Source organism: Lethenteron reissneri, chromosome 68 (assembly GCF_015708825.2).
Source record: "Lethenteron reissneri isolate LAM-NWPU_2019-01 chromosome 68, ASM1570882v1, whole genome shotgun sequence".
Taxonomy (NCBI): domain Eukaryota; kingdom Metazoa; phylum Chordata; class Hyperoartia; order Petromyzontiformes; family Petromyzontidae; genus Lethenteron; species Lethenteron reissneri.
This window is the reverse complement of record NC_083846.1, coordinates 3,528,624-3,671,051: the sequence shown is the minus strand read 5'-3', so window position 1 is coordinate 3,671,051 and position 142,428 is coordinate 3,528,624. Positions and strand designations below refer to the sequence as shown.

At 49.6% G+C, this 142,428-nt stretch overlaps 4 protein-coding genes across 8 annotated transcripts in view; 2 read left to right on the top strand and 2 right to left on the bottom strand.

The window, feature by feature from the left end:
- Positions 1 to 72,740, top strand: part of LOC133360369 (centrosomal protein of 290 kDa-like) — a 101,301-nt gene extending 28,561 nt beyond the window's left edge. For both annotated transcript variants that reach the window (XM_061579054.1, XM_061579055.1), the window contains exons 13-55: positions 852 to 1,021; positions 2,820 to 2,982; positions 3,863 to 3,963; positions 5,282 to 5,369; positions 7,072 to 7,184; positions 8,408 to 8,492; positions 10,133 to 10,311; positions 11,291 to 11,455; positions 12,396 to 12,545; positions 14,549 to 14,664; positions 15,329 to 15,431; positions 17,710 to 17,940; positions 18,429 to 18,602; positions 20,438 to 20,549; positions 22,143 to 22,339; positions 24,609 to 24,760; positions 25,788 to 25,899; positions 27,186 to 27,353; positions 28,878 to 29,042; positions 30,054 to 30,176; positions 33,080 to 33,244; positions 33,855 to 33,962; positions 35,744 to 35,878; positions 36,985 to 37,260; positions 38,853 to 38,960; positions 39,989 to 40,197; positions 41,986 to 42,199; positions 43,800 to 43,937; positions 45,264 to 45,485; positions 47,457 to 47,603; positions 49,355 to 49,503; positions 50,599 to 50,739; positions 52,321 to 52,417; positions 56,696 to 56,824; positions 57,491 to 57,577; positions 60,582 to 60,746; positions 61,904 to 62,026; positions 63,057 to 63,229; positions 65,027 to 65,168; positions 66,499 to 66,572; positions 68,270 to 68,352; positions 69,753 to 69,859; positions 72,186 to 72,740. In XM_061579054.1, coding sequence (XP_061435038.1) covers positions 852 to 1,021; positions 2,820 to 2,982; positions 3,863 to 3,963; positions 5,282 to 5,369; positions 7,072 to 7,184; positions 8,408 to 8,492; positions 10,133 to 10,311; positions 11,291 to 11,455; positions 12,396 to 12,545; positions 14,549 to 14,664; positions 15,329 to 15,431; positions 17,710 to 17,940; positions 18,429 to 18,602; positions 20,438 to 20,549; positions 22,143 to 22,339; positions 24,609 to 24,760; positions 25,788 to 25,899; positions 27,186 to 27,353; positions 28,878 to 29,042; positions 30,054 to 30,176; positions 33,080 to 33,244; positions 33,855 to 33,962; positions 35,744 to 35,878; positions 36,985 to 37,260; positions 38,853 to 38,960; positions 39,989 to 40,197; positions 41,986 to 42,199; positions 43,800 to 43,937; positions 45,264 to 45,485; positions 47,457 to 47,603; positions 49,355 to 49,503; positions 50,599 to 50,739; positions 52,321 to 52,417; positions 56,696 to 56,824; positions 57,491 to 57,577; positions 60,582 to 60,746; positions 61,904 to 62,026; positions 63,057 to 63,229; positions 65,027 to 65,168; positions 66,499 to 66,572; positions 68,270 to 68,352; positions 69,753 to 69,859; positions 72,186 to 72,374 — 6,248 coding nt within the window. In that variant the 3' untranslated portion in view covers positions 72,375 to 72,740. The remainder of the gene's footprint in view (positions 1 to 851; positions 1,022 to 2,819; positions 2,983 to 3,862; positions 3,964 to 5,281; positions 5,370 to 7,071; positions 7,185 to 8,407; positions 8,493 to 10,132; positions 10,312 to 11,290; positions 11,456 to 12,395; positions 12,546 to 14,548; positions 14,665 to 15,328; positions 15,432 to 17,709; positions 17,941 to 18,428; positions 18,603 to 20,437; positions 20,550 to 22,142; positions 22,340 to 24,608; positions 24,761 to 25,787; positions 25,900 to 27,185; positions 27,354 to 28,877; positions 29,043 to 30,053; positions 30,177 to 33,079; positions 33,245 to 33,854; positions 33,963 to 35,743; positions 35,879 to 36,984; positions 37,261 to 38,852; positions 38,961 to 39,988; positions 40,198 to 41,985; positions 42,200 to 43,799; positions 43,938 to 45,263; positions 45,486 to 47,456; positions 47,604 to 49,354; positions 49,504 to 50,598; positions 50,740 to 52,320; positions 52,418 to 56,695; positions 56,825 to 57,490; positions 57,578 to 60,581; positions 60,747 to 61,903; positions 62,027 to 63,056; positions 63,230 to 65,026; positions 65,169 to 66,498; positions 66,573 to 68,269; positions 68,353 to 69,752; positions 69,860 to 72,185) is intronic.
- Positions 72,741 to 79,866: 7,126 nt separating this feature from the next.
- LOC133360387 (nucleolar protein dao-5-like) lies at positions 79,867 to 95,907 on the bottom strand. 2 transcript variants are annotated; one of them, XM_061579088.1, is made up of 8 exons: positions 95,737 to 95,907; positions 92,097 to 92,146; positions 89,034 to 89,130; positions 87,992 to 88,614; positions 85,748 to 86,080; positions 84,198 to 84,422; positions 82,886 to 82,966; positions 79,867 to 80,310 (listed from the first exon to the last, which is right to left on the bottom strand). In XM_061579088.1, exons 1-8 carry the CDS (start codon positions 95,748 to 95,750, stop codon positions 80,123 to 80,125), a joined length of 1,611 nt encoding a protein of 536 aa, XP_061435072.1. In that variant the 5' UTR covers positions 95,751 to 95,907; the 3' UTR covers positions 79,867 to 80,122. The 2 variants fall into 2 exon arrangements, with proteins under 2 accessions (XP_061435072.1, XP_061435073.1); XM_061579089.1 differs by having other exon boundaries at positions 85,748 to 86,077.
- Positions 95,908 to 96,100: 193 nt separating this feature from the next.
- LOC133360383 (protein C12orf4 homolog) lies at positions 96,101 to 114,757 on the top strand. 2 transcript variants are annotated; one of them, XM_061579081.1, is made up of 15 exons: positions 96,101 to 96,246; positions 99,177 to 99,365; positions 100,003 to 100,151; positions 101,869 to 102,050; positions 103,524 to 103,623; positions 104,866 to 104,987; positions 105,938 to 106,044; positions 106,609 to 106,806; positions 107,407 to 107,532; positions 108,778 to 108,849; positions 109,200 to 109,336; positions 109,955 to 110,020; positions 110,965 to 111,022; positions 112,278 to 112,345; positions 113,379 to 114,757. In XM_061579081.1, exons 1-15 carry the CDS (start codon positions 96,243 to 96,245, stop codon positions 113,475 to 113,477), a joined length of 1,677 nt encoding a protein of 558 aa, XP_061435065.1. In that variant the 5' UTR covers positions 96,101 to 96,242; the 3' UTR covers positions 113,478 to 114,757. The 2 variants fall into 2 exon arrangements, with proteins under 2 accessions (XP_061435065.1, XP_061435066.1); XM_061579082.1 differs by lacking the exon at positions 96,101 to 96,246 and adding an exon at positions 96,275 to 96,278.
- A 2,635-nt stretch (positions 114,758 to 117,392) lies between these two features.
- On the bottom strand, positions 117,393 to 136,298 carry LOC133360391 (fructose-2,6-bisphosphatase TIGAR-like). 2 transcript variants are annotated; one of them, XM_061579094.1, is made up of 8 exons: positions 136,224 to 136,298; positions 134,307 to 134,371; positions 129,334 to 129,371; positions 124,556 to 124,677; positions 122,847 to 122,924; positions 121,760 to 121,870; positions 120,473 to 120,575; positions 117,393 to 117,804 (listed from the first exon to the last, which is right to left on the bottom strand). In XM_061579094.1, the coding sequence occupies exons 2-8, from the start codon at positions 134,333 to 134,335 to the stop codon at positions 117,491 to 117,493; spliced, it is 795 nt and encodes a 264-aa protein (XP_061435078.1). In that variant the 5' UTR covers positions 134,336 to 134,371; positions 136,224 to 136,298; the 3' UTR covers positions 117,393 to 117,490. The 2 variants fall into 2 exon arrangements, with proteins under 2 accessions (XP_061435078.1, XP_061435077.1); XM_061579093.1 differs by lacking the exon at positions 136,224 to 136,298 and adding an exon at positions 134,781 to 136,000.
- Between the last annotated feature and the right edge of the window lie 6,130 nt (positions 136,299 to 142,428).

Sequence of the window (142,428 nt, the reverse complement as noted above, 5' to 3'; positions counted from 1 at the left end):
AAACGGTTACTCACCGGTGACTCACGGCCTACCCGTACCCGTACCCGGTCGGGTACGGGTAGCCGGGTATCGGGTAGGGTACGGGTATCGGGTACCCGGTTGCGACCTCTGGGGGTCGGTGGGAGGGGGCAGTTACTGAGGGCAGCGCGGGGAAGCAACGTGCGAGGGCAGCATGGTGGGAAGGCATGTTTCAGGCCTCATGGTGGTGAGGAGAGGGGGCGGGGGGGGGGGGGTATGGGGCAGCAAATGAGGACAAGTACGGAAGGGCGATATGGAGGAGAGGTCAAGCAGGAAGTATAGGGGCCTGCACGATGGGAAGCAGTACGGGGCAGTACTGAGGATAACACAGGGAGGCAATCTGGTTGAGGCATAACAGGAGGGCATTACAGAGCGCAGTATGGGGGGGGGGGGGGGCCAGTGCAGATGCACATCTTGCTAAGAGCGGCACACAGGGTGCATGATTTTTGTGTTTTATACTGCCGATGGTGCTGCTGCCATTGCTGTTGATGCTTGTGATTATATTACAAATGGCTGACTTAACTGACTATCATTCATTGGTTGCCGCCGCCGCTGTTGCTGCTGCTGCTTCTGTTACTCTTGCTGTTGCTTCTTCTGTGGCTGCTCCTATTGCTACTTTGCTACTGCTTTTGCATCTTCCATTGCCGCCGCTACTATGCCTGTTTCTGCTGCTTCCGCTTATGATTTTGTCACTGCTGGTCCTGCTGCTTATACTTCTGCTGCTACTGTTGCCACCGATGCTGCTATTGCTACTCCTCTCGCTGCTGCTGATCTTGCTATTGCTACTTCTGTTGCTACCGCTGCTGCTGTTGCTATTGCTACTGCTGCCACAGCTGCGCCCTCGTCGCAGGCTTTCCAGAACTCTACGCTGCGCGGGCGGCTGGCGGAGCTGGAGGGGAGGCTGCGGCAGGCGGAGGAGGTGGCGCGAGCGGCGGACGCGGACGCTGCAGAGAAGGACCGGCAGCTCATCGACGCGCTGGCCCGCATGCGCCAATACGAGGCCGTGCGTCCCGCGAATACGCCTCCCAAGCCTCCCCGAGACACGACGCGCACGACACGCACGACATGCAAAACGCGCAAATGAGTGCAGGTTTTGTGCTGTGCGGCGTTCCCCGATGCGAACCGGCTCGCGTTTGGCGCTGTGCAGAAACGGGTGACCCACAGATTCACTCGGGGAGACCCCCCCCCTCCCTCCCCCCCAGGCTCGCACAGACACCCCCATAGATTCACTGAGAGGTCCAGACACACATAGAGAGATCCCTTGCCTCGCGTACGGGTGTTTGTGTGAGTCTGCGGGTCCCTAAGTGGATCTGCGGATCCCTATGTGGTTATATTGGACTGTGTGCGAGTCTACGGGACCTTTTTTTTTATTGTCCTTCCCCCGCACCTCCAATGACCACAGTTTGCTACGTTCGGTGCGAAAGAAATTCAACATACATACATATGTGAGTCTATCCCTATGTGGGTTTATGGATGTCCGTGTGAGTCTGCTGATCCTTATGTGAGTCTATGATACTTACATGGGTATGTGGGCCTCTGTGTGAGCCTACGGGTCACATGTGAGGGATTGTTCTTCATTAGGTATACGGATATCTCTGTGAGTCTGTGCTCTCAATCTCACACACGCACATAGCCCTAGGAATATCCTTGCGTGTGTGTGCGTGTAGGGAGCGGTTAGCGCGCTGCACTACGGACCCGGCCACCCGAGTTTGATTCCTGCTCACGGCCAACACCAGCGACAATTATCTGCGCCGATCCTGGGCCTCCCCCTAGATCGACTCGGCCTCAAATAAGTACCCATGTGCGGTGTGTAAACATCGCCACTTGGGGAGTCAAAGGCAATCGGGCGTGGTGCTGTCCACCCACCCTCTTCCTGTGTCAGCCTTCATAGGTGCTGCTACTCGCTAACAGCACTTGCCCGAACAGGCTGTTAAGTTTAACACGTATGAGGCTTTCGCGACCAATATTATTCATAATCAAGGTTTTTGGGTTTAGATCGCGTTATTTATAAGTGTGTCGTAACCCTCCACCACCCGACACGGCCAATCAGCAAAAAAAGTGTCACGTTGACAAAAGACAAAATAGTTCACTGCTTTAGCCCCACACCGATGTGTTGAAGCGTGAAACCACAACATTTACAATTTTTGAGTAGTACGACGTTTCGCTGGTAATTGCATCCAGCATCATCGGGCAATTCGCCAGAATGGTGAGGCTCTGCTCTGGCTCCCGGTCTTAAATAGAGCAGCAGCAGCAGATTGACATCATCATTTAACTCATCAGGTGCAACGATTTTAGGCGGGTTATTGTAATTATATACTAGATTAGTAATCAGGCAATTTATAGTCGTAGGTTTTTACCCTTTTAAACTGGTACAAAACTGACACCTTTATTCAAGGCATCATGTTTGCAATAACCACAACACAAGCAGTCAAAAAAGCAAACAAAAAGAAACAACTCTGATAATGATAATAATATGTACTGCCCTTGAAGTTGATTGGTCCACACCCGAGACGGCTTTCTTTAGAGCCTAGTCCCCATTGGTGTTGGACCAGATGACGCCAGAAGGCGTACAACTCAAACACAGTGCAATATCAGAGTATTGAGTGCTCGGGGTAAGCATTTACACTACGAGATCTCTTTTACCAGTGGCAAAATATAGTCGTAGGTAAAAGAGATCTCACAGTGAATCGGGCAATTGTTACGATGCGAGTTGTAGATTAGTAATCAGTTGTAATGTGTGTTATTGTAATTATATTCTACGTTAAGGCTACACGGAGGGGGGGGGATCTTTGTCTTTGCAGGGAGAGTACGGCCTTGTGGAGGCCGTGGCGGACATCAAGGTGTGCCAGCAACAGGTGCGCACGCGCGACGGCACCGTGGAGACGCTCACGCGCGACCTCAACGCCCTCGAGATGCGGCTCAACGACATGCTGGATGAAAACGATGAGCTGCGCTCCCGCCTCGGTGACCAGCCGTCTGTCCGTGTGTGTGTCTCTGTCGCTGTGTGTGTGTGTGTCTCTGTGTCTGTGTGTGTGTGTTTCTCTGTCTCTGTGTGTGTGTGTCTCTCTGTCTCTGTGTGTGTGTGTGTCTCTCTGTGTCTCTGTGTCTGTGTGTCTGTGTGTGTCTCTGTGTCTGTGTGTGTCTCTGTCTCTGTGTGTGTATCTCTCTGTCTCCGTGTGTGTGTCTCTGTGTCTGTGTGTGTGCGTCTCTCTGTCGCTGTGTGTGTGTCTCTGTGTCTGTGTGTGTGTGTCTCTCTGCCTCTGTGTGTGTGTGTCTGTGTGTCTGTGTGTCTCTCTGTGGCTCTGTGTGTCTGTCTGCGTGTGTCTGTCTGTGTCTGTCCGTGTGTGTGTCTCTGTGTGTGTGTCTCTGTGTCTGTGTGTGTGTGTCTCTGTGTCTGTCCGTGTGTGTCTCTGTCTCTCTGTGTGTGTGTGTCTCTGTGTCTGTTTGTGTCTCTCTGTGTGTCTCTGGCTCTGTGTGTCTTTGTTTTGTCTGTGTCACTCTGTGGCTCTGTGTGTCTGTCTGTGTGTGTCTGTCTGTCTGTGTGTGTATGTTTCTCTCTCTGTGTCTGTGTGTCTCTGTGTGTGTGTGTATGTGTCTCTCTGTGTTTCTCTGTGACTCTATGTGTCTGTGTGTCTGCCTGTGTCTGTCTGTGTGTGTATGTCTCTCTCTCTGTGTGTCTGTGTGTGTGTCTCTCTGTGTGTCTGTGTATGTGCGATCACCCACCCCCTCGCGCGCCGTGCTGGCCTTCATAGGTGCTACCTGCTAACGGCACTTGCCTCAACAGTTTGTTAAGGCTATCGGGGTGATCTTTGTCGCGTGTGTCTGCGCCCATCTCCCGTGCCAGGTCTGGAGTCCAAGTCTGTGGTTGACCTCACAGAGATCAGGAAGAATAAAGCGCTGACTCAGCAGCGTTACCGAGCCGAGAACCAGGTGCTCCTGAAGGAGGTAAGTCCTCTGCTGCACACCAACACCGCTTCAGTGGCTATGAGATGTTAACTAGCTCGCCTGGTGTACAGGAGGTCGTGGGTTCTATCCCGACCCCAACGCCTGCTAGATATTTTGAGTTTGCGTCTCTCATCATCATCACCGTGGCTTGGAGATGTTAACTACCTCACCTGGTATACAGGAGGTCGTGGGTTCGATCCCGACCCCAACGCCTGCTGGATATTTGGAGTTTGCATCTCTCATCATCACCACAGTGGCTATGAGATGTTAACTACCTCGCCTGGTGTACAGGAGGTCATTGGTTCGATCCCGACCCTGACGCCTGGATATTTGGAGTTTGCGTCTCTCATCATCATCACGGTGGCTAGGAGATGTTAACTACCTCGCCTGGTATACAGGAGGTCGTGGGTTCGATCCCGACCCTGACGCCTGGATATTTGGAGTTTGCGTCTCTCATCATCATCACGGTGGCTATGAGATGTTAACTACCTCGCCTGGTGTACAGGAGGTCATTGGTTCGATCCCGAGCCTGACGCCTGGATATTTGGAGTTTGCGTCTCTCATCATCATCACAGTTGCTAGGAGATGTTAACTAGCTCGCCTGGTATACAGGAGGTCGTGGGTTCGATCCCGACCCTGACACCTGCTGCTGTATATTTGGAGTTTGCGTCTCTCATCATCATCACGGTGGCTAGGAGATGTTAACTACCTCGCCTGGTACACAGGAGGTCGTGGGTCCGATCCCGACCCCAACGGCCGTACATTTTGGAGTTTGGATGTTCTCCGCGTCACGTGGACTTTTCTCCGGGTTTTCCAGTTTGTCCCTCCTCCATATACAGAAACGTGCATTTAGAGTATTTGGCTGCGATACATTTCCACGCGATAAGCTACTACGTTGAGCTGTCATTTGTGGCGAGATCGCTTCGGGAAAAGAAGCTAATAGCTCAGTGGTCCTTACGTGGTCAAATAAAAAATAAAAATCATAGTTAGCAGTATTCTTGGTTCTTTCGGTAAAGTCACGTAGAAGGGAAATAATAAAATAATAATGAATAAAAGAAAATCTTGCCGTGCTTTTCACACCTGATGATTATTGCTTGTGTTGCAATCGAAACGTCGTGAGAATTGTATTGTTTTATTTTTTTAATAATTGTATTATTTCCCTTCTACGCGACTTTTACCGAAAGAACCAAGACTATGAATCCCTGCAGTCACGAAAGCTTTAAATCGAAATTCAGTTAGCAGTAGTTACAGAAGTGCATAGGCCCCAGTGGCTTCCTCGAATGACGTCGGTCGCTCTGCTTTGTCCGCGTGCTCGCAGATCGAGCGGCTGGAGGAAGAGCGGCTGACGCACAAGAAACAAATACGAAAGCTCGCGCAAGACAGGGGTCAGAGAGCAGCCTCCATTGGTGAGCTGGGGTGGGGGGCCGGGGGGGGGGGGGGCAGAGGTCGCAAACGGGTTTTGATTCCTTACCCGTACCCGTACCCGGCCGCACCAGGGTCGCAAACGGGTACCCGTACCCTACCCGATACCCGGCTACCCGTACCCGGCCGGGTATCGGGTAGGGTACGGGTACCCGATTGCGACCTCTGGGATGAAGCCATGTTGCAGGCGCGGGTGGGTTGATTCTAGGAACTTGAATTGTGAGAAGAGACAAGACGTTGGGAAATTAGTGAGAAACGGTGATTCGCCAGTGACTCACGGCCTACCCGTACCCGTACCCGGCCGTACCAGCGAAACGTCGTACTCAAAAATTGTAAATGTTGTGGTTTCACGCTTCAACACACCGGTGGGCTAAAGTAGTGAACTATTTTGTTATTTGTCAACGTGACACTTTTTTACTGATTGGCCATGTCGGGTGGTGGAGGGTTACGACACATTTATAAATAATGAGATCTCACCCAAAAACGTTTATTATCAATTGTGTTGTATCGTTTGTTGTTGTAACTTTCTGATCCGCCCCCACTGGACATCTTTGAAAAAGGGGTTTTATAGTTGATCGGATTCCTCCAGTGAAAATAAATATTCTGATTCTGAGTCTGGTTATGATATCACTCACCACTGATGTTATCAGAAACGTAATCTTACTGGTAGGAACCTCCTGGTTACACCAGCCCACAGGGGATTATTGTGTCCGTCATGCAGGGAGGGGTTGGGTGGGGAGGGGCTGGGTGGGGAGGGTAGGGCTGGGTGGGTCGTGGGAAGGGTGGGGCTGGGTGGGGTGGGGCTGGTCACCCCGTGGTGCCCTTATAAAACTCAACGTTTAACCTACTCACGCCGGCTTGTGCCCGCCCTCACAGTCGGCCATATTTACGGAATACACCACGCCGCCGTTGGCCCTGGCCATTGACCGAGCAACCCAACGTTCCTACCAGCTCCCTCCGCAGGAATGTGTTTATTTAGGCTGGAGGAATCTGATGAGCTATGAAGCTCTTATTTCACAGATGTGGATGGAAATCAGGCTTAGGTGGACAGGTTTGCAATGCAAGCATTTGTGCTTTAATTCCGGATTCCCTTCAATATGGTCCTGATTGTCATATTGAGAATACTTGGCTTTGTGCCAATCGGCAGCATCTTTGGTGTGTGTGTGCATGTGTGGAATGTGGGGAGCGGGAGTGTAGTGGTTAGCGCGTTGTGCTACGAACCCGGCGACCCGAGTTTGATTCAGACCAATAAAACGGTGGTGAATGTCACTTGATACAGCAAATCTGGCTGTGACGGTCCCACCTGATGACGGAGACTTGTGTTGCCTCCGAAACGTCGTGTTTTTTATTATTTTATTTTTATTAATTTTAATTTCATTTTTTTACCTACGTGACTTTACCGAAAAAACTAAGAGTATAATGTTTGAACCTTTACTGCGCCTCCCTTAGGTAGACTCAGACTTAAATTATTAATTGCTGGATTGGGTAAACATTAGCACTGGGGAGACAAAGGCGGTCGGGTGTAGTGTCTGCAAACCCACCCCCCTTTGTGCGCCGTGCCGGCCTTCGTAGGTGCTCGCTAACAGCACTTGCCCAAACAATGTGTTAAAGGCTATCCGGAGGAACTTTGTCTTTGCGTGTACACGTGTGTCTTAAGTATTCACGTGCTGTCCCTCCCGCCGGCAGGCTTGCTGGCAGACGACTTGAACCTGAGCGATGACTTGGCAGAGGGTGGAACGACTTCTAAGAAATCGGAAAGCGTTTGGACAAAGGCCGACATGGAGCGACTGAGCAGGAAGGTGAGTGTGTGTGGGTGTTTGTGAGCACTTCACGTGGCCTCAAGGTGCACATAGCCTGGCACAAGCGTCGTGGTGACGTCACCGCCACTTAGTGGCGAATGGCGATTGTTGTGAGCATGTGCAAGGGCGTAATGGTGGCGGGATGTTTACTACCTCGCCTGGCATGCAGAAGGTCGTGAGGTCCGATCCTGACCCTGACGCCTGCTGTATATTTGCAGTTTGCATGTCTCTCTCTCATAATCACTTGGTCATGTGCATTTTTCTCCAGGGCTTCCAGTTTTTCCCTCCACATTTATAATCAACGTGCGTTTAGAGTGTTTGGCCGCTATAAATGTCCACGCGATAAGCCACTTCGTTGAGCTATCATTTGTGGCCAGGTCGCTTCTGAAAAAGATCCATATAGCTCAGTGGGGCCTGACCTTGTGAAATAAAAAAAAAAGCTGTCTAGTTTGTTTTGTTTATTGGTGTGTATAGGTGATTCTTAACAAAGGCAAAGATGCCCCGTATACCCATACATAGACTCTTGGGTCAGGTGCTGTGTTTTTGCGAGCACCTATTAAGGCTGGCACGGCGCACAAGTGGGTGGTGTGGCCGTGGTAGTGGTTGGGGCGCTACGCCACAGACCTGGCTACCTGGGTTTGATTCTCGGTCATGACGACCACATGGGACGAGTGATAATCTGTTCACCTCTGGGTCAAGGCTACACGGGAGGGGATCTTCGTCTTTGTTGCTTGTATATATGTATGCTCGATGATGTAGATGATGTAGCCGGTGTAACTGGTGTTGACATCATGATGTTAAAAATGTAGATGATGTAGATGCTATATTAAACTGTTGCTATCATGCATATTGATGATGATGTTTGAAATGTAGATGGTATATATAACTGGTGTTGACATCGTCCATATGATGATGATGTTTTGAAGATGTAGATGATGTAGATTGTATATGTAACTGGTGTTGACATCGTCCATATTAATGATGTTGAAGATATAGATAATGTAGATGGTATATGTAATTGGTGTCGACATCTTCCATATGATGATGACGATGATGTAAAAAATGACGATGTAGCCGTTGTAACTGGTATCGGCGGTGACAACGATCATCACGTCGACCGTGTAGACGGCAGCGACAGCGGTAACAGTGGGACTTTAACCCCCCGGCTGGGCACGTCACACCACCGTGCCACTTCCCTGCCATCATGGACCCATTACTTGCAGGTGGAGCAGCTGTGTCAGGAGCTGGAGCACAGGGAGAAGGAGCTGGCCGAGAAGTCCAAGGAAGGCGCGAGCCTCCGGCATCAAGGTATGGCACTGGGGCCACAGGCCGGCTGGGGCGACACGGGGCGCTTACGCACGTGGGCCGTGGTGCCGTGGTGGCGAGATGTTAACTACCTCGCCTGGTATACAGGAGGTCGTGGGTTCGATCCCGACCCTGACGCCTGCTGCTGTATATTTGGAGTTTTCATATCTCTCATCATCATCACGGTGGCTTGGAGATGTTAACTACCTCACCTGGTGTGCAGGAGGTCGTGGGTTCAACCCTGACGCCTGCTGCTGAATATTTGGAGTTTTCGTGTGTCATCATCACGGTGGCCAGGAGATGTTAACTACCTCGCCTGGTGTACAGGAGGTCGTGGGTTCGATCCCGACCCTGACGCCTGCTGCTGTATATTTGGAGTCTGCGTGTTTTCCATGTGGTCGCGTGGATTTTTGTCTGGTTCCTCCGGTTTTTCCCTCCATATTTGGAAACCTGCCTTTAGAGTGTTTGGCTGCAATAAATTTCCACGTGATAAGCCACTTCGTTGAGCTATCATTTGTGGCCAGGTTGCTTCTGAAAAAGAAGCTAATAGTTCAGTGGGCCTTACCTGGTAAAATTAAAATAGTTTAATTTTAGTTCATTGAGGGCGTTTGAAACACAATAACAAGTATCTTCACGTCTCTCTCTCGTATTATTGCTCACAGTCTATCCCAATCTCTTCCTCTTCTGCCGATGCTGCTGCTGCTACATTGTTTCCCTCTGCTGATGCTTTGCCTGCTTCTCCTGCTGCTGTTTCTGACGCTCTCCTGCCTGCCGTTCCTGATGCCCCTTGCGCTACCTGCTGGTCCTGCCACTGCCGCTCCTGTCATCCTTTGCTGCCGACGCTGACGCTCCATCTCCTGCCGTTCCCTTTGTTACTATTGTCCCACCTGCCGCTGCTGCTTCTACTACTGCCGCTGTTACTACTACTGTGTGTTTGTGCTGCTGGTTGTTGAACTCTCACCTGCTACTACTTCTGCTGTTTCTTTTGATGCTGCTGCTGTTCGCTACGCTGCTGTTCCTACTGCTTCTCTCGTTACTACTGCATCACCCTGCTGCTGCTCCTGCTGTTCGCTACGCTGCTGTTCCTACTGCTCCTCTCGTTACTACTGCATCACCCTGCTGCTGCTGCTGCTGTTTCCTACGCTGCTGTTCCAACTGCTTCTCTCGTTACTACTGCATCACCCTGCTGCTGCTGCTGTTCGCTACGCTGCTGTTCCAACTGCTTCTCTCGTTACTACTGCATTACCCTGCTGCTGCTGCTGTTCGCTACGCTGCTGTTCCAACTGCTTCTCTCGTTACTACTGCATCACCCTGCTGCTGCTGCTGTTCGCTACGCTGCTGTTCCAACTGCTTCTCTCGTTACTACTGCATCACCCTGCTGCTGCTGCTGTTCGCTACGCTGCTGTTCCTACTGCTTCTCTCGTTACTACTGCATCACCCTGCTGCTGCTGCTGTTCGCTACGCTGCTGTTCCTACTGCTTCTCTCGTTACTACTGCATCACCCTGCTGTTGCTGCTGTTCGCTACGCTGCTGTTCCTACTGCTTCTCTTGTTACTACTGCTGCTGCTGCTGTTCGCTACGCTGCTGTTCCTACTGCTTCTCTCGTTACTACTGCATCACCCTGCTGCTGCTGCGTGCCGTAGTGTCGGAGCTGCAGGCGGAGGTGTCGGGGCTGGAGGCCGGGCTCAGGGAGGTGTCGGCGGCCATGCGGGCGGCGCAGAGTGCTCCTGGGGGGCCGGGCGGGCCGGGCGTTGGTGCCGGCGGCGGCGGCGGTGGTGGCAGCACCGCAATCCACCTGCCCTCGCTCGAACGGCTGCTCACGGTGTGACGCAAAGACGGAGACAAAGATGCCCCCCGTGTAGCCTGGAACAAACTGTTGGGGCGAGTGCTGTTAGCGAGCAGCAGCTTGTGAAGGCCAGCACGGCGCACAATGGGATGGGTGGCTAGCACCACGCCCGGCCGCCTTTGTCTCCCCAGTGGCGATGTTTACACATCACACCAGGTACTCATTTGAGGTTGAGTCGACCTAAGAGAGGACCAGTTCAGATAATCGTCACCGATGTTGGCCGTAAGCGGGAATCGAACTCAGGTCGCCGGGTTCGCAGTGCAGCGCGCTAACACACACACACACAGGAACCAGAATCACAGCAAGAAAACTTTTCAAATTTTCTTGCTGTGGTTTTCACACCTGATGACGATTGCTTGTGTTGCAATCGAAACGTCGTGATAATTTTATTGTTTTTTCTTTTTATTATTTTATTGTTTCCCTTCTACGTGACTTTACCGAAAGAACCAAGAATATGAATCCCTGCAGTCACGAAAGCTTTAAATCAAAATTTAGGACAACAGTGTTTGGACAATTATTGATGCCCGGTTCTGACTGACTAGTTCTCTCTTTATTGGAGCAAACGAAAACATATTATACATCTTCTTGGTTCTTTCGATAAAGTCACGTAGAAGGGAAATAATAAAATAATAAAAATAACACAATAAAATAAAATTCTCACGAAGTTTCGGCCACAACCCAAGCAGCCGTCCTCAGGTGAAGAACAGGTCTGTCGGAAAGACAGCGTCTGAATGATGTCTTTCCGACAGACCTGTTCTTCACCTGAGGACGGCTGCTTGCGTTGTGGTCGAAACTTCGTGAGAATTTTATTTTATTGTGTTATTTTTATTATTTTATTATTTCCCTTCTATGTGACTTTACCGAAAGAACCAAGAAGATGAATCCCTGCAGTCACGAAAGCTTTAAATCGAATATTATAAATCATCGTCGTCGTCAACACGTCGCTCCTCTGCAGGTCCTGGAGGCCCGGCGGTCTGGCGGGCCGCATGAGGGGGTGGCTCAGCTGAAGGAGCAGCTTGCTCAGCTGACCGGGCGCAACCAGGAGCTCAGGGATGAGCTGCGCGCGACGCGATCGGAGGCGCTGGCCGCGTCGTCCACAAAGGACCGGGCCTTCGATAAGGTGCGACCACAGTGGCGGCAACAGTGCCCGCGACACGAGACCACGGCGACTGAGTGGGTGTCACGGTGGATAGGAGATGTTAACTACCTTGCCTTGTATACAGGAGGTCGTGGGTTAGTTCCCGACCCTGACGCCTGCTGCTGTATATTTGGAGTTTGCGTTTCTCATCATCATCACGGTGGCCAGGAGATGTTAACTACCTCGCCTGGTGTACAGGAGGTCGTGGGTTCGATTCCTACCCTGACGCCTGCTGCTGTATATTTGGAGTTTGCATCTCTCATCATCATCACGCTGGCTATGAGATGTTAGCTACCTCCCCTGGTATACAGGTGGTCGTGGGTTAGTTCCCGACCCTGACGCCTGCTGCTGTATATTTGGAGTTTGCGTTTCTCATCATCATCACGGTGGCTATGAGATGTTAATTACCTCGCCTGGTATACAAGAGGCCGTGGGTACGATCCCGACCCTGACGCCTGATGCTGCTGCTGTATATTTGGAGTTTGTGTGTCTCTCTCCCCGTGGTCACGTCGATTAATGATATGCACTGTCCTTGAAGTTGATTGGTCCACACCCGAGACAGCTTTTCTTAGAGCCTAGTCTCCATTGGCGTCATCTGGTCCAACACCAATGGAGACTAGGCTCTAAGAAAAGCTGTCTCGGGTGTGGACCAATCAACTTCAAGGACAGTGCATATCATTATCATCATCAGAGTTGTTTCTTTTTGTTTGCATTTTGACTGCTTGTGTTGTGGTTATTGCAAACATGATGCCTTGTATAAAGGTGTCAGTTTTTGTACCAGTTGAAAGGGTAAAAACCTATTACTGCTTTACTAGAGGACTACTTCTTTCAAGGTAAGAGTGGCTTGTGTTTAGTTTGCTTCCCGCTTGACTGTCGAATGCCGACTGCATTGAAACCACCCCTCTTGGTGTGCCCGTGCCAGATGTCTCGCCTGGAGGGGGAGCTGGCACTGCTGAGGACGTCTGGGGCCACAGGCACAGCGCTGCCCACGCTGCCGCTCCCCGAGGGCATGGTGCCGTCGAGCAGCGACGTCATCAACGCGCTCAACGAGTACCTGGTGCAGGTCTTGCAGGTGAGCCCCGTGTGCAGCTTCGCATTGCGTCCGTGCGTGTCGTTGAATCGTTGTTTATTGTTGCGTTCTGTATTGTTGAATCGTTGTTTATAGTTGCGTTACGTATCGTTGAATCGTTGTTTATTGTTGCGTTGCGTATTGTTGAATCGTTGTTTATAGTTGCGTATCGTTGAATCGTTGTTTATTGTTGCGTTGCGTATCGTTGAATCGTTGTTTATAGTTGTGTATTGTTGAATCGTTGTTTATTGTTGCGTTACGTATCGTTGAATCGTTGTTTATAGTTGCGTTGCGTATCGTTGAATCGTTGTTTATAGTTGCGTTACGTATCGTTGAATCGTTGTTTATAGTTGCGTTGCGTATCGTTGAATCGTTGTTTATATTTGCGTTACGTATCGTTGAATCGTTGTTTATTGTTGCGTTGCGTATCGTTGAATCGTTGTTTATTGTTGCGTTGCGTATCGTTGAATCGTTGTTTATTGTTGTGTATCGTTGAATCGTTGTTTATAGTTGTGTATTGTTGAATCGTTGTTTATAGTTGCGTTGCGTGTCGTTGAATCGTTGTTTATAGTTGTGTTCGTATTGTTGAATCGTTGTTTATAGTTGTGTTCGTATTGTTGAATCGTTGTTTATAGTTGCGTTGCGTATCGTTGAATCGTTGTTTATAGTTGCGTTGCGTATCGTTGAATCGTTGTTTATTGTTGCGTTGTGTATCGTTGAATCGTTGTTTATAGTTGCGTTGCGTATCGTTGAATCGTTGTTTATAGTTGCGTTGCGTGTCGTTGAATCGTTGTTTATAGTTGCGTTGCGTGTCGTTGAATCGTTGTTTATAGTTGCGTTGCGTATCGTTGAATCGTTGTTTATAGTTGTGTTGCGTGTCGTTGAATCGTTGTTCATAGTTGCGTTGCGTGTCGTTGAATCGTTGTTTATAGTTGTGTTGCGTGTCGTTGAATCGTTGTTTATAGTTGTGTTGCGTGTCGTTGAATCGTTGTTCATAGTTGCGTTGCGTGTCGTTGAATCGTTGTTTATAGTTGTGTTGCGTGTCGTTGAATCGTTGTTTATAGTTGCGTTGCGTATCGTTGAATCGTTGTTTATAGTTGTGTTGCGTATTGTTGAATCGTTGTTTATTGTTGCGTTGCGTATTGTTGAATCGTTGTTTATTGTTGCGTTGTGTATCGTTGAATCGTTTTTTATAGTTGTGTTGCGTATTGTTGAATCGTTGTTTATAGTTGTGTTGCGTATTGTTGAATCGTTGTTTATTGTTGCGGTGTGTATTGTTGAATCGTTGTTTATAGTTGTGTTGCGTATCGTTGAATCGTTGTTTATTGTTGCGTTGCGTATTGTTGAATCGTTGTTTATAGTTGTGTTGCGTATCGTTGAATCGTTGTTTATTGTTGCGTTGCGTATTGTTGAATCGTTGTTTATAGTTATGTTGCGTATCGTTGAATCGTTGTTTATAGTTGTGTTGCGTATCGTTGAATCGTTGTTTATAGTTGCGTTGCGTATTGTTGAATCGTTGTTTATAGTTGCGTTGCGTATCGTTGAATCGTTGTTTATAGTTGTGTTGCGTATCGTTGAATCGTTGTTCATTGTTGTGTTGCGTATCGTTGAATCGTTGTTTATAGTTGCTTATAGTTGTGTATCGTTGAATCGTTGTTTATTGTTGTGTTACGTATCGTTGAATCGTTGTTTATAGTTGCGTTGCGTATTGTTGAATCGTTTATAGTTGCGTATTGTTGAATCGTTGTTTATAGTTGCGTTGTGTATCGTTGAATCGTTGTTTATAGTTCCGTATCGTTGAATCGTTGTTTATTTTTGCGTTGCGTATCGTTGAATTGTGTCCCTTTGCATGTTGCCAGCGTATCTTTGCATTGAGTGTTGTACTATTGCACTGTGCACTGTGTATCATTGTGCATCATTTCCCTGTGTCTACCTATCTTGTACATCGTGTATTATTGCGTCGTGCGTCACTGCCTCGTGTGTTATTGCGTCGTGCGCCATTGCAGGATAACAGCGGCAAGGACGCGGAACTGGAGCGAGTGAGCGAATCTCTGGAGCAGCTGAAACGCAAGTTTGCCGTCGCCTGTCACCAGCAGAGCCTTCTCTACCAAGATTTCCACAGGCGAGGAGGGTTCACGGTTCACGTCCGTTCACACACAGCAAGCATCGCGTGGCGGCCATGCTGGTGCACATGGCCTGCGGCCCAGTGCTTTGGAGACACCAGCAAGGGTTGGCTCAACAAAGTGGCTTATCGCGTGTGACAATTTATAGCAGCAAACCGCATCCTTCCAACTCTCAAACTTTTCAGTTTAACACGTAGGCTTTCGCGACCAATATTATTCATAATCAACGTTTTTGGGTTTAGATTGCGTTATTTATAAATGTGTCGTAACCCTCCACCACCCGACACGGCAAATCAGTAAAAAAGTGTCACGTTGACAAAAGACAAATTAGTTCACTGCTTTAGCCCACCGGTGTGTTGAAGCGCGAAACCACAACATTTACAATATGAGTACGGGCAATTCGCCAGATGATGCTGGATGCAATTACCAGCGAAACGTCGTACTCAGATTGTAAATGTTGTGGTTTCGCGCTTCAACACACCGGTGGGCTAAAGCAGTGAACTAATTTGTCTTTTGTCAACGTGACACTTTTTTATTGATTGGCCGTGTCGGGTGGTGGAGGGTTACGACACATTTATATCTCAAACTTTTCGTTTGCCTTCTGCTCTCTCGACAGCTGAGCCACCTGGCCTCACGTGTGTCCCGTTCCCGATTTTTTCGCAGCGAGCGGGAGGAGTGGCAGAAGGAGAGGGAGCGACTGGACAGGGAGAAGTTGTCCCTGGAGGAGAAGAACCAAGAGAACTCCATCCACGTCCAGGAGTACAACGTAAGGAGTGGCTGTCGCGGTTGCTGCGGGAAATTATCGTTAAAAGTGCGGTGTCCATTCACCGACTGTCCTTGATGCACATTATCTGCGACGTTTTTTTCGTCACGTCCTTCTGACATCTCTGACTATTCAGCAAACTTAACGCTTGCCATGCGAATATGGAATGTCCACTCCCAGTTCAGCACCGCTAACGGAGATGAGCATCGCCCCACATTCATCCGAGCGGGGAGACACGGACATATCCCTCCCGTATAACATCACGTGCGGAGCCACGGTTGCGAGATCTTTACTCCCTCGCCCTGTATGCAGGAGGTCGAGGGTTCGAGCCCGAGCCCGACGCCTGTATATTTTTAGTTTGCGTGTTTCTCTCTCCATGATCACGTGGATTCTTCTCCGGGTTCTCCAGTTTTTCCCCTCCACATTTAGAATCGACAAAGCACGTTTAGAGCATTTGGCTGCTATACATTTCCACGCGATAACCCACCTCGTTGAGCTATCATTTGTGGCCGGGTCGTTTCTGAAAAAGAGCTACATAGTGCTCAGTGGGACCTTATATGGTGATGTAAAAAAAATAGTTTCAAGGTTAAGTTAAACGTTTTAATATCATCTGGCTGTTCGTCTCGAAACGTAGAGTCATTATCGCCCATTAAATATCTCTTGAGGACCAATGAGCGTGTTGGGAAGTGTTGCAGAAGCCCAGCATGTGCAAGATTAAAGAAAATATTTATAATTCTTCTAAATCAAGGGGCCAAAATTTGGTTTCTCCGCAGGGTTGCCGGGCTCACTCTGTGATCGGGTGAGGGGCTCGGTAATCCGGGAGAGCATTCGAACCGCTGCTCCTCCGGATCGAGAGCAGCCAGTTGAGGTGGTCCGGGCACATGCTAAGGATGCCCCCCCGCTAGACTCCCCCTGGAACTCTTACCGGGCCGCACGTCCCACTGGGCGAAGACCCCGGGGTCGGTCCAAGACACGCAGGCGGGACTATGTCGCTCTGCTGGCCTGCGAATGCCTGGGAAATCCCCAGGAAGAGCTAGAGTCTTGTCGCCAGGGAAAGGGAGGTCTGGACCACCCTGCTCAACATGCTGCCGCCACGACCCTTACCGGGATAAGGGTATTGAGAACAAACGATTGAAACTAAAAAAGCTATTTTTCGATTTAAAGCTTTCGTGACTGCAGGGATTCATCTTCTTGGTTCTTTCGGTAAAGTCACGTAGAAGGGAAGTAATAAAATAATAAAAATAAAACATAATAAAATAATTCTCACGACGTTTCGGCCACAACACAAGCAGCCGTCCCTTCTACGTGACTTTACCGAAAGAACCAAGAAGATAAAAAAGCTATGTTTTATTTTACCAGGCAAGGCCCACTGAGCTAGTACAGGGTGTTTGAAAGTAATGGACCCGATTTGAAATCGCTATATCTCTGCAACCACGAACCGCCAATGAATGAAACTGTTACCACTTGAAGGGGCGGGGCATAGAGTTTAAAATGGTTACCGCTAGATGCCTCTCCCAGCGCACAAACAGCCCCTAGCCTCAGTCATTCGCAAGGCACACCGCCTCAACGTTGGAGAGGTCGCACAGGACCCCAAGACTTGGCGCTACACTCTTGGCCCCCAAGATCCCCAGACATCATCACACCCTGCGACTTTTTCTTGTGGGGATACGTCAAAGACCGTGTTGTTTTTGTGCCACCATTAGCAACTAATCTGGATGACCTCAAAAACAGAATCACCGCAGCGGTGACTTCAGTGGAAGAAGACACTTTGAGAGGCGTTTGGGACGAATTCAACTATCATCTCGATGTTGTCCATACAGCAGGTGGAGGGCAAATAGAGCATTTATAAAATGGTTAGTAAAACTTGATAACTCATTAAACCGTTTGTAACTTTTTGTGTAATTGTAACATGTTGCCATCGTGAAATATACTGCTTTGAAATTGTGTCCGTCTTTTTAAAACACCCTGAAAAGCTCTTTTTCACAAGCAACCTAGCCATCACAAATGATCGTTCAACGAAGTGGCTTATCGCGTGGACTTCTAAATGTGGAGGGATAAACCAGAGGACAAAATTCATGCGGCCACGGGAGAGAGAGACACGCAATCTCCCAATATACAGCAGGCGTCAGGGTCGGGATCGATCCCACGACCTCCCGTATTCCAGGCGAGGTAGTTAACATCTCCTAGCCACCGTGATGATGATGAGAGATGCAAACTCCGTGGGAGTTAACATCTCAGCGCCGCTGCGCTCTTCACTGGTGCCGCGTCTTCTTGGATCCAGAACCTGCTGGAGGCGTCGAAGCTGGACGCTGGCGAATTGACCCGGAAGCTTTCGGAGATGAGCCGGCGCATGACTGTGCTGCGCGTGAACGAGCTGGCGCTGAGCAGGCGCCACGCGGCGCTGGCGGAGGCCGAGAGTCACGGGCGGCGGGAGAATGCCAGGCTCCACGCCGACGTGACGGACATGGAGGCCGCGGTGGCTCAGAGAATCGGCTACCTGCAGCGCTACAAGGTGTTTGGTGGGGCGGGGGGCGGGGGGAGAACGTCCTGTTTAGCCAACGTCGCAATTGTCACCACCATTGCTATCATCACCATAATCCCCATCATTGCCACCGTCACCACCATCGCCATCATCACCATCATTGCCACCATCACCATCATCGCCATCATCACCATCATCACCATCATCACCATCATCGCCACCGTCCCCACCATCGCCACAGTCGAATGGTCACTATCGTCGCCATCGTCACCATCATCGCCACCATCGCCACCATCGCCACCATCGCCACCATCGCCACCATCGCCACCATCGCCATCATCACCATCATCACCACCATCACCAGGGCCCATGGCAAACCACACTATGCCGCTGGGCAGAGAAGCTGTCTTCACGAACAGTTAAAAGTATTCCAGATTACCGTGTTGCAGATCGCAATTGCCGCTAAAGCTGCAATGGGCCTACCTTGACACTCGCGTGCGGTCCGTGCTTGTGCGAAGGACATGGCGAGCTACAAGATCGCGGCACTGCAGAAGGCGCTGGCAGACAGCGTCCCGGCATCCGAGTTGGAGGTGGCGAACGGGCGCTACAACGAGCTCACGGCCAAGTACCGGGACCTCCTGCAGAGGGACAATGTGCTGGCGCAGAGAGCCTCCAGCGTGGAGCACGTCAAGGTCCCCGCCGCACACAAAGATAAAGATCCCCCGTATAGCCTTAACAGACTGTAGGGGAAAGTGCTGTTTGTGAGCACCTATGAAGGCCGGAACGGTACACGAGGGGGTGGGTGGGTGGCCAGCACCACGCCCGACCACCTTTGTCTCCCTAGTGGCAATGTTTACACACCGCACCAGGTACTCATTTGAGGCTGAGTCGACCTTGGGGAGGCCCAGGACCGGTTCAGATAATCGTCACTGGTGTTGGCCGTAAGCGGGAATCGAACTCGTGTCGCCGGGTTCATAGCACAGCGCGCTAACCGCTACACTATCGCTCCCCGCCGCACACACATACATGCACACACACGTTTCAACAGCGCTTTTAAACTACGGTCGAATGTGCTTATGTAATAGCTCTGACCTGTCAGTCTGTTCATCTACAGTTAAACCTTGGAATGCGAGTAACTTGGTCTGCGAGTGTTTTGCAAGACGAGCAAATTTTTTAATAAATATTAATTTGATTAACGAGCGAGGTCTTGCAATACGAGTAGTACGTGTACACGCTTTGTCTGCCGGGCATCACGTGATCACAACTGATATACGAGTGCTTTGATATACGAGTGCTTTGGATTACAAACACGTTTCCGGAACGAATTATGCTCGCAACCCAAGGTTTTACTGTATCTGCCTTGTCTGCCCGTCCGTTTTTCCATCTGCCTGTCCATTCATCTGTCAGTCCGTCTAACTCTCTATCTGCCTGTCTGTCCGTCTATCCATCTGTCCATTTGTCTGTCCCTCTGTTGTCTGTGTGTCAGTCGGTCCATCAGTCTGTCTGTCTTGTCTGCCCTCCATCTGTCTACCTCTCTGTCTGTCTGCCTGTCTATCTGTTCGTTATCTGTCCATCCATCTGGCTATCTGTCCATATGTCTGTCCCTCTGTTGTCTGTCTGTCTGTCTGTTCGTCTGGCCATCTGTCCATTTGTCTATCCTTCTATCTGTCTGTCTGCCTGTCCTTCCATCGTTCTGTCTGTAACGGGTTGCCACTCTAACTCTCGTAAAGATAATCCAATACCAACAAAACTCTAGTACAACGTTGTGCTGCAATCAGAGAATTAACATATTGAAAACCTGGCCAAATTGATCAAAGGGTGACCCAAAAGAACCGGTCGGCCCTCGTGTAACCGTAAGAGAAACGTATAGCCTCAGCATAAACACGGCAGATGTGTACATGCAGGCTTGGCTATAGCCTGCCAATAGCTCTGCCACGGTGGTGAGATGTTAATTACCTCACCTGGTATGCAGTAGGTCGTGAGTTCGATCCGGACCCTGACGTCTCTATATTTGGAGTTTGCATGTCTCTCTCCTCCAGTTTTTCCCTCCACATTTAGAAACAAACATGCAGTTGTCGTCTGTCTGCCTGTCCTTCCATCTTTTTCCCTTCTACGTGACTTTACCGAAAGAACCAAGAATATGAATCCCTGCAGTCACGAAAGCTTTAAATCGAAATTTAAATGAGAGATTAACGAATTTCCACTTCGTTGAGTTATAATTTCTGGCCATGTCGCTTCTGAAATAGAGCTGTATAGCCTTGCCTGGTTAAGTAAACAACTGTTTAGTTTAATAGTTAATAATACAACGATCAAACCCGCACGGCACGTTCGAGAGACGCACAGGGACGGACTTTTTATTCACGTTGTTAGACATTTCGATATGTATGGCAAACCGACAATCGTATAAACAACACGAGTTCCAGGCCGGGTGGAGTAGCAAGCTTGCACGGGTGCCAGTGGTTGTGGGAACGTGGAGAGCAAGACCCCCAGCTCTCTCTCTCTCTCTCTGTCTCCTCTGTCCGTGCAGGAGGAGAACACCGCGCTTCGGGCAGAGGTTACAATGGTGAGCAAGGAACTGGAGATCTGCAAAGAGAAACTTCACACCCTGGAGCAGGCGAATGAGAGAATTGCAAAACAAGGTGGGCACGTGCCATAACATGGAGTCGTCGTCACCATCGCCATCGTTGCCATCATCGCCACCATCACCACCATCAACCACCATCGCCACCATAACCACCATCAACCACCATCGCCACCATCGCCACCATCATTGCCATCGCCGCCATCGCCACCATCACCACCATCAGCCACCATCGCCACCATCACCACCATCAGCCACGTTCAACCACCATCGCCACCATCGCCATCGTTGCCATCATCGCCACCATGGCCACCATCACCACCATCGCCACCATCACCACCATCACCACCATCAACCACCATCGCCAACATTGCCACCATCGCCACCATCACCACCATCAACCACCATCACCACCATCGCCACCATCGCCATCGTTGCCATCATCGCCACCATGGCCACCATCGCCACCATCACCACCATCGCCACCATCACCACCATCGCCATCATTGCCACCATGGCCACCATCGCCACCATCGCTGCCATCGCCGTCATCGCCACCATCTTCATCATCGCCACCATCGCCACCATCACCACCATCAACCACCATCGCCACCATCACCACCATCAACCACCATCGCCAACATCAACCACCATCGCCACCATCGCCACCATCGCCACCATCGCCACCATCACCACCATCAACCACCATTGCCACCATCGCCACCATCACCACCATCGCCCATTGAACTCAATAATTTTCTTCAACAGCATCATCAGCATCCCTCACGATCCCATGAGGGATTACTGGATAGATCAACTCCTCGAACTGATTTCATCGCTTCATTTCGGCGGTGGACGGTTTCACGGGTCCTCTTTCCCTGCTTTGGCCACCACTCCTGTCATTAGTCTTGACCGCTGGCCATCATCTCTACCTCTGACGTGGCCTTCCCAAATCCAGAGAGAGACACCCGATCCCAGTGTTAGAGTCCCAAGATCTTAGTGTGTCTGCCTTGGCCATTGTAAACCTTTTACAGGGCTGGAAGTGGTTCTGTGTCTTTGACACAGTCATTATGACCATCCTGAGACCGAGACATCCACCCTCAGAATCTCACCTCAGGATCTTAAAGCCGTCAACTTTGTGGCTCCGACACTGCCATTATGAACACTACTACAATTTAAACTATTTAAACAATTTTTATTTTACCAGGTAAGGCCCACTGAGCTGAATAGCTCTTTTTCAGAAGCGACCTGGACACAAATGATAGGTCAACAAAGTGGTTTATTATCAAATGTACATTTACAGCAGCTAAATTCTCTCAATCCATGTTTCTAAATATGGAGAGAAAAATCGGAGGACCTGGAGAAAAATCCACACGACCACGGGGAGAACATGCAAACTCCAAATATACAGCAGCAGGCGTCAGGGTTGGGATCGAACCCACGACCTCCTGTATACCAGGCGAGGTAGTTAACATCTGGCCATCGCAGCACCCTGAGACAAACATCATCGCTTAAATGCAGTGACCTTAGCACTGTGACCTTTTACGCTCCGACACGGCCATTACGAGCCATCCAAGCCTCCAGCAGCGGTTACAGGGACCCACACGTCATCCCCACATCCCTTCTCTCCACGCATTGCTGCGTTGTGAAGGCTTCACCACCTCGGCCGTCGGCACTGGCGCCGGCGATGCTGATGAGTCGGTGTCGCGGCGGCTGACGGTGCTGGAGATGCGGGAGCTGAACGAGCGCCAGCGAGCGGAGCACGCGCTGCACATGCAGCGGCACGCCGAGGAGGCGCTGGCTCGCGCGCACGAGCGTAACCAGCAGCTCGAGGAGAAGTTTGCGCAGGTTTGTGACGGACGGCGGCGGTGGTGGTGACAGGCGGCAGTGGTGGCGGCGGTAGTGTAGCAGTTGGCGCGCTGCGATACAAACCCAGCGATCCGAGTTCGATTCCCGTTCCGAGTAACTCAACCAGTTCTGAGCAGAGGTCGCAAACGGGTTTTGATTCCCTACCCGTACCCGTACCCTACCCGAAATGAGTGACAAACGGTGACTCACCAGTGACTCACGGCCTACCCGTACCCGTACCCGGCCGCACCAGGGTCGCAAACGGGTACCCGTACCCGGCTGGGTATCGGGTAGGGTACGGGTATCGGGTACCCGATTGCGACCTCTGGTTCTGAGTCTCCCCTAGGTCAACTCAGTTGAGCACCTGGTGCGGTGTGTAGACATCGCCACGAGGGAGATGAAGGCGACCGGGCGCGGTGCTGGCCACCTACCCCCTTGTGCGCCGTGCCGGCCTTCATAGGTGCTGCTGGCTAACAGCACTTGCCCCTACAGTCTGTTCAGGTTATATGGGGGATCTTTGTTTTTGGTGGTGGTGGTCGTGGAGTGCAGGTGAAATGTTAAATTAGTGGGACAGTGATGGTGCGCTTTTCAGCTTTGGACCCAGAATCTCAGTGGCGGTGGTGGCGGTGACAGCAGCCTAACGTCTCCGACACGGCCATTACGATCCAAGCTCGTTCCGTCAGCGATGGTTTTGGTCGTTCCCGGAATTAACACCCGATCTGGGAAGCCAAGCAGGTTTTGAGCCTGTGGGCAGTGCTTGGATAGGCGACCACCGTACACAGAAACACAACAAAATCTTGAAACTCCAAAAAATATCCTCGCGACACTAAGTTGTGTTACTGTTACTGTATTGTCCAGATAATGAGATGCTCGGGAAAGTAAGACTCACCTCAAACTTTGGGACTGCTTTGAAATAGATGTAGCACATTTATCTGGGTGCAAAGTGTAAAGTTTACAAAGTATGGAGTGAATACTGGGGGAGAAAAAGTGCCTTTTTATCAAGGCGCGGAGAAAGAACAAAACACAATGGCGATTCTCGACAACGTCTAGCATCTCCGCACGTCCAATTGGCGCGGTTGGTTACGTACGATGCGGGAGAAGCTCTACATACGTGCGTATAATGAACGACGAAAGGACAAGATGAAGGGAAACAGCGAAAGACAAGAGGGGACACGGAGGAGAAAATTGTGCACCGGTCCTGTCTATGGAGAGAACGCTGAATGATGATAATACGGAGAACATGGTAATGTTAAATTTCGATTTAAAGCTTTCGTGACTGCAGGGATTCATCTTCTTGGTTCTTTCGGTAAAGTCACGTAGAAGGGAAGTAATAAAATAATAAAAATAAAACATAATAATTATTTTCATTTTTATTTTATTACGTTTTATTTTTTATTAGTGTATTACTTCCCTTCTACGTGACTTTACGGAAAGAACCAAGAAGAAAAAAAACATGGTAATGGTGGAAGTGGCCGCGGTGGCAGCAAAGGTCACGTAACTGGATAATAAGACGCACCCCAAAGTTTATCTTGAGAAGTGCAGGTCAACATAGTGTGTCTCGCGTGAGGGAGAATGCGTTCCTGCTTGGGAGTTCGTCTCTATGTATTTTGAAATTCTTTCACGCCGTACGTCGTGAACAGAACAAGCTCCCTGGATGGAAGCTCCCTGATGAACACATTGTCGTTGAAATAACGGATTCTGGTCTTCAGGCGTTCACGTGCCGAGCACACACATGTCCTAACTTCACCACACACCCTGTAGGGGACTCAGTCTTTGAGCTTGCGGTGATCCGATGCTCATGCCGATTAGATGTACCAATTTCGATTTATATCTGCATTGCCCATAAATATGCTAAATTCCTCTTGATATGCAAATTATTTTGTCAAGGCGCCCTTCTCCCCTCCATCCCAGCTTAAATGGTCACTCCAAACCTGGAGTGTGTCATTCAGACTCTGTCTTCTCAACAGACCTGTTCTTCACCTGAGGACGGCTGCTTGCGTTGTGGCCGAAACGTCGTGAGAATTGTTTAATTTTATTATGTTTTATTTTTATTATTTTATTATTTTTATTCTACGTGACTTTAGATAGATGTACCAATGTCCGATATTGGTTGTTGTTCGCAATTTCGCCCAATATAAAAATAAACGTACGAATCGGAGGTGCGGGGGAGGACAGCAAACGCAATTCTTTTTTCTTCTGTATGTTGAACTTCTTTCGCGCAGTACGTGGCCAGCCGTACTCATCATTGTTGTTGCCTTGCACGCCTCAGCTGACGAGGATGAACCTGGAGGCGCAGCGCGTGGAAGCCGAGCTCCGGGACGAGTTGGCGGGGGGTGTGAGCCGAGCCGTGAGCGAGGCCGACCGGCGGCAAATTCGGCAGCTCGAGGAGTCGCAGGCCGCACTCAGGATGGAGGTGTCCAAGTACGGACGCCCTGCACCGACGCCCACCACTGACCTCATAACCCAGCACTGTGCTATGCATAGCGCTGTGCACTTTGAAATCTAGATTGAAAACTCATTTCTTTAGAACCTTCTTGGTTCTTTCGGTAAAGTCACGTAGAAGGGAAGTAATAAAATAATAAAAATAAAACATAATAAAATAATTCTCACGACGTTTCGGCCACAGCGCAAGCAGCCGTCCTCAGGTGAAGACCAGGTCTGTCGGACGGCTGCTTGCGTTGTGGCCGAAACGTCGTGAGAATTATTTTGTTATGTTTTATTTTATTATTTTATTATTTCCCTTATACGTGACTTTACCGAAAGAACCAAGAAGATGAATCCCTGCAGTCACGAAAGCTTTAAATCGAAATTCTTTAGAACCGTATACTCTTTGGTTCTTTCGGTAAAGTCACGTAGGTATAAAATAAGTCACGACGTTTCGATCGCAACACAAGCGGTCGTCCTTAGGCGGGAAAAATATCATCCAGCAGTGGAATCTGCTGAACCAGCGAGAGAGCTGTTACTACAAGAGGTTATTATATACGTGGCGATGGGCAAGCAGGCGGGGTCTGAGCTGGAAAGGAATTCCGTCCACGGACTCAAGCACGTCAGTTGTGCGCCTTTTGGCGTCATCTGGTCCAACCCATGTGAGACTAGGCTCTAAGGAAAGCTGTCTCGGGTGTGGACCAATCAACTTCAAGGACAGTGCATACATTATCAGAGTTATGTGTTTTGTTTGCATTATGACTGCAGGTATTGTGGTCTATGCAAACATGACTCCTTGTAAAAAAGGTGTCAGTTTTGTTGCCAGATAGAAGGGTAAAAAAAACAATTATCACGTCAGTTGTGTTCATGGGGGAGATTAGGGAGAGAGGGATTAGGGAGGGAGAGAACTGCTTTTTGCATTTAGTTTGTTGTCCTTCCCCCCCCCGCACCTCCGATTAGCACAGTTGGCTGTGTACGGTGCGAAAGAAATTCAACGCACGTGTCCGTGCGTGCGTGCGTGCAGGCAGCGCGTTGTGGCGGAGGTGGCCAGGGCTCAAGCGGAGTCATGGGCCTCCCGCCAGCACTCGCACGAGAAAGAGGTTGAGTCTCTGCGGCGCCAGCTCTCCGACCTGCAGGTTAGGAGGGGTCACCGTGTGCCGGTTACAGGCAGCGAGATGTCCAGAATTTACTTGAAAGTACACGTTTTTTTAAATTACTATTTTAACTTTTTTTTATTTACCAGTCGAGTGAAACCACAACATTTGCAATTTGTGAGTAGTACGACGTTTCGCTGGTAATTACATCCAGCATCGTCGGGCAATTCGCCAGAATGGTGTTGTGGATTCACTCTTCAACACACCGGTGGGCTAAAGTAGTGAACTATTTTGTCTTTTGTCAACGTGGCACTTTTTTACTGATTGGCCGTGTCGGGTGTTGGAGGGTTACGGCACATTTATAAATAACGCGATCTCACCCAAAAACGTTTATTAAGAGTAATATTGATCGCGAAAGCCTACGTGTTCAACTGGTTGCGCAGAGTTTTGTGGTAGCCGTGTCCTCACAGCGTACTGACTCACACCACATGCAATCGATGAATGCATCATTAGCCCCGACCCCTGACCCTGCTTGACCCCGAGCCAAGTTCAGTTGTCGTTTTGTGAGGCCAGCGCAGCACGGTTTGGTTCCGGCGCATCATGGTAAGTTCCCACGTGGAAAACGCGGTGTGAGATCCCATCAAGTGACCGCCTGTATGTATGCGGCTAGCGACAATTTGCACAGTAGGGGGCACAAGTGGTGCATCTGCCAGTCATCTCAGCCAACCCGCGACACCTGGGTCTGTCCTGCGATCTCCTGCCAGCGAGCCTTCGACACTGCACGTGCCCTCAAAGTGCGTCTCGCCTGGCACAGGTGCCGTGGTGACGTCGCCACCGCCGAGTGGCGATCGGCGGTTGTTGTTCGAGCGGCAGTGCAGTCGCTAACGCAATGTGACCCGAGGTTGATACCCATTCACGACTTTTAACGGTGGTGAATAATTGAACTGGTCCCGTGTATCCCAAGACATTTTTTTCTCTCGAAAAAACACGACGTATACCAAATCCGACTTATTCCAAAGCGGTCGTGTACCGAGGTTCCACTGTACTATTTTTACTTTTTTATTTGACCAGGTAAGGGCTCCACTGAGCTAGAGAGCTCTTTGTCAGAAGTGACGTGGCTATCACGAATGATTGTTCGACTCGGCCTCAAATGAGTACCTGGTGCCGTGTGTGAAACATCACCACTGGGGAGAGAAACGACTGCCGGGCATGGTGTTGGCCCACCCACCCTTTCGTAGGTGCATCTCACTAACAGCACTCGCCCCTCCCCCCCAACAGTCTGTTAAAGGCCATACGGGTGGGAAAATGTTTGTTTTAATCGCGGGCAGTGTCGCTCGGATGAGAAGACGCTGCTGGGCACGCTGCACCAGCACATCATGGCGCTGCAGCTGAGCGAGGCGACGGCGCTGCGCAAGCTGGAGACCGCCCGCGCCAAGCTCAGCAGGGCCGAGGCCTGGGGCCTCCGCCTGGAGCAGCAGCTGGATCAGCGAGAACAGGCAAGTGCCACACGGCTACGTCGTCATCGTCATTGTCATCAACCGTGATCAATCCGCTGCTGGGTGAAGGTATTGCCAGCTCGTCCCGTCCCTCGTGGTCCACCGGATGGACATGATTCATATTAGCTCCATCTCCGTGGTTCACGTTCTCTCTAGGGTATTGCCTCCTTTGGCTGGCACTCCTTCATTAGTCCTGACCACACGCTATCACCCCTTTTGTCCAAGCAAGCTTTTTCTTAACAGTCTATAACAATGTGTTCGTGTAATCCACGTGTTATTTTCTTTCACGCTTTCCAACTGAGTTTCGAAGCGTTGGTGCATTAGTTCTGGCCATCCGTCCATGGCATTCGTCATCATAACTCTTATAAAGATGATACAATGTTCATTCAACTGTAATACAAAGATGATAATAGTTTTTTTACCCTTCTATCTGGCAACAAAACTGACACCTTTTTTACAAGGAGTCATGTTTGCATAGACCACAATACCTGCAGTCATAATGCAAACAAAAAACATAACTCTGATAATGGACAGTGCATACATTATCAGAGTTATGTTTTTTGTTTGCATTATGACTGCAGGTATTGTGGTCTATGCAAACATGACTCCTCGTTAAAAAGGTGTCAGTTTTGTTTGCCAGATAAAATGGTAAAAAACCAATTATCATATTTTTTACTGGCAAATGAGGTTCCAATTGTGTAATACAAAGTTTTGTTGCTATTGGAGACTTAACTTACTAATAAACTCGTTTAAACAAGTTTTTTAAAACAACGGTTTAATTAACAACTTTGTTTAACTCACGGTCGAGGAGTACGTCAATGGCGCCTGAGAGACACGCGGCACCTGCTTCTTGTACGAGCCGATTCCACAGTTTAGGGACCACGGCGTTTTTGACCTACACACAAATATATATATATATATATATGAATAATAAGGCGTTCCATACAAAGTGTAATTTTTTTAAAAGTAAATTTCGATTTAAAGCTTTCGTGACTGCAGGGATGCATATTCTTGGTTCTTTCGGTAAAGTCACGTAAAAGGGAAATATGAAAATGATAAAAATAAAATAATAAAATTCTCACGATTGCAATCGAAACGTCGTGATAATTTAATTGTTTTATTTTTATTATTTTATTATTTCCCTTCTACGTGACTTTACTGAAAGAACCAAGAATATGCTTTAAAGTAGCGAATTAATTGATTAATTGATACAGGCATGCATTATCACCGGATCTGAGTACGCGTGCAAAATATGAAATTGATTGGACAACGGGAAGTGGACGAAATTGTAATTACAAGATTTGACCCAGACAGACAGGAATCCAGCTAAGTAACACCGTCGAAAAACCAGTCAAATTGATCGAAGGCTTTCCAAAACCCGCAATTGCATCCCGCGCGCATCCCTCCACGCTAACGCAAAGGCACACCTCCGATACAAAAAGCTTAACGCGACGGGACGGAGTAGTTGGTTGCCGTAACGACGCGTGTTGAATCGATCCACCTCCCCCCCCCGCCCCGGTGCAGACTCTGATCCACGCGCGTGCCGAGGGCCACAGCCGCGCGGGCCACCTGCGCCGTGCGCTACAGGCCCTGCGGCACCGCTACGCCGGCGCCGTGCCCCTCGCTGAGCAGGAGCGCTTCCACCGCACGCTGGCGCAACTGCAGGACGACGAGATGACGGCCGCAGAGGTGAGAGGCGCCGCGGGCGGCTCGTGCCGCGCAAAGGGAACAGCGGCTGGGACCGTCTCGCGTTGACACGATAATCTCTCACATCTACAGTAAAAGCTTGAATTGCGAGTAACTTTGTCTGCGAGTGTTTTGCAAGACGAGCAAATATTTTAAATGAATATTTATTTGATAAACGAGTGAGGTCTTGCAATACGAGTAGTGCAGTATGTACAGTATATGCTTTGTCTGCCGAGCGTCACGTGATCACAACTGAGCCGATGGTTCCTCTCTCTCGCTGCGGGATTGTGGGTAATCGTCTCCCATGCTCGGTCTCAGTCGGCGTGCCTCGCTCGTATAGTCAACATCCGTGCGAGCGTACACTGTTTACTACAATACAGTGTTGTGACCACGTGTGTGTGTGCGTAAAGCAGTTTTTTATTTTGTGTCCAAGTGTAGTGACTGTTCTTTAGTAACTGTACTGCAAGTGAAAGTCGTCCAACACAATAACCCTCCTCAACTCTCTCTCGTCTCCCTCACACCAGCCACGATTAAATGTAATCAATAAATTTGATTACTTTATATTAAATTTAAATAATAAAAACATAATGAGTTATTATTTTTCGATTTAAAGCTTTCGTGACTGCAGGGATTCATCTTCTTGGTTCTTTCGGTGAGGTCACGTAGAAGGGAAATAATAAAATAATAAAAATGAAACATAATTATATAATAAAATATTATGTTTTATAATATTTTATTATGTTTTAATAGCGTCTTTCCGACAGACCTGTTCTTCACCTGAGGACGGCTGCTTGCGTTGTGGCCGAAATGTTGTGAGAATTATTTTATTATGTTTTATTATTTTATTATTTCCCTTCTACGTGACTTTACTGAAAGAACCAAGAAAATTAGTTATTAGATACGAGGCTTAGCTCATTGCCAAGCGTGACACACGGCGGCGGGACGGGTGGGGTGCGAGGCGCGATGCGCGCGCGTCGTCATTCGCCGCCGTACATTCTCTCGCCGCGGACGCAGGAGGCGCGCAAGTGCCGCGAAGACCGGAGGTTGGCCGAGGACCGCCTTGCCGAGCTGGAGATCAAGTCCAAGGGCCTGGAGGAACTCGTGTCTACGCTGAAGGACGCACGGGGCGCGCAGAAGGTACGGCCACAACAACCGCGCACGCGCGTACACGACTCTCGGATTCGTGTATGCGCGCGGATCGCACGCGGATCGCACGCTCCCGTCAAAAGTATCTTCAAGTTCAAGTTGAATTTATTAGTTATAACCCTGTGAGCCATGCGGCTCTTGAGTCGGGTGCAATCGTAATAAACAAAATGTGAACACAGAACATCTTAAAGCGATGACGCCCAACAGAAACATCCTGGAATAAACCAGCAAATATTGCCCCAAAAAAAAGTATTAAAACGCTGTGTACAAAAATCAGTGGTGCAAGCCAACAACAACAACAACCATTAGACAATTTAGATTAACCATGTTTTCGAATCACCAATATAAAGCTATAAAAACAATGTAACAACAGTAATCATAGTAGCTGCGATTTAAAATATAACAATAAATGATATACAGAGCACATACGACCAAACCTGCAGCCACGGCCGGAACGGGGACGATGACCGACGGTCAAAAATAACGGCCAAGAATAATTGACGGAGTATGCCTCTATGTATGTATGTGTGGTGAACTTCTTCTGCACCGTACGTAGCCAACCGTGATAATCAGAGGTGCGGTGGGGGGGGGGGCGGTGAAGAACAACAAACTATGGGTCTCTGTGTGAGTCTGTGGGTCTCTGTGCGAGTCTATGGGTCTCTGTGTGAGTCTATGGGTCTCTGTGTGAGTCTATGGGTCTCTGTGTGAGTCTATGGGTCTCTGTGTGAGTCTATGGGTCTCTGTGTGAGTCTATGGGTCTCTGTGTGAGTCTATGGGTCTCTGTGTGAGTCTGTGGTTCTCTGTGTGAGTCTGTGGGTCTCTGTGTGAGTCTGTGGGTCTCTGTGTGAGTCTATGGTTCTCTGTGCGAGTCTATGGGTCTCTGTGTGAGTCTATACGTTTCTGTGTGAGTCTGTGGGTCTCTGTGTGAGTCTGTGGGTCTCTGTGTGAGTCTGTGGGTCTTTGTGTGAGTCTATACGTTTTTGTGTGAGTCTGTGGGTCTCTGTGTGAGTCTGTGGGTCTCTGTGTGAGTCTATGGGTCTCTGTGTGAGTCTATACGTTTAAAATAAAATAATAATAATAATAAATGATAAAGAACTCAATTAAATCACGACGTTTCGGAGGCAGCACAAGTCTCCGTCTCGAGGTGGGACCGTCACAGCTAAATTTAAACGTCGTGATTTAATTTAGTTATTTTTCATTTATTATTATTTTATTTTATCATTATTTTACCTACGTGACTTTACCGAAAAAACCTAAGAGTGTGTATAGAAAATGTGTCTATATATTTACAGTTTTCGTCACGGCACGGGAGACATTCATTAGTCTTTGCTGCTACTGTGATAGTTGTACGTTCTACGTTATGCCCCTTCAATAGAGCCGCATGTGGATTATTACAAACTGAGCAGACTGCTCCTCACTTGATGATGGTCTTGATGATGGTGTTGATGACGATGTTGACGATGTTGATGATGGTCTTGATGATGGTGTTGATGATGGTCTTGATGACGATGTTGATGATGATATTGATGATGGTCTTGATGATGGTGTTGATGATGGTCTTGATGACGATGTTGATGATGGTGTTGATGATGATGTTGATGATGGTCTTGATGATGGTCTTGATGACGCTGTTGTTGATGACGATGTTGATGATGATGTTGATGATGGTCTTGATGATGGTGTTGATGATGATGTTGATGATGGTCTTGATGATGGTCTTGATGATGGTGTTGATGATGGTCTTGATGACGATGTTGATGACGATGTTGATGATGATGTTGATGATGGTCTTGATGATGGTGTTGATGATGATGTTGATGATGGTCTTGATGACGCTGTTGTTGATGACGATGTTGATGATGATGTTGATGATGGTCTTGATGATGGTGTTGATGATGATGTTGATGATGGTCTTGATGACGCTGTTGTTGATGACGATGTTGATGATGATGTTGATGATGGTCTTGATGATGGTGTTGATGATGATGTTGATGATGGTCTTGATGACGCTGTTGTTGATGACGATGTTGATGATGATGTTGATGATGGTCTTGATGATGGTGTTGATGATGATGTTGATGATGGTCTTGATGACGCTGTTGTTGATGACGATGTTGATGATGATGTTGATGATGGTCTTGATGATGGTGTTGATGATGATGTTGATGATGGTCTTGATGACGATGTTGATGATCATGGGTTCTGAGTGTCGACAGGCGCGTGAGTGGTTCTTGGACAGACCGTAAACCTGAACGCCGTATTTGTTTTAAATATAATATCGCCTCCACTCAAAGGGACATCAAAACATTGCACACTAAAATACAATCCAAAGACCATAAAACAGTGTTGAAGTAAAATCCATGAGAAAATGGTGACCCTTGCGCTCACTCCTAAACACGGTGAGGCTCGTAGCGTGCCGGATCACCGCTGGCAAGGCCTTCCAGATCCTTGGGGCAACACTCGAGAAGGCCCGACAGTCGGTCCTGCTCTGAGAAGCACCATATATGAACCCCAGCCGTACGAGAGACCCTTCACACTCATGTTGACGATGACAATGACAATACTCTTAGGTTTTTTCGGTAAAGGCACGTAGGTAAAAAATGTAAATTAATAAAAGTAAAATAAAACGAATAAAAAATTCACGACGTTTCGGAAGCAACACAAGCCTCCGTCTTCAGGCGGAACCATCACACCTGAAGACGGAGGCTTGTGTTGCTTCCGAAACGTCGTGAATTTTTTTATTCGTTTTATTTTACTTTTATTAATTTAAATTTTTTACCTACGTGACTTTACCGAAAAAACCTAAGAGTATGAATCCTTGCAGTCACGAAAGCTTCACATCTACAGACAATGACAATGTTGACGACGACGACGATTCGCGTGCGTCTGCACAGGTGTGCGAGTGGCACAGGCGCATGCAGGAGCTGCGCGTGAGCGAGCGGCGCACGGAGCGCGAGGCGACACGCCACCGGGACGAGGCGTCCCGCCTGCGCGCCGCCGTGGAGGAACACGAGAGATCGCGCTCCCTCCTCGAGCATGAGATCCTGCAGCTCAACAAGGTGGCGGTGGTAGCCACCAGCCAGCAGACAGCCTCTTTATCCCCACGTCCAGCTCGCAGCCAGCCCCTCTAACCCCACGTCCAGCCAGCAGCCAGCTTCTTTATCCCCATGTCCAGCTGGCAGCCAGCCTCTCTAACCCCACGTCCAGCCAGCCCCTCTAACCCCACGTCCAGCTCGTAGCCAGCCTCTCTAACCCCACATCCAGCTCGTAGCCAGCCTCTCTAACCCCACATCCAGCTCGTAGCCAGCCTCTGTAACCCCACATCCAGCCGGCAGCCAAGCAGTAGCCAGCCTCTATCCCTATGTCCAGCCAGTCGCCAGCCTCTCCGTTCATCCCCTCTCACCGTCCGGCCACACCAACGTAATATAACTTATAGGCCAGCCCATCAATCCATCTCCTCTGTCTGCATCTTCGTCCACACCATTATAATATAACTGCATGATGCCAGCCTGTCCTACGGAAGGAACATTTAACCTGGTGCTCCTCTTCTCACTCACCAGTTATCAACTCATATGTTTGTTACATTACGGTGGGGGATGCTGTGTTAGTGTACGTTGCTGCGTCCCCGTTGTTGGTCGACGTCGTCGTCGTTGTGCGTGTGTCCGTCAGTTCCACGAGGAGAGTCAGCTCGCGTGGGAGCAGAGGGAGCTGGAGCTGGAGAAGCAGGTGGAGGCACACGAACGGCAACAGAAGGAGATGCTCTCCGCGGCACGCAAGGCACGTAGCACTCCACTACCAAGGGTTGTTAGCGAGCATCTATGAAGGCCGGCACGGCACACGAGTGGGTGGGTGGGTGGCCAGCACCACGCCCGACCGCCTTTGTCTCCCCAGTAGCGATGTTTTTACACACCGCACCAGGTTCACATTTGAGGCTGAATCAACCTAGAGGAGGCCCAGGACCGATTCGGATAATCGCCACTGGTGTTGGCCGTGAGCGGGAATTGAACTCGTGTCGCCGGGTTCATAGCGCAGCGCGCTAACCGCTACACTATCGCTCCCACGCACAAAGATCAAAGATTGCACTCACACATACACACACGCACCCGCACTCACACGCGTACCGTGCGATGGAGTCACGAATCGCGGGCACATGATTCGTAGTGGCAGTGCACTAACCGCGACCACCCCTTACACATGTGGGGAAGTCACTTAAAAAGGGGAATAATAAAATAATAAAAATAAAACATAATAAAGAGAGAATTTGTGAGAATTTTTTTATTATGTTTTATTTCTATTCTTTTATTGTTCCCCTTCTACGTGATGATTTTACCAAAAGAACCAAGAATATGAATCCCTGCAGTCACGAAAGCTTTAAATCGAAACATGTGGGGAACTTCAAGAAGCTGCCAGCACGCAGAGCGAAACGTTGGGACATCATGTACCCATGCGGTACAGGACACATCGGAGAGCTATAGAGGACAAGAAGTAGCACCGTGCAGTTGTACTGAAACGATTATCACAAATATTTGGAGTTAACCCTTTTCTACTCTTTGGTTCTTTCGGTAAAGTCACGTATAAAGATAAAGTAATACATTAAATACTAGCATACGACGTTTCGATTGCAACGCAAGCAATCATCATCAGGTATAAATGAAATACAAATCTAGTATACTTATAAATCTAATGTAATACAACAGAGAGTCGGATAACATAACGACTCTCTGCTGTATTACATTACATTTCTAAGTATACTAGATTTGTGTTTCTATTTCATTTATACCTGATGATGATTGCTTGTGTTGCAATCGAAACGTCGTATGCTAGTATTTAATTTATTATTTTATCTTTGCACGTGACTTTACCGAAAGAACCAAAGAGTAATTCCTGCAGTCACGAAAGCTCCAAATTAAGTTTGAACCCTTTTCTACTCCAATGACGTACGTGTGCGTCATCAGTTTTTCTTCCAATTCCCGTTTCCGATGACGTTTGCCATCGGATAAAGTAAAATAACTCGATCGGTATGGGAGGGCGTACGGCACAGCTTGGCACCAGCTGTCACAGAGTGCGGTCGTATTGCTACGGCTCTCTGCGGTGAGTGCAATGTCTTTTTAAATCCTTTATATTAAGTTCACTTGCTTGCTTGCGTGCTTACGACCGTGCAAATCTTTCGGTCGTTTTTTAACCCACTTCCCGTGATCCAATTGAGCTGACATTTTGCACACAGACTCGTTGTGCGTGACAATTTATTTTCGTGAAAATTTTTTTCCAAAATTTTCCACTTTTTAGGAAAAAAAAAATTTCATATTTAATTTAAAATACCAATGTGATAAAAATGAAACTCTTACTCAAGAAAAACATAAATGAATAATAAAATAAAACCGATGCCACGCATATAAAGGATTTATAGTGAAAAACTTTGTTTTTACGGGTTAATTTTTAAACAACTCTGAACCACTGGCGCGTTCTGAGATTCGGCGGTGAACGTGACCCACGCCCTGCAACTTACAAACGTCTCGGAACGTTGAAAGGGTTAACGCCGTTGCCTTCTGTGGACGCAGCTTGAAGAGGTTGGCGGCACGGTGCCAGACACGGGCCTGCCCGTGGCTCAGCAGCTGGAAAAGGCGATCACGACGATCCGTGGCCATGTCAAGACGATCCTGCAGAGCCAGGCGCAGTGCCGCTCACTCGAGGAGGTGTGGGTCGCACACACGCCAACAACAACGTGAACCCCGGTTCTGCAACACCGGCGTCTTGCAGCTTTATCCAACTGCCCACCTCCTTTCTCCTTGCCGTCCGCTGACTCCACTACCTCCTCTTTCTATAAGGGTTGCCATCATTTTCAATGGCTGTCAGTTTTTATACTTGTGGCTCCTTCCCCACTGCCGCCCCCCTTCCCCACTGCTGCCCCCTTTCCAACTGCCGCCCTCTTTCCCACTGCCGCCCCCTTTTCCAACTGCCGCCCCCTTTTCCAACTGCCGCCCCCTTTCCAACTGCCGCCCCCTTGTCCAACTGCCGCCCCCTTGTCCAACTGCCGCCCCCTTGTCCAACTGCCGCCCCCTTTTCCAACTGCCGCCCCCTTTTCCAACTGCCGCCCCCTTTTCCAACTGCCGCCCCCTTTCCAACTGCCGCCCCCTTGTCCAACTGCCGCCCCCTTGTCCAACTGCCGCCCCCTTTTCCAACTGCCGCCCCCTTTTCCAACTGCCGCCCCCTTTCCAACTGCCGCCCCCTTGTCCAACTGCCGCCCCCTTGTCCAACTGCCGCCCCCTTGTCCAACTGCCGCCCCCTTTTCCAACTGCCGCCCCCTTTCCAACTGCCGCCCCCTTTCCCACTGCCGTCCTTTCCAACTGCCGCCCCCTTTTCCAACTGCCGCCCCCTTTTCCAACTGCCGCCCCCTTTCCAACTGCCGCCCCCTTGTCCAACTGCCGCCCCCTTGTCCAACTGCCGCCCCCTTGTCCAACTGCCGCCCCCTTGTCCAACTGCCGCCCCCTTTTCCAACTGCCGCCCCCTTTCCAACTGCCGCTCCCTTTTCCACTGCCGTCCTTTCCAACTGCCGCCCCCTTTTCCAACTGCCGCCCCCTTGTCCAACTGCCGCCCCCTTTCCAACTGCCGCCCCCTTTCCAACTGCCGCCCCCTTGTCCAACTGCCGCCCCCTTTTCCAACTGCCGCCCCCTTTTCTCACTGCCGCCCCCTTTTCTCACTGCCGCCCCCTTTCCCTTACACCGCCACCCACACTTGTCACCACGGCTTCTCGCTCTCTCTATCTGTCCCTCCCCCCTGCCGCTTCTGCCGCAACGAGCAGCAGCTGCAGCAGAAGCAGGACGCTCTGCACAGCGCCGAGGCCAACGTGCTGTCTCGCGAGCGCGTCATCAACGAGCTGCGCCTGCGCCTCCCGGCGTCGGCTCAGCGTGAGAAGCTCCTGGCAGCGGCAGCGGCGGCGGCAGACGGTGGTGGCTCCAGCGAAGGTGGTGGGGCCCTGGTCGCGACCCAGCGTGCCGTGGCCAACCTCCAGGCCCGGCTGGACCACAAGGAGCAGCTCGTCGACAAGTACCAGCGGCAGCTGCAGCAGGCGCAGCAGGTGGGCGCATTGGGGGCACCGTCTCCTCAACCTTCAGTTTCAGTTTTTCATTTGTTTGGTATAGCCCTGTGAGCCATTCGGCTCTTGAATCGGGTGCAACCGCAACAAACAAAGAACAAAAACATGGACAAGAAAACATCTTAAAGTGACTATGTGACTATGTGCAAACAGAAAATCCAAGGAAATGACAGCAAAATATTGCAGAAAAAGTACCGTACACCAACGCTGTGTGCAAAAATCCCAGTGGGATGCAAGTCAAACAACAACAACCACAAGACAACTTAGATGAAGGCCATCAGTCTAACTCCGTACTACAACAAACAAACATGGCCAAACCAAAAAACTTTTCGAAATCACCAAAATAAAGCAATAAAAGCAATGTAACAGTGATCACAGGAACTGTGACCGCATTTTCACAATAAACGACATAAACAACACGTACCACCAAACCCTGCAGCCATAGCTGGCTAATTGGTGCTCACTAACAGCAATTCAACTGTCACCTGATGATGCTGGTTGTAATTCCCGGTGAAATGTCATGGTACTCGAATTGTAAATGTTGTGGGTTTACTGTCCAACACACCGGTGTGCTGAACTAGTAACAAAGTGGCATGTTTTCTTTACGTGACAAACCTGGATAATAGGCTGTGTCGGGTGGTGGCGAGTTTCACGACACATTTGTGTTCACGCGATTTAACCCAAAATAACATCTATTATGGAGCACTTAGGATATTGGCACTCGAAATGTACTGCTATGGAAGGATTACCGCATCTAAACTGGACCCAGAGAGTGACTCAGGGTAGAAGTAAGAAAAGAAACAACAGGGAAATTAAAAGTGTGTTGTTTGAGAAAAATTGAAGGAATCGCAAAGAGAGAAAAGACCTAACAGAGAACGGCTTTATGGCAAAATTAGAGATCGGTACCAGAAATCTGTGCGCACTACTTGAGAATATTGACACCAGACAGAGGAAAGTGTTAAAAAATGCCAAAATGTGCAGTGGAATCCAACGGCCAATCTGCCCATAGATCGTGATGATGATGATGAGGAAGAGGAGGAACGGCACTTGCCCCAATGGTCTGTTAAGACCAGGCATGTCCAAAGTCCGACCCTCGGGCCAATCACGGCCTGCGGGCAGATTTCATACGGCCCGCAGCTTCGGTCTTACAATGTGTTATTTATGGCTCGCTAGCTCTGTCAGAATAAATACATCATAAAACTCATGGAAATTTAAGGTATTCTATACAGTTTGTTCAATGTTATCTGACTGAATGAAAGGCAGAATTGCGTTTTTAGAGTTGTTCACGTCTGCCTGAGTGGCTTATGTTTGGTTACATTGTCATTTGAAAAATAAAGGTAATTGTGACAATGAAAATAGTTTTATAACGGTGTGTATTGCCACGTAACTTTTGTGGTTAAAAAAATGTCAAAAGGAACTATTGGCCACCGGGCATCTTCACTTTATCAATTGTGGCCCTCTCTGCAAAAAGTTTGGACACCCCTGGTTAAGACTATACGGGGAATCTTTGTCTTTGTGTCGGTAACACCGGTCTGTGTCTCTCTCTCTCTCTCACGTTCCCTGCCGTGGCTCAGGAGTTGGAGGAGTTGAACCGGCAGCATGGCGAGGAGATGAAGGCGGTGCACCACAAACTCAACGCCCAGTCCAACGCCACCTTCAGCAAGTTCAAGCAGGCCGTGCTGGTAACGGCGACGCACACGAAGGTCGACAAGTTTCGGCGACGGCGCGTCTGTCCGCCGCGTTGATGCAGCGCGGTGCGTGGCGCTAACCGACAAGAAACACACACCCGCCGTCCGTTTCACAGGTGGACGTTATGTATCCCGTGGCGATATTATAAAAAACGGAGGGCCGTGTGTGCGTACGTCTGGGTGCGTATTATCATTTCTTTCTAGATTTGAAGCTTTCGTGACTGCAAGGATTCATATGCTTATGTTTTTTCGGTAAAGTCACGTAGGTGAAAAATAAATAAGAATAAATAATATAAATAAAATAATAAATCACGACGTTTCGGAGGCAACACAATTGCTGTATGATACAGCAATCGTGCTGTGACGGTTACACCTGAAGACGGAAGCTTGTGTTGCCTCCGAAATGTCGTGATTTATTATTTTATTTCTGTTATTTTTTCTATTATGATTTATTTTTATTATAATTTTTTTACCTACGTGACTTTACCGAAAAAACCTAAGAGTATGCCTATTATCATTCTGCTTTTCACAACGGCTACTGATGCTGCTGATGTTGGTACTACTTGGTCACCGCGGTGACGAGACGTTAACTGCCTCGCCCGGTTTCGATTTCGACCCTGACGCTCGCTGCACATTTGGAGTTTGCATGTTTTCTCTCCCCGTGGTCGCGTGGATTATCCGGTTTCTTTTCTTCCACATTTACAATCAACGTCGCGTTTAGAGTATTTGGGCACTACAAGTTTCCACGTGATGACAAGCCGCCTTCTTTGAGCCGTCATTTATGATGGACAGGTCGCTTCTGAAAAAGTGGACTTTACCTGGTAAAATAAAATAGTTCAGAATAGCACCGCTGCTATCAACAACAATGCTGCTGCTGCTACTGCTGGTGCTGCCAATGCTGCTGCCGCTGCCAAATCAATGCCACTTCAATCACCGCCAGTTCCACCGATTCCGCCGAACGTCGTTCACTCACCCGCGCTACCCTTCCTCTGTCGGTGGCCACGCGGCAAAACCCCCGGCAGGAGACGCTGAACTCCCGGCCAGCGGTCGCGGTGGCGCCGGCGAGCGCCGCCCAGCTGACGCGGCTCGCCGAGCTCGAGCAGACTAGCGTCGAGCAGGAGGAGGCGATGGTGGCGCTGGCGGAGAGGTTGAGGGCGACCGTCGCTGACGCGCAGCGCCACAAGGTGCAGCTGCTGCAGCAGCTGACGGAGCATCGCGCCGAGACCGCCAAGTACGAGCTCTAGATTTGAAGCTTCTTTCGCGACTGCAAGGATTCGTACTCTTAGGTTTTTTTCGGTAAAGTCACGTGGGTAAAGTAATAATGATAAAATAAAATAATAATAAATGAAAAATAACTCGATTAAATCACGACGTTTCGGTGGCAACACAAGTCTCCGTCATCAGGTGAGACTGTCACAGCTAAAATTTACTGAAGACGGAGACTTGTGTTGCCTCCGAAACGTCGTGATTTAAATAAATAATAATAATAAATAAATTAAACTGCAAATAATTATATAAATAAAATAATAATAAACACGACGTTTCGGAGGCAACACAAGTCTCCGTCATCAGGTGGGACCGTCACAGCTAAAATTTACTGTATCAAGTGAGGCAAAGTTCCAAGAGACAAAATCTTAAATGCAAGTCAAGGGGGAAGGTGGGGAGGGCTGAAAGATGACAATCCATGTACCTCGATTGTTCTCTCTGAGCCCCGCCCACCCCCCCCAACACTCTCCATTCATTGGCTACCACATTCAGATAAGCCCCTCCCACTTAACTTGTATTTAAGAGCTCATCTCTTGGAGTTTTGCCTCACTTGATACAGTAAATTTTGGCTGTGACGGTCCCACCTGATGACGGAGACTTGTGTTGCCTCCGAAACGTCGCGATTTATTATTTTATTTCTATTATTATTTTTATTGCTTATTTATTTATTATTATTTATTTTTATCTACGTGACTTTACCGAAAAGAACCTAAGGGTATGCTAAGTACGAGCTTTTATTTTTCGTTTCCTTTTGGTGACGACGCTGTTCCCGCGCGTGGACCGTCACAAAACACACGTGGTCCGCCGGTGAGGAAGAATATTTGGGGCTGCCGAATATAGGACCTGGAGCGTGATTAAGCAATGAAGCGTACACATTAGAGGTAATAAAATTATTTAATAAAAAATATGTTAAATCCTCCTTGGTTCTTTCGGTAAAGTCACGTAGGTATAAAATAAAAAAAATCACAACGTTTCGGGCGCAACACGAAAGCTTCAAATCAAGATTGAATATATTCATTGGTTTTATTATTCTATTATTATTTTCATATTTACAAATTTGTATTATAATTATTACAATTACGAAAAATATCCATTATAAATAAATCTATCTAACATTATAAACACTCCAATTATTAAAGATAAAAATGTATTATAATTATATATTTTACTCTGATAACATTTGCAACGCCAAGTGAGAGCTTAAATAAGCATTGAAGCGTACACAGAGGTTATAAAATATTTCAATTATTCTTTTTAAATCCTTTATATTAAGTTCACTTGCTTGCTTGCGCGCTTACGACCGTGCAAATCTTTCGGTCGTTTTTTAACCCACTTCCCGTGATCCAATCGAGCTGACATTTTGCACACAGACTCGTTGTGCGTGACAATTTATTTTCGTGAAAATATTTTTCCCAAAATTTTACACTTTTTAGGACAAATTTTTTTTATATTTAATTACCAATTGCTTAATGGTGGCAGGCAATCATCTGACCCATAGGTGGCAGCCATCTCAAGCCAGAGGACGAGAGGACTCTAGCCGCCACGCATATAAAGGATTTATAGTGAAAAACTTTGTTTTTACGGGTTAATTTTTTACCACAATCACATTTCCAATTTCCCCACACAAGACCGGCCTCACCGAAGCATTTGCCCCTACAGTCCCCGCCCTGTGGCCCAGCCCGCCAGCCCTGCCCGTGGAGACACGTGCGTGCGTGCGTCTCTCGTACCCCACACGCGCGTGTGCGTGTCACAGGCTGCAGCAGCTGCACTCGTCGGAGCTGCGGGCTGAGCGGGCGCGGGCGGAGGAGGCGAGGGCCTCGGAGGCGGCGCTGGCCGAGGAGCTGCGGCTGCTTCGCGTGGAGCTCGACGCCCAGAAGGAAGCGAACTCGCGCTCGCCCACGGCCGGTATCCGGAGCCTCGTGGAGAGGCTCAAGGGGGAGCTCGCCTACAAGGAGAAGCAGCTGAAGGTGCGCGGGGGACGTGAACGCCGCTTCGGCGTTGCACACACGCCCGTTGCCTTGTACGGTGGCCAGGAGATGTTGACTACCTCGCCTGGTGTGCAGGAGGTCGTGGGTTCGATCCCGACCCTGACGCCTGCTGCTGCTGTATATTTGGAGTTTGCGTCTCTCATCATCATCACGGTGGCCAGGAGATGTTAACTACCTCGCCTGGTGTAGAGGAGGTCGTGGGTTCGATCCCGACCCTGACGCCTGCTGCTGTATATTTGGAGTTTGCGTCTCTTATCATCATCATCACGGTGGCCAGGAGATGTTAACTACCTCGCCTGGTGTAGAGGAGGTCGTGGGTTCGATCCCGACCCTAACGCCTGCTGCTGTATATTTGGAGTTTGCGTCTCTCATCATCATCATCACGGTGGCCAGGAGATGTTAACTACCTCGCCTGGTGTACAGGAGGTCGTGGGTTCGATCCCAACCCTGACGCCTCATCATCACGGTGGCCAGGAGATGTTAACTACCTCGCCTGGTGTAGAGGAGGTCGTGGGTTCGATCCCGACCCTGACGCCTGCTGCTGTATATTTGGAGTTTGCGTCTCTCATCATCATCATCACGGTGGCCAGGAGATGTTAACTACCTCGCCTGGTGTACAGGAGGTCGTGGGTTCGATCCCGACCCTGACGCCTCATCATCACGGTGGCCAGGAGATGTTAACTACCTCGCCTGGTGTACAGGAGGTCGTGGGTTCGATCCCGACCCTGACGCCTGCTGCTGTATATTTGGAGTTTGCGTCTCTCATCATCATCATCACGGTGGCCAGGAGATGTTAACTACCTCGCCTGGTGTACAGGAGGTCGTGCGGATTTTTCTCCGGGTCCTCCGGTTTTTTCCCTCCACGTTCAGAAACGTGCGTTTAGAGTATTCGGCTGCTATACATTTCCACGCGATAAGCCACTTCGTTGAGCTATCATTTGTTGCCAGGCCGCTTCTAAAAACGAGCTACATAGCTCAGTGGGCCTTACCTGGTAAATTAAAAAAATAGGCTAAATAGTTGCAATAATACTGTAGCATTCACACACTCCTGTACTATACCATTGCAGTGTCAACACCTGTTACCTGTACTATACCACTGTAATCTTAACACACCAGTCTCCTGTACACCAGTGTACTGCTCATAGACCGTATTATTGATATGCTGGTGATAATCATCATAATACAGATTATGGTGGTGGTGGTGCCGGCTACGGCAATTGTGATGATCTTCTAGGTTCTTTCGGTAAAGTCACGTAGAACAATGAAAAGAAAACATATTAAAATAATTATCACAATTATTTTATAATGTTTTATTTTTATTATTTTATTATTTCCATTCTACGTGACTTTACCGAAAGAACCAAGAAGATGAATCCCTGCAGTCACGAAAGCTTTCAATCGAAATTTAATGGTGATGATGTGTATGTATGTATGTCAAACTTTTTTCACATCGTACCTAACCAACCGTGCTAATCGGAAGTACGGGGGGAATGACAACAGGTGTTTTAACGATACAGTGGAATATTAGAGGAGACATGATGATGATGATGATGGTTGTGCTGCTGTTGGGACGGTGCAGGGTCTGAGCCAGGCGATGCTGCGTCTTCAAGGGGAGATGACGAACCAGGCCGAGCAGAACATCATCGCGGCAGCTGCCCAGAAGGAGGAAAGCCTCAATGTGCAGACACTCGTTGACAAGCACACCAAGGACTACAAGGTAGCATACTCTTTGTTATTTTTTTCCGGTAAAGTCACGTAAGTGAAAGGTAGAAAAACGAAAAAATGAAAAACAACTCAATTAAATCACGACGTTTCGGAAGCAACACAAGCCTCCGTCAGAGCTATTAGAGACACGTGATTATGTAGGGTACGAGAGGGGGGGGGAGCCAAGGGGGGGAGGGGGTGGGGGGCAACCTAAGTTAAGCTGAGGGTAACAGAAGTGAAGTAACCAGGGAGAGGACCGCAGGGTAGGGAGTATGGACCCTTGCAGTCACGAAAACTTCAAATCTAAGACTACAAGGTACACGGACAAAGACAAAGATCCCCCCCTTCTCTGTATAGCCTCTCAACCCTTTACTGTTCTGAGGCGTCGACAGGTCGCAGGGTGGGTGTCCCCGTTCACCGCCGAATACCGGAACGTCGCAAGCGGTTCGGCGTTAATTTAATTGAGAGAGGCGTAGTAGCGCCGCTGTTGTTACACGCTTTCATTTAACTCTGTTGTTGTCGTTGTTGTATCCTCAAATCTTGTAACTCAATTTTAACCCACTTCCCAATGTGGTATCGACTGCAAACTTGGTATACTTATGTCATACTGATGACAATACTATATTCTATAATAAAAAATATATTTTTAAACATAATTTTTAATATCTTATGTTTTGGCTTGGGTCTAATTGTCCACGCTCAACTGACGTTGGCTGTAATTGGCCACGGCCCCTTACATTATGGCAAGCTTCGAACCTACTTCCTGGATTCTAGATTTGAAGCTTTCGTGACTGCAAGGATTCATATTCTTAGGTTTTTTCGGTAAAGTCACGTAGGTAAAACATTAAAATTAATAAAAGTAAAATAAAATAAAAATCACGACGTTTCGGAGGCAACACAAGCTTCCGTCTTCAGGTGGAACCGTCACAGCCACGACAGCTGTATCAAGTAAATGAGAGATTCCAAGAGCTACCACTCCGTTTATATAATGGTTGGAGAGGGGGGGAAGGGCCAAGTACGGCACACTTTTTATTAATATGGTAGTACATTTCATAAAAGCGTGTTTAAATGTTTTGGCTGCTCTCGCACTGATGATGTCTTCTTCTTGATTCTTTCGGTAAAGTCACGTAGAAGGGAAATAATAAAATAATAAAAATTTTACATAATAAAATAAAATTCTCACGACGTTTCGGCCACAACGCAAGCAGCCGTCCTCTTTATTTTTATTATTTCATTATTTCCCTTCTACTTGACTTTACCGAAAGAACCAAGAATATGTCTTTTTTTATTTTTCGTAATTTTTTCATTATTATTTTCTTCCACTCCCCTTCCGCGCCAGGCCCGCTTGGAGAGCGCCCAGTTAGAGGCGTCCGCCGCTCGCCGCGAGCTAGGCGAGTGGCGGCGGCGCGAGCGGGAGCTGTGCGAGCGCCTCGAGGCGGCGGAGCGCGAGGCGCGGCGAGGCGACAGGGAGGGCGGCCGCCTCCGCGCCGGCAAGGAGGAGGCGGAGAGGGGGCGCGACGAGATGCGTCGGCGCGTCGAGAGGATCAATGCGCAGCTGCAGGTGCCGCTGCCGCCCCCCCCCCTCTCTCTTTCTGCTTTGGTCGCTCGCTCTCTTACAAACTGAGTAATCATTGGAAAGATGTGATTAACCATGCAAAAAAGATTTAACTACACTTATTTGGACCATCTTATTTGACAGACAACTATTACAGGTTATTGATAGACAGCCAGGCTTGTTTTACCATGTTTAGTTGTTTCTTTTTTCACACTATTGTTACGTAGGCCAGGCTTAGTCACAAACCGCACCTCTCCATAACAAAGGCTCAGCCTCTTAAGCCTCACTTTATCATATTAATAAAAAGTGTGCCGTACTTGGCCCTTCCCCCCCCTCTCCAACCATTATATAAACGGAGTGGTAGCTCTTGCAATCTCTCATTTACTTGATGCAGCTGTCGTGGCTGTGGCGGTTCCACCTGAAAACGGAAGCTTGTGTTGCCTCCGAAACGTCGTGATTTTTATTTTATTTTACTTTTATTAATTTTAATGTTTTACCTTCTACGTGACTTTACCGAAAAAACTAAGAATATGCTCTCACTTCTTCGCATTCGGAATTAACGCTCATAATTTCCGCTATTAACGTCAACTACGGTTAAACCTTGGATTGCGAGTAGCTTGGTCTGCGAGTGTTTTGCAAGACAAGCAAATTTTTTATAGTAAATATTAATTTGATAAACGAGCGAGGTCTTGCAATACGAGTAGCGCGTGCATATGCTTTGTCTGCCGAGCGTCACGTGATCACAACTGATATACGAGTGTCTTCTTGGTTCTTTCGGTAAAGTCACGTAGAAGGGAAATAATAAAATAATAAAAATAAAAGAATTCTCACGACGTTTCGGCTACAATGCAAGCAGCCGTCCTCAGGTGAAGAACAGGTCTGTCGGAAAGACAGCGTCTGAATGTGAAGAACAGGTCTGTCAGAAAGACAGCATCTGAATGTCTTTCCGACAGACCTGTTCTTCACCTGAGGATGGCTGCTTGCGTTGTGGCCGAAACGTCGTGAGAATTATTTTATTATGTTGAATTTTTTATATTTTATTATTTCCCTTCTACGTGACTTTACCGAAAGAACCAAGAAGATGAATCCCTGCAGTCACGAAAGCTTTAAATCGAAACATATACGAGTGCTTTGGATTACAAACACGTTTTCCGGAACGAATTCAGCTCGCAATCCCAGGTTTTACTGTAGATATATTTATTTTTTCCCAGGTAAGGCCCACTGAGCTGTGTAGCTGTTTTTCAGAAGCGATGTGGCCACAAGTGATAGCCCAACAAAAAGTGGCTTATCACGTGGCAATTTATAGCCGCCAACTACTGCAAAACACACGTTGATTCTAAACGTGGAGGGAAAAACCTGGAGAAAAATCCACGCAACCACGGGGAGAACAAGCAAACTCCAAATACACAGGCGTCAGGGTCGGGTTCGAACCCACGACTTCCTGCGCACTGGGCGAGGTAGTTAATATCTCGCCGCCGCATGATGAGAAACCAGTGGAGGGAGCACAGATAGACAATGTCGTAGCTGACGCTGCTGGCGATGATGAGAAACCAGCGGAGGGAGCACAGTTAGACGATCTCGTAGCTGACGCTGCTGGCGATGATGAGCAGCCAGTGGAGGGAGCACAGTTAGACGATCTCGTAGCTGACGCTGCTGGCGATGATGAGCAGCCAGTGGAGGGAGCACAGTTAGACGATCTCGTAGCTGACGCTGCTGGCGATGATGAGCAGCCAGTGGAGGGAGCACAGTTAGACGATCTCGTAGCTGACGCTGCTGGCGATGATGAGCAGCCAGTGGAGGGAGCACAGTTAGACGATCTCGTAGCTGACGCTGCTGGCGATGATGAGCAGCCAGTGGAGGGAGCGGAGCGAGGGGAGGGAATCTAGCCGAGCTCCAGTCGTCACGGGGAGCAATCTAATACCGTCGCCCGAGTCGGCCGTGACGGTGCGGCGCCGCGGCTGCTTCGCGTGCCGGCAGAAGGGCGTAGATGGCGCCGGGCGGCAGACGCAGGTGGAGGAGCTGCAGGGCCGGGTGAAGCGTCTTGAGCAGGAGCTGGAGAAGAAGGCGGCGCAGCTGGAGGAGACGCAGCAGCGGGCGGAGAGAGCGGCCGCGAAGGAAGACAAGGTGCGTCCACGGACACTCGCTGCTCACTCATTCACTCGCTCGCTTGCTTGTTCTTTTGTTATTGCAAGCAGTGGCCAGAGACGGATGTTGAAGCTTCCCAATCGGGGGGGGTGGTGGTCCTGAAGTTTCAAGGTTTTTTAAGAGGGCCCTACATTCTGTTTATATTTATTGCAACGCAACGCGGGCCCAGTACAATACGCTGATCGCTAACGAAGGGGAAATAGGGCCCGACATTTGATGCATTTCACGATCACATTCATTGTGTTTAATTGTATTTTTTTTCCTCTCTGCTAAATATCTACGGTAACACCGCCACATGCGGCCTACCCTCTGCGCAGCGCGACTCACGACCTCCTCTTGATAACAAGATCCAGGATGGTCACGTCTATGCTCCGCTTCTCGGTGGCAGCCCCAACAGTCTGGAACGCAATCCCTCTGCACATTCGCAGCATCACCTCAATCGCCTCCTTCAAGAGACACTTAAAAACTCACCTCTACAACCACGCTTTCGAGCGACTCTGAGCTTGGCTCAGCGCGTCATGAATATAATTATTATTATATCGGATACCGTCGCGGGATCTCTGACATCAACCGTGAAGTGGACGGTGTGCCAAAGAGTGTCCGTGGTTCTCCGACAGCCATTGTGAGCCCTGCGCATAGCTCTGAGAGGCAAGGCCACCCCCTGATCAGCACGACGATTTATCTCGCGAATTCTTTTTTATTTTACCAGGTAAGGCCCAATGAGCTATCTAGCTTTTTTTCAGAGGCGACCTGGCCACAAATGACAGCTCAAAAAAAGTAGCTTATCGTGTGGAAATGTATCACAGCCAAATAGTGTAATCGCACGTTTCTAAATATGGAGGGAAAAACCGGAAGACCCGGAGAAAAGTCTACGTGACGCGGAGAACATGCAAACTCCAAAATGTACGGGCGTTGGGGTCGGGATCGAACCCACGACCTGTATACCAGGCGAGGTAGTTAACATCTCCTAGCCACTGCAGTGATGATGAGAGACGCAAACTCCAAATATACAGCAGCAGGCATCAGGGTCGGGATGGAACCCACGACCTCCTGTAGACCAGGCGAAGTAGTTAACATCTCCTCGCCACCGTGATGATGATGAGAGACGCAAACTCCAAATATCCAGCAAGCGTCAGAGTCGGGATCGAACCCACGACCTCCTGTACACCAGGCGAGGTAGTTAACATCTCCTAGCCACTGCGGTGATGATGAGAGACGCAAACTCCAAATATCCAGCAGGCGTCAGGGTCGGGATCGAACCCACGACCTCCTGTACACCAGGCGAGGTAGTTAACATCTCTTAGCCACTGCGGTGATGATGAGAGACGCAAACTCCAAATATACAGCAGCAGGCGTCAGGGTCGGGATGGAACCCACGACCTCTTGTATACCAGGCGAGCTAGTTAACATCTCCTAGCCTCCGAAGCCTTGTTGGTGTGCAACAGAGGACTTACCTCCTTCAGGAGCACCTGGTTCTCGGCTCGGCAACGCTGCTGAGTCAGCGCGAAACCCATCGCAGCCTAGTACTCTGAACGCGCGACGTTGATTCTAAACGTGGTGGGAAAAAAACGGAGGACCCGGAGAAAAATCCACGCAACCACGGGGAGGGAGAGAGACACGCAAACTCCAAATATACAGGCGTCGGGGGTCAGCATCGAACCCGCGACCTCCTGTACACATCTCGCCACCGTGGCGCTTATGCTCCTTCTCTCGTGATGGCGGGTCCGCAGGCTGAGCCGAAGGAGCAGGTGATACGCTGGGAGGAGGGCAAGCGGTGGCAGGCCAAGGTGGAGGCACTGAGAGGCAAGCTGAGGGACAAGGAGAAGGAGGTGGAGGCCCTGACCAAGCAAGTGGCCGCGATTCGTGACTCGATCGCACGGTACGCGTGTGAGTGCGGGCGTGTGTGTGTGAGTGTGTGTGCGTGTATGTGAGTGTGTGTGTGCGGGTGCGTGTGTGTGTGAGTGCGATCTTTGATCTTTGTGTGTGGGAGCGGTAGTGTAGCGGTTAGCGCGCTGCGCTATGAACCCGGCGACACGAGTTCGATTCCCGCTCACGGTCAACACCGGTGACGATTATCTGGACCGGTCCTGGGCCTCCCCTAGGTCGACTCAGCCTCAAATGAGTACCTGGTGCGGTGTGTAAACATCGCCACTAGGGAGACAAAGGCGGTCGGGCGTGGTGCTGGCCACCCACCCTCTCGTGTACCGTTGCGGCCTTCATAGGTGCTCGCTAACAGCACTTGCTCCAACAGTCTGTTCAGGCTATACAGGAGATCTTTGTATTTGTGTGTGACAGTGGTTAGCACGCTGCTCTATGAACCCAATAACCCAAGTTTAGTTCCCTGCCACGGCCAATGCCAGTGACGCTTACTGAACATGTCCTGGGCCTCCTCATATGAGTACCTGGCGCGATGTGCAAACATCACCACCGGGCAGATAAAGGGGGCGGTGCGTGGTTTTCGGCGGCCACCCGCCGACCTTCGTAGGTGCTACTCGCTAACAGCACTTGCCCCACCAGTCCTTTAAGGCTCTACGGCAGGCATGTCCAAAGTCCGGCCCGCGGGCAGATTTCATAGGGCCCGCAGCTTCGGTCTTATAATGTGTTATTTATGGCTCGCTAGCTCTGTCAGAATAAATACATCATAAAACTCATGGAAATTGAAGGTATTCTATACAGTTTGTTCAATGTTATCTGACTGAATGAAAGGCAGAATTGCGTTTTTAGAGTTGTTCCCGTCTGCCTGAGTGGCTTATATTTGGTTACATTGTCATTTGAAAACTAAAGGTAATTGTGACAATGAAAATAGTTTTATAACAGTGTGTGTATTTTCCACGTAACTTTTGTGGTTAAAACAATGTCAAAAGGATCTATTGGCCCCCGGGCATCTTCACTTTATCAAATGTGGCCCTCTTTGCAAAAAGTTTGGACACCCCTGCTCTACGGGGGTGTATCTTTGTCTTGCGTCTGCGTGTAGGGACGCCGTGTCGCGTCGGACCCAGGACCGAGGCGTCACCACGGGCCACGTACTTGCGGCACGGGCCCAGGAGGAGGCCTCGCGTGCGCAGCAGCTGCAGGACACCAACCGCCAGTTGGAGGACACCATCACCAGCATGCGGTACAAGCAGCCGACAACAGGGACCCCCAATAGTTCCCCCGTATCGAAGGGACGTACAGTGATACCTCGGTTCACGAACTTCATTCGTGAACTGACTGTGGTCGCGAACCGAATTGGTCGTGAACCGAGGCACATTTTCCCACAGGGATCAATGTAAATCCGGTTAATCCGTTCTGACCTTTATTACAATACACATTAGTACTGTACAGTATAGTAATGTATAAAGAGAGAACACTAACCTTGCTTGAGATGACTTCAGTAAGCACTCAAACGGGTGAACTGTACAATACAGTAAGTACAGTATTGTACAGTACAGTAGTACAGTACTGTATGTGCTAAAAAGCACACCAAAAATCAAAAAGTCACTGAAAGTGTCTTCACAGTACTCACAGTACTTCTTTCTGTGTCTCTTCTTCTCTCCACGATCTTCCTACAGGAAGTCACGACCACGTGACAGCCTGGAAATAGCATTAAAATGGCCGCGGCTCCTGTTCGTGAACCGAAGCGGAGTTCGTGAACGGAGCATATTTTTATGAACTTTTCTGTTCGTGAACCGAGTTGTTCGTGAACAGAAGCGTTCGTGAACCGAGGTATCACTGTATTATGCCTTGACTTCCCGCCCCCCCCCGCTGTGAAATCAATCCCGCTGTGGCCAGGAGGAGGCAAAGCCAGCAATCCATCCAGAGGCTGGACGCCAACGTCGCGGTCTGCTCGGCACGACGAGAGGGCCTCAGGGGAGAGACGGCTCGCGTAGTTTTGATGTTGCTGCTCCTCCTTTGAATGAGCGCAGACGACGGTGCTTTATGAATGCGGTCCGTAGTTTGGGTCGCGTGGGTGCAATCGCACTACTGTGGCTTGTCTTTAATGCATGTCTATGGGTCTCTGTGCGTCTCTGCGTATCTCTACAAGTCTTGCGATGCGGTCCAGAGTTTGTGTCGCAGGGCCACGGTCGTGCATTACTGTGGCTTGTCTTCAATGCCTCTCTATGGGCCTCTACGGTTCCCTACATAACTCTATGGGTCTCTGTGCATCTCTACGTGTCTCTATGGGTCTCTACGTGTCTCTGCATATCTCTACGGGTCTCACGATGCGCCAGAGGTCGCAAACGGGTTTTGATTCCTTACCCGTACCCGGCCGCACCAGGGTCGCAAACGGGTACCCGTACCCTACCCGATACCCGGCTACCCGTACCCGGCCGGGTATCGAGTAGGGTACGGGTACTTGATTGCGACCTCTGGGATGAAGCCATGTTGCAGGCGCGGGTGGGTTGATTCTAGGAACTTGAATTGTGAGAAGAGACAAGACGTTGGGAAATGAGTGACTCACAGCCTACCCGTACCCGTACCCGGCCGCACCAGGGTTGCAAACAGGTACCCGGGTACCCGTACCCGGCCGGGTAATACGGGTAGCCGGGTATCGGGTAGGGTACGGGTATCGGGTACCCGATTGCGACCTCTGCGATGCGCTCCTTAGTTTGTGTCGCACGGCCCGTCCCCCACGACCGTGGCTTGCCTTGAATTTGCCGCTCTTTCCGCCCCGAGATGCTCACTCGTTGGCCCGGTGGCCGGGGCTTGTCCTCAGGCAGCGGGCGGCGCTCTCCAAGGAGGCTGCGGTGGAGGAGCTGCTGCTGCAGAACCGGCGCCTGCAGGAGCGGCTCAGGCTTCTGGAGAGATCCGCCGTGAGTGTCCCCCCCGCGATCCCTTAGAAAGCCCCACTCGCTGAGTGGGGAGACCGGGATAGCGTATAGGCCCATCGCGTCGCGCGTGCTGCTTCTGTGACCACACCACCGTCGACCACCCCACCCCACGCTCACCCCCCCCCCCCCCGCTCACCCCCCGCTCACCCCCCCTGCCACCGCCACTCCCCAGCGCAGCAGCGTCTTGTCTGCCTCAGTAGGTACTCGCTAACTGACGGTGTTTTCCCCTGTTTGCCGGTTGATTAAGCAAAGTCACCTCAAACACACAGAGACCCGTAATTCACACGTAGTTTGTTGTCCTTATGTATGGTGCGAAAGAAGTTCAACATGCATAGGCTCACACGGAGATCCATAGACTCACACGGAGATCCATAGACTCGCATAGAGACCCATAGACTCATACAGAGACCCATAGACTCATACAGAGACCCATAGACTTGCACAGAGACCCATAGACTCATACAGAGACCCATAGACTCATACAGAGACCCATAGACTCACACAGAGACCCATAGACTCACACAGAGACCCATAGACTCATACAGAGACCCATAGACTTGCACAGAGACCCATAGACTCACAGAGAGACCCATAGACTCACACAGAGACCCATAGACTCACACAGAGACCCATAGACTCATACAGAGACCCATAGACTCACACAGAAACCCATAGTTTGCCGTCCTTCCCCCGCACCTCCGACTACCACAGTTGGCTACGCACGATGCGAAAGAAGTTCAACGTACATGCAGATTTCACTTCAGCTGGTCTCGTCAGCAAGGCTTGGCCTCTTAAAGCATTGCCTTAGTGAGCCTTTCTTAGGCCTCTCTGTTCTCTTCCGATGCGTTTTCGGGATGTACCACATTCTGTCTGGCATGATGTCCAACGTTTCGCACCGCGCACTGGGGAGCTCCTTCAGGAACCGAAGAAGCTGCCCGGCATGTGCATCGAAACGTCGTAAATCACGCCGGAACGACACGCGGTGCAACCGCGGACAGCTCCGTGCTACTCCGGTTGACCCCTACCGCCAACTCAACTCTCTGCTGCTTCTTCTTCTTCCGTTGTTCTCCCTCCTCTCTCCTTCCTCTCGTTTTTACCTTCACTGACTGTGCTCGCCTCAAATCCCGCCCGCCCGCCCGCCCGTTCCCGCCCGCTTAGAAATCCCAGAAGCGCCCATCCCTAAAACCCCCTCCCCGCGTCGCAGCTCAGCCTCCGCGTCAACTGCCGCCCGCGGATCGCCTCCGCGAATCAGAAGCGGCCGACGGAACGGTGGCGGCTGCAGCAGCAGCAGCAGCAGGAGCGGCAGCAGCAGCAACAGCAGCACTCTCTACCGACGTGGACGAAGCTCTGGCGTCATCGTCCCCACCCGAAGGAACGGCCGTGAGCGAGGCCCGTTCAAACGGAAACCCGGAAGCGGAGCGGGAACCGCCCGGCGCTCGCGTCGAGATGGGCGCTGCCGCCGCAGGAGCAACGGCGAGTGGGGAGACCGGGCGGGGGGATGGCGGCGGAGCCGGGGAGTCGGCGACGCCGGGAGGACACCAGGAGGAGGAGGAGGAGGCTGTGACGGTGGGCGGTGGCGGTGATGGTGGTAGTCCTGGCGTTGGCACACCGGAGGTCGCGGGAATGCAGGCGAGGAAACCCAGGAAGGGGCTGCTCCGTGCCGCGGCTCAGCAAGACGAGGAAGAATTTGACGTCGCCGCCGCCGCGGCGATCGCGAGCGGAGGAGGAGAAGACGATCGGAAGGCCGTCGGGAATCCGGAGGAGCCTGGGGCTGACGAAACTCAATCAGAATCGCCGGCGGGAGATGGTTCGGCCATTGCGGAGGAGGCACGGCTAGAAAGCCCGCCGGAATGCGCGCCGGAAGGCCGCCCGGCGGGGGGAGATCCGTCGGGAGCGGAGCCGGGAAATGATTTGGGGAATCGCGAGGAGCGGGTCGACAGTGGGCAAGGGGAGGGGAGTGGCGGCACCGGCGATGGGACGCGCGACTCAGACGGGGCGTCCGAGGTAACTCGTCGACGCCCTCGCTGCCTGGGGTAGCTTCTCCCCCCTCCGGCTAAACCGGGAGGGCGCGGACAAAGAGGGGGGGGGGGTGGGGCGAGCGCCATCGGGCGCATTGCGATGGAGGAGTCCGAGCTGTTAACACATTCCTCCTACGGAGGGAGCTGGTAGGAACGTTGGGTTGCTCGGTCAATGGCCAGGGTCAACGGCGGCGTGGTGTATTCCGCAAATATGGCCGACTGTGAGGGCGGGCACAAGCCGGCGTGAGTAGGTTAAACGTTGAGTTTTATAAGGGCACCACGGGGTGACCAGCCCCTCCCCACCCAGCCCCACCCCTCCCACCCCCCACCCAGCCCCACCCTCCCCACCCAGCCCCTCCCCACCCAGCCCCTCCCCACCAAGCCCCTCCCCTCCCACCCCCCACCCAGCTCCACCCTCCCCACCCAGCGCCTCTCCACCATCTCCACCTAGCCCATCCCCACCCAGCCCCACCCAGCCCCTCCGCACCCTCCCCTCCCCACCCAGCCCCTCCCTGCACGACGGACGGACGGACACAATAATCCCCTGTGGGCTGGTGTAACCAGGAGGTTGCTACCAGTATAAAAGGGCTTAGGCTTCACTCGAGAGAACGATCTCGTGCCGCTTGCGAGTCTTGATTTCATCGAGCGTGACGACAGCAGGGTCGGCGTAGTAGTCACGGGGCGACCGCTCGACTTGACGCTTGCTAGGCACAGCGCGTTGCGTTCAGACCGGTCGAGGTCGTAGTGCGGTCGACAAAAACCTGTGGCTGTGAGTTTCACGGAGTCACTCTCTCTCCGCCTCGTCGACTCAAAAGCAGTCGAACGCGTAGCCAGTCTCCACCACTGCCCCCCCTCCCCCCCCCCCGTTTGTAGACACATGATATAAATCATCATGGGACCTCCTTTGCCAGTACCAAAATATACTAATAGAGTTTTTCCCTTTTTTTTTTCTGGCAACAAAACTGACACTTTTTGCAAGGAATCATGCTCACATTAACCACAATACTTGCAGTCAAATGCTCACCCCGAGCTCTCATTACTCTGGTAGTGCGTTGTCTTTGAACTGTGCGCCTTTTGGCGTCATCTGGTCGAACATCATATGAGACTAGGCTCCAAAGAAAGCTGTCTCTGGTGTGGACCAATCAGTTTCAAAGACAATGCATACATTATCAGAGTATTGTTTTTTGTTTGCATTTGACTGCAAGTATTGTGGTTAATGTGAGCATGATTCCTTGTAAAAGGTGTCAGTTTTGTTGCCAGAAAAAAGGGGAAAAACCCTATTAGTATGATATAAATCATTCACCCCCCCCCCCCCCCACAGAGCCCCCCACAACCGCTAATTCGATCAGCTGTCATGTTAGGTTTTGCAAATCATTGCTCGCGTAATTTTGTAAGCGCATGTGAGCTCTTGTCTCGCGTGCACTGCCTTGTTTTTGTACGTCCTAATTTGTTGTCAGAATCAGGGCGCCACGGTGGCTAGGAGATGTTAACTACCTCGCCTGGCATGCAGGTGGTCGTGGGTTCGATCGCAACCCTGACAACGCCTGCTGTACATTTGGAGTTTGCGTGTCTCTCTTGTCGTGGTCGCGTGGATTTTTCTCCCGGTTTTACCCTCCACATTTAGAATCAACGTGCATTTGCGGTATTTGGCCGACGTAACTTCCACGTGATAAACCACTTCATTGGGTTATCAATTGTTGCCAGGTCTCTTCTGAAACAGAGATACACAGCTCAATGGGCCTTACCTGGTAAAAAAACAATTATCATATTTTTTACTGGCAAATGAGGTACCAATGGTGTAAATGCTTATTCCGAGCTCTCATACTCTGATGGTGCATTGTCTTTGAGTTGTGCGCCTTTTGGCGTCATCTGGTCCAACACCATGTGAGACTAGGCTCTAAGGAAAGCTGTCTCGGGTGTGAATCAATCAACTTCAAGGACAGTGCACATACATTATCAGAGTTGTGTTTTGTGTTTGCATTATGACTGCAGATATTGTGGTCAATGCAAACATGACTCCTCGTTAAAAAGGTGTCAGTTTTGTTGCCAGATAAAAGGGTAAAAAACCAATTATCAAATAAAAAATTGTTTAGTTTTTAGAATCTAATTACCCTGGACAAATCCGATGAGCTACGAAGCTCTTCTTTAGTTTATTTTTTACACATGTCCTGTAAGAGCGGGTCTGAGATTTAGAATTTAAAATAAACAAAAATGTCCCGTCGTTGCTGCTCGCGGTTCGCAGACGCCCAGCTCCAACTCGCGCCTGGACCAGGAGCAGGAGGTGCAGAGACGAGTCCTTGAGCTGTCCGACGAGAACGTGGAACTGCGCTTCGAGCTGGAGAGGGTGCGGAAGGACCTGCCGAGGCTGCAGGTGCAGGGAGCTCACTCCCCTTGCGTGTGTGTGTGTACGTACGTGGAACTTCTTTCGCGACCGTGCGTAGCCAACCGTGCTCATCGTAGGTGCGGGGGAAGGACAACAAACTATGGGTCTCTGTGTGTGAGTCTGTGGGTCTCTGTGTGTGAGTCTATAGGGCTCTGTGTGAGTCTATGGGTCTCTGTGTGAGTCTATGGGTCTCTGTGTGAGTCTGTGGGTCTCTGTGTGAGTCTATGGGTCTCTGTGTGAGTCTATGGGTCTCTGTGTGAGTCTGTGGGTCTCTGTGTGAGTCTATGGGTCTCTGTGTGAGTCTATGGGTCTCTGTGTGAGTCTATGGGTCTCTGTGTGAGTCTATGGGTCTCTGTGTGAGTCTATGGGTCTCTGTGTGAGTCTGTGGGTCTCTGTGTGAGTCTATGGGTCTCTGTGTGAGTCTGTGGGTCTCTGTGCGAGTCTGTGGGTCTCTGTGTGAGTCTATGTATGTCTGTACGTTGAACTTCTTTCGCACCGTACGTAGCCAACCGTGCTCATTGGCGGTGCGAGGTATAGTCAAGTCGAGGTGTAACCCTCCACCATCTGCCCGGTGGCGACGTAGTGCGTGTGCTCGCTTATTCTTTATTCCTTGTGTTATTGTTTTTGATTGTTGTTGTTGTTGTTTTTCTAAAGGACAAGCTGAGCGACCTTCAGGCCCTCTGCGCACAGCTCAAGAGGGAGAAGGGAGAGATGGAGAGGAAACTCGGCAACGTCAGAGGCGTGAGACATTCACATCCCCCCAAATCTGTCGTCGTTCGTGACGTGTGGCAGTGTCTTCTGGTTTGCCGAACGAACACGTCATTTTCCTGGTTCTTTCGGTAAAGTCACGTGGCTGGGTGTTGAGCATGTGAAAATACGTGACGCGCTTAGCGGTGTTCATGAGGACGATGTCTTTCAGACAGCTCTGTTCTTCACCTGAGGACGGCTGCTTGTGTTGTGGCCGAAACGTCGTGAGAATTTTATTTAATTGTTTTATTTTTATTCTTTTATTATTCCCCTTCTACGTGACGACTTTACCGAAAAAAAACAAGAATATGAATCACTGCAGTCACGAAAGCTTTGAATCGGAATACGTCATTATGCAGTCGCGCTCATTACACACACAAAGCGCTTGCCACAGATGGACCGCAATACCTTGCCGATTTCATCGAGGAGCATAAACCGTCGTCACGCGAACTCCGGTCATCCTCGCAGTGGCTTTTGGCTTCTGTGGCCGTCTGGAACGCTCTTCCTTCCCATGTTAGTTAGCCATCGGAGCTATGCACTGTTAAATCATATAAATTGACAAACTCATTTCTTAAGAACTGCTTTTTGCAGTTCTGAAAACCCATAGACTCACACAAAGGCCCATAGACTCACACAGAGACCCATAGACTCACACAGAGGCCCATAGACTTACACAGAGGCCCATAGACTCACACAGAGGCCCATAGACTCACACAGAGACCCATAGACTCACACAGAGGCCCATAGACTCACACAGAGACCCATAGACTCACACAGAGACCCATAGACTCACACATAGACCCATAGACTCACACAGAGACCCATAGACTCACACAGAGACCCATAGACTCACACAGAGACCCATAGACTCACACAGAGACCCATAGACTCACACAGAGACCCATAGACTCACACATAGACCCATAGACTCACACATAGACCCATAGACTCACACAGAGACCCATAGACTCACACAGAGACCCATAGACTCACAGAGACCCATAGTTTGTTGTCCTTCCCCCGCATTTCAGTTAGCACGGTTGGCTACGTACGGTTGTGAAAGGAGTTCAGCATTCAGACATACACGCGGACAAAGAGATCTTAAACTCACGGCTTTACTTCCTACTCGAGTAAAAAAAAAGAACATCCTGTCACGTGACCTACGGGTGCGGAGAGGCGTCATTGCGTCACCTAGGTAACCAACAACGATCATGTGCGCTCGACTATGTTAAGTCTGTATTGAAGTAGACGTGTGTGTATGTGTCGTTACCGTTGGCCTCTCTCTATATATACAGGTAGTCCTCTACTTTCGATGGAGATGCGTTACGACGACCCCATCGTAAGTCAAAAATATCATAAGTCGAAGATGTCCTAGCCTACACAGGAGTCTTAAAGAATGGTGATAATTTAGCAAAACAGAGCAATTTACAGTACCGTGCTGTGTAACCTATATACTGCATGTATTTATTAATTACAATACTGTATCGCGCAGTAAAATGTAAAGTACAAAAAAAACAAGGTAAATTCTTAGCCGACCGATATGAACTGCAATTTAATAGAAAGTTTTTTTCAGGAAACAATCCTATCTGCATCGCGCGAGGCGGGAGATGCGTAACATCCCGGCAGCGTCCCAACGTACAGTATCGTACCTGCGTTTGCCTGCCGCGCGGAATTTTAAATATTTTACAATGTTGTCGTATCGCTGTCGCCGTCGTAAGATCGAAATATCGTAGGTCGGACTCCGTCGTAACTCGGGGACTACCTGTATACCCACTTCTTGTCGTCTCTGCTGGCCGTCGTGCACGCGAGCTCGTGTCGGGTTGCCCTGTAAGTCAAAGTCGGCGATGTATCGTCGTTGCGCTATATTTATCCTCGCTAACGTTTTTCTGTTGAATGTTCTCGACACGCGGTGGCTCTTCGTCAGTTTGACCGACAACGTTGTCAATACGTCGAATTGTAATGCCATCACACCATTACACCATCACACCGTCACATCATCACACCATGACACCATCACGCCATCACTCCATCACTCCATCACACCATCACACCATCACACCATTACATCATCACACCGTCACATCATTACACCATGACACTCCGACACTGTGATAGGATGACCCCATCACACCATTACACCATGATGCCATCACTCCGTAACGCCATCACTCCATTACACCGTGACACCATGACACCCTGACACTGTGATAGGATGACCGCATCACTCCATCACACCGTGATGCCATCATACCGTGACACCCATTACACCGTGACACTGTGATGCCATCAATCCATAACGCCATCACGCCATTACACCATCACACCGTCACATCATTACACCGTGACACCGTGATGCCATCACTATAATGCCATCACACCATCACGCCATCACACCATCACACCATCACACCATCACACTGTCACATCATTACACCATGACACCCTGACACTGTGATAGGATGACCCCATCACTCCATCACACCGTGATGCCATCACTCCGTAACGCCATCACACAATCACACCATCACACCGTGACACCGTGATGCCATCACTATAACGCCATCACACAATCACGCTATCACACCATCACACCATCACACCATCACACTGTCACATCATTACACCATGACACCCTGACACCCTGACACTGTGATAGGATGACCCCACCACTCCATCACTCCGTAACACCATCACACAATCACACCATCACACCATCACACCGCGACACCAATTACACCGTGACACCGAGATGCCATCACTATAATGCCATCACACCATCACGCCATCACGCCATTACACCATCACACCGTCACATCATTACACCATGACACCCTGACACTGTGATAGGATGACCCCATCACTCCATCACACCGTGATGTCATCACAACGTAACGCCATCACACCATCACACCATTACACCATCACACCATCACACCGCGACATCCGTGACGCCGCCGCAGTGTGACGACACCGCCGCCGACGCGTGCGTGCGGTGCAGGCGGGCCGCAGCGGCAAGACGGTGCCGGAGCTGGAGAAGACGGTGGGGCTGATGCAGCGCGTCGTGGAGAAGCTGCAGCGCGAGAACGAGGAGCTGCGGCGAGCGCCGGGCGTGGTGGAGGCCCAGCGGAGCGCCGGCCTCGAAGCCGACAACGCCAAGCTCAAGGTAGACCTCGCCGCGTGTGCGCCCTCATCGCCACTCCGCCGTGTGTCCGTGTGTCCGTGTGTCCGTGTGTCCGTCTGTCCGTGTGTCAGCGGCCTAGGGGGGGGGGGCGGGCGGTGGTGCAACGGTGAGTAAGCTAATTCTAGATTTGAAGCTTTCGTGACTGCAAGGATTCATACTCTTAGTTTTTTCGGTAAAGTCACCATGTAGGTAAAAAATGAAGACGGAAGCTGGTGTTGCCTCCGAAACGTCGTGATTTTTATTGTTTTATTTTTATTAATTTTAATTTAATTTTTTACCTACACGGTGACTTTACCGAAAGAACTAAGAGGGTGAGTAAGCTGCTAGCGCCACGAACCCGGCTGTGACACGAGCGAAATTCCCACTCGCGGCCAACACCACTGACGATTATCTGAACTGGTCCTCGGCCCCCCCGAGGTCGACTCAGCCTCAAATGAGTACCCAATGCGGTGTGCGAACATCAGCACTGGGGAGACAAAAGCAGCCGGGCGTGGTGTTGGCCACCCACAACCTCGTGTGCCGTGCCGGCCTTCGTAGGTGCTCGCGAACGGCACTTGCCCCAACAGTCTGTTACAGGCTACACGGGGGATCTTTGTCTTGGTTGTCCATGCCCCCCGAGTATCCCCGTGTCTCCCCATGCGTCCCAGTGCTTCCCCTCGTACAGGGGGAGTTTCCAGGAGGCCATGTGTCTCGAGACCCTGTGTGTGTGTATGTTCCTGAGTGTCCCCGTGTGTCCCATATCTGTGTGTGTGTCCACATGTCCTGTGTGTTCCCGTGTGTTCCCGTGTGTCCCCCTGTGTCCCATATCTGTGTGTGTCCCCGCGTGTCCCTGTGTGTTCCCGTGTGTCTCCGCGTGTCCCCATATGTCTGCGTTTATCCGCGTGTCCCTGCGTGGCCCTGCGTGTCCCCATACCTCCGCGTGTCTCCGTGTGTTCCTGTGTGTCTCCGCGTGTCCCCATATCTTTCTCCGCGTGTCTCCGCGTGTCTCCATATGGCTGCGTGTCTCCGTGTGTTCCCGTGTGTCTCCGCGTGTCCCCACATGTCTGCGTGTCTCCGTGTGTCCCTGTGTGTCTCCGCGTGTCCCCATACCTCCCTCCGCGTGTCTCCGCGTGTCCCCGCGTGTTCCCCCCCCCGTACAGGCGGAGCTGCAGGCCCTGCGTCTGAAGGCCGGGCAGCAGCTGAGCGACCGCTACGAGACGCGTAGCCGCGGGGTCGACAAGCTCATCACGGAGAACGAGAAACTCCTCGCGCACATCAAGAGGGTGACGACGCACGCAGCAGATAGACACACGCACACATGGAGAGAAACGCACACACGCAGACATGGAGAGAGACGCACACACGCACACACACATGGAGAGAGACGCACACACGCAGACATGGAGAGAGACGCACACACGCACACATGGAGAGAAACGCACACACGCACACAGAAACACGTGGTACCACTGACAACAACTATTCGCTCGTCCCTCTTCCCTGCCCTTAGTTTTGTCTGTCATTCATTCGCTCACTCACTCCTCATCCCTCTCCCTTTCATCAGTCATCTCATTCATTCACGACTCGCTCCCTGTCGCCCTCACTCCACCGCCCATATTTGTCCCTGTAAATAATTCACCCACTCATTCACTCCTCATCCCCTCTAACTTACCCGTCAGTCCCTCATCATTGCCTCTCCCTTACCCATCAGTCGTCTCATTCATTCGCTACTCGCTTCCTGTCGCCCTCACGTCCCCGCCCATAGTTGTCCTGTCATTCACTCACTCACTCGCTCCCTCTACCTTACCCATCAGTCGTCCCATTAATTCGCTACTCGCTTCCTCTCGCCCTCACTCCCCCACCCATAGTTGTTGCTATCATTCATTCACTCACTCACTCACTCCCTCTACCTTACCCATCATTCGTCTCATTCATTCGCTACTCGCTCCCTGTCGCCCTCACTCCCCCGCCCGTACTCACTCACTCGCTCCCTCTCCCTTACCCATCATTCGTTTCATTCACTCACTCCTCACCCCTCTACCTTACCCATCAGTCGTCCCATTAATTCGCTACTCGCTCCTTGTCGCCCTCACTCCCCCGCCCGCACTCACTCACTCGCTCCCTCTACCTTACCCATCAGTCGTCCCATTAATTCGCTACTCGCTCCCTGTCGCCCTCACTCCCCCGCCCGCACTCACTCACTCGCTCCCTCTACCTTACCCATCAGTCGTCCCATTAATTCGCTACTCGCTCCCTGTCGCCCTCACTCCCCCGCCCGCCCGCCCCGCCCGCGGGTCTCGCGTCTCGCCGCAGGAGAGGGAGGCCGTGGACAAGCTGCGGGGGGAGAAGCGATCGCTGGAGCTGGCGCTGGAGCTGGCGCGGGAGGAGTCGGAGAGCTCGCGCCGACGACTCGCCGAAGTCGAGGCCCAGCTGGCGCGGACGCAGGCGAGCGACGAGCAGGGCCTGAAGCCCGGGGCCCTGTCGAAGTGAGCACAATCATCCGTCGACTTCGTCGTGCTGATCACCAGAGCGGGAAAAAAACGGTGGAGCCACGTGGCCAACCGCGATGACCATTTAGCGGCACGCGCATCAAAGCTAACCGCCAGACAGACGTCGATTTAGAACTATTATTACTATTTTTGTTTCGATTTAAAGCTTTCGTGACTGCAGGGATTCATCTTCTTGGTTCTTTCGGTAAAGTCACGTAGAAGGGAAATAATAAAATAATAAAAATAAAACAGCATATGTTTTATTTACGTAGAAGGAAAATAATAAAATAATAAAAATAAAACAGCATATGTTTTATTTACGTAGAAGGAAAATAATAAAATAATAACAATAAAACATATTATGTTTAATTTTTATAATTTTAAAACATATTATGTTTAATTTTTATTATAAAATAAAATAATAAAAATAAAACATACTATGTTTTATTTGTATTATTTTATTATTTTATTTCTACGTGACTTTACCGAAAGAACCAAGAAGATACTATTTTTGTATTACCAGATGAGGCCCACTGGACTATATAGATCTTTTATTTTCCCCAGAAGCGACCTGGCCATCACAAGTGCTAGCTCAACGAAGTGGCTTATCAGCACGTGGACATTTATAACAGGCAAAATACATTGATTCTGAATGTGGAGGGGAAAACCGGAGGACCCGGAGAAAAATGTACGCGACCGCGCGGAGAGAATGAGAGAACGTACACACAAATATACAGCAGGTGTCAGGGTTGGGATCAATCAAACCCACAACCTCCTTCATACCAGGTGAGGTAGTTAACATCTGGCCACTGTGGCGCTGATGAGCAATGAACGCACATAAACTACGCACCCCAACCCTTGATAAATACAAATTATTATCCTTCCAAACAGAGCCCTCCTTGAAAAAATAGAGAATTCAGACGCTGTCTTTCGGACAGCCCTGTTCTTCACCTCAGGACGGCTGCTTGTGTTGTGGCCGAAACGTCGTGAGAATTGTATTTTATTATGTTTAATTTTTATTATTTTATTATTTCCCTTCTACGTTACTTTACCGAAAGAACCAAGAAGATGAATCCCTGCAGTCACGAAAGCTTTAAATCGAAATTTGAACGCCATGTGACTCGGGTAAAACAAATTAAAGTTGGGTCTCGGTTTGGGGGCGGCTACACATTGCTGATGTTCACTAAATACACGGGCGTCAGTGTCGGGATCGAACCCACGACCTCCTGCATACCAGTCGAGGCAGTTAACATCTCCTAGCCACCGTGATGCTGATGAGAGAGAGAGACACGCACACTCCAAATATACAGCAGCAGGTGTCAGGTTCGGGATCGAACCCACGACCTCCTGCGTACCAGGCGAGGTAGTCAACATCTGATGAGAGAAAGACACAAAAACTCAAAAAATGCAGGTGTCAGGGTGGGGATCGAACCCACGACCTCCTGTACACCTGGCGAGGTAGTCAACATCTGATGAGAGAAAGACACGAAAACTCAAAAAATGCAGGTGTCAGGGTGGGGATCGAACCCACGACCTCCTGTACACCTGGTGAGGTAGTCAACATCTGATGAAAGACACAAAAACTCAAAAAATGCAGGTGTCAGGGTGGGGATCGGACCCACGACGCCTGCGTACCAGGCGAGGTAGTCAACATCTGGCCGCCCCCCCCCCTCATGTCCCGTTACCGGCCTTCGTGAGCGCTACTCGCGGGACAGCACTTGCCTTGCAACAGTCTGCTGAGGCTCTGGTGTAAATCTTTGTGCCTTGTTTGTCTTGTTTGTTTTGGACGTCGAGGCTGTACGAGGCTCGTCTGCGGGACGCCCAGGAGGAGACGGAGCGCGCTTGCCGGGGCCTGGAGGACGCGCGGGCGCTGCTGCGGCAGGCGGAGCAGCGCGAGGGTGAGCACCGGCGCCGGCAACGGCAGCTGGAGCAGCAGGTGATCCCGCCCGGAGAGCGATCGAGATTCGGTGGCGCTAAGTTTGGCGTGGCCCGGGGGGGAGGGGGGGGCAGCCGTGGCGTGGCCCGGCGGGTAGCAGCACTTGGCGACGACAACCCTAGTCTTGGAATCTCATTTGGCAGAAGAAAAAATATGATAATTGTTTTTTTTACCTTTTTTCTGGCAACAAAACTGACACCTTTTTTTTATTTTTTACAAGGAGTCATGTTTGCATAGACTACAATACCTGCAGTCATAATGCAAACAATAAACATAACTCTGATAATGTATGCACTGTCCTTGAAGTTGATTGGTCCACACCCGAGACAGCTTTCCTTAGAGCCTAGTCTCACATTGTGTTGGACCAGGGTGCACCTTTTGGCGTCATCTGGTCCAACACCATGTGAGGTGCGCCTTTTGGCGTCATCTGGTCCAACACCATGTGAGACTAGGCTCTAAGGAAAGCTGTCTCGGGTGTGGACCAATCAACTTCAAGGACAGTGCATACATTATCAGAGTTGTGTTTTTTGTTTGCATTATGACTGCAGGTATTGTGGTCTATGCAAACATGACTCCTTGTAAAAAAAAGATGTCATCTTCTTGGTTCTTTCGGTAAAGTCACGTAGAAGGGAAGTAATAAAATAATAAAAATAAAACATAATAAAATAAAATAATTCTCACGACGTTTCGGCTACAACGCAAGCAGCCGTCTTCAGGTGAAGAATGAGACACTGCCAAGCTCCCTTCTACGTGACTTTACCGAAAGAACCAAGAAGATGAATCCCTGCAGTCACGAAAGCTTTAAATCGAAAAAAGATGTCAGTTTTGTTGCCAGATAAAAGGGTAAAAAACCAATTATCAACCCTAGTCTTGGTAAATAATTCGGTGAATTACTTTATTTAGAAAAATAACGTCAAGGCACGAATATGTCTGTGCTGCTCCCCTAGATGTCACTGTAGTGAGGAGCGGTGGTGTAGCGGTTAGCGCGCTGTGCTACGAGCCCGACGACCCGGGTTCGATTCCCGCTCACGGCCAACACCAGTGATGATTTCATCTGAGCCGGTCCTTGTCCTCTCCTAGGTCAACTCAGCCTCAAATGAGTACCTGGTGTGGTGTGTAAACATCGCTACTGGGGAGACAAAGGCGGTTGGGCTTGGTGCTGGCCACCCACCCCCTCGTGTGCCGTGCCGGCCTTATAAGTCCTCACCAACAACACTTGCCCCAGAGATCTGTATCTTTGATGTCGCTGTGCCGATGCTTTGCATGTGTGTGTGTTGAAGTTATTTTGCACCGAACGTAGCCAACCGTGCTAATCGAAGGTGCTGTGCAGGTGGAGCTGTTAAAGAAGTTCCCGGAAGAGGCAAAATCCCAACCGGGCCTCACCAGGGAGTTCCAGATAGCCAGGTACAGCTCCCGGTGCCCGACACGGCCACTCTGAGCCCAGATACCCAGCCACGCGGCTCATATTCACCGTTTACCATTCTGATGGAATACGCGCGTACGTCATCACGTTCTTCTTCCGATTGCGTTCACGATCACGGAATTTAGTACTAGGTTTTTACCCTTTTAAACTGGTACAAAACTGACACCTTTATTCAAGGCATCATGTTTGCAATAACCACAACACAAGTAGTCAAAAAAGCAAACAAAAAGAAGCAACAGTGCATATTATTATCATTATCAGAGTTGCTTCTTTTTGTTTGCTTTTTTGACTACTTGTGTTGTGGTTATTGCAAACATGATGCCTTGAATAAAGGTGTCAGTTTTGTACCAGTTTAAAAGGGTAAAAACCTACTACTATATTTTGCCACTGGTAAAAGAGATCTCATAGTGATCACGGAATTGATTCCGAAAGGGATCGTAAGTAAAAGGCCACGCGTGGAGTTTGGTGCACCTAGCCTGGCACAAGCGCCGTAGTGACGTCGAAGCCACTTAGTGGCGAACGGCGGTTCTTTTGCTGGTTTATCCAGGATGTTTCTCTTCTTGGTTCTTTCGGTAAAGTAATAAAATAATAAAAATGAGACGCTGTCTCCCCGACAGACTTGGTTTTCACCTGAGGACGGCTGCTTGCGTTGTGGCCGAAACGTCATGAGAATTATTTTATTATGTTCCATTTTTATTATTTTATTACTTCCCTTCTACGTGACTTTACCGAAAGAACCAAGAAGATGAATACCTGCAGTCACGAAAGCTTTAAATCAGGATGTTTCTGTTGTGCGTCGTCGCTTTAAGATGTTCTGTGTTCATATTTTGTTTGTTGCGGTTGCACCCGACTCAAGAGCCGCATGGCTCACAGGGCTACACCTAATCAATGAAACTTGAAAACTTAAAACTTGAATCGTGGAGCGTCACCACGCTTTCTCTGCGGCGAGTACAATGTGTTGAAAAACAACGGCACTGCTACGCCGCTCCCAATAAAATGAACGGTGAACCGCCGGCGCATTCCGAGATTCGGCGGTGGACAGGACACGGCACCCTGCAACTTGCAGGCGTGTCGGAACGGGAAAGGGTTAAGAACATTCTTTGGGTCTTTCGGTAAAGTCACGTACATAGGTTCAAAGAAAATAACGAAAAATAACAAAACTACGACGTTTCGATCGCAACACAAGCGTCCGTCATCAGGAAGAAAAATTAACCCGTAAAAACAAAGTTTTTCACTATAAATCCTTTATATGCGTGGCATCGGTTTTATTTTATTATTCATTTCTGTTTTTCTTGAGTAAGAGTTTCATTTTTATCACATTGGTATTTTAAATAAAATATGAAATTTAATGTTTCCTAAAAAATGGAAAATTTTGGAAAAAATTTTTCACGAAAATAAATTGTCACGCACAACGAGTCTGTGTGCAAAATGTCAGCTCGATTGGATCACGGGAAGTGGGTTAAAACACGACCGAAAGATTTGCACGGTCGTAAGCGCGCAAGCAAGCAAACAAGTGAACTTAATATAAAGGATTTAAAAAGAGCTTTAAGTCAAGATTTAAGGGTTAAGAACTTCAGAGGTACTGGGCTTTGGACTTTGATGCACCCCCTCCCCACCTCACCTCCGCAAGACGACCAGCACCAGGGCTCAAACCCTCACTCGGCACGCGTGTTGGCAGGTTGACTATCGACCGATTGGAGAAGGAAAAGGCGGAGCTGGGAGAGGAGTTGGAGCAGCTGAGAAAGAGCGAACCATCATCGGGTGAGCCGTCAACATCGTCATCGGCATCATTGTCGTCGCAACCATCATGAGGAGCAGCAGCGGCAATGTTGTTAGCAGCAATCTTAACTTTAGAGCTTTCGTGACTGCAGGAATTATTCCTTGGTTCTTTCGGTAAAGTCAAGTATGAAAAAAAAAATAATAGCATACGACGTTTCGATTGCAACACAAGCAATCGTCATGAGGTATAATGAAATAGCGACATAAAATCTAACCGGAAAATATTATAGACAGACATATAAGCAGACAGATATCACCAAGATACACAGAGCGGGCAACACAGGTACAGAGAGGGGTGATCGTCTCTGTGGGGTGGCCTTAAATAGACAGAGGGGGGGCGGAGGCAGCGAGAGGGAGGGGTTAGAGACAAAATTTACATGTCAATGAGTACAAAAAGAAGTGAGCGGGCTTAGGGGAAGAAAGAAACACACTAAAATTAAATGACCTAGCAATCGAAACGTCGCATGCTATTATTTAATTTATTATTTATTCTTTATACGTGACTTTACCGAAAGAACCAAAGAATTGTTAGCAGCAGTAGCATCAGCAGTAGCATTCTCTCGTTAGCATCATTACCAGAAATATCTTAGTCGTAATCAGCAGTATAATTGTCACCATTGGCAGCTCCAGCATCATCTTGATCGTAATCAGCAGCTGCATAATTCTAATAATGAACTGCTTTTACACCTTTGGAACCTCCTTTGCCAGCAGCATCATCTGGTCCAACACCATGTGAGACTAGGCTCTAAGGAAAGCTGTCTCGGGTGTGGAACAATCCATTTCAAGGAGAGTGCATACATTATCAGAGTTGTGTTTTTTGGTTGCATTCCGACCGCAGGTATTGTGGTCAATGCAAACATGACTCCTTGTAAACAAAAAAAGGTGTCAGTTTTGTTGCCAGATAAAATGGTAAAAAACCAATTATCATGAACTGCTTTTTCATGATAACAATTACGGTGATCCCCGTCATGACAAAGACCAACATTGTCATCTTCGTAAGCCTGGCGGAGATCGAGGCGGCCGGGTGTGATGCTGGCCACCCACCACCCCCTTCGTGCGTGCGCCGTGCCGGCCTTCATAGGCGCTCGCTAGCAGCACTTGCCAAAAATATAAAATCAAAGAATCCCCAAACTGCGGTAAAGCCGAAACCACATCACCGACTAGTGCGCCATCCATGCGCACCCTGGCAGTATCGCTGCAATCCGTACAGCGTCTACTGCCGTCTTGGATTGCTTGAAGTATCTTGACATTCAACGATGACATCATCTATACAAGCTGTTGATTTACATGCCATACGAAAGAATAAGAAGCAGCAGCACTTTACCCAACTGTCTGTTAAAGGCTGTCTCTTGCTGCTGTGTGTGTGCGTGCGTGCATTACAGAGCGCGATGTTCTGCAGAAAGCGCGGCGTTATGACGAGCTGCTGCAGGAGAATGTTCAGGTGCAAGTGCAGCTGCGTGAGATGAAGATGCACAATGGCCGGCTCGAGGTAGCGTAGCGTTGAGCGCATGTTAACAAGTCATTGATAACACTGGTCAACACACTTTTTCTGGCATCAGGTATTCCAACGGTTTTAATGTCATTTTGGGGTGCTGATTCCAAATCTGGCATCAGTTTTTGTCTTATCGCATCAGGTTTTTGAGATATCAAATATTGCATTTTCAATAAAAAGTGCGGAAGAAAAATATTAAATAAATGTGGATATCTACATAAAATGATATTATAAACACACTATCCTAAAAATACAGCACCGTATTTTAACACTAAAGCAGTCACTGACTCGCAACAACTTGCACTCATAAGTGACAGAGTTAATTTCGGGTAAAATCAATGAAAATGGGGTATGCCGATAGCATAAAAATGAGATGTGATAGAGCAAATCTGAGATCAGATTTGGAATCAGCACCCTGAAATTAGTCTAAAACAGCTGCAAAAGTCCAGGCCAGAAAAAAATGTTTTTTTTGTTGACCAGTGTAATACCGCATAAAAATGTATAGGCAGTTTAACGACGACCATTATTATCCACGAGAGGTTTTTGGGTTAGATCACGTTTATATTAACAACACATTTATATTTGCGCGGTCTAACCCAAAAACCTCGATTATTAAATGGTACAGCCCCTTTGCCAATCGACTCCTGGGTAAGGGCCTTCCCCGCACCGTGTCAGTGATGGGGCTTGTTCAACCGTACTCCCCACCGGGTTTGTGAAGAGAGTGCCATGAAAATTGGTTTCATATTCCAGCCTCACTGATGTTAGCCGTGACGGAGAAATCGAACTCAGGTCGCCGTGGTTCATAACGTAGGGCGCTAACCACTGGTACCCCCTTTACTATGATACACGATCCGTGTTTTAGTAAATGGTGTTCTAGTTAGACGTTCAACATACAGACAATACTGGATTGATTTCCATTCGCCGTGCCAGCCTTCAAAGGTACTTGCCCCAACAGTGTACAATATACCTCATACGAGCGTGGGCATCTCTGTCTTTGTATATTTATAGGTATTTGCAGGGGCGGCCACTCGTCCATATCAGCGATCCATGGCAATCGCCTAAGGCGCTAAGTTAACTGGGGTGCCAAAGTCGAGGAAAAAAACACAAATGCAACAACGAAGATGTCGTTATTTCAATTCCTGTGCGCAGACAGAGGGAATATGAATCATAATTAATTTCTCAACATTTCGGAGACGTTACTGCTCGGAGAGACGGATGGACAAAGCGAATAATTATGCCTCTTTTAAAAATAAGCTTAAAAAAAGACGTTAAATGGAAAATAGGGGCAACGTATTTCCCATTTTACCAAAAAAAACCTCAGCCTAGAGCTCCCCTTGGGATTTGGGGCGCCGATTGCATGGTTCGTCTAGGGCAGGGGTCGGCAACCTACGGCTCCGGAGCCGCATGCGGCTCTTTACGGGCTGCTTCTTGACAATATGTACGTATGTACAGTATGTACTCAGATGCATTGCGGCTCTTGAAATACTGAATTTTGTACCGAATTGGAAAGAAATGGCTCTTCTTGTTATTTTGGTTGCCGACCCCTGGTCTAGGGTGCCAGGTGCTGGCAGCTAGTCTGGGGCCACCCCTGGGTGTTTGCTAACAGCACTTGCCCCAACAGCCTGTTTATGTCTTCTTGGTTCTTTCGGTAAAGTCACGTTGAATGGAAATAATAAAATAATAAAAATCAAACATAATAAAATACAATTCTCACGACGTTTCGGCCACAACGCAAGCAGCCGTCCTCAGGTGAAGAACAGGTCTGTTGAGAAGACAAGAAGTCTGAAGACTGTCTGTTCTTCACCTGAGGACGGCTGCTTGCGTTGTGGCCGAAACGTCGTGAGAATTATTTTATTATGTTAGATTTTTATTATTTTATTATTTCCATTCTACGTGACTTTACCGAAAGAACCAAGAAGATTAATCCCTGCAGTCACGAAAGCTTGTGTATGCTAAATCTTAATTTGGAGCTTTCGTGACTGCAGGAATTACTATTTGGTTCTTTCGGTAAAGTCACATATAAAGATAAAATAATAAATTAAATAATAGCATACGACGTTTCGATTGCAACACAAGCAATCGTCATCAGGTATAAATGAAATAGCAACAAAAAATCTAACTAGAAAACTATAGACAGACATATAAGCAGACAGATATCACCAAGATACATAGAGAGAGAGTAACACAGAGAAGGAGATCGTCTCTGTGGCGAGGCCTTAAATAGACAGAGGGGGGGCGGGGGCAGAGAGAGGGAGGAATTAGAGAAAAAATTAACATGTATGCTACACCGGGGGGGACTTTGTGCGTGCGCCACCGTGACCAGGAGGAGGTTCGAGGCCTTCGCAAGGAGCTGGAGAGCTTCGACCCGGCATTCTTTGAAGAGATCGAAGACCTCAAGTTCAACTACAAGGAGGCAGTGAAACGCAACCTGGTGTACGAGGAGCAGCTGCTGAGCCTGGGACAGCAGTTTGGCATCACAGTGGCCGTGCCGGCAAACGTGTCGGTCGACTGATCACGCCTGCCCTCTCTTGGGTCACCGAGAAGATCCAGAAGGACCCGGAAAGAACTGGACAGACGCGGACAGACCCGGACAGACCCGGACAGGTCCGGAGAGACCAAGAAAGACCTCGACAGACATTGACACATCCCGAAAGAGACCAATACTGACCGAAACAAACCGAGACACGGATACACCAAAACAGACCCGAAGACACAACCGCGCACTACTTTTTGGGAGAATCTTATAATTCAGAGAGTATGCTATGTATATCTATAACACGTATTTATGTTATCACAGCGCTGATTTTTTTTATTACACCCATAATGTGGACATTTTATTAAAATGATTAACTTTGCATTGAAATTCCCAATCTGGTATTGTTTTTATTCCTTAACAGGCACCACTAATTTCAAAGGAGGTTTTGAGTATTTAACCCCCCCCCCCCCCAGTTTTAATACGAAGCTATTTATTTTCAGGGGCTAAGATGATGTTGGTTTCATAGCGGTTGTGTTAATGCAAATTGCATCTCAATCAATGGCGGAGCCAGAATTTTCAGGTCAGGGGGGGGGGCAACCCCTCCAGCAAGGAGTTGTTAGTAAGAAAGGAGTTGCTAGTAAGTAAGGAGTTGTTAGTAAGGAGTTGTTAGTAAGGACTTGTCCCTTGCTTTTTTATTCGACCGCGTCGTGTGATCGGCATCGCGCTCGCTGAAGGTGTTGATGCCTTCAGGGAAGTCGTGTACTGTCTTCATAACTGCGCACAATTGTGAGTCACTTATAACTGCTTTGCCGTTACTTATTGCCAATTATGAACTCAGACTATTGTCCTATCATCTCGTAGAGTCCCTGGCACCTAATAATCTGCTACACAGTGGCAGTGGGGGTCGCAAAATGCCGATTTATTACTAATAAACCCCAATGCTCCGATCGAAATTAGGGATTTCGATCGAATCATTGAGGGGGGGCACGTGCCACCCCACCCCCCACTGGCTCCGCCAGTGCTCAATCACCGAGGAACCACAGAGATGACGGTCACCGCATCGCGCGCTTTCAGATGTGCTTCTGCGGCCGTCTGGAATGCTCTGCCTTCCTACATCAGGAAGTCACTGGAGCTATGTATGCACATTGAAACCCAATTTCTTTAGAGCTGCTTTTTGTGCTTCGTTGTCCATTCACCGCACCTCCGGTGAGCACGTTGGCTAGGTACGGTGCGAAAGAAGTTCACCTTACATACAAGCTGGAATGCAGCACCCAGCCAATGAGCCGTCTCTACTCACAATTGCCCGAACTTCTGCAGTCCTCTGTATACGAAGATGTTTTCGGCCAATAAATGAACTTTGTATACGTGTCGGAGGAAACCAGACCAACGGGTGCGAGGGGGAAACACTCTATCCCATACAGAAGGCAGAGATATTGGTCCATACTTTTCTGTACCGCTTTCTCCATGACTTATCAATGTGTTCTAGATTTGAAGCTTTCGTGACTGCAAGGATTCATACCCTTAGTTCTTTCGGTAAAGTCACGTAGGTAAAAAATGAAATTAATAATGTGTTTCGAGTATTTGGCTGATATACATTTCCACATAAGCCACTTATGAAAAAGTGCTCTGTAGCTCAGTGGGCTTTACCTTGTAAAATAAAAGTAGTTTATATTAGGGTTTTTAACCCTGGCGAGCCGGGGTATGACACCTTGATGCCAACAACAAGGGAGTTTTGCAAACATTTGCATGATCTACCAACCTTCGCCTCCAAAAAACTTGGGTTTTATAAATAAAATTTTTTTAATTGCTCAAGTTGCAAGAGGATAACCTTGTTTATCCAAATATAATATTTTCAAACGGTTGTATGCTTTCAAAAATGTTTATTTAAAAGAAAAACAATTTAGCGCCACGCGTGACCGAATGCCCGCTTCATGAGCTCCGAGGATCACATGACCACTCCTTCCCTACACCTCCCATGAGCATGGTTGGCTACGTACGGTGCAAAAGAAGTTCAACATACAAACTTAAAGACTCGCAGATACCCAGTTGTCCTTCCCCGTGCCTTCGATGAGCACGGTTGGCTACGTACGGTGCGAAAGAAGTTAAACTTGCATACAGACATCATCATCCAGCACTCGGCTGAATTACAATTCTCGTAAAAAAATATTTTAAATAACGGGTCCTTTAATGAATTTGCGAGTTGTACAGGATTGTCCAGATGTCTTGTGACGCCCCCCCCCCCCCCCCCCCACTTAATTATCTATAAATAACGTAAAATCGTGTATACCAATGAGTGTGAAAACAGAAATGAATTACGAAATGGGCAAAAAAATGAAAAATGTTAGTGGTCAGTCAATTAATGGGGGTGGGGGGGTCACAAGACATCTGGACCCCCCCCCCCCCCCTCTGACCATCACGTGTCGAGCCGCAGCTCTCTGGCCAGATCTTCCCAGGGGTCGAGGCCTCGCAGGGGCAGCCGGGCCAACGCTGGGTCCCGCCGGGCCCCGATTGTCCTCTCCGCCGCCTCCCGCAACTCGCTGTGGCACGACCCGGGCGGTTTCATCATCAGCAGCTCCGAGAAGCGGTCCCGCAGCTCTGTCCAGCCGGGTGACCCCGTCCACCAGCGGGTCGCGCACGGCCCCCCGTGGGCCCCCAAGTCGCGGCGCAGCGAGGCCACGTGGCCGCTCAGCCGCTCGAGGTAGAAGTCGCGCAGCCGGGGCCGCTGGGCGCAAGCGGCGAGGAGGAGGCCACGGGGTTCGGTCAGGGATGGGGGCATCTGTGGGTGTGCGTGGCCACTTGTGGTGGTTGCTTTGTCGGCATGGCGCTGCGTTGATGGGTTGAGGCTTTGCGAGGTGGTCTGGTTCGGTCTCGGGTTCATGTGCTGCCGCTGCTGCTGCTGGGCTGGTGCTCGGTCCTGAGCTGATATCTGCTGCTGCTGTTGTTGTCGAGTTGAGTGGCTGTGTGGGCTTCGGTCCCTTGCCGGCTTCACCTCGCAGCTGGCTCCTCCATCACCAACACCACCAACACCACCAGCACCATCATCACCACCACAACCAACACCACCATCACCAGCACCACCACCATCACAACTAACACCACCAGCAGCAACACCACCAGCAGCAACACCACCACAACCAACACCACCACCACAACCAACATCACCAACACCATCAACACCACCAGCACCACCAGCACCACCATCAACACCAATACCACCACCATCATCACCACCACCATCACACACCTCCTCAAAGGCGCCCGACTCGAGCAGCCACCGCTCAATCGTGTCCCTCGCCCCATCATCCTCATCCTCCTCCTCCCCCTCCTCACCCTTCACCACCAGCGCGGCCAGGGCGAGCTCAGCCAGCCACGAACTCCTCCTCCTCCTCCCTGTCATCCTCCTCCTCCTCCCCGCCAGGCGACCACGCTGCAGCATCTCCACTGCCGCGGCCTCGCCTCCTCGCCTCCGCCTCGCCGCCACAGCGGCCCGCAGGAGCCGAGCCCTGGGGCCCAACGTGGAGGAGGACGCCGCGGACGACGAGAAGGACGAAACGAAGGATGATGATGGTGTTGTTGTTGTTGTTGGTGATGTTATTGAAGAGGCCGCCAGACCCAGCATCTCCACGCAAGCCCTCAGCCTCGCCTGCTCCATCAGCAAGGCCCCTCCACCGTCCCCACCTTCCTTCAGGGCCTCCCCGACCGCCCAGAGCCGCGTCTCCTTGCCCAGCCACGGGTTCCTCAGCAGCGCGCACAACACCGAGGCAGGGCCGCAGGCGCGCGCCTCGCCTAGAAGCCCCGCCGAGCAGAGCGCGTCGTGGCCGGCGGGCGGGCGGCCGTGTGGGGTGGTCGCGCTCTCGAGGTGTCGTCGGGTCCACGCCATCGCAGCTGTGGCCTCCGCGGTGTTCCAGGAGGAGGAGACGGGGCCCCGGGCGGCCGAGAGAACGTCCGAGACGCAGAGGGAGACGGCGGCTGTGGCCAGAAGAGACTCCATCGCTCCGTGGGGCGGACGGGACACGGAGGCCCTCAGAGAGGAGACGGAGGCGTGGGGTCTGTGGGAGGGGCTCGGTGACAGATGCCAGTTCAGAGGTTAAAGCCCCCTCCAGGCTTGACCGTGCTTATCTCTGGTTATTTATAAGATTTGAAAAAAAAATTGTTAACACTTTTTGGGACGATCGTTTTTTTATGGAAAATTAACGGGCAAGAATACACTGTAAAGTCAAGTAGGTGGAAAAATAAAACCAAAAATAGTTTTAATTTTATTGCGTCAATTTTTCCCATTCCTTGTTCATTTCTCTTCCCCCCCCACCTTTCCTTACATTCGAGGATGTGGCTATTTCAATTTACACGTGATAAGCTACTTCGTTGAGCTATCACTTCAAGGCAGGGGTGGGGAACGTCCGGCCCGCGGGCCGTATAAGTCCCGCGAAATCATTTGGTCTGGTCCTGCCAAGGCAACCGCAGGCGGGACTCGAAATTCAATAAGTATAACCCGTAAAAACAAAGTTTTTCACTCTAAATCGTTTATATGCGTGGCGGCTAGAGTCCTCTCGTCCTCTGGCTTGAGATGGCTGCCACCTATGGGTCAGATGATTGTCTGCAGTATTAAACAATTGGTAATTAAATATTTAATTTGTTTTCCCTAAACTGTAAAATTTTGGAATTTTTTTTCACGAACATTACTTGTCTCGCACAACGAGTCTGTGTGCAAAATGTCAGCTCGATTGGATCACGGGAAGTGGGTTAAAAAACGACCGAAAGGTTTGCACGGTCGTAAGCAAGCAAGCAAGCACGCAAGCAAGCAAGCAAACTTAATATAAAGGATTCACTAAATCTAGGAGCAAACCTGGAAAAGCAGTTGCGAGTAGCAGCAACATCATCAACACCAGCTAACATCACACGCCTCGCCAAAGAGAAGCAGTTCCAGCCATCACATTAGGGGTGAGTTAATTAAATGTTTAACCAAATATAGCGGGCTAATTTTTAAGTTGATAATTGTGTATGGCCCGCGAATGATGTTATATAAATATTCAAATGGCCCTTGGCAGAAATAAGGTTCCCCACCCCTGCATTGTGGCCAGGTCGCGTCTGACGCACTGGGGGTCTACCTGGTCAAATTAAAATAATTTAAAGACTCCACTCCCCATCCTGTGGTGCCATGGTAAAAAAAGTTTCTGTTCATTGCAAGCAGATGAAACGGGGGGGTCGTCAATGCAAGTTAAATACAACACACGTTTATTCACACGATGCCTGCACTCGCGATGCAGAAACCATCAACAGACACCATCCCCACGCACTCATCGTCTGGCACCACGTTGCTGCCCAGTATCTTCTTTAACAGCTGCAAAGTCATATTCTTGGTTCTTTCGGTAAATGTGGCTGTGACGGTCCCACCTGAAGGCGGAGACTTGTGTTGCCTCCGAAACGTCGTGCTTTAATTTAGTTATTTTCATTTATTTTTATTATTTTTTACCTACGTGACTTTACCGAAACAACCTAAGAGAATCCTTGCAGTCACGAAAGCTTCAAATCTAGAAATAAAAAGAAAATAAAATTCTCACGTTTTATTATTATTTTATTTCCCTTCTACGTGACTTTACCGAAAGAACCAAGAATATGAATCCCTGCAGTCACGAAAGCTTTAAAACGAAATTTAGCTGCGAAGTCAGTAATGTAAAAAAACAACTGAACATCAAAGGTATGTATGCAGAACTTGTTTCGCACTGTATGTAGCCAATCGTGCTAATCGGAGGTGCGGGAAGAACAAACAGAACACAAAACCGCAGTTCTCGACAAATGAGTTTTCAATCAAAATTATTGAAAAGTGCATGTAGCTCCAGTGGCTTCCTCATGTCATTAGAGCGTTCCAGACGGCCGCAGAAGCGCATCTGAAAGCGCGGGTTGCGTTGACCGTCTTTGTTCGATGGTTCGCCAAACGCCGCTGCGAGGATTACCGAAATTAGTGTGATGGTTTGTTGGTCTTTGATGAGATCCGCAAAGGTACTAACTACTGGGCAACTCGGTGTGATGGGGCATTCATTGAGTCCAGCGTGCAAGCACTTAAACAATTCTCTCGTGTGATAAACACAGCACCTCGGGGTAAAAAAAAAAGCACATTGCATAAACACAATCGAGTACACGTATAAATAGAATATGCCACAAGGCAGCTCATTTAAATAAGTAAAGCGATACCCGTAGTACCGTGAAAACACAAGCAATATCGAACTCGCTTCGGCGCAAACCAGATATTCAATTGAACACGTAGGCTTTCGTGACAAGCCTTACTAATTGGCTGTGTCGGGTGCTGATGGGTTTAACGACACATTTATATTTACGCGATCTAACCAAAAAAACCCTCTTGATATCCAATGCACGGCACACGCAGTCTAATACTTGAGGCTCGGGAATAGGCATTTAACCATCATCACTCCTGCAATTAAACTATCTTACATGATTTTACAAGGAATCAATCCATTATTGTCCATGTCGTCTTGCCTCATATATTTCATCTCGTCTCTTTCCATCCTCCCGAAGTTACATATCACTGCAATTGTATACATCGTAAACAACCCCCAATTTTATACTTCCATCGCGGGCATAAAAATTGATTTAAATTGTCGAAGGAATGATTCTTTACACACACACACACACTCGTTGGCCCTTTTCCTTAAAAATATCCTCTTATACACAGGTTGCTGATGCAACGTATATGCCGCATGGCCCATTACATGACCCATTACAATCGGAAAATGATCCTTGGCGAATGTCAACATCACAAGAATCGGTAAACATTTAACCGATGAAGCTGTCGCCTCTGATCCAGCGCTTTGGTGGCAAGGGTAGGTGGGTCACGCAAATTCCTGCAACTCCCAAACCCACCGAGGTACAAGTAGGCCAGGAGATGTAAGTATAGCAATGTGGTTCATGAATCCATCTTTACAGATTTTATTTTTAACGTTATCTCGTATGCATTGTTTTATTCCAGACTCAATCAGGCTTTCTTGGGTAAATAAGTTAACCAATACGGCCGATCCTTATGAATTAAAACATTGCATATTCTTGGTTCTTTTTATTATTATTTTATTATTCCCTTCTACGTGACTTTACCAAAAGAACCAATAATATGAATCCCTGCAGTCACGAAAGCTTTAAATCGAAATTTAAAACAATGCAGCTTATTTACGGTAAACTTTAACCGATATAGCCGATTCTGGTGAACCTTAACCACTTCCAGTGATCCTAACGAATATAACTAAAACAGATTCTATTGACCTTACTCCAATGCACCCCATCTCTGGTGAACTTAACCAATGCTGCCGATTCTGGTGAACTTATCCAATACATACTCTTAGTTCTTTCGGTAAAGTCACGTAGGTAAAAAATGAAATTAAAATTAATAAACTAAAAAATAAAAAAATAAAAAAAATCACTGTAAAAAATGAAATTAAAATTAATAAAAAAAAACTATAAAATTATTTTTCTTTTTATTAATTTTAATTTCATTTTTTACCTACGTGACTTTACCGAAGGAACTAAGAGTATGAATCCTTGCAGTCACGAAAGCTTCAAATCTAGAATTTATCCAATACAGCTTGTTCTCGTAAATTTAACCAAAATGCAGCTGGTTCTGGTGACATTAACCAAATACAGCTGGTTCTGGTGACATTAACCAAATACAGCTGGTTCTGGTGACATTAACCAAATACAGCTGGTTCTGGTGACATTAACCAAATACAGCTGATCCACTTGGACCGATCCCGGCGTTGTCCGATCCCGGCAGGACGTCTCTACTCTGGTGGCAGCGTCGGGTGCAGGGGCTTGATCCGAGCGAACCGCGACAGGCCCAGGCGCAGGGTTATGCCTCCTGGCGAGCGAGCCAAGGCGGCCGCCGCTCCGGTCGCTCCCACGGGAGTTCCCGATGACGCTTCGGCCCCTCGGCACCGTGGGGAGCCCAGCCCCCGTCCCGCTGTAGCAACTGGGGGGGGGTTGGCACAGCAGAATGTTACGATGGCGGTGCCGCTTCCAGCTCAACAATTGCAATTTTCTACGACACACATTCGACACACATTCGACCACTTAAGTTGCAAACTTAAATTGGAGCTTTCGTGACTGCAGGAATTACTCTTTGGTTCTTTCGGTAAAGTGACGTGTAAAGAGAAAGTAATGAATTAAATACTAGCATACGACGTTTCGATTGCAACACAAGCAATCATCATCAGGTATAAATGAAATAGAAACACAAATCTAGTATACTTAGAAATGTAATGTAATACAACAGAGAGTCGGATAACATTACGGTCATCACCCTACCTGGTTGATTACGTTCTTCCTGAGAATGCTAAATTTGAGAGAGAGATAAAACACAGAACCAGAGACATATAGACAGACATATAAGCAGACAGATATCACAGAGATACATAGAGAGAGATAAACATAGGCACACAGAGAAACCACGCCTCTGTGTCGAGGCCTTAGAGAGAGGGGGCGGAGAGAGTTGCGACATAGCCGACATTTTGGCGTCATCTCAAGCTGCAGCGTGCACAAATTTCTTTGGCACGTGTCGTGACGGGTACTGCAAGTTCCGACCATGTCCGTCCAGTGCTCGGCCAAGCTGCATTGGCTTCTGGTTACCCGAACAAATGCATGATACTGGTAGGAACCTCCTGGTTACACCAGCCCACAGGGGATTATTGTGTCCGTCCGTTGTGCATCCAAAAATGAGAGGGGTGGGGATGGTTGGAGAGGGGAGGGTGGGGAGGGGCTGGGTGGGGAGGGAGGGGCTAGGTGGGGAGTGGCTGGGTGGGGAGGGTAGGGGATGGTGGGGTGGGGCTGGGTGGGGAGGGGCTGGTCACCCTGTGGTGCCCTTATAAAACTCAACGTTTAACCTACTCACGCCGGCTTGTGCCCGCCCTCACAGTCGGGCATATTTGCGGAATACACCACGCCGCCGTTGACCCTGGCTATTGACCGAGCAACCCAACGTTCCTACCAGCTCCCTCCGCAGGAATGTGTTTTTATGAGATGAAGGTGCAGCTATGCAATGTCTTGCTCATGCCACTGTTGGTGGATAAGCCACCATCAGAGGGAGCTATGGAGAGCCTCACTACAGAGTAATTTTGGCCTACTCTTCCATCACAATAATATAAATGGTGAGAACCAAGAAAAAGTGTGACCGAAACACTTTGCAAGCCAATGAATCTGCGTGTGGTCGAAGATGGCATGCGTATGTGGTCTAGCATATCAACAGCTAATGCAGTTCTGTGCTCATCTGTTGTATAGAATTCAGTGAACCTGTGCCTTTGGACGCCATGCTCATCAAACACTCCCTACTCATGCCACGCTCTCATTTATGTGACATTTATTTTTTTACGTTTATCTTAAAAGCATAAGATTACATGCTTCAAAGCCCGTCAGAATATCCTTCCCATGCACACACGGGGTCACTGGCGGCCTCTGACGTACGGCCCCCGACAATAGACAAAAATTTTAAACACTGCCCCCCCCCCCCCATCAGCGTCGTGCTACCCCCGACTGTTTCAAATGGTGTGGCTGCTCTCGCACCGATGATGTCTTCTTCTTGGTTCTTTCGGTAAAGTCACGTAGAAGGGAAATAATAAAATAATAAAACATAATAAAATACAATTCTCACGACGTTTCCGCCACAACGCAAGCAGCCGTCCTCTATAAATGTATTTATTATTTTATTATTTCCCTTCTACGTGACTTTACCGAAAGAACCAAGAAGATGAATCCCTGCAGTCACGAAAGCTTTAAATCGAAATTTGATGATGTCTTATCGGCGGAAGTGGGCCCCCCCCCCCTTTCAAAAGTAGTGAAGTAACACTGATATTCTCGTCTGAGTACAGATGGAATTTCAGATGCGTGTGAAGACGGTGAGCTGTTAGCTCTGTATTGAACTCAATACATTTACTAAACTGTTGAAACTAAACTATGTTTTTTATTTCAGATCATGCTTTCCCACCTGATGACGGACGCTTGTGTTGCGCCCGAAACGTCGCGATTAATTTTATTTTATACCTACGTGACTTTACCGAAAGGACCAAAGAGTATGGATAATATTGGTTGTTAAACTTAAATGGATTTTTTTTAAGTATTCCAAATGTTTTGCCAACTGCTGTCCATAAGTAAAGCAGTTCACCGGCCCGTGTTAGAGAACGGGCCGCAGATGCAGATATCAAAACTAAAACCAAGATATTTTTTATTTTACTAAGTAAGGCCATCACAATGATAGCTCTATGAAGTGGCTTACGCTGTGGAAATTTATAGTAGCAGCCAAATACTTTCAACGCTTGTTGATTCTAAACGCGGAGGGGAAAACCAAAGGACCCGATGAATAAAATCCATGCGACCACAGAAAGAACATGCAAACTCCAAAAATACAGGCGTCAAGATCGACCCCACGACCTCATGTACACCAAGCGAGGTAGTTAATGTCTCACCACCGTGACTGACACCACAGTCTGGGCTGTGGAAACCACAGGCTTAGTTGTGCCCTGCTCAGATAAGGAGTACAGCTCGGGATTTATTACCTGCCGGCTGTAGAATTTTCCGACTTTTGGCAGCAGCTGGTTTGACCGCCGCGCTCTTCTTACCGTTAGCAGCGACGGCTTCTGAAACGCACAAGGAGAGAGAGAGCTCGCGCAGTCAAGCAGGGCGACGCACAAACATCACTTAACAACTCTTTGGTTCGTTCGGTAAAGTCACGTGGAAAGAAAATAAATTCAATAATAGAATACGACGTTTCGATTGCAACACAAGCAAATGTCATCAGGTAAGAATGAATGAGAAAACAAATCTAGTAAACTTAGAAATATCATGCAATACAACACAGAGAGTCGGCCAACACAACAGTCAACACCCTACCTGGTTGATTCCGTTCTTCCAAAGATTGCTAAATTTGAGAGAGACAAAACACAAACACGGAGACACACAGACAGACACACAAGCAGAGAGAGAGACAACACAGAGACACAGAGAGAGACACACAACATAAACACACAGACAGACAGACACAAGCAGAGAGAGAGACAACACAGAGACACACAGAGAGAGAGACACGCAAGATAGACACACAGACAGACTGTACACAAGCAGAGAGACAACACAGAGAGACACACAACATAGACACACAGACAGACTGTACACAAGCAGAGAGAGACAACACAGAGACACACACAGAGACACACAACAGACACACAAGCAGAGAGAGACAACACAGAGACACAGAGCGAGAGAGACACACACGTAGACACAGAGACACAAGCAGAGAGAGACAACACAGAGACACACAGAGAGAGACACACAACATAGACACAGAGACACACAGAGAGAGACACACAGAGACACAACGCCTCGGTGTCGAGGCCTTAAATAGAGAGTGGCTCGAAACGTCGTGAAAATTTTTATTGTTTTATATTTTTATCATTTTATTATTTCCCTTCTACGTGACTTTACCGAAATAACCAAGAAGATGAATCCCTGCAGTCATGAAAGCTTTAAATCGAAATTTGATGTCTTATCGGCGGAAGTGCCCCCCCCCCCTTTGAAAAGTAGTGAAGTAACACTGATATTCTCGTCTGACTACAGATGGAATTTCAGATGCGTGTGAAGACGGTGAGCTGTTAGCTCTGTATTGAACTCAATACATTTACTAAACTGTTGAACAAAATTTTCACATTTTCTTGGATTTCACGCCTGATGATGATTGCTTGTGTTGCGGTCGAAACGTCGTGAGAATTTTTATCGTTTTATATTTTTATCATTTTATTATTTCCCTTCTACGTGACTTTACCGAAAGAACCGAGAACAGGAATTCTTATTAATGTGACCGCCGCTGCTCACCGGCATCAGTGCCCTCCTGGTTCGCTCCGCCGCCGCTGATCTGCTGCAGCGTGACCACCGTGGGTCGTGCCGTGCCCACCGGCTTGCTCGTCTTGGCCTTCTTGTTCTTCTTGAGCGACGCGCTGTGGTCAGAGGCACCGGCGTTGTCGGTTGCCCCGTCGTCGGCCACGGCCGCGCTTGCGGATGGGTCCGGAGCCGCTTCGGAAGCGACATCTGCGGTCACGCCTGCGCTTGGAAAACACGGCGAGTTAAATCGCGGCGTCGCTCAGCAAACGTGTCTCGACTCGTTCGCTGCGCGTGACATCAACGGCACGGCTCGGGTTCTGCAGTGGCAGCTTCTGAAAAATAAGCTTAATTATCTCAGTGTCAAATCTTGACCGTAAAGCTTTCGTGACTGCAGGAATTCATATTGTTTGGGACTTTCGGTAAATCTTTTTGGTTCTTTCGGTAAAGTCACGTAGAAGGGAAGTAATAAAATAATAAAAATAAAACATAATCAAATAATTCTCACGAAACGTCGTGAGAATTATTTTATTATGTTTTATTTTTATTATTTTATTACTTCGCTTCTACGTGACTTTACCGAAAGAACCAAGAAGATGAATCCCTGCAGTCACGAAAGCTTTAAATCAAAACTTTCGGTAAAGTCACGTAGATAGGTTCAAAGAAAATTATAAATAAAAACTACGACGTTTCGATCGCAACACAAGCGGCCGCCATCAGGATGACGATCGAAACGTCGTAGTTTTTTGTTATTTTCTTTGAACCTATCTGCGTGACTTTACCGAAAGACCCAAACAATATTTCCGTGTAATTGAACCTGGTAAGGTAAAAAAATGGTTTAGTTTTAGTTGTATATATTTTTTAAAGTGATTAGTTTACCTTTCCTACACTTTGCACTCCTCTCGTCTGTTTGTATCGTTTGTTGTTGCAACGTTCTGACCTGCCCCGACTGGACATCTGTGAAAAAAATTCCTCCAGTCTAAATAAACATTACTGGTAGGATTCACCTGGTTCCACCAGCCCACAGGGGATTATTGTGTCCGTCCGTCCGTCGTGCAACCAAAAATGGGAGGGGTGGGGCTGGGTAGAGAGGGGAGGGTGGGGAGGAGCTGGGTGGGGAGGGGCTGGGTGGAGAGGGGAGGATGGGGGTTGTGGGGGGGGTGAGGCTGGGTGGGGAGGGGAGGGGCTGGGTGGGGAGGGTGGGGAGGGTGGGGCTGGGTGGGGAGGGTGGGGCTGGGTGGGGGGTGGGAGGGGTGGGGCTGGGTGGGGAGGGGCTGGTCACCCCGTGGTGCCCTTATAAAACTCAACGTTTAACCTACTCACGCCGGCTTGTGCCCGCCCTCACAGTCGGCCATATTTGCGGAATACACCACGCCGCCGTTGACCCTGGCCATTGACCGAGCAACCCAACGTTCCTACCAGCTCCCTCCGCAGCAGGAATGTGTTCTGATTCTGATATTCTGAGCCGAGCCTGGTTGGCTTGGCACAGCCCCCCGTCGCGGCTCGGTCGTGCAGTGAAACAAAAGAGGCCGTGAGTAAGAAATCACCGTTCGCGTCTTGCGGAGGCACAGCCGCTTGTGGCGGAGGAGGTGGAGGGGCGCCAACCTGCGCCGGCTGCTCTAGGGCAGCGCTGCCCTTCGCCTTCGACTTGACTCTTTTCTTGACAGGTTTTTCCACCGCCGCCGCCGCCGGCGCCTTCTTGCGAGATTTCCCCTTGCTGGGCGCCGCCTCCGTGACGGGCGAAGCCGCCGCTGGAGACGGGGTGACGGCAGGATCGTGCGCCGGGGGCGATGTGGAAGGGAGGACCTTGGCCTTGCTCCTGCGTTTGGCTTGGCCTTTGCCAGACGCGCGCGCGGCGCTCTCCGACGTGTCGCACTCTGCTGGGAGTAAAAAAAAAAGGGGGAGTGAAAATCTTCCATTTGTAACCGGTTTCGAACCGAATCCACCACCGGAACAGTCTGTGATGTGTAATTTACACTTAACCATGTCCCATTCCGATGACGTACGTGTGCGTCGTCAGTTTTTCTTCCGATTCCATTTATGCCATCGGAATGGAACCGAAAGAAAAATTTCAAATAACTTCATCATCACCTAGACTCCCACAAGGCCCATGCCAAGAGGGCGTGCGGCAGTTTGGCGCCAGCTATCCTAAAACGCGGTCGTGTCGCTACGGTTCTCTGCAGCGAGTGCAATGTCTTTAAAAGCAACTGCGTTACGCCCCTCTAAATAAAATGAACTCTGAACCGCTCGCGAGTTACGAGATTCATCGGTGAACGAGACCCACACCCTGCAAATGGCAGACACCTCGTGACGGGAAAGGGTTAGGAGAGAATGAACTGGCTGTGTTTTTACGGAGAGAAGTAGGTGGTAGACTATTCTCATTACTGATACACTGAGCTGGTGGCTTTGCTGCACGTGGCCTGTAACCCAGCACTGTGGAGGCAGTGAGGGTTTGTGGACCACACGCCGATTCGTGAAAATCCCACCTGCCATCTCCTGGCTTGCCAGCAAGTAGATTAATTAGCATCTGTACGGGGATCAGAGGTCGCAACCGGGTACCCGATACCCGTACCCTACCCGATACCCGGCTACCCGTACCTGGCTGGGTACGGGTACGGGTACCCGTTTGCAACCCTGGTGCGGTCGGGTACGGGTAGGCCGTGAGTCACTGGTGACTAACCGTTTGTCACTCATTTCTCAACGTCTTGTCTCTTCTCACAATTCAAGTTCCTAGAATCAACCCACCCACGCCTGCAACATGGCTTCATCCTAGAGGTCGCAATCAGGTACCCGATACCCGTACCCTACCAGTACCCGGCCGGGTACGGGTAGGGTACGGGTACGGCCGGGTACGGGTACCCGTTTGCGAACCTGGTGCGGCCGGGTACGGATACGGGTAAGGCAGAACCGGCCCTAGACCTATGGGGGCCCTAAGCAAAATTTGGTTGGAGGCCCCTTTGATGTATGATTTTTTTCACCCACTAGCCAGCAGTGACTCTAGGGGGCCCTCTGCTGGCCACGGGGCCCTTTGCAATTGCAAGGGTCGCTTAGTGGCTGGGCCGGCTCTGGGGTAAGGAATCAAAACCCGTTTGCGACCTCTGACGGGGATTAAGTTTTACCCTCCTCTCATGCATGGGTTGTTATGCGTGCGCTCCAAGTTTCCTACCACGTGAATAAAAACTTGCTCATGGAGTTGACCCAAAATCCCAATACAGGGCTACGGAACCAAGCGATTTACTATTCGTGGTAAAGTCTGCAAGGCGCTACACCTCTTCTTGGTTCTTTCGGTAAAGTCGCGTAGAAGGGAAGTAATAAAATAATAAAAATAAAACATAATAAAATAATTCTCACGACATTTCGGCCACAACGCAAGCAGCCGTCCTCAGGTGAAAACCAGGTCTGTCGAGGCGACAGCGTCTGAAGGACAGACCTGGTTTTCACCTGAGGACGGCTGCTTGCATTGTGGCCGAAACGTCGTGAGAATTATTTTATTATGTTTTATTTTTATTATTTATTACTTCCCTTCTACGTGACTTTACCGAAAGAACCAAGAAGATGAATCCCTGCAGTCACGAAAACTTTAAATCGAAATTTAACGCTACACCTGTCTCGATTTAAAGCTTTCGTGACTGCAGGGATTCATCTTCTTGGTTCTTTCGGTAAAGTGACTTTACCGAAAGAACCAAGAAGCTACACCTGTCATTTGACGCAGTTTGTGTGGATTTCCGCTCGCCAATGTTAATCGATGAACCAACGCATCGGTTCCATCACTGCCGCACAGCTGCACCCACCTAGGGCCTCTGGCTGTTTCCCCCTATCGTGGAGCTCTTCTGGCACCGTCAACGATGATGCTGACGCTGAAAGTGTCGTTGCCGGCGGCGGCGTCGTCGCGGTTCCGCAATCACCGGTCGCTTGCGGCCCGCTCTCCGCGGCTTCCTCGCCTAGGCCGGTTCCGGGCTCGCAGGCCGTCGCCGACTCTGGCCGCAGACCGACGCGGCCCTCCTCTCCCTCGGAGCATCCTCCCTTCACCGCGGGCGTCTCTGGCTCGTCGTGCAATGGTGGCGAAAGCATTCGCCGATCGCTGGCCGACGGCTCGGCCAATGCCAGGGGGGACCCGGAACTCGGCTTGTCCGATAGCGCCAGCAGCTGCTCTGGGCTCGGAGGAGCAGCAGCAGCGGCGGTGGCCGTCGGAGGAATGGGTGTGCCGGGGTCATCCTGTGCGGCAACCAAAGTGTTTTGAGCCGCGGCTGCCCGGTTGGGCGGGTCAGGGTTCGAGACCGCTTCGGTGGCTGCTGGGGTCGAGGCCTCTGCTGCCGGGCTGGCGGGTGCGGTGACGGTGTTCTCCTGCATGGACAGGGCCAGCGCCACCTGCAGCTCCTGCTCGTAGGTCAGCTCATCCGACAGCTGTAGCGCGCTGGACCCACACATGCAACAAAGACAAAGGCCCCCCCGTGTAGCCCACACTGGCTGTTTGGGGCGAGTGCCGCTGGAGCTACGCAACTTTTAAATGGAGATTGAAAACTTTATTTCTTTAGAACTGCTTTTTGTGTTCGGTTTGTTGTCCTTCCCCCCCCGCACCTCCGATTAGCACGGTTGGCTACGTACGGTGCGAAAGAAGTTCAACATAGACAGAAATATATACGGTCAATTCAGGACACCTATGAGGGGGGGCAGTGCGACCAGTACCACGCCTGGTTGCCTTTGTCTCCCCCAGTGCTGATGGTATAGCCTACGCGGGGTGTTGGGGAAATGGTTGGTAGTGGGCACGTGTGAGCCGTTGGTGCGAGTGAGGCGTTAGTGCCTAGCAGCGAGGGCTTGAGAAGGGAGTCTCACCACTCGTCTTGCTGTTTCTTCCTTCTCTTGCCCGCGGCCGCCTCCTGGCTCCGCTTCTTATCCGGACGGGCGGCCTTGCGGATCCGGAAGTCATCGTCTGGGAAGAGAGCGGCAGTGACGCGCGCACGCTCGTGCGCACGATGCAATCGATGCCTGCCCGAAGTGGAACCGTCGTTTTTTAAAATCCTTTATATTAAGTTCACTTGCTTGCTTAGGACCGTGCAAATCTTTCGGTCGTTTTTTAACCCACTTCCCGTGATCCAATCGAGCTGACATTTTGCACACAGACTCATTGTGCATGACAATTAATGTTCGTGAAAAATTTTTTTCCAAAATTTTACACTTTTTAGGATAAAAATATTATATTTAATTACCAATTGCTTAATGCTGCCATGCAATAATCTGACCCATAGGTGGCAGCCATCTCAAGCCAGAGGACGAGAGGACTCTAGCCGCCACGCATATAAAGGCTTTATAGTGAAAAACTTTGTTTTTACGGGTTATACTTGTTAACACATGAGAGAGAGATGGCAATGATATTCTACGTACTGGGAGCATCTTTCGATTTAAAGCTTTCGTGACTGCAGGGATTCCTATTCTTGGCTCTTTCGGTAAAGTCACGTAGAAGGGAAATAATAAAATAAAACAATAAAACTCTCACGACGTTTCGATTGCAACACAGGCAATCATCATCAATTTTCTTGCTGTGGTTTTCATACCTGATGATGATTTCTCACTTGATACTTGTGTTGCCTCCGAAACGTCGTGATTTATTATTTTATTTCTATTATTACTTTTATTAATTTTAATTTCATTTTTACCTACGTGACTTTACCGAAAAAACTAAGAGTATGAATCCTTGCAGTCACGAAAGCTTCAAATCTAGAATTGCAGTCAGTGTTTAATCTCGACACTTTACGTAAGAACGTTGACGAACGTCTTGCATGTTATGGATTTAAATGTGGAATTAATAAATGTGGATGAGTTTGATGACAATGTCTCACCTGACCGGTGGAAAAACCCTTGCCGGGTTGCTGACATTCAGAAGGTTGCGAGTTCAAACCCAGGTTTAAGTGGGGGGGAGGGGGGGGTGGTGACACGGCCCATCATGCATCCAGAGCCGATAAAAGAAGTACCATTTTGTTGAGAAGTCAAAGGTGGTTGTACCATTGATCGGGTCAGCCCTGCCATGCTAAGGTGGAATATCCACCACTGACTCTGCAGAGTTGTTAAATAGAAGATGAGCACAAATGCTTCATTTGAGCAGGACATCATTTTGAGTTTTTGACTTTACCTGCAGGGAGGTGATCTAGAGGCTGCATGTATGTACGATAATTGTTTTTTTACCCTTTTATCCGGCAACAAAACTGACACCTTTTTTACAAGGAGTCATGTTTGCATAGACCACAATACCTGCAGTCATAATGCAAACAAAAAACATAACTCTGATATTTCTAGATTTGAAGCTTTCGTGACTGCAAGGATTCATACTCTTAGGTTTTTTTCGGTAAAGTCACGTAGGTAAAAAATAAAATTAAAAGCCTAGTCTCACATGGTGTTGGACCAGATGACGCCAGATTGTGCACGACACCATAAAAGACTAGGCTCTAAGGAAAGCTGTCTCGGGTGTGGACCAATCAACTTCAAGGACAGTACATACATTATCAGCAGGTATTGTGGTCTATGCAAACATGACTCCTTGTAAAAAAGGTGTCAGTTTTGTTGCCAGATGGAAGGATAAAAAAAACAATTATCATATTTTTTACTGGCAAATGAGGTTCCAATGGTGCATGTATGTACGTTGAACTTCTTTCGCACCGTACGTAGCCAACCGTGCTAATCAGGAGTTTAAGAGACTCAACAAATTCCCCGAAGCTTTTGTAACACCGGTTCACATCTTACCGTCCAAGGTAAACAATCGTGCTCGACAACAGCACAGAAATTAGCCCAAGCCAAAACTATTTTGGCGCAGAGTGGATGAACAAAAAAATATCCCACGGTCAATTTCCCACGAGAAACGGAAACGTTTCCAAAACAGCACGGTGACCTTAAAGACGATAAACAACAGCAATCGTTCATTCTCACGTGAATTAATTTCACTGGGTTAGTGTAAAACATTGTACGCAGGATCCACGGATAATCATTTACGAATAGACTCGTTAAGGACTTTTTATTAAAAGTTAAATCAACTGATTATTATGATTGCGTATGCAATATTGTATTGGGTGGTGGGAGTTTGCATGGTGTGGTAACATGGCCTAGCGGCAGCACGTTCTCCGATAGTTGCAGAGGGTCACAGTTCGAATCCAGCGGCCACCCTGGTTATTAATTGCATGTGTGTATAAACCATAATAACACTTCAGAGTGGACATTTAAGATCCCCCGACGACATTCCCAATATTAGGACATTGTGTGCCTGTGTATCGATCTTCGTGTTTGTGTCTTTCAAATTTCACACTTAACTTCTAACTTAGCAATCTATGAAATACGTATTCAACCAGGCTATGCGTTAATTGTGTGTTGACCGACTCTCTGTGTTGCATTACATTACATTTCGATATTTTGCTAGGTTATTTAATTTAGTGTGTCTTTCTCCCGCTCTCCTAATTTTCAAGCTTGCGTACCTTGCCGCCCGTCGTCCTACCCATTGACATGCTAATTTTTTCTCTGGCCCCTCCCTCTCTCCGCCCCCACCCCCTCTCTCTATTTAAGGCCTCGTCACAGAGACATTCTCTCTCTGTGTGCCGATGTGTGTTCTATCTCTGTGTATCTTTGTGATATCTGTCTGCTTGTATGTCTGTCTATAGTTTTCTGGTTAGATTTTTGTTGCTATTTCTTTTATACCTGATGACGATTGCTTGGGTTGCAATCGAAACGTCGTATACTATTATTTAATTTATTATTTTATCTTTATACGTGACTTTACCGAAAGAACCAAAGAGTAATTCCTGCAGTCACGAAAGCTCCAAAATTAAGATTGAGTGGGTGAGTGAGAGCGAGCGAGCGAGCGAATGACTTAAATGTTGGTGGAGTTGATGGGAGTGGATGACAACCGTCACTCACCATCGCCATCCAGTTCCCCGAACGATGAATAGTCCAACACTGGCCTGGATCTGTAGGGAATAAAGACACGAGTGGTTTTTTGCCAAGTTGAAAATAACATTGTGCGCACGACAGTACAACGTCGCCTATCATCCGCCAGGACAAATTCGAATTCGCCATATTTATTTACACAGAAAAAATCCGATGAGCTATGAAGCTCTTGTTTTCACAAATGTCCAGTAAGGGGCACGGGGTAAGAAAGTTCCAACAACAAACAGGACAAAAACACGACACTAGTGCAACGTACAATAAAGATAAACAAGTCACCGAAACACAAATAAATACAACTAAACCATCCCCATCCTTTTTCGATTTAAAGCTTTCGTGACTGCAGGGATTCATCTTCTTGGTTCTTTCGGTAAAGTCTGCGTAGAAGGGAAATAATAAAATAATAAAAACAGAACACAACGCAGCCGTCCTCAGGTGAAGACCAGGTCTGTCGGGGAGACAGCGTCTGAATGACACACCACCAAGCTTGGAGCGTCTATCTAAGCTGGGTTGGAGGGGGGAAAGCGCCTTGACAAAATAATTTGCATATCAAGAGGAATTTTAGCATATTTATGGGAAATGCAGATATGCGATTAGTACTACTTGTGAAATGCGTAAGAGCTTTGGCGGGGGGTTTAAAGTCATAGTATGCCCGTGCATTATGCAGGATTAGCAGCATCAAAGGGAGGGGGAAGCTCCAGAGATATTAACTTAACCACCCACACCCCAGTTGTAGTATTTTACCTTCCTTTTGCTTATTATGGACGTTCAAACTTCCTGTGGGCAGATGAAAATTAAGTGAATTATAAGCATCTTAAGCGTGGGCTGGTTTCATTCTAGGCTGCTGCTCCCTCGTGAATGGCAGTAGCACCTCAACCGGTCACTTCAAGAAGACATTAAACAATGAGACAGCCGATGGGCACATTCTGTAGAATTGGCTCATCATACGGAGGTAAATCTATCTAGAGTTAATTTTGTTCATTTACTCGTGAAAGCGTCAAAGTCTCAGGAGTAATTTTCAAGGCAGTGCTGCATTTTGGGACGGGCATGGCTTGCAATAAGTAAAACCAAAACATCCCCAGGTTTTAGGGAGTTTTGAGATCTCGGTGTGACTAATTTTCCTCAATACTTAATTTTCGATATGGTTATTCTGATGAAGATTGCTTGTGTTGCAATCGAAACGTCGTGGTTTGTTTTATTTTATTTCTAACAACGTGACTTTACCGAAAGAACCAAAGAGTATAAACGTTTTATTCTATTTTACCCGGTATGGCCCCACTAAGCTGTGTAGCTCTTCTTCTTGGTTCTTTCGGTAAAGTCACGTAGAAGGGAAGTAATAAAAAAATAAAAATAAAACATAATAAAATAATTCTCACGACGTTTCGGCCACAACGCAAGCAGCCGTCCTCAGGTGAAGACCAGGTCTGTCGGGGAGACAGCGTCTGAATGAAACAGCACCACGCTTGGAGCGTATATCTAAGCTGGGTTGGAAGGAGGGAAGGGCGCCTTGACAAAAGAATTTGCATATCAAGAGGAATTTAGAATATTTATGGGAAATGCAGGTATGTGATTACTACTACTGTGTAGCTCTTTTTCAGGAGCGACCTGGATATCACAAATGACAACTCAACGAATGTGGATTATCATCATCACGTGCACTTTTATAGCGGCAGCAGCCAAACACTCTGAACGCACGTTGATTCTAAATGTGAAGGGAAAAACCAGAGACAAATCCACGTGACCATGGAGAGAGACACGCAAACTCCAAATATACAGCAGCAGGCGTCAGGGTCGAACCCACGACCTCCTGTGTATCAGGCGAGGTAGTTAACATCTCATAGCCACCGTGATGATGATGAGAGACGCAAACTCCAAATATACAGCAGCAGGCGTCAGGGTCGAACCCACAACCTCCTGTACACCAGGCGAGGTAGTCAACATCTGATGAGAGAGAGACACGCAAACTCAAAAAATATAGCAGGCGTCAGGGTCAGGATCGAACCCACGACCTCCTGTACACCAGGCGAGGTAGTTAACATCTCCTAGCCACCGTGATGATGATGAGAAACGCAAACTCCAAATATACAGCAGCAGGCGTCAGGGTTGGGATCGAACCCACGACCTCCTGCACACCAGGCGAGGTAGTTAACATCTCCTAGCCACCGTGATGATGATGAGAGAGACACGAAAACTCCAAATATACAGCAGCAGCAGGCGTAAGGGTCGAACCCACGACCTCCTGTGTACCAGGCGAGGTAGTTAACATCTGATGAGAGAGAGACACGCAAACTCTAAAAATACAGCAGGCATCAGGGTCAGGATCGAACCCACGACCTCCTGTGTACCAGGCGAGGTAGTTAACATCTCCTAGCCACCGTGATGATGATGATGAGAGACGCAAACTCCAAATATACAGCAGGCGTCAGGGTCAAACCCACGACCTCCTGCGTACCAGGCGAGGTAGTCAACATCTGATGAGAGAGAGACACGCAAACTCTAAAAATACAGCAGCAGCAGGCGTTAGGGTCAGGATCGAACCCACGACCTCCTATAGACCAGGCGAGGTAGTTAACATCTCCTAGCCACCGTGATGATGATGAGACGAAAGCTTCAAATATACAGCAGCAGGTGTCAGTGAAGGGATCGAACCCACGACCTCCTGTAGACCTGGCGAGGTAGTTAACATCTCATAGCCACCGTGATGATGATGATGAGACGAAAGCTTCAAATACACAGCAGCAAGCGTCAGTGAAGGGATCGAACCCACGACCTCCTGTGCACCAGGCGAGGTAGTTAACATCTCATAGCCACCGTGGCCCACCTATGGCTTGCTGGTGAGCAATTAAGGCACAAAACCCACACACCCCCCAATCAGGTCCGTTTAAAAAAATAAATAATTTAATGTGGCTCAGGTAAACCGGTGTGTCAATAGTAATTAAAGGGTCTATGTTTGGTATTGACTACTCATTGCTGATGTTTACTAAAAATCACGAAATCTCATGGGACCTCCTTTGCCAGTACCAAAATATACTAATAGGGTTTTTCCCCTTTTTTTCTGGCAACAAAACTGACACCTTTTGCAAGGAATCATGCTCACATTAACCACAATACTTGCAGTCAAATGCAAACAAAAACAATACTCTGATAATGTATGCATTGTCTTTGAAACTGATTGGTCCACACCAGAGACAGCTTTGCATTTGACCGCAAGTATTGTGGTTAATGTGAGCATGATTCCTTGCAAAAGGTGTCAGTTTTGTTGCCAGAAAAAAGGGGAAAACCCTATTAGTATCACGAAACCTGCTCTGTAACCTGCAATCCACAACAGCAGTTTGAATTATGAACATTAACCATGATATTACAGCTGCTTTATAATTGTATTCTTACTTTATAGCGCGGAAATTTTGGCACGTAACACAACACTCACTACAGATATAACAAGTTGATAAAATTGCATTAATTTACTGAATATCGCAAAACACGGCGCTTCATATTTGTCATTTGCTCAGACAAAACACAAGTTAACTTCAGCGAGTCTTTAACAACTACATATGTTGCGCAGAATAATGTACATACTGCAGTACAGTAAATATATTCAACAAATGCATCGTACCGAGGTGGTGGCATTTTCTCATAACTTTGACACGGATCGGAAAGGTGGCCTACATATTTACCTCAAAAACACTAAATTACAATTGATTAATTCATAATATTATGTTTTTGTTATTAACGCTAATTTACTGTGCCTCGGGCCGCCCACAAGGACCGCCGTCACTTTTGGCGGGAAAACATTTGAGCGGGAAAACAGGTCCGCGGCTCCTCATCGGCTGCGTTGCACTTTCGCTCTGACGTCATCGATAATTCGCCGCCATAAGAAACCCTCCCACCACCACGACCACCCGCTAACATAGGCAACCACGCACCACACGTTAAATGCGATAGAAAACAAACAAAAAAAATATCGCCGGCGTTATCTCGCACGGACGTTCGTCGTGCCGCCTGCTGAAACGACGTTAAGACTATTTTTAAACTAAACGAATTAATTCCGTTGCGAATCCGGTGACGAATCGGCAGTGCGGCAGCGCGCGGCGATCAAGCCGCTAGTGTTTACCCGAGATCATGTGTGAGTGTCGTGTGCGCGATTTCCTGTTTACCGTAATAATTTTAACATTTAACAGATTAACAGCTACAGTTTATTCTTTAAACGTTCTAACGCTTTCAAGTTGCACATCGTCGTTACGTCGTTAATTTCTTTGCTGCTGTTGGGGGGTTTTATTTGGTCACAAATTACCTAATTTTCAGCTGTGCCCGTGCGAAAATGTTGTACGTTGTTGCGTTAATTGTATTAAATTAACCGCGGCTTATTGTTTATTCGCCTAACTAACGACAGCCGTAACGAGGGAGAACACGAGAGGTGTCCCCCCGCGCGCCTCCACTGGCACAACACAGAGCAGTGGTCGGTTCTGTGTACGCAACCGGCCCCGGCCATGGCAACGTGGAATTTTACTTTCCACCGGGTCAAAGGGCAGCTGCATTAGGAATAGAATCGACCCCGGCCATGGCAACGTGGAATTTTACTCTCCACCGGGTCAAAGGGCAGCTGCATTAGGGATAGACACGACCCCGGCCATGGCAACGTGGAATTTTACTTTCCACCGGCTCAAAGGGCAGCTGCATTAGGGATAGAATCGACCCCGGCCATGGCAACGTGGCATTTTACTCTCCACCGGGTCAAAGGGCAGCTGCATTAGGGATAGAATCGACCCCGGCCATGGCAACGTGGCATTTTACTCTCCACCGGGTCAAAGGGCAGCTGCATTAGGGATAGAACCAACCCCGGCCATGGCAACGTGGAATTTTACTCTCCACCGGGTCAAAGGGCAGCTGCATTAGGGATAGAACCAACCCCGGCCATGGCAACGTGGAATTTTACTTTCCACCGGCTCAAAGGGCAGCTGCATTAGGGATAGAATCGACCCCGGCCATGGCAACGTGGAATTTTACTCTCCACCGGGTCAAAGGGCAGCTGCATTAGGCATAGAATCGACCCCGGCCATGGAAACGTGGAATTTTACTTTCCACCGGGTCAAAGGGCAGCTGCATTAGGCATAGAATCGACCCCGGCCATGGCAACGTGGAATTTTACTCTCCACCGGCTCAAAGGGCAGCTGCATTAGGGATAGATCACCATTCGGTTTCGACTTGGCCAAGTACAGTAGTTCTACTGGTAGGAACCTCCTGGATACACCAGCCCACAGGGGATTATTGTGTCCGTCGTGCAGGGAGGAGTGGGGCTGGGTGGGGTGGGGCTGGTCACCCCGTGGTGCCCTTATAAAACTCAACGTTTATAGTGTATTGTAGCGTATAGTAGTGTATAGTACTGCATAGCAGAGGTGGGACAAAGTCATTGTTATGCAAGTCCAAGTCGAGTCTCAAGTCATCAAATTCATGACTCGAGTCTGACTCGAGTCCAAGTCACATGACTCGAGTCCACACCTCAGAGGTGGGACAAAGTCATTGTTATGCAAGTCCAAGTCGAGTCTCAAGTCATCAAATTCATGACTCGAGTCTGACTCGAGTCCAAGTCACATGACTCGAGTCCACACCTCTGCTGCATAGTGTAGTATATTGTAATGTAGTGTATAGTGTAGTGGCTCTTAACCTGGGGGTGCATGCACTGCAGTCTAACGGAAGCCGTTCCGAACGCAAGCAGTAGCTTGAAGCAAGCATTTATAGAGCCGCCCCTTTAACACATTCCTGCGGAGGGAGCTGGTAGGAACGTCGGGTTGCTCGGTCAATGGCCAGGGTCAACGGCGGCGTGGTGTATTCCGCAAATATGCCCGACTGTGAGGGCGGGCACAAGCCGGCGTGAGTAGGTTAAACGTTGAGTTTTATAAGGGCACCACGGGGTGACCAGCCCCACACCCAGCCCCACCCAGCCCCACCCTCCCCACCCAGCTCCTCCCCACCCTCCCCACCCAGCCTCCAAATACTCTTAAACGCACGTGTCAAGACGATCTAGTGATGGGTAAATGTCGTTTGTGTTTCAGTCGTAAGTGAAATTAATCTGCGAGCCGTGTGAAATTTAAGTAGTGTCCCGTATCCATCCCACTGCCCGTAGGTTCCCCACCCTATGTGTTGAATGGTGCTACAGTATCCCCTCGTTATTCGGGAGGGAAACTATTCAGAGATGCTCGTGAACAGCCAATGTCACGGATAATGATATTGGCCTACGAATTAATGTCCTAAAACAAAAAGCGTAAACAAGCTATTCAATACATGGGAATTATAACATTAATTGGTTTGAATAAACAAAGTAAATAAATGAACATATAAGCTTTCGTGGAGGGTTACGACAAATTTATAAATAACGTGATCTAACCAAAAAACGTTGATTATGAAATGAACATAGTTAATAAATTAACTTTCCTTAAATTATGCTGCTAAGCATTATCACTTTATTCTTAGGTTTTTTCGGTAAAGTCACGTAGGTAAAAAATTAAGATTAATAAAAAATAAAATAAAAATCACGACGTTTCGGAGGCAACACAAGCTTCCGTCTTCAGGTGGAACAGTCACAGCACGATAGCTGTATCAAGTGAGAGAAATTCCAAGAAAAACCGTAGTTTTATATATACTGGTTGAGGGTGGGAGGAGCCAAGGTAAGCTTGTGTTGCCTCCGAAACGTGATTTTTATTTTATTTTTATTTTACTTTTTATTAATTTTAATTTTTTTCCTACGTGACTTTACCGAAAAAACCTAAGAATATGAATCCTTGCAGTCACGAAAGCTTCAAATCTAGAATCATCACTTTATCTCGCCACTTTCTCACATCACATTCTCTCTCATCACTTTCTCACTCGTTGAAGTCATATCGAGTTCCAGGTGCGATTCACGGATAGGCAAAATCGCGGAGATCAAGTAGGCGAATAACGAAGTGAATACTCTACTCGCATCTTTGTTTACGCGTGTGTGCCGGTGCGATAGAAGCTCAACGTACAACGTACGTACATGTGCGTGCCCCCCTCCCCGTGTGTGCGTTGGGCACTTAGGGGTCGGCTACACGAGCGCCGCCATGGGGGAGGATGTGCCAGGCCCCGTGGCCGTGGTGGACTTCACGTTCGCGACAAGGGACACTCCGCCGCTGAGCGTCCCGGTCGGCCTTCCGCTCGCCTGCCCCATCAGCGACCTGCACAGTCGCCTTGTGCACAGCCACGCGCTGCCCTGCTATGCCGAGGACGGTGCGTGCCGGTTGGCACGGGCGTGCGTGCGTCGTAGTCCGTGAGACCTGGGATCAGATGTTTCGCTCTTCGGTACCCGCTCGAGCCATTCCCATTTTTCCGTGTGGTCTTTCATGGTCTTCATCTTCTTGGTTCTTTCGGTAAAGTCACATAGAAGAGAAATAATAAAATAATAAAAATTTAACATAATAAAATACAATTCTCACGACGTTTCGGCCACAACGCAAGCAGCCGTCCGAACATTCAGACGCTGTCTTCCCGACAGACCTGTTCTTCACCTGAGGACGGCCGCTTGCGTTGTGGCCGAAACGTTGTGAGAATTGTATTTATTATTTTTTCTTAGTATTATTTTATTATTTCCCTTCTACGTGACTTTACCGAAAGAACCAGAAAGATGAAGACCGTCAAAGACCACACGGAAAAATGGGAATCGCTCTAGCGCGTACCGCTGTTGGCATGAATGACGCTATCTAAAATGAAAGTTATTATTATACTTGGGAAGTGTAGGCCAGTTGGAACTGGCGAGTCTTTCGAGAAGGCCTAAGGAAACAAGCGGCATCCCCATCACCTCTTGACGTCTGCGTTACGCCGCTCCCCCTCCCTCTCACACTCGGCCTCACCCCGCCCCCCCTATCAGAGCTGTGGAAGGCACTGGGGGAGTTTGTGCGCGACAAGACGCAGGAGCTGTACGACCAGAGCGGAGAGCGCGCGCTCGAGGGCATCGCCCTCGCCTCCGACGAGGAGGTGGACGGCCTCGCGCGCGCCTGGGAGAAGGCCTTCCGCGAGGTGCGTCGCCGGGGCCCCGTTGCTCACGCTCGCCATCCGCCAGAGGTCGCAACCGGGTACCCGATACCCGTACCCTACCCGATACCCGGCTACCCGTACCCAGCCGGGTACGGGTAGCCGTTTGCGACCCTGGTGCGGCCGGGTACGGGTAGGCCGTGGGTCACTGGTGAGTCACCGTTTGTCACTCATTTCCCAACGTCTTGTCTCTTCTCACAATTCAAGTTCCTAGAATAAACCCACCCGCGCCTGCAACATGGCTTCATCCCAGAGGTCGCAATTGGGTACCCGTACCTGTACCCTACCCGTACCCGGCCGGGTACGGGTAGCCGGGTACGGGTAAGGGTACGGGTACGGGTACCCATTTGCGACCCTGGTGCGGCCGGGTACGGGTAAGGAATCAAAACCCGTTTGCGATCTCTGCCGTCCGCACCCCCGGTTAGCACGGTTGGCTACGTACGGTGCGAAACAAGCGCAACATGCGTACGTGCTGTACATTCTCGCCCGTTGCGGTCGCCGCTACGTTTCCGCCGATTACAAAGATGGGTCACCACATCTCGCGCTTTCAGATGCGCTTCTGCGGCCGTCTGGAATGCTCTTCCTTCCGATATTTGGAAGACACTGGAGCTACGTACCTTTATACCTTGTGTGAAAACTAATCTTTTTAGAACTGTGTTTTAGTTTAGTAGTAGGTTTTTACCCTTTTAAACTGGTACAAAACCGACACCTTTATACAAGGCATCATGTTTGCAATAACCACAACACAAGTAGTCAAAAAAGCAAACAAAAAGAAGCAACTCTGATAATGATAATAATATGCACTGTCCTCTTTAGAGCCTAGTCCCCATTGGTGTTGGATCAGATGACACTAGAAGGCGTACAACTCAAACACAGTGCAATATCAGAGTATTTAGAGCTCTCAATACTCTGATACTACTTGTGTTGTGGTTATTGCAAACATGATGCCTTGTATAAAGGTGTCAGTTTTGTACCAGTTTAAAAGGGTAAAAACATACTACTATATTTTGCCACTGGTAAAAGAGGTCTCATAGTGTAAATGTGTTTAGTTTGTTGTCAATCCACCGCACCTCCGTTTAGCACGGTTTGCTCCGGACGGTACGAAAGAGGTTCAATATACATTACCGATTACGCTGTACGCTAATAATTATTTGAATGCAATAATAATATTTGCATGTACAGGGCGCTTGCTGAAATTCCCCAAAGCAACGTACATCAGATCTCATCTCAACCAGTGGCAGCTGTCCCTTTGTGGCACAAGGTGACTCCAGCCTGCAAAAGTAGAGGTTTTCTCCACCAGCAGTGGCCTGAGCAAGCAATCACAGGGCTGCGTTATTAACCTGATAAATTCACGGACAAGCAGTTGACCTGATTGCGCTTTGTGAGTGGTAGTGGTGATGGTACCGTGCAGGGAGTGGTGGCGCAGTGGTTCGTGAACCGCGCTACGAACCCGACGAACCGAGTTCGATTCCCCGCTTTCTGCTATTAAGGGTGATGAACATTTGAACTGGCCCTGGGCTCCTGGGACCATGTTGACTCAGCCTCAAGTGAGGAGCTGTAAACATCGAAAGGCAGCTCCTTCATCGGTGTGCCGTGCCGGCCCTCGTAGGAGTTCGCAAACGTCACTTGCCCACCGAATGTCTGTTAAAGGTTAACGCGGTCTGGGGGATATTTGTCTACGGTGCCTTGCGGCGGAGCGCAGACCACGGTGGAGCACGTGGGAGCTGAGGAGGCGCGTGCGGACGAGGAGTTCTCGCGGGCGTACAGCGCTCTCATCCACTCGCCCGTGTCGCACACGCTGCTCACGTTGGAGCACCACTACTGCGTCAGCGCCGCCGAGATGCTCGCCGAGCGGGAGATGGCCCTGCAGCAGCTGCGCGAGAGGTCGCTTGCTCGCTCTCTCGCTCACTCTCTCTCGCTCTCTGTCTCTCGCTCGTTCTCTCACTCTCTCGCTTGTTCTCTGTCTCTCGCTCGTTTTCTTTCTCACTTTCGCTCGTTCTCTCTCTCGCTCTCTCGCTCGCTCTCTCGCTCGCTCTCTCTCGCTCTCTGTCTCTCACTCGTTCTCTCTCTCACTCTCTCGCTCGCTCTCTCTCGCTCTCTGTCTCTCACTCGTTTTTTCTTTCACTCTCTCGCTCGCTCTCGCTCGTTCTCTCTCGCTCACTCTCTCTCGCTCTCTGTCTCTCACTCGTTCTCTCTCTCACTCTCTCGCTCGCTCTCTCTCTCTCTGTCTCTCGCACGTTCTCCTTCTCACTCTCGCTCGTTCTCTCTCTCACTCTCTCGCTCGCTCTCTCACTCTCGCTCGTTCTCTCTCTCACTCTCTCACTCTCTCGCTCGCTCTCTCACTCTCGCTCATTCTCTCACTATCTCGCTCGTTCTCGCTCTTTCTCCCGCGCTCTCACTTTCTCGCTCGTTCTCTCTCTCACTCTCTCTCGCTCTGTCTCTCACCTTCTCGCTCGCTCTGTTTCTTGTTGGCCCTGCTTGGCCCCGAGCAAACATTCAGATGTCTAGTGAGGCCAGCGTATCATTAGAGTCAGAAGAATCAGAAGTTTATTTCCCGAGTAAAACCCATTGAGCTATGTAGCTCTTTTCCAACGGCGACTCGGCCGGTATGTCTGTGTGTACGTTGAACTGCTTTCACACCGTACATAGCCAACCGTGCTAATCGGAGGTCCGCGGAAAGGACAGAAAACGATGGGTTTCTGTGTTGGTGTATGGGTCTACGTGAGTCTACGTATGTTAAACTTCTTTCACATGTGCTAATCAGAGGTGCGGGTTGGAACGGCAACAAACTGAACTGCAAAAAAGCAGTTCTAGAGAAATTAGTTCTCAATCACGGTCTAGTTCTGGCTCGGCACGGTCGAAGAGCCAATGGAAAAAAAAATAATCCGTAAAAACAAAGTTTTTTACTATAAATCCTTTATATGCGTGGCATTGGTTTTATTTTATTATTCATTTCTGTTTTTCTTCAGTAAGAGTTTCATTTTTATCACATTGATATTTTAAATTAAATATGAAAAAAAAAAATTCCTAAAAAGTGGAAAATTTAGGAAAAAAAATTTCACGAAAATAAATTGTCACGCACAACGAGTCTGTGTGCAAAATGTCAGCTCGATTGGATCACGGGAAGTGGGTTAAAAAACGACCGAAAGATTTGCACGGTCGTAAGCGCGCAAGCAAGTAAGCAAGCAAGTGAACTTAATATAAAGGATTTAAAAACCGCACCCGTTACCGCGAGTGGCCCCCCGCGCCGGCCTGGATCGGGTACGCCAGTGAAGAGAGAAAGGGAAGCGTGCATGGTGAGCGACGGCCGCTATTGTTGATGACGTTGTCGTCGCTATCGTTGCTTGCCACCCGCAGGCAGCGCGTGGAGATGGAGCGAGCCATGCAGGAGCTGGGCAAGTCCCTGAGGGACGAGGATGTCAACGTTCTGGCCGTGCAGCACTTCGAGACTCAGCAGGTCTCGTGGCGGGGAGGGCGAGCGTTGGGGTGGAGCGGTTCAACACATTACAGTCGAAAGACACCTCGCTTAAATTCCCCGGCAGGTCAAAAAGAAACATGCGTCGCATCTCATCTCAGCCATTCGGAAAGGAACCCCTCAGTGGCAGATGTGCCTGTGTGGCACAAGGTTGACTCGGCACCGTCCTACAAGTGGCCATTCGCTTGGCGGCGGTGGTGGCTGAGCACGTGGCCTGTGATCCAGCGCTTTGGAGCCAGCGAGGGTTAGTGGGTCACACACACATTGGCTGTGACACTCCCTTCGACGTCGGCGTCGAAGAGGTGCCGTGCCCCCGGCTCGCCACGAGAATGCGCTCCGGCAGAGTGCGGACGAATATCATCCGTCCCTTCTGTGTGGGATCGAGTGTTGTTCCCTCGCACGCACCGTCTTCGGGTGATGTGCCTTTCCTCCCACATGTAAACTCTAATTGGTCCATTACACCTTGATACATAGAGGACTGGCAGAGCTTGGAGGTGGGGTGGGGTAGGGATTTGGCGCGTCGGCTCACCGCCTGGCTGCTGCCCTTCCCGCTCGTCTGTGGTTCCTTGCGCCTCCGAGTCGTCCTCTCTCTTTGGGAGCGAGCGAACGAGTGCCGTGCGGCGACGCTTACAGTCAGTTCTGCCATAGCGCGTGTGTTTTTTTAATGACGCGAATTGGATAGAATGCGATGAATGTATTGGAGAATTCCATTATTATAATGATAATTGTTTTTTTACCCTTTTATCTGGCAACAAAACTGACACCTCTTTTTACAAGGAGTCATGTTTGCATAGACCATAATAACTGCGGTCGGAATGCAAACAAAAAACACAACTCTGATAATGTATGCACTGTCCTTGAAATTGATTGGTCCACACCCGAGACAGCTTTTCTTAGAGCCTAGTCTCACATGGTGTTGGACATCTCTTTGTAGTCTTATTAGTAGGGGCCGATCAGGGGGGGGAGCGATCATGCTCTCGTTTGCATATTCCCACCCTGCAATGCCCTGTAACCGACTCAACGTCCGACGGCCTTGGGCTGTGATCCTTCTCATAACAGAGAGCCGCTTAGCTCGATGGAACCCTACCGGCGGATAAATTATAATAAAACATCCCGAGTCTCGAGCGAGGCTCTCCGTGGGTTCACGCGCGTGGTAACAACGCGTCAGACGTCGCACGCCGTCCTGAAAATGCAGCGTTTGGCGCGCCCGCTTTGCCCACGCAGGCGGTGGAGAGCAAGTGGAACGTGGAGCTGAAGCAGCTGATGGAGCTGCAGAGGCTCGAGTACCGCGATTGGGTCATGAAGGTGCACCAGGACTCAAGTACGCCGGACGGCAAGGCCGGCGGGTGAGTGGCGGTGGCGAGATGTTGGCTACCTCGCCTGGTATACAGGAGGTCGTGGGTTCGATCCCGACCCTGACGCCTGCTGCTGTATATTTGGAGTTTGCATCTCTCATCATCATCACGGTGGCTAGGAGATGTTAACTACCTCGCCTGGTATACAGGAGGTCGTTGGTTCGATCACGACCCTTTGCCTGGGGTTTATTTGGAGTTTGCATCTCATCATCACGGTGGCTAGGAGATGTTGACTACCTCGCCTGGTATACAGGAGGTCGTGGATTCGATCCCGACTCTATGCCTGCTGTATATTTGGAGTTTGCATCTCATCATCACGGTGGCTAGGAGATGTTGACTACCTCGCCTGGTATACAGGAGGTCGTGGATTCGATCCCGACCCTATGCCTGCTGTATATTTGGAGTTTGCATCTCATCATCACGGTGGCTAGGAGATGTTGACTACCTCGCCTGGTATACAGGAGGTCGTGGATTCGATCCCGACCCTATGCCTGCTGTATATTTGGAGTTTGCATCTCATCATCACGGTGGCTAGGAGATGTTGACTACCTCGCCTGGTATACAGGAGGTCGTGGGTTCGATCCCGACCCTATGCCTGCTGTATATTTGGAGTTTGCATCTCACCATCACGGTGTCTAGGAGATGTTAACTACCTCGCCTGGTATACAGGAGTTGGTGGGTTCGATCCCGACTCTACGCCTGGTGTATTTTTTGAGTTTGTATATTCTCTCCATGGTTGAATTTTATTTGCATGTGTTTGGGTAATTTGTTTAGCTCTTTTATACTTTGCACTATTATCGTGTTTTTGTATTGTTTGTTGTTGCAATTTTCTCTTACCTGCCGCTACTGGCCATCTGTGAAAAAGAGCTTTACAGCTCATAGGATTCCTCCGGCATCGGTAAATATTCTCATTCTGCCTTCATCGTCCTCGTCGCCCGCAGGGACGACGTGGCGGGGCTGACGGGGCAGCCGCCCGACGCCGAGATGGAGGAGGGAGTGGCGTACGAGGAGCACCGGCGGCTAGAGGAGAGCTTCACTATCCACCTGGGTGTGCGGCACTGCTCGTCATCGTGCCCCACGGCTGTGTTTTTTTAAGCGCCGCGGTCGGGGGGGGGGGGGTGGGGGTGGCGGTGGTGGCGGCGGTGGTGGTGGCGGTGGTGGTGGTGACGGCACGTTGAGTCTTCCGGACTGCGTCCCGTCTGGAACGCTCTTCCGATATCGCCGTGGGCGCCACGGTGGCCAGATGTAAACTACCTCTAGATTTGAAGCTTTCGTGACTGCAAGGATTCATACTCTTAGGTTTTTTTTTCGGTAAAGTCACGTAGGTAAAAAATAATAATAAAATAAAAGAATAATGAATGAAAATAACTTGATTTACTTATTTTCATTTATTATTATTAGTAAATTAATTTAGTAATTTTCATTTATTATTTTTATATTATTATTTTTTACCTACGTGACTTTACCGGAAAAAAACCTAAGAGTATGTTAACTACCTCGCCTGGTATACAGGAGGTCGTGGGTTGGGTGGTCGGTCTGCCGGTTTTCTCGCGACGAGTTTGACCCCCGCTAGACCTGACTCGCTTCTTTCTGGTTGGGGTCGCGTACGCAGGCGCTCAGATGAAGACGATGCACAACCTGCGGCTGCTGCGCGCCGACGTGCTGGAGCTGTGTCGCCTGCGCGCCGGCTCGCAGGGCGACACGCGGCCCCGCCGACTGCACATGGCGCTATCGCTCTACTCCGCCGCGCTCTCGGGCCTCGTGCTACTCGTGGACAACCGCATCAGCTCCTACAGCGGCATCAAGAAAGGTGGCGGTGGTGGTGGTGGCGATGGTGGCGGCATGTTGAGCCTGCCGGACTGCGTCCCGTCTGGAACGCTCTTCCGATGTTACCGTGGGCGCCACGGTGACCAGATGTTAACTACCTCGCCTGGTGTACAGGAGGTCGTGGGTTCGGTCCCGACCCTGACGCCTGCTGCTGTATATTTGGAGTTTGCGCGTCTCTCTCTCTCCGTGGTCGCGTGGATTTTTCTCTGGGTCCTCCGGTTTTTCCCTCGACATTTAGAAACGTGCGTTGAGGGTATTTGGCTGCTATTAATTTCCGTGTAATGAGCCACTTCGCTGAACTATGTAGCTCAGTGGGACTTTACCTGCGAAAATAAAAAAATTGTTAAAAAATAGTAATTAGGAAGCAACTGGAGCTCTGCAATTTTAAATTGAAAACCTTTTTTGTATGACTGCTTTTTGTGTTTAATTTGTTGTCCTTCCCCCGCCCCTCCGATTACCACGGTTGCATAACGTACGGTGCGAAAGAAGTTCTACATACATAGATACAGCACTCGCCCCCCATCGGCTGTCTTGTTGCAGGCTAAAACGGGGTTGCCTACCTACACCTTTGTTTTCCCGACAGAGTTTGCGACGGTTTGCCAACAGTCGACCGATTTTCACTTCTTGGAACTCGAGCAGCAGATGAACGACGTTCAGGAGGTGGTGTTGGCCGTCAACACGTTTCACGGCAAGGATAAGAAGGGCACAGGTGAGGTGGGGGTGGGCATCGTGGATTTTCTGTTTTCTATTTTCTGTTTGCACTTTTTGTTTGTTGTAGTACAGAGTTAGACTGATGGCTTTAATCTAAGTTGTCTTGTGGTTGTTGTTGTTGTTGTTTGACTTGCATTCCACTGTGATTTTTGCACACAGCGTTGGTGTACGGTGCTTATTCTGCAATATTTTGCTGTCTTTTCTTGGATTCTCTATTCACACTTAGTCACATAGTCACTTTAAGATGTTTCTTGTTCGTGTTTTTTGTTTGTTGCGGTTGCACCCGATTCAAGAGCCGAATGGCTCACAGGGCTATACCTAATAATAAATGAACCATTGCCGTGTTCCCCAGAGCATCGCCTCTCATTTGCTGGGCTTTGGTGGTTGTGCTGCTCGTAGCCTGTCATTAAAAATAAGGGGAGGCTTTCAACCCTTTATGGCAAATAAAATAGGAGTTGTGTTGAGATGCGCACACACCGAATAGACGCACATGACCTCATCAAGTCTGCATTAACAGCACGTACTTGTTGTGAACATGCAAACGAACATGCCTCTGATAATTATATATGGAATTGTCTTTGAAACTGATTGGCCGACACCAAAGATAGCAGCCTTCTTTATGGCCAAGTCTCACCACCAGTGTCAGACCAGAGAACGGCAAAAGGCGAAGCAGCACAAAGACAATGCACGTATCAAAGCATGCATAGGTCGGGTTGGGCAGTTATATCTACGGGACCTTTTTGCTAGTATCAAAGTATGCAAAATAAGAATAGGTGTTGACCCTTGCTGGCAATGAAACAGGAGGTTTTAAGATATTATATTCTTGGTTCTTTCGGTAAAGTCACGTAGAAGGGAAACAATAAAATAACAAAATATAAAACAATAAAATTCCCACGACGTTTGGACTGCAACACAAGCAATCTTCCTCAGGTGTGAAAAACACAGCGAGGAAATTTGTTTTTCACACCTGATGATGATTGCTTGTATTCCAGTCGAAACGTCGTGAGAATTTTATTGTTTCATATTTTTGTTATTTTATTGTTTCCCTTCTACGTGACTTTACCAAAAGAACCAAGAATATAATATCTTAATACCTCCTGTTTCATTGAACAAGAAGCCCATCACATAATATAATATAATACATAGATGAAGGAGATGCATTGCCTGCTTATTTTATTTTGTTACTTGCGGTCTCCGCAACGACGTTAAACGGTCGCGGGATTGTGTCCGGTTGAATTTCAAGAGTCCTTTGCCCGGAACGGAGGCGCGGACGACAAGAAAAACTCGGAGAAGAATCCACAAAACATCTCGCCAGGTGCAGTCTGCCAGCAGGGCGCTGATGTTCCTGTGTCGTTTTACCTCTTCATAGAGTAATTTTTCCGTAATTTTTCCATAATTTTTCCATAATTTTTCACACGGTCGGCGCAAACATTTTGACGGCGATGCCGGCACGCGTAGAGTAGGCCCGCCCTCTTTAAAAAAAATTACGTCACGGGATCTTTCGCATCAGTTATTAACCGGTGGCGGCCTCCCGGTTTTGCAAACGCCCGGCCGCTGAGGGGGGGGGGGGGGGGGCCGAGTGTCGCCTCGTGCGACGCCAGCGCCACCCCCCCCGGTGCCATCGCCGTCGTGATGGCGCGACCGCGGCGTGCCTCTCCTCCGCAGGGGAGTTCTACATCACGCGGCACTCCAACCTCGCCGAGGTGCAGGTGGTCTTCCACCTGTGCGTTGACGACGGCGCTCGCTGCGGCGCCATCACGGCCCGGGACCCGGCCATCATGGGCCTGCGCAACATCCTCAAGGTGAGCCGGGAGGGCGGGTGGGTGGGTGGGCGAATGGTGGAACGGCCCGCCCAACGGAGGGAACGCTTGGAGCCGTTGAAGACGCGGCATGGTTGGCTACGTACGGTGCGAAAGAAGGTCAGCGTACATGCATATGTAGACTCACACAGAGACCCATAGATTCACGCAGAGACCCACAGACTCGCGCAGAGACCCACAGACTCAAACGGAGACCCACAGACTCGCACAGAGACCCACAGACTCAAACAGAGACCCACAGACTCGCACAGAGACCCACAGACTCGCACAGAGACCCACAGACTCGCACAGAGACCCACAGACCCGCGCAGAGACCCACAGATTCGCACAGAGACCCACAGACTCAGAGACCCACAGACTCAAACAGAGACCCACAGACTCAAACAGAGACCTACAGACTCAAACAGAGACCCACAGACTCGCGCAGAAACCTATAGTTTGTTGTCTTTCCCCCGCACCTCCGATTAGCACGGTTAGCTACGTAGACTGCGAAAGAACTTGAGCATACACACGTACATACGACGCAGGGTGCCGCGTGGATACACGTTCGCCGCTCATGTTTTGCCTTGACGGCGATGCCATGCTGCCCCTCCGCTGTAGGTCTGCTGCCACAACGACATCACCAACATCACCCTGCCCCTGCTGCTCGTCCACGAGATGTCCGAGGTTAGTCTTAGCCAATGGGAGCGCACTAGGGGTCACGGGGTGTGGCGGGGCAGGGTGCGGGCGGCGTGGGTAAAAGCTAACGGTTAATATGATGAAGAAAAATAAGAATATGCTCTACCCGTTTTGGCAATAAAGCAGTAGGTGTTAAAATGCGCACGCACCAAATAGACGCACACCTGTTTCAAGGCATCAAGTCTGCATTAATCAAACATACGTGTGGCTAAGCATGCAAACAAGCACGCTCTGATAATGTGTGCATTGTCTTCGGAACTAATTGGCCTACTTCTAGATTTGAAGCTTTTGTGACTGCAAGGAATCATACTCTTAGGTTTTTTCGGTAAAGTCACGTAGGTAAAAATAAAATTTTAATTTATAAAAGTAATAATAGAAATAAAATAATTTATTTTATAAATTTAAATTTTCTTTTTTATCTACGTGACTTTACCGAAAAAAACCTAAGAGTATAATTGGCCTGCACCAGAGACAGCTTTCTTTATGGCCTTGTCTCACTAGTTCGACCTGTACAATGCCACTACAAATATCAAAGGATGAATGGCTCGGGTTGAGCAGTTACATCATTTTGATACTGGCAAAAAAACATTTCCATACTGGAAAAAAGGTCCCATAGGTTTATATTATGGTCGTTAAAATCGTTTTTTTTTTGGCATTTCCGCTAGCAGAATTCAAAAATACATCAAGAAAACGGTAAAATAACGGTTACCGGTATTGCCGCACGCATTAGAGTGCGGTGTCAACTTTCAACGCAATGCGGCGCCGCACGCAAGCCGCTCCTCGCTCTCGCAGACAGAGAGGGAGAGAGGGCGACTGAGGAGCCGGGAAAGAGGAACCACGGACGAACGTGAAGGCAGCAGCAGAAGCTGCTACTCGCTAACAGCCCTTGCCCCAACAGTCTGTTAATGTCTTTTGTGTGGGTCGCGGCTTAGGAAATGACCGTCTCGTGGTGCCTGAAGAAGGCGGAGCTGGTCTTCAAATGTGTGAAAGGTGACACGGACGCACTCGGCATGCGGCATCGTTGGGACATTTGTTTTAATTTTTTTTAATCGAGAACCCAGAATGCAAAGTAGATTTTGAAAGGGCGGGAGGTGGGGTGGGGTGGGAACAAACCCAGGCGCTGATAAGTTTCCACGTGGTGATGATTCTCTCTCTTGAGCAGTGGTCTTTATCCTTTACAGCAGCCTTGCACCACTTTGGTTCTCAATCGTAAAAAAAGTACAATTCTAGATTTGAAGTTTTCGTGACTGCAAGCTCTTGTCCACTCCAGCAAATTATTTCTTGCTGTGGCTGTCCCACCTGATGACGGAGGCTTGTGTTGCTTCCGAAACGTCGTGATTTAATTTAGTTTTTTTATTTTATTTTCACCTACGTGATTTTACCGAAAGAGCCAAAGAGTATAAAAAGTACAATGTTAATAACGACAAAGAGGGTTTGATGAAACAAAGTAATTTGTTACTTACGCGTCCGTGCTTAATTTGTGTTTTCGATTATTTACCTTCTAAAAAAATCTGGCCGTGTCTTGCACCCTTCAGAAAGGGCATCTCGCACCCCCAGGTTAATAACCGCTGGTGGGGTGTATAACAAATACGTCCAAATCACACGTCCAAGTTGAAGTCTTGTGAGTCATGCGATAGCTTCGGGAGTAGCCGCGACTAATACTGCTCAATCTTGCCGGAGAGCAGGCATAGCGATGCAGTTATTCGCAATATCTGTTTTGGATTTTGTCCCTCTCGACTCTCCTGGCTCTCGTCCCGCTGACGCGCGACAAAGTTGCGACGGGAAACTGTCGCGTGTCTGCTGAATTTATTTAGCCCGTGAGAATTGTTCCACAACTTTCACCGGGTTAGCGAGCGGAAACGGTCGTAATTAGCACGTTGTCGAACGTGAGGACGGCTGCTTGCGTTGTGGCCGAAACGTCGTGAGAATTTAATTTAATTGTTTTATTTTTATTATTTTATTCCCTTATACGTGACTTTACCGAAAGAACCAAGAATACGTTGTTAAACGCTTTGCACCCGCGTGGCAGCTTAATTTGTTTGGCGGGTAGCGGAGGATCTTGGCAACACCCGGCTTGACCAGGTCGTTACGCGGCCTAACTCAAAATATTAATTTCCAATCAAAACTTATTATTTGATCACCTTGCGTTTCCCGATTTCCCGGGACGCCGTACATTTGATTATAAAAAAAATTTCTTCTACTTCGAATGACCTCGTTTGTCGCGCTGTTGCTCTGCTGCCCGCAGGGTTCATGATGGAGATGGCCTCGTGGGACGGGGGCGTCTCGCGCACGGTGCAGTTCATCGTGCCGCAGGTAACCACGCCGATCGGTTTATGCCGCGATTCAGCGTTGACCGCGTCGATTGCCGTCACGTATTTGCCCGTCAATACGTTTTACTGTCAAATGTTTTTATCTGTACCAGGTAATAATGCCCACTGAGCTATAGTACGAGCTCTTTTTCAGAAGCGACCCGGCTATCACAAATGATCGCTCAACGAAGTGGCTTCTCATCTGGAAATGTATACGGGCTCAAATACTCTAAAACGCACGTTGATTCTAAATGTGGAGGGGAAAGCCGTGACCACGGGGAGAGATAGAGAGAGGCGCAAACTCCAAATATACAGCAGCAGCAGGTGTCAGGGTTGGGATCGAATCCAAGACCTCCTGCGTACCAGGCGAGGTAGTTGACATCTCCTAGCCACCGTGATGATGATGAGAGACGCAAACTCCAAATATACAGCAGCAGGCGTCAGGGTCGGGATCGAACCCACGACCTCCTGTCTACCAGGCGAGGTCGTTAACATCTCCTAGCCACCGTGATGATGATGAGAGACGCAAACTCCAAATATACAGCAGCAGGCGTCAGGGTCGGAAGAGAACCCACGACCTCCTGTACACCAGGCGAGGTAGTTAACATCTCCTAGCCACCGTGATGATGATGAGAGACGCAAGCTCCAAATACACAGCAGCAGGTGTCAGGGTCGGGATCTAACTCACGACGAAGAACCGAGTTACTTCTTGAAGGGTGACATCCTCCTGCCTCTGCATCTGATAAACGGTCCGATTCCTGTATTGATGTACGTACGTACGTATGTTGAACTTCTTTCGTACGTAGCCAACCGTGGCTAATCGGGAGGTGCAGGTTTGAGGATGGAAAACCGAATGCAAAAAGTAATTCATGTAAGTTAATTAATAAAATTTGTTAAGTTTGATTGGTTTGGGCAAAAAAAACCTAGTCCACTTTTTTTTCACCCGGGCGACTTTGGCGAGGAATCATCCCTATTGCGACGGGGGAGATCTTCGCACGACGTTATTTCAAAGGTGGTCCGTGGTGTCACCGTTGCAGGGCCTGTCGGAGGAGGTGTTCTTCCAGCTGAGCGCCATGCTGCCCCAGATCTTCCGCGTCTCCTCGGCGCTCACCCTCACCTCATCGCGGCAGAAGTGACGGAGGGCCTCCGTCCGTCCCTCGGATGTGTTTTCGTGGGTCATGCCACGTGTTGTTGTTCGGCACGACGTCCGACGTTTCGCTCCACGTAGCTCGTGTGTATGTACGTTGAATTTCTTTCGCGCCGTACGTAGCCGACCGTTGCTGATCAGAGGTGCGCGGGGAAGGACAACAAACTAAAACAAATTATGTTGATCTTTCGCACCACCATACGTTGCCGACTGTGGCTAAACGGAGGTGTGGGTGGAAGGACAAAAAACGAAACAATGTATGTTGAACTTCTTTCGTACCGTACGTAGCCAACCGTGGCTGATCGAAGGTCTGGGGGAACGGACAACTAAACACAAAAATACGACCTCCCTCACCTGGTATGCAGGAGGCCGTGGACTCGATCCCGACCCTGACGTACATTTGGAGTTTAATTTCGATTTAAAGCTTTCGTGACTGCAGGGATTCATCTTATTTTATTATGTTTTATTATTTTATTACTTCCCTTCTACGTGACTTTACCGAAAGAACCAAGAACATTTGGAGTTTGTGCATCTCTCTGTCTGTGGTCACGTGGATTTTTTTTCTCCGGATCCTCCGGTTTTTCCTTTCACGTTTAGAGCCAACATGAGTGTAGATTATTTGGCTGCTACCATAAATGTCCACGTGGTGATTAGCCACTTCGTTGAGCTTATCATTCGTGGTCAAGTTGCTAGACAGCTCAAGTTGAGTTTGTATGTATAGTTTTCGATTTAAAGCTTTCGTGACTGCAGGGATTCATCTTCTTGGTTCTTTTGGTAAAGTCACGTAGAACGGAAATAATAAAATAATAAAAATAAAACATAATAAAATACAATTCTCACGACGTTTCGGCCACAACGCAAGCAGCCGTCCTCGGGTGAAGAACAGGGCTGTCGGAAAGACAGCGTGGCTTTACCGAAAGAACCGAGAAGATTTGTATGTATATGTATGTTGAACTTCTTTTGCGACGTGCGTAGCCAATTGCAGGTGTGTACCACGTGCACCGGGCGACGCAGGCGGCGTCGATTCCTCGTGACACGCGATATGCCACGGGTAATCGACCCGAATGAATTGGCAAACTGAAACGGATCGATCGACGCACGGCTACCGGCCTGTGCTGGGGATGTGAGCGTGCGTCTGCAACGCGAGGAGCCGGTGGCGTCCTGCGGGCTGTGGGCTTGCGTCTTCCTCCTCTTCAAAGGGAGACCTCTCCGTGGCAAGCGGTAAAGCGGAAGCCATGATGAACCAGAACACGAGGGTTGTATCCTCTCAAAATATTTAATTGACAGGTCATCAACATCGTCGTCGTCGTCATCATCACATGCTCAAAACATTCAATAAATAATTTTCAAACGAAAACGGCAAAGACAAACTTGTTTTGTTTTCGACAGTGCAGAAGAGAGATACCTTCATAAACGCCAGACTAGCTTTATCACAGCCTGATGAAGCTGGTTGTAATTACTGGCGAAACATCGTACTCGGATTGTAAATGTTGTGGATTTGCTCTCCAAACACAACCGGTGTAGCTGTACTAGTGACGAATTGGCCACGTTCTGTTTACGTGACAAACCCCTTAGTAATTGGCTGTGTCCGGTGTTGGCGGGTTTAACGACACGTTTATATATTTACGCGATCTCACTCAAAACAACCTGTATTGTGGATGATATTGGTCGCGAAAGCCTACTCCGTGTTAAATCGTTCATCCCGTCAGGGGAAGCGAGTGGGGCGCTTGGGCAGGACGCGTCTTGGCTAAAATGGACGATGATGTACGTGTCTGTGTCTGTATGTTGAATCGTACATAGCCAACCGGAGGTGTGGGATGGTCGATGGCCCCCGATAAATAATCGGGGGGGGGGGGGCACGGGATTTGAAGCTTGAACCTCCACTTAAAAGCAGCGAATGCCCAACCGTCCGACGGCGCCACGATCCAGCAACAGCGTCAACAACAACAAATGCCAACTTCCGGAGCTTCGCGTAGAAATAACAAAAACACATTTTCAAGTCTTTCAGCCAAAGCGGGCTTCCAGATTCGTGTTAAGCCAGCGACCATTCCGTTTAAGCAACTTCCTAGGCAATTTGCCCCCTCCATTGCCAACACCTTGTGCCACAACGGCGGGTAATTCGCACGCGTGAAATGGGAATTCGCTTATTCTCGTCCGGCGCGTGCATCGCGAGCGTATACGAATTCCCAGATGTCGTGGGGACCTGGGTTAAGAGGGTGCGTGCGCGCGCGCCCAGGAGTCGGGGGGGGGGGGGGGGGGTGCTGAGCAATGGCACGTGGGGGAAGACGCTGCCACTACTGGTCATGTGATCGTCGATTTGTACCGGCCGATATTGCACAGATTTCAGAGACTCGGCGAGTGATGCCCCCTCTCTCCCGCGCAGTGCATCGTCGTCACGGCTCGTCACTCCGAACGTCACGGTGACCTCCTCGCCGTTAACGAGGGCCCCGCAGCGACGCAGGAGCGAGCAAAACCCGTTACGCGAAAGTCGAGTGACGAAGAGGTCGCTCGTAATGAACGTGCCGGCGAAAACCACGTCGCCAAAATAGTTTCAAGTTTGATTCTCGCCTTGAACAGCCCGACCCTTGTGCGTGCACTGTCGCTCCACGTGCCTCACATATATACACGCGTATAAATATATAGAGCGGTTTCTGCGATTGATATACTCTCCAGCGTCATATGCAGAAGCCAGTCGGGGGCCACTGACGTCTCAGGAAGGCGATCGCGGTACAAGGGGAACGTAGCCCGGATACGATAAGGGGGTTGCTTTGTTGAGAGTGGAAATTTTATTTAATAATCGATTATTAGGTTTTTATTTTTGCCACTGGCAAAATTCGGCAACCCTCTATGGTTGTGGCTGCAGGGTTTTTGATCCGAACAATCTGCCTCGGCAGCAGATCACGCTTTCACACCTGATGACGGACGCTTGTGTTGCGCCCGAAACGTCGCTATTTATTTTATTTTATACCCACGTGACTTTACCGAAAGGACCAAAGAGTATGGATAATATTGGTTGTTAAACTGAAATGGATTTTTTTAAAGTATTCCAAATGTTTTGCCAACTGCTGTCCATGCGGAAAGCAGTTCACCAGCCCGTGTTAGAAAACGGGCCGCAGATGCAGATATTAAAACTAAAACCAAGATATTTTTTATTTTACTAAGTAAGGCCCACTGAGCTACAGAGCTATTTTTTAGAAGCGACCTGGCCACAAATGATATCCTCAACGAAGTGGCTTATCATCACGTGGACATTTATAATAGCAGCCAAATACTCTAAACGCATGTTGATTCTAAATGTGGAGGGGAAAAACAGGAGAAAAATCCACGCGACCACGTGGAGAGAGAGAGAGAAACGCAAACGCCAAATGTACAGGTGTGGGGTCGGGATCGAACCCACGACCTCCTGTATAGCAGGCGAGGTAGTTAACATCTCACCACCTCGGCACCCACGCAACTCCTTCAAGTGACCCGTTTTTAACCACAAGCTCGGGTGGTGGCGGGAGGCAACACCAACCCACACACTCTGCTACAGAGAGCGATTCTCATCGCAAGGCAGAAAAACCGTTATTTGTAACTTCAGAGTTTCAGTCACATTTAGGCGACGTAGCAAGTGGCGATCGTCGCCGTTGCCTCGCAAGCCTCGCGAGAGTTGCCGAAGCGGATCGTGATCGACGCGTCGCTTGGCGAAGGCTTCCAGCAACTGCCCATAGACCAGTGGCGGGCAACCTACTGCCCATGGGCTTGCATGCTGACCTGGTCTCGGTGCGTCTAGGGTTAAGCGTGGGGGGTCACGATGTTACGCTCGCGGGCCCACTAAGCTGACGGAGGGCCCGTTCACGTGGCCCACCGACTCGTTCTGCGTTGCCCGTCATCGCCTGCCCTAGATGGATCGTGACCTTTATACGCTAGTGCTCAGGTTGCGGGCGGGGGGAGGGGGGTGGGTGGTGGTGCGAGCGTGTGAAGCGGGCTTGACCGGCAGTTGAACTCGATCCTTTTTTTTTTCTACATCGCCGGTGGCGGCTGCACCTTCGCCGGGGAGAGGTGGGAACTGCTGTGCAGCTGCAGGCACTGCACGGCGGTGGGGAGGAGCGAGCCGGCACCGTCGCCGCCGTCGGCACCGGCGCCGTCGGGCAGCGAGACGAGGAAGCGCGACACCCCCGTGTTGGGCGACACGACCAGCAGCCGCTGCCGCCACTCGGCGGGCACGGGGCAGCCCAGGTCCTCGGTGAGGTAGCGAACCCACTCGCGGATGAGTCCGCCGTGGGTGACTACCAGGACGTCCACCGCCGGATCCACCGCGGCGCCGGGGTCGCTTTCTGGGTTCGGGGGAGGAGACGGTGCGGGGGTGGGGGGGTGGGGGAACGTGTTCGGGTGACGGCACCGAATGTTGCGAGGATGATGGCCGGCGCTAGCACGGACACCACCTCAACTAAAGTATAAACTATTTTAACACGCTTTTATTTAACTCACTACGTCTGTTGTTGTATCCTAAAATCTTGTAACTCAATTTCAACCGTACTCCCAATGTCGTATCGTATCGACTGCAAACTTGGTGTAGCTATGTCACATTGATGACAATACTATATTAGTATATTCTATCATTAAAAATTAAAAACATATTTTTAAACGATCTTTTGTACGGCTCTAATTGTCCACGCTCAACTCACGTTGTCTGTAAATCACCACGTGGTCCCTTACGTCACGGCAAGCCTCGGGGAGCCACGCCGAGGGGCGGGGGATGTGGAAGAAGGGGAGGGGCGATGGGGGAAGGGGGCAGGGGGAGGGGCAGCTCGGACAGTACATTTCATTAAAGCGTGTTTTTTTTTTAAATATTTTTAAATATTTTATTTTTATTGTAACTAGGTGACGCCCCGCTGAGCTGCGTAGCTGTTTTTGCAGGAGCGGCCTGGCTATCACAAATTATATCTCAACGAAGTGGCTGATCGTGTGAGACATTGATAGCAGCCAAATCCTCTAAAACGCGTGATTTTGATTCTTAAAGTGGAGGGGGAAAAACCGGAGAAAAATCCACAAGCCACGGATCGAACCCACGACCTCCTGTACACCAGGCGAGGTAGTTAACATCTACTAGCTACCGTGATGAGAGAAAGAGAAAATGCAAACTCCAAATATTCAACAGGTGTCAGGGTCGTGATCGAACCCACGACCTGTATACCAGGCTAAGTAGTTAACATCTCCTAGCCACCGTGATGATGATGATGAGAGAAAGAGAAAATGCAAACTCCAAATATACAACAGGTGTCAGGGTCATGATCGAACCCACGACCTCCTGTATACCAGGTGAGGTAGTTAACATCTAGCCACCGTGATGATGATGAAAGAAAGAGAAAATGCAAACTCCAAATATACAGCAGGCGTCAGGGTCGGGATCGAACCCACGACCTCCTGTATACCAGGCGAGGTAGTTAACATCTAGCCACTGTGATGATGATGATGAGAGAAAGAGAAAATGCAAACTCCAAATATACAACAGGTGTCAAGGGTCGGGATCGAACCCACGACCTCCTGTATACCAGGCGTGGTAGTTAACATCTCCTAGCCACCGTGAAGATGAGAGAAAGAGAAGATGCAAACTCCAAATATACAACGAACGCTCTCACGGTCGCACGCTGCTATAAATACCGAGCACAGTCATGAGACCCCGTGAGGCTTTCCTGGGTAAACAAGCATATCAACAATGATTATTATCACTCCCACTACCTTTACTGCCATTACCATCACTATTACCATCATCACCACCACCACTAACAATGAAGACAAAGACCTCTCTCATAGCATCAACAGACTGTTGGGGCAAGTGCTTATAGCGAGCACCTATGAAGGCCGGCACGGCGCACGAGGGGGTGGGTCACCCTTGACTCCCCAGTGACGATGTTTACACACCGCACCAGGTACTCATTTGAGGCCGCATCGCGCTAGGGGAGGCCCAGGACCGGTACAGATAATCGTCACCGGTGCTGGTGGCCGTGAGCGGGAATCCAACTCGGGTCGCCGGGTTCGTAGCGCAGTGCCGCTGGCCGCCACACCATTGCTCCCCCAATATCAGTTTCAGTTTATTTATTAGGTATAGCCCTGTCACCACCATCACCGTTACCACCGCGGTGATGGCAGTGGTGGTGGCAGTGGTGGCGGTGGGTAGTGGTGGCGGTGGTGGTAGCAGTGGTGGTGGTGGCGGTGGGTAGTGGTGGCGGTGGTGGTAGCAGTGGTGGCAGTGGTGGCGGTGGGTAGTGGTGGCGGTGGTGGTAGCAGTGGTGGTGATGGCGGTGGGTAGTGGTGGCAGTGGTGGCGGTGGTGGTAGCAGTGGTGGCAGTGGGTAGTGGTGGCGGTGGTGGTAGCAGTGGTGGTGGCGGTGGGTAGTGGTGGTGGTGGCGGTGGTGGTAGTAGTGGTGGCAGTGGTGGCGGTGGGTAGTGGTGGCGTTGGTGGTAGCAGTGGTGGTGGTGGCGGTGGGTAGTGGTGGCGGTGGTGGTAGCAGTGGTGGCAGTGGTGGTGGTGGGTAGTGGTGGCGGTGGTGGTAGCAGTGGTGGTGGTGGCGGCGGTGGGTAGTGGTGGCAGTGGTGGCGGTGGTGGTAGCAGTGGTGGCAGTGGGTAGTGGTGGTGGTGGTGGTAGCAGTGGTGGTGGCGGTGGGTAGTGGTGGCAGTGGTGGCGGTGGTGGTAGCAGTGGTGGCAGTGGTGGCGGTGGGTAGTGGTGGCGTTGGTGGTAGCAGTGGTGGTGGTGGCGGTGGGTAGTGGTGGCGGTGGTGGTAGCAGTGGTGGCAGTGGTGGCGGTGGGTAGTGGTGGCGGTGGTGGTAGCAGTGGTGGCAGTGGTGGCAGTGGTGGCGGTGGGTAGTGGTGGCGGTGGTGGTAGCAGTGGTGGCGGTGGGTAGTGGTGGCGGTGGTGGTAGCAGTGGTGGTGGCGGTGGGTAGTGGTGGCAGTGGTGGCGGTGGTGGCGGTGGCTATGCCGCGTGTGCCTGTGGCCGTACCTGCCCGGCAATCCGAGGGCTTGATGCCGTTGCACGTCTCCGCGCGCCGGGAGGCCATCAGCGAGCAGAGCTCGAGGAAGAAATCCACCAGACGCGTCTTGAGCTGCGGTGACGAAGCAAAGAAAAATGCAAAGGTCCCCCACGCACCCGTGTAGGCTCTTAACAGGCTGCTGCTGCTGCTCGGGGCAAGTGCTGTTAGCGAGCGCGGCATGGCGCTCGAGCGGACGGTGCCACCACCCTTTGCCTCCCCGATTTTGCCGATGTGTTCGCACCGCACCAGCTACTCATTTAAAGACCGAGTCGAGCCTAAGGGGGAGGGGGCCCAAGCAGCAGTTCAGATATTTTGCCACTGATGTTGGCCGTGAGTGGGAATCGATGGGGGTTGGGGGGAGGGGTCACATTGGCCTTAGGGAATTTTGCGATCTCGGTGGGAGTCATTTTCCTCAATACTTCATTTTCGATAGGGTTATTCTGATGAAGATTGCTTGTGTTGCGATCGAAACGTCGTGATTTGTTTAATTTTTCTTTAACTTCTAACTACGTAGCTCTTGTTCAGAAGCTAGCTGGCCGTCAACAATGATAGCTAAACGAAGTGACCTAACAACACGTGCAAATTTAGAGCAGCCAAACACTCTAAACGCGTGTTTATGAGTGTGGAGGGAAAAACCGGAGGACCCGGAGAAAAAATCCACGCAACGACGGGGAGACACGCAAACTCCAAATATACAGCAGCAGGCGTCAGGGACGGGATCGAACCCACGACCTCCTGTGTACCAGGCGAGGTAGTTAACATCTCCTAGCCACCGTGATGGAGATGAGAGATGCAAACTTCAAATATACAGCAGCAGGCGTCAGGGACGGGATCGAACCCACGATCTCCTGCATACCAGGCGAGGTGGTTAACATCTCCTAGCCACCGTGATGATGATGAGAGATGCAAACTCCAAATATACAGCAGCAGGCGTCAGGGACGGGATCGAACCCACGACCTCCTGTACACCAGGCGAGGTGGTTAACATCTCCTAGCCACCGTGATGACGAGAGAGACGCAAACTCCAAATATACAGCAGCAGGCGTCAGGGACGGGATCGAACCCACGACCTCCTGCATACCAGGCGAGGTGGTTAACATCTCGCACCGCTGAAATCCCAGGTTCGAGCCCCGGGTCTGGGGCGCCTCGTCGCCATGGCTACGAAGCCGTGGCGACGAGACGCGCACCATGGCGATGAGGTGCAGGTGTGGGCCAGCCGTCAGTTTGGTGACACTGCGTGGAGGTGACCCCCTCACCTGCTCCAGGGTCTCTCCCCCAGGCGGCGTGAAGTGGGGACACCGCTGCCCGGCTTCCTTGGCCAGGGCTCTGAGCTGATCCACGCTGCAGCCCTCCGACGCTCCGAAGGACTGCACAAAGAGAACGATTCACCCCCGTGTAGCCTTTAACAGACTGTTGGGGCACACAAGATGGTGGGTGGCCAGCACCACGCCCAACCGCCTTTGTCTCCCCAACGGCGATGTTTATTACACATCTGAGGTCGCAAACGGGTTTTTATTCCTTACCCGTACCCGGCCGCACCAGGGTCGCAAATGGGTACCCGTACCCGGCCGGGTACGGGTTCCCGTTCCCTACCCGTACCCTACCCGAAATGAGTGACAAATGGTTACTCACCAGTGACTCACGGCCTACCCGTACCCGTACCCGGCCGCACCAGGGTCGCGAACGGCCAACCGTACCCGTACCCGGCCGGGTACGGGTAGCCGGGTATCGGGTAGGGTACGGATATCGGGTACCCGATTGCGACCTCTGCTACACATGGCACCAGGTACTCATTTGAGTCGACCTAGGGGAGGCCCAGGGCTGGTTCAGATACGAGTCACCGTCGTTGGTGGCCGTGAGCGGGAATCGAACCCGGGTTTGCCAGGTTTGTAGCGCAGCACGCTAACCGCTACGCTACTGCTCCCAAATGCACACACACGCACGTACATACACACACACGCGGGACACGCGGAATCACACCGGCACGTAGACACACGGAACCAGCAACGCTGAGCGCGTGGGGTCGAGTCCTGGGTCTGGGCGTCTCTCTCTAAATCACTCGTGGGGTGGAGGGGGGAGAGGGTTCATGATGCCCTTGGCACAAGCGCTGTTCCAGCACTGCTGAGAACACGAGTTCAAGCCCTGAGATGGGAAGGTTTCCTCCCTCCGATTCATAATAGCTGTGTGATAGACACCGAACCAGCGATGCAGAGGTGATGCATCTAGCCCTGGTTGTCGACGTGTCTCTCTCCGAGCAGTTACCACCCTGGGGCCATTATCAACGGACAGCAGTGGCGGCACGGTGGTGGCGGCAGTGGCGGCGGTGTCGGCAGGGAAACTTGCCCTCTCGCGCAGGCGCTCCTCACGCTGCAGTGGGTGGTCCCGGCAGTGATGGTTCCGCTTCAGGATCTCCTCTGCCGTCTAGACCACGAACCACGTGACGCACGGGGGTCGCGGACAGCAACACGCGGCAGGCAGAGGCAGTTATCCTGTTAAAAACTAAAACTATATTTCGATTTAAAGCTTTCGTGACTGCAGGGATTCATTTTCTTGGTTCTTTCGTTAAAGTCACGTAGAATGGATATAAAAAAATAATAAAAATCAAACAATAAAATAATTCTCACGACGTTTCGACCACAACTGAGGATGGCTGCTTGCGTTGTGGCCGAAACGTCGTGAGAATTATTTTATTATGTTTTATTTTTATTATGTTATTATTTCCCTTCTACGTGACTTTACCGAAAGAACCAAGAAAAATTAAAACAATATTTTTTTATTTTACCACTGAGCTATGTAGCTCTTTTGCAGAAGCGACTTGGGCCACAAATGATAGCAGTCAAAATACTCTAAAATGCTTGTTTGTAAGCGTGGAGGGACAAAATCGGAGGATCCGGAGAATATTCCACGTGATCACGGGGAGAGAGGACATGCAAACTCCAAATATACAAGTGTCAGGGTTGGGATCGAACCCACAATCCTCCTGACCGCCGTAGCGCCGACCGTGATGGTCGGATGTGCGACGTTGCTCTGCATGGCTCTGGTCACCCCTGGGCCCAGGGAGCCTTGCAGCGCGTCCCTCGGGAAAGGGCAACTGGCTCGGTCGATGATTTGCAAGTAAGAAAAACCACGCCTACGCATGGATTACGTGGTATATTTTAGGCGCGGTTGTGTTCAGAACTATTTTACGAGCAGGTACGGATGCCGACGGGAGAGCTGTATGGACGTTGAACTTCTTTCGCACCGTATGTAGCCACCCTGATAATCAGAGGTGAGGGGGAAAGGCTCCCCCCCCCACCTCCAAACCACCTCCACCCCACCCCACGTATGTTGATTTTATTTTGCAGGAGGACACCCCCACCCCACCTCCAACCCCACCCCCCACCGCAACCTCACCCCAACTCCACCCCAACTCCACCCCAACCCCACCCCACCCCACCCCCACCCCACCCCACCTCCAACCCCACCCCACCCCCACCCCACCTCCAATCCCACCCCACCCCACCCCACCCCACCCCCACCCCACCTCCAACCCCACCCCACCCAATCCCACCCCACCCCACCCCACCCCACCCCACCCCCCACCCCACCCCACCCCACCCCACCCCCCACCCCCACCCCACCCCACCCCACCCCACCTCCAACTCCACCCAATCCCACCGCACCCCCACCCAAACCTCCAACCCCACCCCACCCAACCCACCAAACCCGACGGCACCCCCACCCCAACCTCCAACCCCACCCCACCCAACCTCCAACCCCACCCCACCCAACCTCCACCCCACCCAACCTCCAAACCCACCCCACCCCACCCACCCCCACCCCACCCAACCTCCACCCCACCCAACCCCAACCCACCCAACCCAACCTCCAACCCCACCCCACCCAACCTCCAACCCCACCCCACCCAACCCTAACCCACCCAACCCAACCCCACCCCACCCAACCCAACCTCCAACCCAACCCCACCCAACCCTAACCCACCCAACCCAACCCCACCCCACCCAACCCCACCCCACCCAACCTCCAACCCCACCCCACCCCACCCGGCTCACCTGCTGCGCCCGCAGCTGGTCACTGCTGTAGACGCAGGTGAAGGGAACGTGCTGCAGGGCAGCGCCGACAGCTGCCGCTTGCTCGAAGCCCACGTCCGACAGGGGCATGTTGATGCCCTGGCCTGCACCACCAACAAGGCACCTTTACATCAGCCGCACATAGTTCACACAACAAAGGCTCATTCCTAACAGCGTGCTTCAGCCGCACCGAACCTCACAAAAATAATATTCAGGTGCCTACCTTGGCTCCTCCCACGCTCAAACAGTATATGTACAAGGACTGCATTTGACTGCAAGTATTGCGGTTAATGTAGACATGATTCCTTGCAAAAGGTGTCAGTTTTGTTGCCAGAAAAAAGGGGAAAACCCCTATTGGTAAGGACTGTTTTCTTGGAATTTATCTTACTTGATACAGCTGTCGTGCTGTGACGGTTCCACCTGAAGACGGACGCTTGTGTTGCCTCCGAAACGTCGTGATTTTTATTTTATTTTTATTTTACTTTTATAAATTTTACTTTGAATTTTTTACCTACGTTACTTTACCGAAAAAACCTAAGAATAAGGCAGAGATCCCCAACCGTGTGAGCCTTTGAGCGGACTCTTGTTGCAATTGTATATGTGGATAAGATTGTGATGGGGGGGGGGAAAGAATAGGCTTTAGGGGCCGTCCATAAATGACGTCACGCGATTTTGGACGATTTTAGACCCCCCCCCCTTAGTCACACGGCGTCACAAAAAGTCAGACCCCCCCCCTCAACTATGATGTCACAAAGCTCTGCCCCCCCCCCCCAAAAAAAATAAACATGCTTCAAATCGCTTTAAACGATTGTCATTGTAGTGCGTATTTAATGTGGCGCTGCACTCTGATGTTGTAGGAGAAAACATTTATTAAAAAGTTTATTTAATTAAGTGGAACGTGTTGTCTATATTTATTTAAAGTTGCGCATTTTTACGTAACGTCACATTTCTAAACCCCCCCCCCCCATCGTCACACATCGTCACAAATCTGACCCCCCCTCCCCCCCCTAGGTGAGTGACGTCATTTATGGACGGCCCCATAGAAGACTGAAGCCACCCGGAGCCGTCGCGCCTAGGAGTTGCCACACGTCCTCGCTGTCACCCCCAGGACCGCGCCAAACATTTCGTGGCGGCATCTCCAACCTGCACCGAAGCCGTCGGCGATTGCCCGGGAACGTCTACAAACCAGAGGTCGCAAACGGGTTTTGATTCACTATGAGACATCTCCTTTACCAGTGGCAAAATATAGTAGTAGGTTTTTACCCTTTCAACTGGTACACAAACTGACACCTTTATACAAGCAATCATGTTTGCAATAACCACAACACAAGCAGTCAAAATGCAAACAAAAAGAAACAACTCTGATGATGGTAATGTTTGCATTTTGACTGCTTGTGTTGTGGTTATTGCAAACATGATGCCTTGTATAAAGGTGTCAGTTTTGTACCAGTTGAAAGGGTAAAAACCTACTACTATATGGGTTTTGATTCCTTACCCGTACCCGGCCGCACCAGGGTCGCAAACGGCTACCCGTACCCGGCTGGGTACGGGTAGCCGGGTATCAGGTACGGTACGGGTATCGGGTAGGGTACAGGTATCGGGTACCCGGTTGTGACCTCTGCTACAAACCCACGCTTTCGTCGGGTTTGGGAGAGGGGGGGGGTAACCGATGGGATTCATCAAGTTTGGCTCCTCCGCCTCTCGCCGGTATCGTGAGATGTTCTCCTCGTTCTGCTGCTTCCCACGATGTGTCCCCCCCCCACCGCCACCGCCACCGCCCCCCTCGGTGATTTTTTTTGCATCACGGGAAGGTGGCAACCTCGGGTCGGGCCGACGTCTAAATCGGGCACTGCTTGGGCTGAGAGAACCTCGGTGACGGCCCCCCCCCCCCCTTCTCTCCCCCCCCCCCCCCCAATTGCCCAACTCCTTCCCCACCAACTCCGCCACCCCCCCCAACTACACACCCCCACAACTCCCTACCCCCCCCAAATCCATACCCCTTCACCCAACTCCCCCCCCCCCCAACTCCCCACTCCCTCCAACTCACCACCCCCCCTAACTCTCTACCCCCCCACCAACTCCCCCCACCCAACTCCCCACCCTCTCCAACTTCCCACTCCCCCCCCCCAACTCACCACCCCCCTAACTCTCTACCCTCCCACCCAACTTCCCCCCACCCAGCTCCCCCTCCACACCCCAACCCCCCCCCCCCAACTTCCTCCCCCCCCACTCGACTCCCCACCCCCCACTCGACTCCCCCCCACCCCCCACTCAACTCACCCCACCCAACTCCCCACCCCCCACTCAACTCCTCACCCCCCACTCGACTCCCCGCCCCCCACTCGACTCCCTCCCACCCCCCACTCAACTCACCCCACCCAACTCCCCACCCCCCACTCAACTCCTCACCCCCCACTCGACTCCCCGCCCCCCACTCGACTCCCCGCCCCCCACCCAACTCCCCACCCCCCACCCAACTCCTCCCCCCCCACTCGACTCCCCCACCCCACTCAACTCACATCCCCCCACCCAACTCCCCACCCCCCACTCAACTCCTCCCCCCCCACTCAACTCCCCCACCCCACTCAACTCCCCCTCCCTCAACTCCCCCCCCCCCCGCAACCAACTCAATTCCTCCCTCACCGATTTCGCCCCACCGCTCCTTCTATTCCGAGCCCTCTGGTGGGGGGGGGGGTTATCCAAGCTGCTGTAAACACGACACCGCTGCACCACCACCACCACCCAGGCCACGTGGTCACAAGCCCGAGTCGGGGATATTCTTAGCGGATGCCTTTTATCCACAGCCGGGGGGGGAGGGGGGGGGGGCGCAAAGATGGCCGATGGCGAGCGAGCGATTTTACATTAGTTTTTTTTTAAATGCAACTTTCGATCACAGGCGCGGCGGGTCGTTTAAAATCCCTTGACACGTGTGCCGATAACACCGCCGCACGTGTGTGTGTGTGTGTGGCCTGAAAAGTATAAAATATATCTAAAATCGGCGACGTTTTGAGCAGTGGTTCCTTTTTCGAAGCGCATAAATGCTAGTAAGTTTTATGGGCCATGAATGGCCGTCGCCTGGAATGTCACTCCTTGTATATGTGTGTATGTATATGTATGTGTGTTATGTATGTGTGTATGTATGTGTGTTATGTATGTGTGTATGTATATGTATGTGTGCGTTGAACTTCTTTCGCACCATACGTAGCCAAACCGTTTAAATCGGAGGTACACGTGAACGACAATAAACTATGGGTCTCTGTGCGAGTCTGTGGGTCTCTGTGTGAGTCTATGGGTCTCTGTGGGAGTATATGGGTCTCTGTGGGAGTATATGGGTCTCTGTGAGAGTCTGTGGGTCTCTGTGTGAGTCTATGGGTCTCTGTGTGAGTCTGTGGGTCTCTGTGTGAGTCTGTGGGTCTCTGTGTGAGTCTATGGGTCTCTGTGTGAGTATGTGGGTCTCTGTGTGAGTATGTGGGTCTCTGTGTGAGTATGTGGGTCTCTGTGTGAGTCTGTGGGTCTCTGTGTGAGTCTATGGGTCTCTGTGCGAGTATATGGGTCTCTGTGTGAGTCTATGGGCAGAGGTGTGGACTCGAGTCATGTGACTTGGACTCGAGTCAGACTCGAGTCATGAATTTGATGACTTGAGACTCGACTTGGACTTGCATAACAATGACTTTGTCCCACCTCTGAGGTGTGGACTCGAGTCATGTGACTTGGACTCGAGTCAGACTCGAGTCATGAATTTGATGACTTGAGACTCGACTTGGACTTGCATAACAATGACTTTGTCCCACCTCTGTCTATGGGTCTCTGTGAAGTCTATGGGTCTCTGTGCGAGTCTGTGGGTCTCTGTGCGAGTCTATGGGTCTCTGTGCGAGTATATGGGTCTCTGCGAGAGTCTGTGGGTCTCCGTGTGAGTCTATGTGTTTCTGTGCGAGTCTATGGGTCTCTGTGTGAGTCTATGGGTCTCTGTATGAGTGTATGTGTCTCTGTGCGAGTCTATGGGTCTCTGTGTGAGTCTATGGGTCTCTGTGAAGTCTATGGGTCTCTATGTGAGTTTAAATACGTATGAACTTTTTCGCACCGTACGTAGCCAAACCATGCTAATCGGAGGTGCGGTGTCGTGTTGTTATTTTTGTGCTTGTGCACCACTGCCAACGCAGCAGCAGCAGATTCAACTGATAATTAGAGACCCATATGGTGGTGTGGGTGGTGTGGGTTATGGGGTGGGTGGTGGGGAGGGGGTGGTGGGTGGGGTGCATCTTATTATCCAGTAGCCGTGTCTGAGGCCCAGATGTGTACACGAGAGCGCTAAAGACAAGTTATGGTTGTGTATCTTTCATTCCCAGAGATGCCTTATAATCAACTAGCTTGACTACCCGGCTTCGCACGAGACTTGGATTTTTGTCTTGGATTGATAAGGGGGGGGGGGTGCGTGACGTCAGCAGGCACACTGCGTGACGCAGCCGCGTGCGGATGACATCACAGATGCGACGTCACCGCTCACTTGCCGTGCAAAATATACCCATTATTGCGCCCCTACTCCCCCCCCCAAAAAATACAAAAGTCTATTTTTATAATGTTTGCATTGTGTACAGTCTGGAAACTACCCACAAGCTAAATTTAAAGTTTGTTGCATGTCGGAAAGTATGCTAAACATTTCGAACAGACACACATATTCACACATTTCCCTTTTATATATATATAGATAAAATAAAATAACGGTGACAGAGCTTCCCCGACACTGCCTACAAACCACGTACCTTGGATGAGACGCTTCCTGTTGTACGTGGTCTCGCCACTGCAAGAGACACAAAGACAAAGATCGCCCCCAGTGAGGCTGAGTCGACCTCGGTGATAATCGTCAGTGGCGTTGACCGCCGGGTTAGAAGCGCGGCTAGCATAACCGCTGCGCCACCGCTCCCTACTACAGGTACAACATCCCCCCCCCCCGTATAGCCTTAACAGATGTTTCGAGGCAAGTGCTGTTAGCGAGCAGCAGCGCCTATGAAGGCCGGCACTGTGGCACACTTGGGGGTTTGGGGGTGTGGACAGCCCCACGCCCGGCCGCATTTGTCTCCCCAGTGGCGATTGTTTACACACCACCGCACCAGGTACTTTCCCGACGGTGAGGTACACAGGCAGGCGTGCATGTGGGCAACTACAGTAAAACCTTGGATTGCGAGTAACTTAATCTGTGAGTGTTTTGCAAGACGAGCAAAAATTTGTAATTAATTTTAACTTTCGATTTAAAGCTTTCGTGACTGCAGGGGTTCATCTTCTTGATTCTTTCGGTAAAAGTCACGTAGACTTTACCGAAAGAACCAATAAGATAATTTTAACTTGATAAACGAGCGAGGTCTTGCAATACGAGCAGTACGTGCAGTCTACGCTTTGTCTGCCGAGCGTCACGTGATCACAACTGAGCAGATGGTTCGTCTCTCTATCTCTCTCGCTGCGGGATTGTGGGTAATCGTCTCCCATGCTCGGTCTCAGTCGGCGTGCCTCACTCGTATAGTCAACATCCGTGCGAGCGTACACTGTTTACTACAATATAGTGTTGTGACCACGTGTGTGTGCGTAAAGCATTTATTTTTATTTTGTGTCCAAGTGTAGCGGCTGTTCTTTAGTAACTATACTTCAAGTGAAAGTCGTCCAACACAATAACCCTCCTCAATTCTAGATTTGAAGCTTTCGTGACTGCAAGGATTCATATTCTTAGGTTTTTTCGGTAAAGTCACGTAGGTAAAAAATTAAAATTAATAAAAGTAAAATAAAATAAAAACGCTCCTCAACTCTCTCTCGTCTCCCTCACACCAGCCACGATTAAATGTAATCAATAAATTTGATTTCTTTATATTAAATTTAAATAATGAAAATATAAAAAAGTTATTTTGTATTAATCATTTTTATATGAACACAGTATTTTTGGGGTTGTGGAACGAATCATCCGAGTTTCCATTATTTCTTACGGGGAAATTCGCTTCGATGTACGAGTGCTTTGGATTCCGAACATGTTTCCGGAACGAATTATGCTCGCTAATCCAAGGTTTTTACTGTAGAAAAGTATGTGGGACAGACGGGCAGGCTGAGAGACTATTTGGTCAGACAGGCGGACAGACATTATATATATCCAGGAAGGTAGACACATACGACGTGGACAGATAGGCAGATTTGCGGACAGCGAGAGAGACCGGCACTCCTGTACGTGAGCGGACAACAGAGGTCGCAAACGGGTTTTGATTCCTTACCCATACCCGGCCGCACCAGGGTCGCAAACGGGTACCCGTACCCGGCCGTACCCGTACCCTACCCATACCCTACCCGTACCCGGCCGGGTAGGGTACGGGTATCGGGTACCTGATTGAGACCTCTGGGATGAAGCCATGTTGCAGGCGCGGGTGGGTTGATTCTAGGAACTTGAATTGTGAGAAGAGACAAGACGTTGGGAAATGAGTGACAAACGGTTACTCACCAGTGACTCACGGCCTACCCGGCTACCCGTACCCGGCCACACCAGGGTCGCAAACGGGTAGCCGGGTATCGGGTAGGGTACGGGTATCGGGTACCCATCTGCGACCTCTGGCGGACAAGCAGAGAGTCATACTCTTTGGTTTCGGTAAAGTCACGTAGGTAAAACAATCAATAAAATAAAATAAACGAAAACAACTAAATTAAATCACGACGTTTCGGAGGCAACACAAGCTTCCTTCATCGTGATTTTATTTAGTTGTTTTCATTTATTTTATTTTATTGTTTTACCTACGTGACTTTACCGAAAAAACCAAAGAGTATGAATCCTTGCAAGTCACGAAAGCTTCAAATCTAGAAGCAGGCAGTCCTGTGGGTTTACTTGGCAGGTAACGGGAGGGAGAAATAATTGTTGAGGCAGACAGACAGGCACGCCAAGAGAATCAGGATCAGAATATTTCAACTGCACGAGGAATCCGATGAGCTGGAAAGCTCTTCATCATAGAGGCACGGGCTAAGATCGTTACAACAACAAACAGTACACAAACACGACGGCCGTGCAAAGTGCAAGAAAGGTAAACAAAGCACACAAACACAAACAAACACAACACTAAACCATCTCCCATCATACCAGGCGAAGACCCGCTGTACTTTCATGTGTGTACCGCATGTACTGTGGTGGATGTACTGTGTACTGTGGTGGATGTACTGTGTACTGCGGTGTATGTACTGTGTACTGTGGTGTATGTACTGTGTACTGTGGTGGATGTACCGTGTACTGTGGTGGATGTACTGTGTACTGTGGTGATGTACTGTGTACTGTGGTGGATGTACTGTGTACTGTGGTGGATGTACTGTGTACTGCGGTGGATGTACTGTGTACTGCGGTGTATGTACTGTGTACTGTAGTGGATGTACTGTGTACTGTGGTGATGTACTGTGTACTGTGGTGATGTACTGTGTACTGTGGTGGATGTACTGTGTACTGTGGTGGATGTACTGTGTACTGCGGTGTATGTACTGTGTACTGTGGTGGATGTACTGTGTACTGTGGTGGATGTACTGTGTACTGTGGTGGATGTACTGTGTACTGTGGTGATGTACTGTGTACTGTGGTGGATGTACTGTGTACTGTGGTGGATGTACTGTGTACTGCGGTGGATGTACTGTGTACTGTGGTGTATGTACTGTGTACTGCGGTGGATGTACTGTGTACTGTGGTGTATGTACTGTGTACTGTGGTGGATGTACTGTGTACTGTGGTGGATGTACTGTGTACTGCGGTGTATGTACTGTGTACTGTGGTGGATGTACTGTGTACTGTGGTGGATGTACTGTGTACTGTGGTGGATGTACTGTGTACTGTGGTGGATGTACTGTGTACTGTGGTGGATGTACTGTGTACTGTGGTGGATGTACTGTGTACTGTGGTGGATGTACTGTGTACTGTGGTGGATGTACTGTGTACTGTGGTGGATGTACTGTGTACTGTGGTGGATGTACTGTGTACTGTGGTGGATGTACTGTGTACTGTGGTGGATGTACTGTGTACTGTGGTGGATGTACTGTGTACTGTGGTGGATGTACTGTGTACTGTGGTGGATGTACTGTGTACTGTGGTGGATGTACTGTGTACTGTGGTGGATGTACTGTGTACTGTGGTGGATGTACTGTGTACTGTGGTGGATGTACTGTGTACTGTGGTGGGTGTACTGTGTACTGTGGTGGATGTACTGTGTACTGTGGTGGATGTACTGTGTACTGTGGTGGATGTACTGTGTACTGTGGTGGATGTACTGTGTACTGTGGTGGATGTACTGTGTACTGTGGTGGATGTACTGTGTGTACTGCGGTTGTACGTATTGTGTGCAACGCCTGTGATTACGTGTGCGGTGTGTAGTTTGTACTGTGTATACTGTTGTGTAGCGTGGTGCATGTACTCTGTGTGTACTGCATGCACTTTGCTGTGGTGCACGCAGTGCGTACTGCACGTGCAGTGTGTACTGCAGTGTGCACAGTACACGCAGTGGGTACTGTACGTACTGTGTGTAATGAATGCACTGTACTGTACGTACTGTGTGCAATGCATACACTGTACTGTATGTATTGTAGGTAATGCATACACTGTACGTACTGTATGTAATGCATACACTGTACTGTACGTACAGTGTGTAAGGCATACACTGCACTGCGTGTGCTGCGTATACTGTGTGTGCTGTGTGTGCTGCATGTACTGTGTGTACTGTGTGTACAGCATGTACTGTGTGTACTGTGTATACAGCATGTACTGTGTGTACTGTGTATACAGCATGTACTGTGTGTACTGTGTATACAGCATGTACAGCATGTACTGTGTGTACTGTGTATACAGCATGTACAGCATGTACTGTGTGTACTGTGTATACAGCATGTACTGTGTGTACTGTGTATACAGCATGTACAGCATGTACTGTGTGTACTGTGTGTACAGCATGTACTGTGTGTACTGTGTGTACAGCATGTACTGTGTGTACTGTGTATACAGTATGTACTGTGTGTACTGTGTATACAGCATGTACTGTGTGTACTGTGTATACAGCATGTACTGTGTGTACTGTGTGTACTGTGTATACAGCATGTACTGTGTGTACTGTGTATACAGCATGTACTGTTTGTACTGTGTGTACAGCATGTACTGTTTGTACTGTGTGTACTGTGTGTACTGTGTATACAGCATGTACTGTGTGTACTGTGTGTACAGCATGTACTGTGTGTACTGTGTATACAGTATGTACTGTGTGTACTGTGTATACAGCATGTACTGTGTGTACTGTGTATACAGCATGTACTGTGTGTACTGTGTGTACTGTGTATACAGCATGTACTGTGTGTACTGTGTATACAGCATGTACTGTTTGTACTGTGTGTACAGCATGTACTGTTTGTACTGTGTGTACTGTGTGTACTGTGTATACAGCATGTACTGTGTGTACTGTGTATACAGCATGTACTGTGTGTACTGTGTATACAGCATGTACTGTGTGTACTGTGTATACAGCATGTACTGTGTGTACTGTGTGTACAGCATGTACTGTTTGTACTGTGTGTACTGTGTGTACTGTGTATACAGCATGTACTGTGTGTACTGTGTATACAGCATGTACAGCATGTACTGTGTGTACTGTGTGTACAGCATGTACTGTGTATACAGTATGTACTGTGTGTACTGTGTATACAGCATGTACTGTGTGTACTGTGTGTAGTGCGATGATTGTGCGTCGCTTACTGTCGAACAATGGTGATCGTGAACTTCATGCTGCTGCTGATGATAATAAACTCGCCTTCCCAGTGCTGCACACACACACAAAGATAAAGGTCCCCCGTGTAGCCTTAACAGACTGTAGGGGCAAGTGCTGTTAGCGAGCACCTATGAAGGCCGGCACTGTGGCACACGAGGGGGTGGGTGGCCAGCACCACGCCCGACCGCCTTTGTCTCCCCAGTGACGATTTTTACACACCGCACCGGGTACTCATTTGAGGCTGAGTCGACCTAGGGGAGGCGCAGGACCGGTTCAGGTAATTGCCACTGGTGGTGGCCGTGAGCGGGAATTGAACTCGGGTGGTCGGTTTTGTAGTGCAGGGTAGCGCTAACAGCTACACTACCGCTCCCCACACACACACACACAGGTACAACAACAACCGCCATTCGCCACTAAGTGGCGGTGACGTCACCACGATGCTTGTGCCAGGCCAAGTGCACCTTGAGGCCACGTGAAGTGTCGAAAGCCCGCTGGCAGGAGGTCACGGGGCAGACCCAGGTGCCACTGGTCGACTGACCGAGATGACCGAGATGACTGGCTGATGCACCACCTGTGCCCCCTACTGTGCCAACTTGCTGTGCTTTAGCCACCCGGCGCTCCGCTCGTTGTTGTGAGCGTCGCTCCTCCGCCCTCCGTTGTTGTTGGAGGGCGACTGCCTCCAACTGCCCAGTAGCGTCCTTCACGAGCCTCCTCCACTGAGGCCGATCTTGACACCGCTGGTACCAGTCATCGGCAAGTCCACTCAGCTCCACGTCCTCCTGTACCACATCACTCCATCTCTTCTCTAGCCCGTGCCGCGCCCGTTTAGCCCCCTCGATCCGGCCGAACAGAAGCTGTTGAGGCATGCGGTGGCTGGGCATGCGGGCTACATGACCCAGCCAACGCAGCCTTGCCTGCCGGAGGAGCTCACTGATGGGACCTTGCCCAGATCTTTCAAGGATTTGTGAGCTCCTCACACAATCCAGCCTGGTTAAACCCAGGATGGATCGTAGGCAGGCCAACCTCCTCGCGGTGCCGGACGGGCAACACTGTCGTGGGCAGTGATGTGGGGGGAGGGCCAATGCCCATTGGCCTCTCCCCTCATGGCGTCTGTGACCACCACAGTGGCTAAACGGGGGCTCTGGACGGGTGTGAGGGGCTGGTAACCCCTCCACCTTCAATTCATTACCACTAAACCACGAATTAAACACAGGTACACACACATAGGTACACACACACACAGGTACACACACAGGTACACACCCACACGTACACACACAGGTACACACACACAGGTACACACACACAGGTACACACACACAGGTACACACACAGGTTACACACACAGGTACACACACACGTACACACAGGTACACACACACAGGTACACACACACAGGTACACACACAGGTACACACACAGGTACACACACCCACAGGTACACACACACACAGGTACACACACACAGGTACACACACGTACACAAACAGGTACACCCACACGTACACACACACAGGTACACACACACACACAGGCCACTACTAACTGAAGCCCGCGACGACCCGTGGCCAATTAACCGCGAGATCACCACCACCACCACCCACTACCACTAACCACCAACACCCACCACCACCCACCACCACCACAACCACCACAACCACCACCACCACAACCACCACAACCACCACCACCACCACAACCACCACCACCACAACCACCACCACCACAACCACCACCACCACCACAACCACCACTACCACTACCACCACAACCACCACCACCACCACAACCACCACCACCACAACCAACCACCACCACCACCACCACAACCACCACCACCACCACAACCACCACCACCACCACAACCACCACCACCACCACAACCACCACCACCACCGACTCACCCTGCGACTGTCTCCGCACTGTGCCGAGCCGGCGGAGCCGTCAACGAACACGGCGCCCAGATGACGTCACCGGGCAACTCCCCCCGCCCCCTTTCAGCCCCGCCCCCTCTCCGCCCCGCCCCTCTCAGCCCCGCCCCCCTCTCAGCCCCGCCCCCCTCTCAGCCCCGCCCCCTCTCAGCCCCGCCCCCTCTCAGCCCCGCCCCCTTCTCAGCCCCGCCCCCTCTCAGCCCCGCCCCCTCTCGGCCCCGCCCCCTCTCAGCCCCGCCCCCTCTCAGCCCCGCCCCCTCTCAGCCCCGCCCCCCTCTCAGCCCCGCCTCCCTCTCAGCCCCGCCCCCCTCTCAGCCCCGCCCCTCTCAGCCCCGCCCCCCTCTCAGCCCCGCCCCCTCTCAGCCCCGCCCCCTCTCAGCCCCGCCCCCCCTCAGCCCCGCCCCCTCTCAGCCCCGCCCCCTCTCAGCCCCGCCCCCCTCTCAGCCCCGCCTGCGGAATCGATCCAAGAATCTCTTTGTGTTTATGGTCGGCGACTTCGATTCCGAAGGTTCGGTATCGTGGGGTCGTGATGGGGTTGAATCGATCCAGACATTGGGCAACCGATTCGATCCGCGAGAGGAGGTGAAATTGCGGTTCTCCGGCGATTCGATCCGTGTCGCTTCTGCGTATGGGGCCGGCCATAAATGACGTCACGCACCTAGCGGGGAGGGGGGTCAGATGTGTGACGAGGGGAGGGGGTGAGAAATGTGACGTCACATCAAAATGCGCAACTTTAAATAAATACAGACAACACGTTCTGCTTAATTAAATAAACTTTTTAATAAATGTTTTCTCCTACAACATCAGAGTGCAGCGCCACATTAAATGCGCACTACAATGAGAATAGTTTAAAGCGATTTGAAGCATGTTTTATTTTTGGGGGGGGGGGCAGAGCTTTGTGACGTCATATTTGAGGGGGGAGGGTCTGACTTTTTGTGACGCCGTATGACGAAGGGGGGGGGGTCAAAAATCGTCCAAAATCGCGTGACGTCATGTATTCCCTCTTCACCCTTCTACTCTTACGTGTTCCCACAGTGACCCCGCGTTCGTCACGGGGTCCCCCCTTAAGAATTAGAGACATGACGTCATCGAGCCGCCCAGCGCGCATGACGTCACGTTCCGCGACGTGTTCGCACTGGACGGCACACATGACGTCACGTCCCCATTTTACTCCTCTACACATGTGTAATGCGGGCGTAAATGACCTTCCGGATGTGACGTCACGAGGGGGAGGAGTTACGTCACGTGGGGGTAAGGGTTCAGGTCTTAAAGGGGAGAAACCGGAAGAGGAGGGGAGTGATCGAGGACTGAGCTAGAGTGGGGCCACGCAGGGCGAGAGCTGGGGGTGGCGAGATCGCCACACACGCACAGAGTACGGTCGGCACCGTCGGCCAGCGGTGACCGACCCCGGAGGAACCAGGAGCAGCCGAGGGGGCTGTAACGAGAGCAGCCGGAGCGGCTGCCCGAGAGGACCAGCAGCGGGGCTGCCTACGAGAGGGAGAGACAGCAGCCAGAGAGGCTGCAGCGGGAGCAGCCGGAGAGGCTGCCCGAAGAGTCCAGCAGCGGGGCTGCTGGAGAAAGGAGAGAGAGGCTACAGCAGCGACAACAGCGTCGGCCGCAGAGCGGAGAGTCTATGCGAGAGAGCCGTGTGGGGAAAGAGGAGGCGAACCCGAATAAAGGACACCAAGCCAGATACCGTAGTCGAGTCCTTTATTACACATGTACCAAATAATAATTGGATTGAAACGAGGGAATAAGAAATTTGGAAGATAACAGCAGCACGGACGAGGCCGGGCGTAACGGATACAAAAGACTGGCACATTTAAATTCCTCCAAACTTTTGAAAATGAACTCCTGTCGATTCCAAACATGTTATAAGGTGTGGACACTAAACACGGGGAATGGCTTTAAAAGTTTTATAATCTCCTGCAGATGTAGATGCCACTGGTTCTTCATGTTCTGCAGATGTAGATGCCACTGGTTCTTCACGTTCTTCAGATGTAGATGCCACTGGTTCTTCACGCTCTGCAGATGTAGATGCCACTGGTTCTTCACGCTCTGCAGATGTAGATGCCACTGGTTCTTCACGTTCTGCAGATGTAGATGCCACTGGTTCTTCACGTTCTGCAGATGTAGATGCCACTGGTTCTTCACGTTCTGCAGATGTAGATGCCACTGGTTCTTCATGTTCTTCAGATGTAGATGCCACTGGTTCTTCACGTTCTGCAGATGTAGATGCCACTGGTTCTTCACGTTCTGCAGATGTAGATGCCACTGGTTCTTCACGTTCTGCAGATGTAGATGCCACTGGTTCTTCACGTTCTGCAGGTGTAGATGTCACTGGTTCTTCATGTTCTGCCGATGTAGATGCCACTGGTTATTCACGTTCTGTAGATGTAGATGCCACTGGTTCTTCACGTTCTGCAGATGTAGATGCCACTGGTTCTTCACGTTCTGCAGATGTAGATGCCACTGGTTCTTCACGTTCTGCAGATGTAAATGCCACTGGTTCTTCACGTTCTGCAGATGTAGATGCCACTGGTTCTTCACGTTCTGCAGATGTAGATGTCACTGGTTCTTCACGTTCTGTAGATGTAGATGTCACTGGTTCTTCATGTTCTGCCGATGTAGATGCCACTGGTTCTTCACGTTCTGTAGATGTAGATGTCACTGGTTCTTCATGTTCTGCCGATGTAGATGCCACTGGTTCTTCACGTTCTGCAGATGTAGAGGCCACTGGTTCTTCACGCTCTGAAGACATATATTCCACTGGTTCTTCACGTTCTGCAACTGAACGTAACGGACCAGGTTTGTTTGTATTTCTGAAAGTTCGTAAGTCGAATGTTCGTAAGTAGAGAAGTCTCTGTACGTACATATCTTGGCATGTTATGCCATTCAAAAAAACACATTACTTTTAGCCCTTAGAGTTATAGGACGGTTGCGAGAAGTGTATGACAATCACAGTAGTGTCTTATTGTCCGTTGTTGGAGGGCAAGTGGTTCTCTATACTCGTCTGGTCAATGAATGGACAGAATAATTACGTGCAGGCGTATGGTGCTAATCAACTGGAGGTCCAAGAACTTTTGGACCATAATCGTGTGCTGTTATGTAAGTGCAGCAGCAGAGCACGATCCAATTGACCGCAGATGTCAATTTCGCAAAGTTACGGGGAAATGAATACCGTATTACACAGCGCTGACTACTGTCCAGCAGCAGCAAATGCGGTGGACAGTTAGCGCACACGCCGTCGAGCATATACACGGGTGTGCCGGCAGGGTGGAGGAACGGGGGCAAGGGTCATGGTAGACCGGGTGGGGAGGCCCCTTGAACCCTCTGGTGGGTTCGAGAAGGGAGGCGCGGCTAGGGCGGAGCCAAGCCGCGCCGAGGGGAATAAAAGCAGCGGAGAGCGAGAGCTCCGGGCTGGACTCGTCTCGTTGTCGCCGCCTTCATCGCTGCCACCTTCGCCTGATCATTGCGCGGCCGGACAGTAGTTGGCTGTCTCGGTCGACGCCTTCCGTGCAACGCGGATAGGGTCGTGTCTAGGCCGGGCCGTATGGCAGCGTGGTCGTGAGAGAGAGGAGGCCGGAGTTGGGGTGAACGGGTAAATAAATAGAGAGACGGTGGCTCCTGCAACTACCTCGTCTCCGAATGAGTGTGTGCGCCGCACACCGCATGCACACAGGGAGGAAGGAGGACAGTACACATGTATGTATGTATGCATGACGTGTGTATGACATGCGTGTATGACATGTGCATCCCCGTATGTTTTTTTTGTCATCACGAATTTCGCCGCCCACTCCACACACTTTTATCTATTGTGCTCTTTGGGGGAGAGGGGTGGTGGGGGGCAGGAACTATTCCTTACGTTTGACAAGTAGTATGGTTTTTCGCGGCCAAATATTATTCGTAAAAAAGGATTGTTTTTGTTTTGCTGTGCGGTTAGATCCCTTAAAAATAAATTCTGGCAGCAAAAAAAAATCGCCCAAATGATGCTTGCGAAACACCACGCTGCTCACATTGTAATTGTCGTGGGTTCACTCTCCAACACACCGACCGATGTGTGGACTGAAAGTAGAAACGATCTGGCACGTTCTGTGTACGTGACAAACCTTGGCAGGGTGCTTTAAAACATTTTTGTTTTACACTTCTGAGAATTTGCAACAACACCACGAGAAGTGATGCCTCCGGGCTCTGGAGACCACCTGGAGATTCACCATTGGTACCTCATTTGCAGGTAAAAATGTATGATAATTGTTTTTTTACCCTCTTATCTGGCAACAGAACTGACACCTTTTTTACGAGGAGTCATGTTTGCATAGACCACAATACCTGCAGTCATAATGCAAAAAAAACATAACTCTGATAATGTGAGACTAGGCTCTAAAGAAAGCTGTCTCGGGTATGGACCAATCAACTTCAAGGACAGTGCATACATTATCAGAGTTATGTTTTTTTTTGCATTATGACCGCAGGTATTGTGGTCAATGCAAACATGACTCCTCGTAAAAAAAGGTGTCAGTTTTGTTGCCAGATAAGAGGGTAAAAAACCAATTATCAAGTGGGAGATTCTTTGACTTTTTGAAGCTATTAACATGTTATAGTTTTGACTTAAAACTTTCGTTACTGCGGGAATTCATTTTCTTTGGTTCTTTCAGTAAAGTCACGTAGATAGAGAAAATAACAAAAATAAAAGGTTAAAAACCACGACGTTTCAATCGCAACACAAGCGGTCGTCATCAGGAAAAGGGGGTTAGCCTCTCAAGGCAAACTGTTTATGAAGGTTTAAAATTGGCGTAGCCTAAGTGTTAAAAAATCTTTATTTTTAGTATTTTTCTACCTATGTGACTTTACCGAAAGAACCAAAGAATATTTGTTATCATGTTACAGTTGTAGTATTCATCTTCTTGGTTCTTTCGGTAAAGTCACGTAGAAGGGAAATAATAAAATAATAAAAATTAAACATAGTAAAATACAATTCTCACGACGTTTCGGCTGCTTGCGTTGTGGCCGAAACGTCGTGAAAATTATTTTATTATGTTTTATTTTTATTATTTTATTACTTCCCTTCTACGTGACTTTACCGAAAGAACCAAGAAGATGAATCCCTGCAGTCACGAAAGCTTTAAATCGAAAGTTGTAATATTATCCGTTATTTTCCCGTTAAATACGATATTCACCGTGGAAGTCGCCCTCTGATCTTACATTGACATGCAAATTTCTCACATTAACATAACAAGCCCCACCCACTTTGTTTATGACCCTTGGGCTATACCCATTTCAAACCTTTAAAACAGCCTGCCTCAACCGCTTTCTCCCTCCTCTTTTCCTCCTGATGACGATGGCTTGTGTTGCGATCGAAACGTCGTAGTTTTTTGTTATTTTTGGTTATTTTCTTTGAACCTATCTACGTGACTTTACTGAAAGACCCAAGAATATCCCATATAAGTGTTAACATTTTTTCCAAGCACCCTGTACTTACGCGATCTACCCCAACAAAAACCTTCTTCTTGGTTCTTTTGGTAAAGTCACGTAGAAGGGAAATAATAAAATAATAAGAATAAAACATAATAAAATAATTCTCACGACGTTTCGGCCACAACGCAAGCAGCCGTCCTCAGGTGAAGACCAGGTCTGTCGGAAAGACACTGTCCGAAACGTCGTGAGAATTATTTTATTATGTTTTATTTTTATTATTTTATTATTTCCCTTCTACGTGACTTTACCGAAAGAACCAAGAAGATGAATCCCTGCAGTCACGAAAGCTTTAAATCGAAAAAAACAAACACCTTTATTGTGATATTTTCCTAAATTATACGGATTTTTTTGGGTTAGATCGCGTAAATATAAATGTGTCGTTAAACCCGCCACCACCCGACACGGCCAATAAGTAAGGTATGTCACGTAAACAGAACGTGGCCAATTCGTTGCTCATACAGCAACACCCGTTGTGTGTTGGGGAGCAAAGCCACAACATTTACCATCTGAGTACGACGTTTCGTCAGTAATTACAACCAGCATCATCAGGCGGACAGCAAGATTTATTTACGATCAGTGGAAACAAGAAGATGCTCGGTGTATTCGGCACTTTGCTTCGTTCATCATTTTGTTTTTTTTACTTTGCTTTATGTAAACCCCCACCTCGTGCTCACTCTCTCGCTCACTCTTTCGCTCACTCGCT

Bases quoted from the DNA above. Each gene is read 5' to 3' on its own strand.
- LOC133360387 (XM_061579088.1), bottom strand. The intron at 84,423-85,747 runs GTGATTTCTTAC...TTCCAAGCGCAG, and splicing joins GCCTCCGCAAGACGCGAACG to GCGTGACCGCAGATGTCGCT. The intron at 82,967-84,197 runs GTGAGCAGCGGC...TGTGCGTTTCAG, and splicing joins CCAGGAGGGCACTGATGCCG to AAGCCGTCGCTGCTAACGGT.
- LOC133360383 (XM_061579081.1), top strand. The intron at 100,152-101,868 runs GTGCGTCGCCGG...GGCGGAGCGCAG, and splicing joins GGGAGAAGGCCTTCCGCGAG to ACCACGGTGGAGCACGTGGG. The intron at 110,021-110,964 runs GTTAGTCTTAGC...GTCGCGGCTTAG, and splicing joins TCGTCCACGAGATGTCCGAG to GAAATGACCGTCTCGTGGTG.
- LOC133360391 (XM_061579093.1), bottom strand. From the start codon at position 135,200: ATGCCCAGCCACCGCATGCCTCAACAGCTTCTGTTCGGCCGGATCGAG. The intron at 129,372-134,306 runs GTAAGCGACGCA...TGTCTCTTGCAG, and splicing joins ACGATCACCATTGTTCGACA to TGGCGAGACCACGTACAACA. The intron at 120,576-121,759 runs GTGAGGGGGTCA...TCGTCACCGCAG, and splicing joins GGGGAGAGACCCTGGAGCAG to CTCAAGACGCGTCTGGTGGA.